This window comes from Coregonus clupeaformis, chromosome 21, assembly GCF_020615455.1.
Source record: "Coregonus clupeaformis isolate EN_2021a chromosome 21, ASM2061545v1, whole genome shotgun sequence".
Classification (NCBI taxonomy): Eukaryota; Metazoa; Chordata; class Actinopteri; order Salmoniformes; family Salmonidae; genus Coregonus; species Coregonus clupeaformis.
The window spans coordinates 52510855-52647008 of record NC_059212.1 but is presented as its reverse complement, the minus strand read 5'-3'; the positions used below and the strand labels follow the sequence as shown (position 1 = coordinate 52647008).

General features: G+C 43.7%; 4 protein-coding genes across 7 annotated transcripts; 1 reads left to right on the top strand and 3 right to left on the bottom strand.

Annotated features, from left to right (window-relative positions):
• Positions 1 to 4351: 4351 nt before the first annotated feature.
• LOC121534664 (rho-associated protein kinase 1-like) lies at positions 4352 to 33903 on the bottom strand (the record flags this gene model as incomplete). Its single annotated transcript, XM_041841245.1, has 3 exons — positions 33867 to 33903; positions 15632 to 15893; positions 4352 to 4383 (listed from the first exon to the last, which is right to left on the bottom strand). Coding segments are annotated over exons 2-3 (252 nt in total), but the record flags the coding sequence as incomplete, so codon positions are not given.
• Positions 33904 to 35819: 1916 nt separating this feature from the next.
• LOC121535369 (THO complex subunit 1-like) lies at positions 35820 to 53557 on the top strand. The gene is made up of 21 exons (XM_041842384.2): positions 35820 to 35924; positions 36146 to 36219; positions 36340 to 36400; positions 39772 to 39841; positions 39987 to 40105; positions 40247 to 40295; positions 40417 to 40512; positions 40621 to 40703; positions 40836 to 40915; positions 41081 to 41189; positions 41434 to 41568; positions 41771 to 41871; positions 42036 to 42102; positions 44017 to 44067; positions 44234 to 44304; positions 45431 to 45526; positions 45925 to 45990; positions 51775 to 51858; positions 52505 to 52652; positions 52909 to 52993; positions 53154 to 53557. The coding sequence occupies exons 1-21, from the start codon at positions 35874 to 35876 to the stop codon at positions 53429 to 53431; spliced, it is 1974 nt and encodes a 657-aa protein (XP_041698318.2). The 5' UTR covers positions 35820 to 35873; the 3' UTR covers positions 53432 to 53557.
• Positions 53558 to 53689: 132 nt separating this feature from the next.
• On the bottom strand, positions 53690 to 60177 carry LOC121535370 (ubiquitin carboxyl-terminal hydrolase 14). 2 transcript variants are annotated; one of them, XM_041842386.1, is made up of 16 exons: positions 59969 to 60177; positions 58845 to 58990; positions 58703 to 58735; positions 58331 to 58435; positions 57913 to 58016; positions 57528 to 57586; positions 57132 to 57262; positions 56831 to 56911; positions 56662 to 56744; positions 56143 to 56257; positions 55872 to 55937; positions 55637 to 55729; positions 55326 to 55454; positions 55052 to 55112; positions 54806 to 54913; positions 53690 to 54500 (listed from the first exon to the last, which is right to left on the bottom strand). In XM_041842386.1, the coding sequence occupies exons 1-16, from the start codon at positions 59982 to 59984 to the stop codon at positions 54352 to 54354; spliced, it is 1479 nt and encodes a 492-aa protein (XP_041698320.1). In that variant the 5' UTR covers positions 59985 to 60177; the 3' UTR covers positions 53690 to 54351. The 2 variants fall into 2 exon arrangements, with proteins under 2 accessions (XP_041698320.1, XP_041698319.1); XM_041842385.1 differs by having other exon boundaries at positions 55052 to 55115; positions 59969 to 60176.
• A 3143-nt stretch (positions 60178 to 63320) lies between these two features.
• On the bottom strand, positions 63321 to 132016 carry LOC121535371 (rho-associated protein kinase 1). Of its 3 annotated transcripts, none has more exons than XM_041842388.2 (33): positions 130949 to 132011; positions 104759 to 104840; positions 103069 to 103169; positions 102717 to 102854; positions 102332 to 102507; positions 101438 to 101522; positions 99383 to 99527; positions 96542 to 96680; positions 96090 to 96181; positions 91587 to 91746; positions 85873 to 85942; positions 85552 to 85640; positions 85303 to 85351; positions 85012 to 85147; positions 83975 to 84066; positions 82849 to 83095; positions 81837 to 81943; positions 81332 to 81482; positions 80308 to 80468; positions 79800 to 79984; positions 78960 to 79029; positions 78770 to 78873; positions 77809 to 77974; positions 77495 to 77588; positions 75613 to 75701; positions 75136 to 75327; positions 74638 to 74803; positions 70559 to 70629; positions 70299 to 70387; positions 70026 to 70104; positions 65022 to 65283; positions 64363 to 64570; positions 63321 to 63377 (listed from the first exon to the last, which is right to left on the bottom strand). In XM_041842388.2, exons 1-33 carry the CDS (start codon positions 131039 to 131041, stop codon positions 63374 to 63376), a joined length of 4092 nt encoding a protein of 1363 aa, XP_041698322.1. In that variant the 5' UTR covers positions 131042 to 132011; the 3' UTR covers positions 63321 to 63373. The 3 variants fall into 3 exon arrangements, 2 of the variants coding, with proteins under 2 accessions (XP_041698322.1, XP_041698321.1); XM_041842387.2 differs by lacking the exon at positions 63321 to 63377 and adding an exon at positions 63384 to 63894; XR_005994734.2 differs by lacking the exons at positions 63321 to 63377; positions 64363 to 64570; positions 65022 to 65283 and adding an exon at positions 74015 to 74067 and having other exon boundaries at positions 130949 to 132016.
• Positions 132017 to 136154: the final 4138 nt, after the last annotated feature.

The following is a 136154-nucleotide window of genomic DNA, read 5'->3' as shown; positions in this document are numbered from 1 at the left end:
CATGTAGTAAACAAAAAAGTGTTAAAAAATCAAACTATATTTTATACACTGCTCAAAAAAACTAAAGGGAACACTAAAATAACACATCCTAGATCTGAATGAATGAAATAATCTTATTAAATACTTTTTTCTTTACATAGTTGAATGTGCTGACAACATAATCACACAAAAATGATCAATGGAAATCAAATGTATCAACTCATGGAGGTCTGGATTTGGAGTCACCCTCAAAATTAAAGTGGAAAACCACACTACAGGCTGATCCAACTTTGATGTAATGTCCTTAAAACAAGTCAAAATGAGGCTCAGTAGTGTGTGTGGCCTCCACGTGCCTGTATGACCACCCTACAACGCCTGGTGGCAAAACCCTTGTTGGCAATCACAGAGGTCAGACGTTTCTTGTAGTTGGCCACCAGGTTTGCACACATCTCAGGAGGGATTTTGTCCCACTCCTCTTTGCAGATCTTCTCCAAGTCATTAAAGTTTCGAGGCTGACGTTTGGCAACTCGAACCTTCAGCTCCCTCCACAGATTTTCTATGGGATTAAGGTCTGGAGACTGGCTAGGCCACTCCAGGACCTTAATGTGCTTCTTCTTGAGCCACTCCTTTGTTGCCTTGGCCGTGTGTTTTGGGTCATTGTCATGCTGGAATACCCATCCACGACCCATTTTCAATGCCCTGGCTGAGGGAAGGAGGTTCTCACCCAAGATTTGACGGTACATGGCCCCTTCCATCGTCCCTTTGATGTGTTGAAGTTGTCCTGTCCCCTTAGCAGAAAAACACCCCCAAAGTATAATGTTTCCACCTCCATGTTTGACGGTGGGGATGGTGTTCTTGGGGTCATAGGCAGCGTTCCTCCTCCTCCAAACACGGCGAGTTGAGTTGATGCCAAAGAGCTTGATTTTGGTCTCATCTGACCACAACACTTTCACCCAGTTCTCCTCTGAATCATTCAGATGTTCATTGGCAAACTTCAGACAGGCCTGTATATGTGCTTTCTTGAGCAGGGGGACCTTGCGGGCGCTGCATGATTTCAGTCCTTCACGGCGTAGTGTGTTACCAATTGTTTTCTTGGTGACTATGGTCCCAGCTGCCTTGAGATCATTGACAAGATCCTCCCGTGTAGTTCTGGGCTGATTCCTCACCGTTCTCATGATCATTGCAACTCCACAAGGTGAGATCTTGCATGGAGCCCCAGGCCGAGGGAGATTGACAGTTATTTTGTGTTTCTTCCATTTGCGAATAATCGCACCAACTGTTGTCACCTTCTCACCAAGCTGCTTGCTGATGGTCTTGTAGCCCATTCCAGCCTTGTGTAGGTCTACAATCTTGTCCCTGACATCCTTGGAGAGCTCTTTGGTCTTGGCCATGGTGGAGAGTTTGGAATCTGATTGATTGATTGCTTCTGTGGACAGGTGTCTTTTATACAGGTAACAAGCTGAGATTAGGAGCACTCCCTTTAAGAGTGTGCTCCTAATCTCAGCTCGTTACTTGTATAAAAGACACCTGGGAGCCATAAATCGTTCTGATTGCGAGGGAGTCAAATACTTATTTCCCTCATTAAAATGCAAATCAATGTATAACATTTTTGACATGCGTTTTTCTGGATTTTGTTGTTGTTATTCTGTCTCTCACTGTTCAAATAAACCTACCATAAAAATTATAGACTGATCATTTCTTTGTCAGTGGGCAAACGTACAAAATCAGCAGGGGATCAAATACTTTTTTCCCTCACTGTATATCTATATTTATTATAGACATGTTTGTGCAGTGGCGAACCTATAGGCCTTCAGTGTGTGACAAGTTTGTGATTTTGAAAGGACAGCAACCATAATACCAGCGCACTCATGTAGGAGAGTGCACTGTTTGTAAAACACAAAGGGCCGGTGGTGTAGTGGAGGGTATACGCAGACATAAACCGTATACCAACTTTTGTTTCAGTGGGCATTGCGTATACTCACTTCTTAATCCCTACTGATGCGTATCAAAGTAGTGTAGTGGAGGTATATGATTTATCAATTATGTAGTACAATAGAGAAATCATGCACAAAGTAGCCTACACAATCGCAAAGCAACTGAAATATAAATTATTGACATGCGCGCCGCACACATAGTTTAGTTTCAGCGGAATATCATCTGCAGGCAGCAAGAGTGTGCAGCTCTCAAATGATTTTGTCATGGAGCAGCCCACAGAAGAATGACATCGGTAACCAGTAGGGTAGGAAAGACGTTTCAATTTATGCTATATACCAGTTGCCAAATGCTAACTAAGGCAACAATGGGTATGCAAATCAGGTGTTGAAAAAGTTTAGTCTGAAGTGTTGGTTAGTAGGCAATTTGTGATACGCAATTGTCATCATGCACTGTTTGCATCAGGGGCATAGACATGGATGGACCTGGGTGGACAGAGGCCCACCCACTGGGGAGCCAGGCCCTGACCCACCCAATCAGATTGATGTGGTTTAAGCATTTTTGTGGACTTAGACCATCACATTTTTGTATTTTTTCTATTTAAAAAAAGGGTGGTTTTTGAGAGTGAAAAACATAGGAAAACATATGATTTTTCACACAGGATGTCTTTCCTTCGCTGGGCGGCTGGTTCGGAACTTTTTGGCAAAATTAAAGTATACCCACTTCCCCACTGCATAGGGCCAATGGAAAGACAGCATTTTCACATACATTTACGCCATTTAGCAGACGCTCTTATCCAGAGCGACTTACAAATTGGTGCATTCACCTTATAGCCAGTGGGATAACCACTTTACAATTAATATATATATATATATTTTTTTTTTATCCTTTCTTTGGGGTGGGGTAAGGGGGGGTAAAATGATTACTTTATCCTATCCCAGGTATTCCTTAAAGAGGTGGGATTTCAAGTGTCTCCGGAAGGTGGTCAGTGACTCCGCTGTCCTTGCGTCGTGAGGGAGCTTGTTCCACCATTGGGGTGCCAGAGCAGCGAACAGTTTTGACTGGGCTGAGCAGGAACTGTGCTTCCGCAGAGGTAGGGGGGCCAGCAGGCCAGAGGTGGATGAACGCAATGCCCTCGTTTGGGTGTAGGGACTGATCAGAGCCTGAAGGTACAGAGGTGCCGTTCCCCTCACAGCTCCGTAGGCAAGCACCATGGTCTTGTAGCAGATGCGAGCTTCAACTGGAAGCCAGTGGAGTGTGCGGAGGAGCGGGGTGACGTGAGAGAACTTGGGAAGGTTGAACACCAGACGGGCTGCAGCATTCTGGATGAGTTGTAGGGGTTTAATGGCACAGGCAGGGAGCCCAGCCAACAGCGAGTTGCAGTAATCCAGACTGGAGATGACAAGTGCCTGGATTAGGACCTGTGCCGCTTCCTGTGTAAGGCAGGGTCGTACTCTCCGAATGTTGTAGAGCATGAACCTACAGGATTGGGTCACCGCCTTGATGTTAGCGGAGAACGACAGGGTGTTGTCCAGGGTCACGCCAAGGCTCTTCGCACTCTGGGAGGAGGACACAACGGAGTTGTCAACCGTGATGGCGAGATCATGGAACGGGCAGTCCTTCCCCGGGAGGAAGAGCAGCTCCGTCTCGCCGAGGTTCAGCTTGAGGTGGTGATGCGTCATTCACACTGATATGTCTGCCAGACATGCAGAGATGCGATTCGCCACCTGGTTATCAGAAGGGGGAAAGGAGAAGATTAGTTGTGTGTTGTCTGCGTAGCAATGATAGGAGAGGCCATGTGAGGATATGACAGAGCCAAGTGACTTGGTGTATAGCGAGAATAGGAGAGGGCCTAGAACTGAGCCCTAGGGGACACCAGTGGTGAGAGCACGTGGTGCGGAGACAGATTCTCGCCACGCCACTTGGTAGGAGCGACCGGTCAGGTAGGACGCAATCCAAGAGTGAGCCGCGCCGGAGATGCCCAACTCGGAGAGGGTGGAGAGGAGGATCTGATGGTTCACAGTATCAAAGGCAGCAGACAGGTCTAGAAGGACAAGAGCAGAGGAGAGAGAGTTAGCTTTAGCAGTGCGGAGAGCCTACGTGACACAGAGAATAGCAGTCTCAGTTGAATGACCAGTCTTGAAACCTGACTGGTTTGGATCAAGAAGGTCATTCTGAGAGAGATAGCAAGAGAGTTGGCTAAAGACGGCACGCTCAAGAGTTTTGGAGAGAAAAGAAAGAAGGGATACTGGTCTGTAGTTGTTGACATCGGAGGGATCGAGTGTAGGTTTTTTGAGAAGGGGTGCAACTCACGCTCTCTTGAAGACGGAAGGGACATGGTCAAGGATGAGTTGATGAGCGAGGTGAGGTAAGGGAGAAGGTCACCGGAGATGGTCTGGAGAAGAGAGGAGGGGATAGGGTCAAGCGGGCAGGTTGTTGGGCGGCCGGCCGTCACAAGTCGCAAGATTTCATCTGGAGAGAGAGGGGAGAAAGAAGTCAAAGCATAGGGTAAGGCAGTGTGAGCAGGACCAGCAGTGTCATTTGACTTAACAAACAAGGATCGGATGTCGTCAACTTTCTTTTCAAAATGGTTGACGAAGTCATCCACAGAGAGGGAAGGGGGAGGGGGAGGAGGATTCAGCAGGGAGGTGAAGGTGGCTAAGAGCTTTCTAGGGTTAGAGGCAGATGCTTGGAATTTAGAGTGGTAGAAGTGGCTTTAGCAGCAGAAACAGAGGAAGAAAATGTAGAGAGGAGGGAGTGACCTAGCTGAAAAAGTTTGAGGGTTTATCTAATGTTCCTTCGTTAGATTTGAGCTCATGCTCTGGCTAGCATTACCTTTTCATGGTTGTTTGATCAATAGGACTGTAAAGTTCCAAATGTAAGAGGACACCTGTGGTGTTTACATACAGTATTTGCAGAAATCCATTCAGGTGTATTTTGTGGCTTTTGGCGAATGCATTCTAATGATCTAAAGTCGCGCTGTTGTAACTGCCTGTAAACACACAGTCCAGTTCAAAGTGAATGATGGCAGACCCATGTGGCAAATGGCTTGTTTGTATAAAGGCCTACTGGAGATCAGATTGGCTATAGCGCACCGGTATGTGTAGACTCCGGTCCTGGACAAGACAGATTTTTTATTCGGTTTTAGTTACTGCAGTGTCTATTAGTTGTCAAAACGCACGGCCGCTTTCCCACTCTACAGTGCTATGAAAAAGTATTTGCCCCCTTTCTCATTTTCTCTACTTTTGCATATTTGTGATACTGGATGTTATCAGATCTTCAACCAAAACCTAATATTAGATAAAGGGAACATAAGTGAACAAATAACACAACAATTACATATTTATTTCATTTATTTCATAAACAAAGTTATGCAACACCCAATTCCCCTGTGTGAAAAAGTAATTGCACCCTTACACTCAATAACTGGTTGTGCCACCTTTAGCTGCAATGACTCCAACCAAATGCTTCCTGTAGTTGTTGATCAGTCTCTCACGTCGCTGTGGAGGAATTTTGGCCCACTCTTCCACACAGAACTGCTTTAACTCAGTGACGTGTGGGATTTCAAACATGAACTGCTTGTTTCAAGTCCTGCCACAACATCTCAATTGGGATTAGGTCTGGACTTTGACTAGGCCATTCCAAAACTTCCAATTTGTTGCTTTTTAGCAATTTTCATGTAGACTTGATTGTGTGTTTTGGATCATTGTCTTGCTGCATGACCCAGCTGCGCCTCAGCTTCAGCTCACAGACGGATGGTCTGACATTCTCCTGTAGAATTCTCTGATACAGAGCAGAATTCATGGTTCCTTCTATTAAGGCAAGTTGTCCAGGTCCTGAGGCAGCAAAGCATCCCCAAACCATCACACCACCACCACCATCCTTGACCTTTGGTATGATGTTCTTACTGTGGAATGCAGTGTTTGGTTTTCGCCAGGCATAATGGGACCCATCTCGTCCAAAAAGTTGACTCAAGTTTGCCAAAAAGCACCTGGATGATCATCAAGACTCTTGGAAGAACGTTCTATGGACAGATGATTCAAAAGTATAACTTTTTGGACGACATGGTTTCAGTAATGCCTGGCGAAAACCAAACTCTGCATTCCACAGTAAGTGGAACAGGTTGAGAGATTCAAGTTCCTTGGTGTCCACATCACCAACAAACTATCATGGTCCAAACACACCAAGACAGTCGTGAAGAGGGCACGACAAAGCCTATTCCCCCTCTGGAGACTGAAAAGATTTGGCATGAGTCCTCAGATCCACAAAAAGTTATACAGCTGCACTATCGAGAGCATCCTGACTGGTTGCATCACCGCCTGGTATGGCAACTGCTCGGCCTCTGACCGCAAGGCACTACAGAGGGTAGTGCGTACGGCCCAGTACATCACTGGGGCCAAGCTTCCTGCCATCCAGGACCTCTATACCAGGCGGTGTCAGAGGAAGGCCGTAAAAATTGTCAAAGACTCCAGCCACCCTAGTCATTGACTGTTCTCTCTGCTACCGCACGGCAAGCGGTACCGGAGCGTCAAGTCTAGGTCCAAAAGGCTTCTTAACAGCTTCTACCCCCAAGCCATAAGACTCCTGAACAGCTAATCATGGCTACCCGGACTATTTGCATTGCCCACCCCACCCCCTCTTTTACGCTGCTGCTACTCTGTTTATTATCTATGCATAGTCACTTTAACTCTACCCACATGTACATATTATCTAAATTACCTCGACTAACTGGTACCCCCTGTATATAGCCTCCCTACTGTTATTTTATTTTACTGCTGCTCTTTAATTATCTGTTATTATTAATTTTTTACTTATCTATTTTTTTCTTAAAACCGCATTGTTGGTTAAGGGCTTGTAAGTAAGAATTTCACTGTAAGGTCACCTGTTGTATTCGGCGCATGTGGCAAATAAAATTTGATTTGATTTGATAATATCAGATAAACATTTTCAGGAAAAGCATGGAAAGAGCTAGCTACCTGTAGTAATTGTATTATTTTAAACCACCTCATGCACAATGTGTTACATTCCATATTATGTTTTAATATATTTGTACTGTATTGCTATCGTTCTCAAGTTGCACAAATTCTGTTTGAATTGTCATGTGGACTGAATTCTCATTCAAATAATGTTGTGCCTCTCTTTCAGATCTGCTAAGCACACCTCTGCCTCTGCTAGCCACACAACCACTGCCTCAAAGTGGTTGGGTAAGCTCCTTCCTGGCTGGCCCTGTCCAGGGTTGGTATTGGACAGGGCCACAGTGTTTCCCAGCCCCCCTGTCTCAGTCCCCAGTAATTATTCTGCAATAGTTTATGTGGGGGCTAGGGTCACCTTGTCTTATCTGGACACGTATTCACAAAGCATCTTAGAGTAGGAGAGCTGATCTAGGATCAGTTTTTACTTTTATATCATAATGATTCAAATTATATTGACTGGTGGGACCTGACCCTAGATCAGCACTCCTATTATTGTGGTGCATTTCCATACAGGATTTACCTCAGTGTTTTACCCAAAAGGCTCAGACTTTTCTGTTTCCATCTCCGCGGGCCGGCACACGTGTCTCACTGGGCCATTGCTCCAGCGGACCTGCTCTCACTAGGGGCCAAAGCCAGGCCACTGGTACTTTTCAGCTTGCATTTACATAACCATGGCTAACCAGTGGCGGCTCCTGAAAAAATTCTCAGGAGGGGCAATTTTTCTGATGATTTAGGTGACCTACACACATTTTAAAAAATATATGTCCAGCAACAACATGAAGACAGGGGCAGCATATAAGTCAATACCAGAAGCATTTATTGACTGATCTGGGGAGATGGATTCCAGTTTCTGTGACAGATTATAAATAATCTCTGATACCTTTGTTATATTAGCTTTTGGTTGAATGTACTGTCGTAGTAAATATATAATGTTATAGCTTGGTCTGACTAAAATCTTGTGCATGACCCATTTTGTGTTGGGCGTTTGTTTTCAATCAATGCTGTTCCTATCCTATAACAATGGACAAAAGAGTCCTATCTTGTCAGCCTTGTCAGCAGGTGGCCAAGGACAACACCCACGCCATAGGTCTCTCAGTTCTTCCAACTCACGAGTTCTTGCTCTGAGGACACACACACACACACACACACACACACACACACACACACACACACACATCATCACTGATAACACACACACACACACACACACACATCATCACTGTTAAACACACACACACACACACACACACACATCATCACTGTTAAACACACACACACACACAAAAATCCCCTCTCTTTAGGCTGAACATTTGAAGACAGAGAACCCGACTCAGAGCCAATGCAACAGTGGAGGGGACCTCGCCCAACTCATCAGGACCAATCAGAAGATCAGAACTACTAGATTCAACCTACATCATTTATTGTATAAAATGTCAGCACACAATGTTTTCGAGGCTCTCTTCAGATAGCTCCCTAAGAGTTTGACGAACGAGTCCGTGCACGCGATTCCAGATATCTTTACCTCTGAATAAACTGCCTTTATTATACCATATCCACCCTGTCCAAAGTCTCTACTTGGTCTCAGTTCTCCAGTAAACTTGTGATTATCAACAGTACACAACGGTAACAAACAATTGGGGGAACTCACGGGGCAGATAGTAAGGTCACAGTGACACAGAAAGCAGTTCAATGTCGGGGCTCGGGGGTACAGAGTCGCTCTCTTACCAGGATCGATTTTCCCTGTGACTGTCAGATCGAGGTCCGCTCCGACCAGGGTGAAGCCGGCCGGCTCCACTTCTCTGTCCGGGACTCTGTCATCCAGCCAAGTCTCCCAGCTGTATTGGATTCCGCTGCCAGCAACGTTTTCATTATTTAGTCCGTTCAGTAGCGGGTATGTACACGATCAACAAGATCAGTCCAAAACCCACCACTCGAAATCCATGGTTGGCAGAATGTTTGTAAACTAAGTGTACAAATTAAAAACATAAAATAACGCCACTAAGTGTACAAATTAAAAACATAAAATAACGCCACACTGCAGGTCGCAAAGAGACGCTGCTAGCCGCTATTTGCTTAGTTACGTTCATGGTTACGTCACGTATGACGAAAGCGCGTAAGTGCAAGCCCACAGACACCCATAGAGAATGTATTGAAAGCTTTGAAATTTGAAAAAATAGATTTTACATGACAGGCTATGAGAGACTTCTGGGCGATTTTCAACCTGACTGAAATCGCCCAAAAACGGGCGGGCCATTTGAAGCACGACTTTAGCCTGATTTGACATTTAGTGGCAGTCAGATCAGATTACAACACTGATAACTACTGTTGCCGTGATATAATTGATTAGAAAAAAAATCCCTTCCTTTTCCCGTTTGGCAGTGCGTCGCCCATATCGCCCTATTGAACAGGCCGTCCCTGTGGCTAACTGTGAACTTTAACATCTTCTCACATAGCAACTGTTTTGATTATGCAGAGGTTGTTGATTCGGCTCTTCTCAAGTCCTCACTGCCAGCCCTAGCTATGGAAACAATTTCATCAGTATAACATAAGGGTGTATACACTAGTGTAACACGGATGTTACAGTCGAAAAGCAGCATTGGATGCTTTGTGAATATGGGCCCTGGTCTAATGTGTGATCTTAGGCATGCTCCTACTAGCAGCACCACACCTAGCTTCCGTCCTCCTCTGGGTACATCAATACAAAACTTAGGAGACTCATGGTTCTCACCCCCTTCCATAGACTTACACAGTAATTATGACAACTTCCAGAGGACGTCCTCCAACCTATCAGAGCTCTTGCAGCATGAACTGATATGTTGTCCACCCAATTAAAGGATCAGATAATTAATCTAGTACTGAAAGCATAAGCTACAGCTAGCTAGCACTGCAGTGCATAAAATGTGGTGAGTAGTTGACTCAAAAAGAGAGAAAGACAATATTTGAACAGTTTTGAACAATTTAATTTCTTCCAAAATTAAGGAGAAGCAAGAGAGAGATTTAGTCCTTTTTTTCTCACTTTGTTTCACTTACTTAGCTAGCAAATGCAGCTAGCTAGTTTAGCCTACTCAAACACTTTGCTCAAACAGAGGGATGCAATGTTAGCTAGCTGGCTATGACTATCCAACACAACACTAGAACACTTCCAAGTAAAGGTAAGCTTAAACTGCTTACTGACTGTACACTGTAACGTTACTTCATGATTGTAGCGAGTTTACTAACGCGTTTGTTCTATTAGCTATGTTGACTATGACCTTACTTTAGCTAATATGGTGACAACGATGTAGGCTGTGTGTAGCGGTAATGATATGGTTTGGCTTGGAACGTTTTTTTTCGCCTGGTCACATACAGCTGATGTGTTGTTCATTGAAGTCCACAAGCGAAGGGAAGAGGTGAAAGGAGGAAAGCACATTGATGCGAGAAGGAATACAACAGGGCTTCTATGAAAGTGAACTGTGTTTACACGTGATCAGGGGTGTATTCATTCTACTGATTCCGTTTCTTAAACAGAAGCAAACAGAACAAAACGGGGATAAACATACCTAAATTTGTCCAATAGAAACTCTTGTTTACAACTGTTGGACTAATGATTACATCCTATATCAGCTACAGTGGGGGAAAAAAGTATTTAGTCAGCCACCAATTGTGCAAGTTCTCCCACTTAAAAAGATGAGAGAGGATAGATGTGGTCCTCTGTAGCTCAGCTGGTAGAGCACGGCGCTTGTAACGCCAGGGTAGTGGGTTCGATCCCCGGGACCACCCATACACAAAAAAAAAAATGTATGCACGCATGACTGTAAGTCGCTTTGGATAAAAGCGTCTGCTAAGTGGCATATTATTATTATTTTATTTAGGTCTGTAATTTTCATCATAGGTACACGTCAACTATGACAGACAAATTGAGGAAAAAAAATCAAGAAAATCACATTGTAGGATTTTTAATGAATTTATTTGCAAATTATGGTGGAAAATAAGTATTTGGTCACCTACAAACAAGCAAGATTTCTGGCTCTTACAGACCTGTAACTTCTTCTTTAAGAGGCTCCTCTGTCCTCCACTCGTTACCTGTATTAATGGCACCTGTTTGAACTTGTTATCAGTATAAAAGACACCTGTCCGCAACCTCAAACAGTCACACTCCAAACTCCACTATGGCCAAGACCAAAGAGCTGTCAAAGGACACCAGAAACAAAAGTGTAGACCTGCACCAGGCTGGGAAGACTGAATCTGCAATAGGTAAGCAGCTTGGTTTGAAGAAATCAACTGTGGGAGCAATTATTAGGAAATGGAAGACATACAAGACCACTGATAATCTCCCTCGATCTGGGGCTCCACGCAAGATCTCACCCCTTGGGGTCAAAATGATCACAAGAGCGGTGAGCAAAATCCCAGAACCACACAGGGGGACCTAGTGAATGACCTGCAGAGAGCTGGGACCAAAGTAACAAAGCCTACCATCAGTAACACACTACGCCGCCAGGGACTCAAATCCTGCAGTGCCAGACGTGTCCCCCTGCTTAAGCCAGTACATGTCCAGGCCCGTCTGAAGTTTGCTAGAGTGCATTTGGATGATCCAGAAGAGGATTGGGAGAATGTCATATGGTCAGATGAAACCAAAATATAACTTTTTGGTAAAAACTCAACTCGTCGTGTTTGGAGGACAAAGAATGCTGAGTTGCATCCAAAGAACACCATACCTACTGTGAAGCATGGGGGTGGAAACATCATGCTTTGGGGCTGTTTTTCTGCAAAGGGACCAGGACGACTGATCCGTGTAAAGGAAAGAATGAATGGGGCCATGTATCGTGAGATTTTGAGTGAAAACCTCCTTCCATCAGCAAGGGCATTGAAGATGAAACGTGGCTGGGTCTTTCAGCATGACAATGATCCCAAACACACCGCCCGGGCAACGAAGGAGTGGCTTCGTAAGAAGCATTTCAAGGTCCTGGAGTGGCCTAGCCAGTCTCCAGATCTCAACCCCATAGAAAATCTTTGGAGGGAGTTGAAAGTCCGTGTTGCCCAGCAACAGCCACAAAACATTACTGCTCTAGAGGAGATCTGCATGGAGGAATGGGCCAAAATACCAGCAACAGTGTGTGAAAACCTTGTGAAGACTTACAGAAAACGTTTGACCTGTGTCATTGCCAACAAAGGGTATATAACAAAGTATTGAGAAACTTTTGTTATTGACCAAATACTTATTTTCCACCATAATTTGCAAATAAATTCATTAAAAATCCTACAATGTGATTTTCTGGATTTTTTTTTCTCATTTTGTCTGTCATACTTGACGTGTATCTATGATGAAAATTACAGGCCTCTCTCATCTTTTTAAGTGGGAGAACATGCACAATTGGTGGCTGACTAAATACTTTTTTTCCCCACTGTAGATGCAGGCAAGAGTGTGCAAGGCGCTATTGAATGTGTCACTGTCTGTCCATGTGTCACCTCAAATTCTTCTCTCGACCTGTCTGCACCTACGTTGTAAACTTTCATTCATAGGCTAGGTTGTAGCAACCTCATGATGGGTAAAATTAGAGTATTATGTAGTAGCCTAAACCTATCGCAGTTACATTGAACTGGGTGAATGGAATATGAATGGCAGTCATCCAATATGCTGTAATAGAAATAAGGCCATGCTCATAAAAATAAAAAAAATCCTCCCTCATCTTAAACGGCACTGACCGCCACTGCTTTCAGGTCATCTTACATCATGTGCATTTCCCCCGTGTTTGCAATTTCTTTCACACTGGCATAACAATCAGAGAAAACATAGCACACTAACAAGGGACTAACAATGTCTTGATGAGTTTCTATGCTACTCTCTGTGCTCCAGGAGATTGAGCAGCCAGTGTGAACCAACAAGATCACTCGGCAGATCCATGAACGTTCCTTCTTCACCAAGCCCGTGCCTGGAATCATCATGGGGGGCATCCTGCCCTTCGGCTGCTTCTTCATTTAGCTCTTCTTCATCATCAGCATCTTGTAAGAACAAGGGTCAAGTCTGCCACTCAACCATGAGCCTGAATTAGCATAGTGGTGCTTGTATAATGATTCATAAAGAAACAAACAAGTAATTAATTGAATATTAGATTGTAAATGTTAATTACACATTAACGAATAAGTAAATACCTAATAATTTATTTGAACCAAGGTCAACTCAGCCTCTAAGCAAGGAGACTGAAATGGATTGATTGTTGAGTATTTTCTCAACATTTTATCTCACCAGATGTACTACATGTTTGGGTTCATCATTTCCTAGTCACCTGCTCCAAGGCCACCATCCTGCTGTGCTACTTCCACTTGTGTGCAAAGGTGGGTGGAGCCATACATACTGTACATGGAACTCACAGGAGGCTGCTGAGGGGAAAACGGCTCATAATAAAGGCCGGAACGGAGCAAATGGAATGGCATCAAACACATGGAAACCATGTCTTTGATGTATTTGATACCATTCCACTCATTCTGCTCCAGCCATTATCAAATCAAATCAAAACAACATTTTATTTGTCACATGCGCCGAATACACCAGGTGTAGACCTTACTGTGAAATGCTTACTTACAAGTCCTTAACCAACAATGCAGTTAAATAAATAGAGTTAAGAAAATATTTACTAAATAAACTAAAGTTTAAAAAAAAAAAAAAAAAAAAACATAAGAAAATAACAATAACGAGGCTATATACAGGGGGTACCGGTACCGAGTCAATGTGCATTGGTACAGGTTAGTCGAGGTAATTTCTACATGTAGGTAGGGGTAAAGTGACTATGCATAGATAATAAACAGCGAGAAGCAGCAATGTCAAAACAAAGTGTGGGGAGGGGTATCAATGTAAATAGTCCAGGTGGCCATTTGATTAACTGTTCAGCAGTCTTATGGTTTGGGGTAGAAGCTGTTAAGGAGCCTTTTGGACCTAGACTTGGCGGTACCGCTTGCCGTGCGGTACCAGAGAGAACAGTATATGACTTGGGTGACTAGAGTCTTTGACAATTTTTTGGGCCTTCCTCTGACACCACCTAGTATATAGGTCCTGGATGGCAGGAAGCTTGGCCACAGTGATGTACTGGGCTGTACACACTACCCCCTGTAGCGCCTTATGGTCGGATGCCGAGCAGTTGCCATACCAGGCGGTGATGCAACCGGTCAGGTTGCTCTTGATGGTGTAGATGTATAACTTTTTGAGGATCTGGGGACCCATGCAAAATCTTTTCAGTCTCCTGAGGGGGAAAAGGCGGTGTCGTGCCCTCTTCACGACTGTCTTGGTGTGTTTGGACCATGATAGTCTGTTGGTGATGTGGACACCAAGGAACTTGAAACTCTCGACCTGCTCCACTAAAGCCCCGTCGATGTGAATGGGGGCGTGTTCGGCCCCCCTTTTCCTGTATCCACGATCAGCTCCTTTGTCTTCCTCACGTTGAGGGAGAGGATGTTGTCCTGGCACCACACTGCCAGGTCTATGACCTCCTCCCTATAGGCTGTCTCATTGTTGTCAGTGATCAGGCCTACTACTGTTGTGTCATCGGCAAACTTAATGATGGCGTTGGAGTCGTGCTTAACCAAGCAGCCGTGGTACGGGAAGGGACTAAGCACGCACCCCTGAGGGGCCCCCGTGTTGAGCATCAGCGTGGCAGATGTGTTGTTGCCTACCCTTACCACCTGGGGGCGGCCCGTCAGGAAGTCCAGGATCCAGTTGCAGAGGGAGGTGTTTAGTCCCAGGGTCCTTGCTTAGTGATGAGCTTTGTGGGAACTATGGTGTTGAACGCTGAGCTGTAGTCAATGAACAGCATTCTCACATACACTACCAGTTAAAAGTTTTAGAACACCTCTTCATTCAAGGGTTTTTCTTTATTTTTACTATTTTCTACATTGTAGAATAATATTGAAGACATCAAAACTATGAAATAACACATATGGAATCATGTAGTAACCAAAAAAGTGTTAAACAAATCAAAATATATTTTATATTTGAGATTCTTCAAAAATCCACCCTTTGCCTTGATGACAGCTTTGCACGCTCTTGGCATTCTCTCAACCAGCTTCATGAGGTAGTCACCTGGAATGCATTTCAATTAACAGGTGTGCCTTGTTAAAAGTTAATTTAATTTTATGCGTTTGAGCCAATCAGTTGTGTTGTGACAAGGTAGGGGGGTTTACAGAAGATAGCCCTACAGTGAGTGATAAAAGTATTTGATCCCCTGCTGATTTTGTATGTTTGCCCACTGACAAAGACATGATCAGTCTATAATTTTAATGGTAGGTTTTTTGAACAGTGAGAGACAGAATAACAACAAAGAAATCCAGAAAAATGTCAAAAATGTTATACATTGATTTGCATTTTAATGAGGGAAATAAGTATTTGACCCTCTGCAAAACATGACTTAGTACTTGGTGGCAAAGACCTTGTTGGCAATCACAGAGGTCAGACGTTTCTTGTAGTTGGCCACCAGGTTTGCACACATCTCAGGAGGGATTTTGTCCCACTCCTCTTTGCAGATCTTCTCCAAGTCATTAAGGTTTCGAGGCTGACGTTTGGCAACTCGAAACTTCAGCTCCCTCCACAGATTTTCTATGGGATTTTATGGGATTATATCAACAATGGACTAATGAAACAAATGCCAAAATATAGTTTTTGGGTGGAACTGATTTGATATTGATATAAAAATGGCTGCATTGGGCCTTTAAGTATATATTTTCCCCCTTTCACCACAGAGTCAGGTCTCGTCAATATAGCCTAACCGCCATGACCGTACCTTTGCAGGGGGCGATGACGTCCTCCTTCTTGTCGAGGTGGTCCTTGTGGCACTTGACGTGGCAGCGGCGGCACTCCAGGGCGGGTGGGGGCTTGAAGACGTTCCACAGGGGCTTGGTGCAGGCCTCGCAGTTGGAGGGGAAGTGGTAGATCGTGGGAATGAACTCGTGACCTTTGTGTGGCAGACAGTTGGTCTTGTCCCCTTGCGAGACAGTCTCCATGTCGGCCTCCTTCCTGCACTCCCCCTCATTGGCATACAGGATCTGAAGAGAGGAGACAATAGAGTGAGTCAGATGTTGAGTCTCTTCTAAACATTTCTGGGTTTTTATGAAAGTGGTAGTTTGAAGCTGTGCTTTCTAAATCAAATCAAATGTTATTTGTCACATGCGCTGAATACAACAGGTGTAGACCTTACAGTGAAATGCTTACAAGCCCTTAACCAACAATGGAGTTAAGAAAATATTTACTAAATAAACTAAGAAACTAACAAAATAACAATAACGAGGCTACAGTGAGGGAAAAAAGTATTTGATCCCCTGCTGATTTTGTACATTTGCCCACTGACAAAGACATGATCAGTCTATAATTTTAATGGTAGGTTTATTTGAACAGTGAGAGACAGAATAACAACAAAAAAGTCCAGAAAAACGCATGTATATATTGATTTGCATTTTAATGAGGGAAATAAGTATTTGACCCCTCTGCAAAACATGACTTAGTACTTGGTGGCAAAACCCTTGTTGGCAATCACAGAGGTCAGACGTTTCTTGTAGTTGGCCACCAGGTTTGCACACATCTCAGGAGGGATTTTGTCCCACTCCTCTTTGCAGATCTTCTCCAAGTCATTAAGGTTTTGAGCCTGACGTTTGGCAACTCGAACCTTCAGCTCCCTCCACAGATTTTCTATGGGATTAAGGTCTGGAGACTGGCTAGGCCACTCCAGGACCTTAATGTGCTTCTTCTTGAGCCACTCCTTTGTTGCCTTGGCAGTGTGTTTTGTGTCATTGTCATGCTGGAATACCCATCCACGACCCATTTTCAATGCCCTGGCTGAGGGAAGGAGGTTCTCACCCAAGATTTGACAGTACATGGCCCCGTCCATCGTCCCTTTGATGCGGTGAAGTTGTCCTGTCCCCTTAGCAGAAAAACACCCCCAAAACATAATGTTTCCACCTCCATGTTTGACGGTGGGGATGGTGTTCTTGGGGTCATAGGCAGCATTCCTACCCCTCCAAACACGGCAAGTTGAGTTGATGCCAAAGACCTCGATTTTGGTCTCATCTAAACCTACCATTAAAATTATAGACTGATCATTTCTTTGTCAGTGGGCAAACGTACAAAATCAGCAGGGGATCAAATACTTTTTTCCCTCACTGTATTTGGTAAAAGACCAAGTCCACATTATGGCAAGAAAAGCTCAAATAAGCAAAGAGAAATGACAGTCCAGCATTACTTTAAGACATGAAGGTCAGTCAATATGGAAAATGTCAAGAACTTTGAAAGTTTCTTCAAGTGCAGTTGCAAAAACCATCAAGCGCTATGATGAAACTGGCTCTCATGAGGACCGCCACAGGAATGGAAGACCCAGAGTTACAGTGGGGAGAACAAGTATTTGATACACTACCGATTTTGCAGGTTTTCCTACTTACAAAGCATGTAGAGGTCTGTAATATTTATCATAGGTACACTTCAACTGTGAGAGACGGAATCTAAAAAAAGAATCCAGAAAATCAAATTGTATGATTTTTAAGTAATTAATTTGCATTTTATTGCATGACATAAGTATTTGATACATCAGAAAAGCAGAACTTAATATTTGGTACAGAAACCTTTGTTTGCAATTACAGAGATCATACATTTCCTGTAGGTCTTGACCAGGTTTGCACACACTGCAGCAGGGATTTTGGCCCACTCCTCCATACAGACCTTCTCCAGATCCTTCAGGTTTCGGGGGCTGTCGCTGGGCAATACGGACTTTCAGCTCCCTCCAAAGATTTTATATTGGGTTCAGGTCTGGAGACTGGCTAGGCCACTCCAGGACCTTGAGATGCCTCTTACGGAGCCACTCCTTAGTTGCCCTGGCTGTGTGTTTCGGGTCGTTGTCATGCTGGAAGACCCAGCCACGACCCATCTTCAATGCTCTTACTGAGGGAAGGAGGTTGTTGGCCAAGATCTCGCGATACATGGCCCCATCCATCCTCCCCTCAATACGGTGCAGTCGTCCTGTCCCCTTTGCAGAAAAGCATCCCCAAAGAATGATGTTTCCACCTCCATGCTTCACGGTTGGGATGGTGTTCTTGGGGTTGTACTCATCCTTCTTCTTCCTCCAAACACGGTGAGTGGAGTTTAGACCAAAAAGCTCTATTTTTAGCTCATCAGACCACATTACCTTCTCCCATTCCTCCTCTGGATCATCCAGATGGTCATTGGCAAACTTCAGACGGGCCTGGACATGCGCTGGCTTGAGCAGGGGGACCTTGCGTGCGCTGCAGGATTTTAATCCATGACGGCGTAGTGTGTTACTAATGGTTTTCTTTGAGACTGTGGTCCCAGCTCTCTTCAGGTCATTGACCAGGTCCTGCCGTGTAGTTCTGGGCTGATCCCTCACCTTCCTCATGATCATTGATGCCCCACGAGGTGAGATCTTGCATGGAGCCCCAGACCGAGGGTGATTGACCGTCATCTTGAACTTCTTCCATTTTCTAATAATTGCGCCAACAGTTGTTGCCTTCTCACCAAGCTGCTTGCCTATTGTCCTGTAGCCCATCCCAGCCTTGTGCAGGTCTACAATTTTATCCCTGATGTCCTTACACAGCTCTCTGGTCTTGGCCATTGTGGAGAGGTTGGAGTCTGTTTGATTGAGTGTGTGGACAGGTGTCTTTTATACAGGTAACGAGTTCAAACAGGTGCAGTTAATACAGGTAATGAGTGGAGAACAGGAGGGCTTCTTAAAGAAAAACTAACAGGTCTGTGAGAGCCGGAATTCTTACTGGTTGGTAGGTGATCAAATACTTATGTCATGCAATAAAATGCAAATTAATTACTTAAAAATCATACAATGTGATTTTCTGGATTTTTGTTTTACATTCAGTCTCTCACAGTTGAAGTGTACATATGATAAAAATTACAGACCTCTACATGCTTTGTAAGTAGGAAAACCTGCAAAATCGGCAGTGTATCAAATACTTGTTCTCTCCACTGTACCTATGCTGCAGAGGATACGTTCATTAGAGTTACCAGCCTCAGAAATTGCGGCCCAAATAAATGCTTCACAGAGTTCAAGTAACAGACACATCTCAACATCAACTGTTAATCAGGCCTTCATGGTCGAATTGCTGCAAAGAAACCACTACTAAAGGACACCAATAAGAAGAAGAGACTTGCTTGGGCCAAGAAACACGAGCAATGGACATTAGACCAGTGGAAATGTGTCCTTTGGTCTGGAGTCTAAATTTGAGATTCATGGTTCCAACCGCTGTGTGGGTAAACGGATGATCTACATTCTCTTCCTCTGTTTCCGCTGCTAAAGTCACTTTCTACTACTCAAAATGTCAAGCCTCTGCCTCTAACCCTAGGAAGCTCTTTGCCACCTTCTCCTCCCTGCTGAATCCTCCTCCTCCTCCTCCCTCCTCCCTCTCTGTGGATGACTTCGTCAACCATTTTGAAAAGAAGGTTGACGACATCCGATCCTCATTTATTAAGTCAAATGACACCGCTGGTCCTGCTCACACTGCCCTACCCTACGCTTTGACTTCTTTCTCCCTTCTCTCTCCAGATGAAATCTTGCGACTTGTGACGGCCGGCTGCCCAACAACCTGCCCGCTTGACCCTATCCCCTCCCCTCTTCTCCAGACCATTTCCGGAGACCTTCTCCCTTACCTCACCTCGCTCATCAACTCATCCTTGACCGCTGGCCATGTCCCTTCCGTCTTCAAGAGAGCGAGAGTTGCACCCCTCCTCAAAAAACCTTCACTCGATCCCTCCGATGTCAACAACTACAGACCAGTATCCCTTCTTTCTTTTCTCTCCAAAACTCTTGAGCGTGCTGTCTTTAGCCAACTCTCCTGCTATCTCTCTCAGAATGACCTTCTTGATCCAAACCAGTCAGGTTTCAATACTGGTTAATCAACTGAGACTGCTCTTCTCTGTGTCATGGAGGCTCTCCGCACTGCTAAAGCTAACTCTCACTCCTCTGCTCTTATCCTTCTATACCTATCTGCTGCCTTTGATAGTGTGAACCATCAGATCCTCCTCTCCACCCTCGGTAAGACGGAGCTGCTCTTCCTCCCGGGGAAGGACTGCCCGCTCCATGATCTCGCCATCACGGTTGACAACTCCATTGTGTCCTCCTCCCAGAGTGCAAGGAACCTTGGCGTGACCCTGGACAAAACCCTGTCATTCTCTGCTAACATCAAAGCGGTGACCCGATCCTGCAGGTTCTTGCTCTACAACATTCGCAGAGTACGACCCTACCTTACACAGAAAGCGGCACAGGTCCTAATCCAGGCACTTGTCATCTCCCGTCTGGATTACTGCAACTCGCTGTTGGCTGGCCTCCCTGCCTGTGTCATTAAACCCCTACAACTTATCCAGAATGCTGCAGCCCGTCTGGTGTTCAACCTTCCCAAGTTCTCTCGTCACCCCGCTCCTCCGCACACTCCACTGCCTTCCAGTTGAGGCTCGCATCTACTACAAGACCATGGTGCTTGCCCACGGAGCTGTGAGGGGAACAGCACCTCCTTACCTTCAGGCTCTGATCAGACCCTACACCCAAACGAGGGCACTACGTTCATCCACCACTGGCCTGCTGGTTCCCCTACCTCTATGGAAGCAGAGTTCCCGCTCAGCCCAGTCAAAGCTATTCGCTGCTCTGGCACCCCAATGGTGGAACAAGCTCCCCCACGACAGCGGAGTCACTGACCACCTTCCGGAGACACTTGAAACCCTACCTCTTTAAAGAATACCTGGAATAGTATAAAAGTAATCCTTCTCCTTCACTCCACTGGCTATCATAAGTTGAATGCACCAATTTGTAAGTCGCTCTGGATAAGAGCGTCTGCTAAATGACATAAATGTAAATGATCTCAGCATGTGTATTTCCCATAAAGCATGGAGGAGGAGGTGTTATGATGTGGGGGTGCTTTGCTGGTGACACTGTCTGTGATTTATTTAGAATTCAAGGCACACTTAACCAGCATGTCTACCACAGCATTCTGCAGCGATACACCATCCCATCTGGTTTGGGCTTAGAGGAAGTATCATTTGTTTTTCAACAGGACAATGACCCAACACACCTCCAGGCTGTGTAAGGGCTATTTTACCAAGAAGGAGATTGATGGAGTGCTGAATCAGATGACCTGGCCTCCACAACCAAATTGAGATGGTTTGGGATGAGTCGGACCGCAGAGTGAAGGAAAAGCAGCCAACAAGTGCTCAGCATTTGTGGGAACTCCTTCAAAACGGTTGGAAAAGTATTCCAGGTGAAGCTGGTTGAGAGAATGCCAAGATTGTGCAAAGCTGTCATCAAGGCAAATGGTGGCTATTTGAAGAATCTGAAATATAAAATATATTTTGATTTGTTTAACACTTTTTTGGTTACTACATGATTCCATATGTGTTATTTAATAGTTTTGATGTCTTCACTATTATTCTACAATGTATAAAAAAGTAACCGGTAGTGTAGGTGTTCCTTTTGTCCACGTGGGAAAGGGCAGTGTGGAGTGCGATTGAGATTGCGTCATCTATGGATCTGTTGGGGCGATATGCGAATTGGAGTAGGTGTAGGGTTTCCGGGATGATGGTGTTGTGAGCCATGACCAGCCTTTCAAAGCCCTTCATGGCTACCGACATGAGTGCTACAGGGCGGTAGTCATTTAGGCAGGTTACCTTCACTTTCTTGGGCACAGGGACTATGGTGGTCTGCTTGAAACATGTAGGTATTACAGATTCGGTCAGGGAGAGGTTGAACATTTCAGTGAAGACACTTGCCAGTTGGTCCGCGCATGCTCTGAGTACACATCCTGGTAATCCGTCTTGCCCCGCGGCCTTGTGAATGTTGACCTGTTTAAAGGTCTTGCTCACATCGGCTACGGAGAGCGTGATCACACAGTCGTCCGGAACATCTGGTGCTCTCATGCATGCTTCAGTGTTGCTTGCCTCGATGTGAGCATAAAAAGCATTTAGCCCGTCTGGTAGGCTCCCGTCACTACGAGCGTCAGATCCGGTGTAGTAGGATTCAATCTTAGTCCTGTATTGATGCTTTGCCTGTTTGATGGTTCGTCTGAGGGCATAGCAGGATTTCTTATAAGCGTCCGGATTAGTGTCCCACTCCTTGAAAGTGGCAGCTCTACCCTTTAGCTCGATGCGGATGTTGCCTGTAATCCATGGCTTCTGGCTGGGATATGTGTGTATGGTCAACTGTGGGGACGACATCGTCTAAGCACTTATTGTTCAAAGCTGGTGACTGAGGGTGTATACTACTCAGTGCCATTGGATGAATCCCGGAACATATTCCAGTCTGTGCTAGCAAAACAGTCCTGTAGCGTAGCATCCGCGTCATCTGACCACTTCTGTATTGAGCGAGTCACTCGTACTTCCTGCTTTAGTTTTGCTTGTAAGCAGGAATCAGCAGGATATAATTGTGGTCAGATTTGCCAAATGGAGGGCAAGGGAGAGCTTTGTATGCGTCTCTGTGTGTGGAGTAAAGGTGGTCTAGAGTTTTTTTTCCTCTGGCTGCACGTGACATGCTGGTAGAAATGAGGTAAAACAGATTTAAGTTTGCCTGCATTAACGTCCCCAGCCAGTAGGAGTGCCACTTCTGGATGAGCATTTTCTTGTTTGCTTATGGCCTTATACAGCTCGTTGAGTGCGGTCTTAGTGCCATCATCAGTTTGTGGTGGTAAATAGACTGCTACAAAAAATATAGATGACAACTCTCTTGGTAGATAGTGTGATCTACAGCTTATCATGAGGTACTCTACCTCAGGTGAGCAGTACCTCGAGACTTCCTTAATATTAGACATCGCGCACCAGCTGTTATTGACAAATAGACTCACACCACCACCCCTCGTCTTACCGGACGTAGCAGTTCTGTCCTGCCGATGCACGGAAAACCCAGACAACTGTATATTATCCATGTTGTCGTTCAGCCATGACTCGGTGAAACATAAGCTATTACAGTTTTTAATGTCCCGTTGGTAGGATAGTCTCAAACGGAGCTCATCCAGTTTATTCTCCAGTGATTGCACATTGGCCAATAGAACGGATGGTAGAGGCGGGTTACCCACTCGCCGACAAATTCTCACAAGGTACCCCGATCTCCGCCCCCTGTACCTCTTTCTTTTCTTCACGCGAATGGCGGGGATTTGGGCATGGTCTTAGAGAAACGGTCCAGTTCAAGGTGAGTAATCACTGTTCTGATATCCAGAAGCTCTTTTCGGTGATAAGAGACGGTAGCAGCAACATTATGTACAAAATAAGTTACAAACAATGCAAAAAAAATAAAAAAAATAGCACAGTTGGTTAGGAGCCCGTAAAACGGCAGCTATCCCCTCCGGAGTCATTCTGTTTCACAAGCCAGCCTCCCCAATTAAGGTTCCACCAACCTCCTGTGATGGATCTGGTTATCACAATAATGGTGTACTGCGCTCTCTCTCTTTCTATGTAAATTCAATTGTGTAATATTTGTAAAACGGATTTCTAACGTTTGCAGTTTGCCAGATTATCTGTGCTGTTATGTTTAGCTACGAAGTGTGAAGTCTTCGTGTCAACAGTAAATCTATTTTAGTTTTATGAAAACATTTTAAATGATGCAAAACATTTTTTTCTCATATCACTCAATTAACCTCTGCTCATCGATGCAAGCACTTAGACCTTACGACAGTGTCCAAAACATTTTATTGAGCCGAACCTAAAGAGTGTTTTGTATAGGACTCACTGGTGGTGGCACTCCTTCCTGACCAGTCTCTTCATGGCAGTCTACCTGTTTGTCTACGACGTGAACTCCTTCCTGACCAGTCTCTTCATGGCAGTCTACCTGTTTGTCTACGACGTGAACTCCTTCCTGACCAGTCTCTTCATGGCAGTCTATCTGTTTGTCTACGACGTGAGCTCCTTCCTGACCAGTCTCTTCATGGCAGTCTACCTGTTTGTCTACGACGTGAGCTCCTTCCTGACCAGTCTCTTCATGGCAGTCTACCTGTTTGTCTACGACGTGAGCTCCTTCCTGACCAGTCTCTTCATGGCAGTCTACCTGTTTGTCTACGACGTGAGCTCCTTCCTGACCAGTCTCTTCATGGCAGTCTCAAATCAAATCAAATCAAATTTTATTGGTCACATGCGCCGAATACAACAGGTGCAGACATTACAGTGAAATGCTTACTTACAGCCCTTAACCAACAGTGCATTTATTTTAAACAAAAAAAGTAAGAATAAAACAACAACAAAAAAAGTGTTGAGAAAAAAAGAGCAGAAGTAAAATAAAGTGACAGTAGGGAGGCTATATATACAGGGGGGTACCGTTGCAGAGTCAATGTGCGGGGGCACCGGCTAGTTGAGGTAGTTGAGGTAATATGTACATGTGGGTAGAGTTAAAGTGACTATGCATAAATACTTAACAGAGTAGCAGCAGCGTAAAAAGGATGGGGGTGGGGGGCAGTGCAAATAGTCCGGGTAGCCATGATTAGCTGTTCAGGAGTCTTATGGCTTGGGGGTAGAAGCTGTTGAGAAGTCTTTTGACCCTAGACTTGGCACTCCGGTACCGCTTGCCGTGCGGTAGCAGAGAGAACAGTCTATGACTAGGGGTGGCTGGAGTCTTTGACAATTTTGAGGGCCTTCCTCTGACACCGCCTGGTATAGAGGTCCTGGATGGCAGGAAGCTTTGCCCCAGTGATGTACTGGGCCGTACGCACTACCCTCTGTAGTGCCTTGCGGTCAGAGGCCGAGCAGTTGCCATACCAGGCGGTGATGCAACCAGTCAGGATGCTCTCGATGGTGCAGCTGTAGAATTTTTTGAGGATCTGAGGACCCATGCCAAATCTTTTTAGTCTCCTGAGGGGGAATAGGCTTTGTCGTGCCCTCTTCACGACTGTCTTGGTGTGTTTGGACCATGATAGTTCGTTGGTGATGTGGACACCAAGGAACTTGAAGCTCTCAACTTGTTCCACTACAGCCCCGTCGATGAGAATGGGGGCGTGCTCAGTCCTCTTTTTTTTCCTGTAGTCCACAATCATCTCCTTTGTCTTGGTCACGTTGAGGGAGAGGTTGTTGTCCTGGCACCACACGGCCAGATCTCTGACCTCCTCCCTATAGGCTGTCTCATCGTTGTCGGTGATCAGGCCTACCACTGTTGTGTCGTCGGCAAACTTAATGATGGTGTTGGAGTCGTGCCTGGCCATGCAGTCATGGGTGAACAGAGAGTACAGGAGGGGACTGAGCACGCACCCCCTGAGGGGCCCCCGTGTTGAGGATCAGTGTGGCAGATGTGTTGTTACCTACCCTTACCACCTGGGGGCGGCCCATCAGGAAGTCCAGGATCCAGTTGCAGAGGGAGGTGTTTAGTCCCAGGATCCTTAGCTTAGTGATGAGCTTAGAGGGCACTATGGTGTTGAATGCTGAGCTGTAGTCAATGAATAGCATTCTCACGTAGGTGTTCCTCTTGTCCAGGTGGGAAAGGGCAGTGTGGAGTGCGATAGAGATTGCATAATCTGTGGATCTGTTGGGGCGGTATGCAAATTGGAGTGGGTCTAGGGTTTCTGGGATTATGCTGTTGATGTGAGCCATGACCAGTCTTTCAAAGCACTTCATGGCTACAGACGTCAGTGCTACGGGTCGGTAGTCATTTAGGCAGGTTATCTTAGAGTTCTTGGGCACGGCGACTATGGTGGTCTGCTTGAAACATGTTGGTATTACAGACTCAGTCAGGGACATGTTGAAAATGTCAGTGAAGACACTTGCCAGTTGGTCAGCACATGCTCGGAGTACACGTCCTGGTAATCCGTCTGGCCCTGCGGCCTTGTGAATGTTGACCTGCTTAAAAGTCTTACTCACATCGGCTACGGAGAGCGTGATCACATAGTCATCCGGAACAGCTGGTGCTCTCATGCATGCTTCAGTGTTGCTTGCCTCGAAGCGAGCATAGAAGTGGTTTAGCTCGTCTGGTAGGCTTGTGTCACTGGGCAGCTCGCGGCTGTGCTTCCCTTTGTAGTCTGTAATAGTTTTCAAGCCCTGCCACATCCGACGAGCGTCAGAGCCAGTGTAGTATGATTCAATCTTAGACCTGTATTGACTCTTTGCCTGTTTGATGGTTCGTCGGAGGTCATAGCGGGATTTCTTATAAGCGTCCGGGTTAGAGTCCCGTTCCTTGAAAGCGGCAGCTCTACCCTTTAGCTCAGTGCGGATGTTTCCTGTAATCCATGGCTTCTGGTTGGGGTATGTACGTACGGTCACTGTGGGGACGACATCATCGATGCACTTATTGATGAAGCCAGTGACTGATGTGGTGTACTCCTCAATGCTGTCTGAAGAATCCCGGAACATGTTCCAGTCTGTGCTAGCAAAACAGTCCTGTAGCTTAGCATCTGCGTCATCTGACCACTTTTTTATTAACCGAATCACTGGTGCTTCCTGCTTCAGTTTTTGCTTATAAGCAGGAATCAGGAGGATAGAGTTATGGTCAGATTTGCCAAATGGAGGGCGAGGGAGAGCTTTGTATGCGTCTCTGTGTGTGGAGTAAAGGTGGTCTAGAGTTTTTTTCCCTCTGGTTGCACATTTAACATGCTGGTAGAAATTAGGTAGAACGGATTTAAGTTTCCCTGCATTAAAGTCCCCGGCCACTAGGAGCGCTGCATCTGGATGAGCGTTTTCCTGTTGATTATTGGCCTTGTACAACTCATTCAGTGCAATCTTAATGCCAGCATTGGTTTGTGGTGGTAAATAGACAGCTATGAAAAATATAGATGAAAACTCTCTTGGTAAATAGTGTGGTCTACAGCTTATCATAAGATACTCTACCTCAGGCGAGCAAAACCTAGAGACTTCTTTAGTATTTGATTTTGTGCACCAGCTGTTGTTTACAAATATACACAGACCGCCACCCCTTGTCTTACCCGAGTCAGCTGTTCTGTCCTGCCGATGTAGCGTATAGCCTGCTAGCTGAATGTTATCATTGTTGTCGTTCAGCCACGACTCCGTGAAACATAAGATATTACAGTTTTTTATGTCCCGTTGGTAGGATAACCGTAATCTTAAATCGTCCATTTTATTCTCAAAAGCTTGAACGTTGGCTAATAGGATTGATGGAAGAGGCAGTTTACTCGCTCGCCGTCGGATCCTTACAAGGCACCCGGATCTGCGTCCGCGATATCTCCGTCTCTTCCTCACGCGAATGACGGGGATTTTGGCCTTGTCGGGTGTCTGTAGGATATCCTTCGCGGCCGCCTCGTTGAAGAAAAAATCTTCGTCCAATGCGAGGTGAGTAATCGCTGTCCTGATATCCAGAAGCTCTTTTTGGTTATAAGAGACGATGGCAGAAACATTATGTACAAAATAAATTACAAATAACGCGGAAAAACACACATAATAGTACAATTGGTTAGAGGGCTGTAAAACGGCAGCCATCTTCTCCGGCGCTGTTCTTACCCAGTCTATCTGTTTGTCTACGACGTGAACTCCTTCCTGACCAGTCTCTTCATGGCAGTCTACCTGTTTGTCTACGACGTGCGCTACTTCTTCTCTAAGCTGCAGATCATCAGTACGGCCACCGGCCACTACCATCCTCTACTTCACCATGATCATGGTGCTCATATTCTTCCTCTTCACAAGGGAGTCAACAACAGTGCCACACCACGCAAAGCTACACTCTGTAAAAGGTTTTTGCAGAGGAGCTCAAACAAATACGGTATCTCCAGATTTTCACTTTAACAAACACGGTGCTGGAGCTTTTGGCAGACTTTGGCAGATTCATCAGCTGTTTCCAGTCACCCCTCTCAATAGGAATTTTATCCGCCTTTATTAAAGCGACATTTGTGGTGCTGTAATAGCGAGCTGAGCCAGTTGAAAATATTGATGCCAGGGATATTTTTGGTGTCTGTGTGCTCCTGAAGTGCTGTGGCCCTGTGTGCTCTTTCATTAGTTTTGCGTTTTTATAAATGTACACTACCGTTCAAAAGTTTGGGGTCACTTAGAAATGTCCTTGTTTTAGAAAGAAAATATTTTTTTTGTCCATTAAAATAACATCAAATTGATCAGAAATACAGTGTAGACATTGTTAATGTTGTAAATGGCTATTGTAGCTGGAAACTGCTGATTTTTTATGGAAAATCGACATAGGCGTACAGAGGCCCATTATCAACAACCATCAGTCCTGTGTTTCAATGGCACGTTGTGTTAATCCAAGTTTATAATTTTAAAAGGCTAATTGATCATTAGAAAACCCTTTTGCAATTATGTTAGCACAGCTGAAAACTGTTGTGCTGATTAAAGAAGCAATAAAACTGGCCTTCTTGAGACTAGTTGAGTATCTGGAGCATCAGCAATTATGGGTTTGATTACAGGCTCAGAATGGCCAGAAACAAATAACTTTCTTCTGAAACTCGTCAGTCTATTCTTGTTCTGAGAAATGAAGGCTATTCCATGCGAGAAATTGCCAAGAAACAACGCTGTGTACTAATCCCTTCACAGAACAGCGCAAACTGCCTCTAACCAGAATAGAAAGAGGAGTGGGAGGCCCCGGTGCACAACAGATGCCTCACAGGTCCTCAACTGGTACCCGCAAAACACCAGTCTCAACGTCAACAGTGAAGAGGCGACTCCGGGATGCTGACCTTCTAGGCAGAGTTGCAAAGAAAAAGCCATATCTCAGACTGGCCAATAAAAAGAAAAGATTAAGATGGCCAAAATAACACAGACACTTTTTCTTTGCAACTCTGCCTAGAAGGTCAGCATCCCTTCAAGTAATGATGGCTTGTTGTTACTCTTTGCTTATTTGAGCTTTTCTTGCCATAATAGGGCTATCTTCTGTATACCCCCCCTCCCTTGTCACAACACAACTGCAAAGCTGTCATCAAGGCAAAGGGTGGCTACTTTGAATAATCTATATTTTGATTTCTTTAACACTTTTTTGGTTACAACATGATTCCATGTGTTATTTCATAGTTTTGATGTCTTCACTATTATTCTACAATGTAGAAAATTTTAAAAATAAAGAAAACCCCTGGAATGAGTAGGTGTGTCCAAACCTTTGACTGGTACTGTATATGCGACGGGATGTGTAGACATTATGGACAGTATGTGGATAGAATACGTAGTATGTCAGATGAATACGTAGGATCAGTGGCGACCCGTCATTCAGGACATGTTATTTTGGCATTAATACGTGTCACATAACAGTTTGCAAACAATGTAAAAAATATATATATAATCATTGAGTTAATAAAGCTGCGTATAAACATGGTCTCTTTTTTGCTTTCTTGAGTAAGGCAGCTCCAAATTGCAGGTGTTTCAGCCTAGCTCAGTGCTTTCTTTGGTGGTGGGCAGCCAGCGGAAAATACGGAGCGTAGGGGTTCCTAATGTTCTCTAGTTGCGCCGTGATTTGCTCAGTGATCTGTCACTCATGGGGACACTACGTCACCGCAAAATCTAAGCCCCTTGGGTGATGCCATAGTTACATTATAAGTGCCCATCCAAGAAGGCTCAACGTCATTGGCCACAGATAAAATGACGTCAAATCACATTATATCTACAGTAGCTTAGATTGGACTGATCATGTCAACATCATACTTTCAAAATCTTAGCTAGCAAGCTAGCAGTCAACATCATGAATCAAGTCGACAATCTACTGGCAAATCCTTTTCAATCCTTGTCATATGAAGAGAAATTATAGATAAAACATATTGGTGCAGATCGGCCATTGGACATAAACGTTACACAACAAGTTGAAAATCGCAAATTCAACAATGAGTGGTTTGGAAGGAATCAGTGGCTAACTGCAAGCATTGCAAAGCAATCACTAGCCTGCTATTCAGTGGAGTGGATGTGTGGTCCAAGTCTGGGTTTAAGGGTCTCTTTTCCAAGCTTAAATGGATAAACATTCAACAATGGTCATGCTGTCAATCCAGCATGACTTCTGCCGCATTCAAAACAACTGGAAACTTGGAACTGGGAAATCTCAGACCTCAGTGAGTTCCAAGACAACTGGGAACTCAGGAAAAAAACGAGCTCCGACTGGGAAAATACGTTTTGAACGGTCATCCAACTCGGAATTCCAAGTCGGGAACTCTGGCCTTTTTCTAGAGTTCCGACCTGAAGATCACTAACGTCATGATTCGACCTTGTTTTTTTCCGAGTTCCCAGTTGTCTTGAAAGCACCATAAATCCAGAGAATGCCAGACTTTGATGACAAAGTTTGATTACAAAATTTGTCCACCAAGGACCGCCACGCCACCTTTATGTTCAAGTGAGCACAGCACAACAAGTTGTGTCCAAAAATGTATTGTATGGTGCTGCATAAATATTGTAATATGCCAGGGAGATATGTACAGTTGAAGTCGGAAGTTTACATACACCTTAGCCAAATACATTTAAACTCAGTTTTTCACGATTCCTGACATTTAATCCTAGTAAAAATTCCCTGTCTTAGGTCAGTTAGGATCACCACTTTATTTTAAGAGTGTGAAATGTCAGAATAATAGTAGAGAGAATGATTTATTTCAGCTTTTATTTCTTTCATCACATTCCCAGTGGGTCAGAAGTTTACATACACTCAATTAGTATTTGGTAGCATTGCCTTTAAAATTGTTTAACTTGGGTCAAACGTTTCAGGTAGCCTTCCACAAGCTTCCCACAATAAGTTGGGTGAATTTTGGCCCATTCCTCCTGACAGAGCTGGTGTAACTGTGTCAGGTTTGTAGGCCTCCTTGCTCGCACACGCTTTTTCAGTTCTGCCCACAAATGTTCTATACGATTGAGGTCAGGGCTTTGTGATGGCCACTCCAATACCTTGACTTTGTTGTTCTTAAGCCATTTTGCTACAACTTTGGAAGTATGCTTGGGGTCATTGTCCATTTGGAAGACCCATTTGCGACCAACCTTTAACTTCCTGACTGATGTCTTGAGACTTAGACACTGTGGATATAGATACTTTTTGTACCAGTTTCCTCCAGCATCTTCACAAGGTCCTTTGCTGTTGTTCTGGGATTGATTTGCACTTTTCGCACCAAAGTACGTTCATCTCTAGGAGACAGAACGCGTCTCCTTCCTGAGCGGTATGACGGCTGCATGGTCCCATGGTGTTTATACTTGTGTACTATTGTTTGTACAGATGAACGTGGTACCTTCAGGCATTTGGAAACTGCTCCCAAGGATGAACCAGACTTGTGGAGGTCTACAATTCTTTTTCTGAGGTCTTGGCTGATTTCTTTTGATTTTCCCATGATGTCAAGCAAAGAGCCACTGAGTATGAAGGTAGGCCTTGAATTACATCCACAGGTACACCTCCAATTAACTCAAATGATGTCAATTAGCCTATCAGAAGCTTGTAATGCCATGACAACATTTTCTGGAATTTTCCAAGCTGTTTAAAGGCACAGTCAACTTAGTGTATGTAAACTTCTGACCCACTGGAATTGTGATACAGTGAATTATAAGTGAAATAATCTGTCTGTAAATAATTGTTGGAAAAATTACTTGTGTCATGCACAAAGTAGATGTCCTAACCGACATGCCAAAACTATAGTTTGTTAACAAGAAATTTGTGGAGTGGTTGAAAAATGAGTTTTAATGACTCCAACCTAAGTGTATGTAAACTTCCGACTTCAACTGTATACTGTAGCTTAGAAAGTAATAATAAGTGTATGTTGTGTAGTAAGCAGTTAGTAGCCCATGTGCCTCACGCTAATAATTTGGTCCGGTTTCCCCTCATTATTTAGCCTACTGTTCTGACTTGGTGGTGCACATGTAGCCTATAGCCTGTTTTAGAGAAATGTCATCATCGAATATTGTAAGAGCTTTCATTGTCTGTTTATATGCCCCCTTTATTTATCCTACGGTTCTGACCTGGTGTACAAGGAGAATACTGTAAGAACCGCCCATGTTCTGAATTCTGTCGCTGTACATTTCAAAAGTCCTGAACAAATAGTTACATAGAATACGTCCGTCCTAGCTCGCTCATTAACGTCTTAATCGAAATTACGGATTGCCTCTTATCAGGTGTTGGGACTGCTGTTTGTGCTCTGCTGTTGAGACAGCCTTGTGTAGGCCCTAACAGTTTGTGGGCACCGTTTGTCACCGTTATAGTCCAAGTAATGTATTGTTTAGTGTTGTGTAGTGTAGTGGCTTTGTTGGCATGCATCGACAAAAAAAATATTGGGAGTTTGCCCCACCAATATTGACATGCTAAATGGATAGAATAGTATGTGTACAGCAATAGTTGAACAGGATGGCCTTGACTAGAATACAGTATATACCGTACATCCGGAAAGTATTCAGACCCCTTCCCCTTATTCTAAAATTGATTAAATTATTTTTTTCCCTCATCAATCTACACACAACACCCCATAATGACAAAGTGAAAACAGGTTTTTAGAATTTTTAGCAAATGTATAAAAAATAAGATACCTTATTTACATAAGTATTCAAACCCTTTGCTATGAGACTCGAAATTGAGCTCAGGTGCATCCTGTTTCCATTGATCATCCTTGAGATGTTTCTACAACTTGATTGGAGTCCACCTGTGGTAAATTCAATTGCTTGGACATGATTTGGAAAGGCACACACCTGTCTATATAAGGTCCCACAGTTGACAGTGCATATCAGAGCAAAAACCAAGACATCAGGTCGAAGGAATTGTCCGTAGAGCTCCGAGACAGGATTGTGTCGAGGCACAGATCTAGGGAAGGGTACCAAAGAAATTCTGCAGCATTGAAGGTCCCCAAGAACACAGTGGCCTCAATCATTCTTAAATGGAAGAAGTTTGGAACCACCAAGACTCAAGGAGGTGACCAAGAACCCGATGGTCACTCTGACAGAGCTGCAGAGTTCCTCTGTAGAGATGGGAGAACCTTCCAGAACGACAACCATCTCTGCAGCACCAATCAGGCCTTTATGGTTGAGTGGCCAGACGGAAGCCACTCCTCAGTAAAAGGCACATGACCAAAAGGCACCTAAAGGACTTTCAGACCATGAGAAACAAGATTCTCTGGTCTGATGAAACCAAGATTGAACTCTTTGGCCTGAATGCCAAGTGTCACATCTGGAGGAAACCTGGCACCATCCCTACGGTGAAGCACGATGGTGGCAGTATCATGCTGTGGGGATGTTTTTCAGTGGCAGGGACTGGGAGACTAGTCAGGATCGAGGGAAAGATTAACGGAGCAAAGTACAGAGAGATCCTTGATGAAAACCTGCTTCAGAGAGCTCAGGACCTCAGACTGGGGCAAAGGTTCACCTTCCACAGGACAACGACCCTAAGCACACAGCCAAGACAACGCAGGAGTGGCTTCGGGACAAGTCTCTGAATATCCTTGAGGCCCAGCCAGAGCCCGGTCTTAAACCCGATCGAACATCTCTGGAGAGACCTGAAAATAGCTGTCAAGCTCTCAAGCTCTGTCAGGTTGTATGGGCAGCGATGCTCCCCATACAACCTGACAGAGCTTGAGAGGATCTGCAGAGAAGAATGGGAGAAACTCCTCAAATAGAGGTGTGCCAAGCTTGTAGCATCATACCCAAGAAGACTGTAATCGCTGCCAAAGGTGCTTCAACAAAGTACTGAGTAAAGGGTCTGAATACTTAAATAAATGTGATATTTCCGTTTTTTTATTTTTTATAAATTAGAAAAAAATTTACCAATCTGATTTTGCTTTGTCATTATGGGGTATTATGTGTAGATTGATGAGGAAAAACAAACAATTGAATCCATTTTAGAATAAGGCTGTAACGTAACAAAATGTGGAAAAACTGAAGGGGTCTGAACACTTTCCGAATGCACTGTATATATGAAATGGGTAAAACAGTATGTAAACATTATTCAAGTGACCAGTGTTCCATTTCTACGTACATAGGGCAGAAGCCTCTAAGGTGCAGGGTTGAGTAACTGGGTGGTAGCCGGCTAGTGACAGTGACTAAGTTCAGGGCAGGGTACTGGGTGGAGGCCGGCTAGTGATGGGTATTTAACAGTCTGATGGCCTTGAGATAAAAGCTGTTTTTCAGTCTCTCTGTCCCAGCTTTGATGCACCTGTACTGACCTCGCCTTCTGGATGATAACGGGGTGAACAGGCCGTGGCTCGGGTGGCGGAGGTCCTTGATGATCTTCTTGGCCTTCCTGTGACACCGGGTGCTGTAGATGTCCTGGAGGGCAGGCAATGTGCCCCCAATCACCACACCACCCTCTGGAGAGCCCTGCGGTTGTGGACGGTGCAGTTGCCGTACCAGGTGGTGATACAGCCCGACAGGATGCTCTCAATGGTGCATCTGTAAAAGTGAGACATGGGTGCTGGCCCGCGTAGATGGAAACAGAAGTTTGAGCCTTTTGGGTAAAACACTGAGGTAAATCCTGTATGGAAATGCGCCACTAGAGTAGGAGTGCTGATCTAGGGTCAGGTCCCACCAGTCAATATAATTTGAATCATTATGATATAAAAGTAAAAACTGATCCTAGATCAGCACTCCTACTCTAAGATGCTTTGTGAATACGTGTCCAGATAAGACAAGGTGACCCTAGCCCCCACATAAACTATTGCAGAATAATTACTGGGGACTGAGACAGGGGGGCTGGGAAACACTGTGGCCCTGTCCAATATCAACCCTGGACAGGGCCAGCCAGGAAGGAGCTTACCCAACCACTTTGAGGCAGTGGTTGTGTGGCTAGCAGAGGCAGAGGTGTGCTTAGCAGATCTGAAAGAGAGGCACAACATTATTTGATCCATATTTAGCACAGTGGAAAGCGTGCTTCCAGACCGGAACCCTGTGAAACGTGAAAGCACGTTCCAGAATGACAACACCCCACCTGATTGGTCGGAAGAAAAAGCCCTGTCCACCAGAGCTCGTCTATGTCTCTGCTGCTTACTTACAGAACACTGCAAGATTTGTGTGTATTGTTTAGATTACTGCACTGTTGGAGCTAGGAACATAAGCATTTCGCTACACCTGCAATAACATATGCTAAATATGTGTATAAGACCAATAAAATTGTATTTGAATATTTTTTTACAACTACAAAACTTTGGGCCGAGGTTGGTCACTAAAGTAGTGCCAAAACACTGATTGCACAGATTTGATTCACAGAAGATTTACCAGTCACAAGTTTAGTAAGTTAGTTGCATTATTCTCAAATTTAGTTGCATGCTTACAAATCTTATTGAATTTATTCACATATCAACTTACATGTTTGAAAGTTCATGTTGTGTGCTGGCAGGTGTTGTTGCATTTATTCTCAAAATAAGTTACATGTTTGCAAATTTTTTTGCAACTACAAAAATGATTGGGTAGGTGCAACTCATATTTTACGTGTGCAAATCATAGTCTACATTCTTGTACACTTAAGGCACTATTTTACCTTCATAAATGTAGTCCCCTGTAGCTCAGTTGGTAGAGCATGGCGCTTGCAACGCCAGGGTTGTGGGTTCGTTTCCCACGGGGGGCCAGTATGAAAATGTATGCACTCACTAACTTTAAGTCGCTCTGAATAAGAGCGTCTACTAAAATGTAAATAATTGACTTCTCAAACCCTCAGCTTGGTCTGTTGCGCATGCTTTCCCGGAAGTCTCGCGCTTCTGGGTTTAGGAACTCTGTGGAACCACAGTCAGTCGTTTACCAAAGTGTATAGTGTCATCTTCTGGCCTCATGTAAAACTGAAGGCTATTATACCAAAATAAATCATCCCTGAAATGCAATAGGCTACATCCGTTATTACACTGGTTATGAAATAATAACGTTTTAGCAATATTTCTAAAGGCATGCAATGCATTTGATTTGGCATAGGCCTAGTTGAACAGTACATTTTACTCTAATGTTGACGATACGAACGAATGTATACCTGTGGCTCTGATGATGTTCCTTGTAAACTTTGACATTCATAGGATACAAAATGAAAATACCGCTAGTTCAGAAGATTATCGGTAAATTGTATTTATATTACAAATTATAAACATTACTTTCTGAACCATGCCTTACAATGTTGACATCCTGAATGCGCCCATTTGAACCGGATGTACAACTTAAGTCGGGGTCACGTTTATTGTTGAAGAGGAAAGATGTCTGTACTGACTTTATTCAATTTCAACGATGCAAAAGATACATTTACAGTAAGAACTTGACTTCAATACGATGTATTTCAGAGTCTATTCTATGCATGATTTAAATTGTTTATCACATCTTTGTAGAAACGCTTACAATACCTTTGCATGCCAAGCAATATTTGTTAGACACGTTAGCTGGCTAGCTTAAGAACGTTAGCAGGTTAACGTGTAGTCTCAAGAAATACTAAGCTTTTATTATTTTTTCAATTGTTATAACTCTCACCCAGGCCTCAACCAGAAGTGCGTTGGACAACAAAACCAGCAAACCTTTGTTAAACGCATTCAACCAGATCACTGGAAAGTAAGTGGATAACGTTACATAGCTAACGTTATCTAGCTGTCTACATTAATTCAATGATCTCTAGGCTATGCCTCTGTCCACCTCACCACTGACATTGTCTGCCTGCTTGTCTCTCCACAGTGATACAGAGAAGAAGACCACCCTTGACCAAGCTCTGAGGCAGGTCCTGGAGGAGCAGATTGTAAGTTTAAAGAAGTGTAGCACAGTACCAGTCAAGTTTGGATACACCTACTCATTCAAGGGTTTTTCTTTATTTTTACTAGTTTCTACATTGTAGAATAATAGTGAGGAATACAAAACTATTAAATAACACATATGGAATCATGTAGTAACCAAAAAAGTGTTAAACAAATCAAAGTAGCCACCCTTTGCCTTGATGACAGCGTTGCACACTCTTGGCATTCTCTCAACCAGCTTCACCTGGAATGCTTTTCCAACAATCTTGAAGGAGTTCCCACATATGCTGAGCACTTTTGGCTGCTTTTCCTTCACTCTGCGGTCCAACTCATCCCAAACCAGCTCAATTGGGTTGAGGTCGGGTGATTGTGGAGGCCAGGTCATCAGATGCAGCAATCCATCACTCTCCTTCTTGGTCAAATAGCCCTTACACAGCCTGGAGGTGTGTTTTGGGTCATTGTCCTGTTGAAAAACAAATGATAGTCCCACTAAGCGCAAAACAGATGGGATGGCGTATCACTGCAGAATGTTGTGGTTGCCATGCTGGTTAAGTGTGCCTTGAATTCTAAATAAATCACAGACAGTGTCAACAGCAAAGCCCCCTAATAATAATAATAATAATATGCCATTTAGCAGACGCTTTTATCCAAAGCGACTTACAGTGATGCGTGCATACATTTTTTTTGGGTATGGGTGGTCCCGGGGATCGAACCCACTACCTTGGCGTTACAAGCGCCGTGCTCTACCAGCTGAGCTACAGATGACCAGTAGCTCACACCATCACACCTCCTCCTCCATGCTTCATGGTGGGAACAACACATGCAGAGATCATCCATTCACCTACTCTGCGTCTCACAAAGACACGGTGGTTGGACTCAAATTTGGACTCATTAGACCAAAGGACAGATTTCCACCGGTCTAATGTCCATTGCTCGTGTTTCTTGGCCCAAGCAAGTCTCTTCTTATTATTGGTGTCCTTTAGTAGTGGTGTCTTTGCAGCAATTCGACCATGAAAGCCTGATTCACGCAGTCTCCTCTGAACAGTTGATGTTGAGCTACTTGAACTCTGTTAAGCATTTATTTGGGCTGCAATTTCTGAGGATGGTAACTCTAATGAACTTATCCTCTGCAGCAGAGGTAACTCTGGGTCTTCCATTCCTGTGGCGGGCCTCATGAGAGCCATTCATCATAGCGCTTGATGGTTTTTGCGACTGCACTTGAAGAAACTTGAAATTGTTCATATTGACTGACCTGCATGTCTTAAAGTAATGATGGACTGTCGTTTCTCTTTGCTTATTTGAGCTGTTCTTGCCATAATATGGACTTGGTCTTTTACCAAATAGGGTTATCTTCTGTATACCCCCCTACCTTGTCACAACACGACTGATTGGCTCAAACATAAATTCCACAAATTGACTTTTAAGAAGGCACACCTGTTAATTTAAATGAATTCCAGGTGACTACCACATTAAGCTGGTTGAGAGAATGCCAAGCGTGTGCAAAGCTGTCATCAAGGCAAAGGGTGGCTATCGTGGTCCTCTGTAGCTCAGCTGGTAGAGCACGGCGCTTGTAACGCCAAGGTAGTGGGTTCGATCCCCGGGACCACCCATACACAAAAAAAATGTATGCACGCATGACTGTAAGTCGCTTTGGATAAAAGCGTCTGCTAAATGGCATATTATTATTATTATATTATATTATTTATTTGAAGAATCTCAAATATAAAATATATTTTGATTTGTTTAACACTTTTTTGGTTACTAAATGATTCCATATGTGTTATTTACATTTACATTTTAGTCATTTAGCAGACGCTCTTATCCAGAATACATTTCATTGTTTTGATGTCTTCAATATTATTCTACAACATAGAAAATAGTAAAAATTAAGAAAAACCCTTGAGTAGGTGTTCTAAAACTTTTGACCGGTAGTGTGTGTGTGTATATGTATGTATGTATGTATGTATGTATGTATGTGTGTATATATATATATATATATATATATATACAAATAATTTTTTTTTTCTCCTTTTTTTTCTTTCTTTTTTTTTGTTATATACGTGTATACATAAATGCAACGTGTAAAATGTTGGTCAAATTTTTCATGAGCTGAAATAAAAGCTCCCAGAAATGTTCCATATTCACAAAAAGCTTATTTCTCTCAAATTCTGTGCACAATTTTGTTTACATCCCTGTTAGTGAGCATTTCTCCTTTGCCAAGACAATCCATCCACTTGACAGGTGTGGCTTATCAAGAAGCTGATTAAACAGCATGATCATTGTGCTGGCGACAATAAAATGGCATTCTAAAATGTGCATTTTTTTCACACAACACAATGCCACAGATGTCTCAAGTTTTGAGTGAGCATGCAATTGGCATGTTGACTGCAGGAATGTCTAACAGAGCTGTTGCCAGAAATGTTAATGTTAATTTCTTGATAAGCCACCTCTAGCGTCGTTTTAGAGAATTTGGCAGTACATCCAACCGGCCTCACAACTGAAGACCACGTGTAACCACTCCAGCCCAGGACCTCCACATTTACAATTACATTTTAGTCATTTAGCAGACGCTCTTATCCAGAGCGACTTACAGTTAGTGAATGCATACATGTTTTGTTTTTTTATTCATACTGGCCCCCCGTGCGAAACGAACCCACATCCCTGCCGGCCAAACCCTTCCCTACCTTGGACGACACTGGACCAATTGTGCGCCGCCCATGGGTCTCCCGGTCGCGGCCGGCTGCGACAGAGCCTGGACTCGAACACATCCGGCTTCTTCACCTGTGGGATATTCTGAGGAGGGGGAGTGGGGGTGCTGAGCAGTATTTCTGTCTGTAATAAAGCCCTTTTGTGCAGAAAAACGAATTGTGATTGGCTGGGCCTGGCTCCCCAGTGGGTGGGCATATGCCCTCCCAGGCCCACCCATGGCTGTGCCCCTGCCAAGTCATGTGAAATCCATAGATTATGGCCTATTTTATTCATTTCAGTTGACTGATTTCCTTCTGTGAACTGTGTAACTCAGTCAAATCTTTGAAATTGTTGCATGTTGCGTTTATATTTTTGTTCAGTATATTTATATGTATGTGTATATATGTGTGTTTTGTTTTGTTGTCACATACACCGGATAGGTGCAGTGAAATGTATTGTTTTACAGGGTCAGCCATAGTAGTACGGCGCCCCTGGAGCAAAGTAGGGTTAAGTGCCATGCTCAAGGGCTACCTGCCACCTAGCGGTTAGAGCGGTTCGAATACCCGAGCCAATTTTTTTTTTAAAAATCTGTCGAAGTATACTGCTAGTACATTATCTTGCTTATGCTCAATATGCTTCACCAAGAGTCAAGAGAAACATTCTCCCTTTCTCTCCTTTTCTTTTACAGGTGGAAAAGAAAGCACTCGTCGATGACTTCCTGTCTCTCATCTATCTCAGCATTGATGGAGTCACTGAAGGTAAGCAGCAGGCTGAACGTCACATTATAACATCACTACATCTACCTCTGTTTTACCTCCTTAGTATTTCATTGATATACATGCCGGACAGCAAATGATGTAGTAATTGTGTAGAAAAGTGTAGTAAATTCACTGGTCCATGCAGGTATCTGCTCCGCCACCACTCCTTTCCTACTGTTGGGAGATGTTCTGGACTGTCTTCCTCTGGACCAGTGTGATAAGATCTTCTCCTTTGTTGAAGAGAATGTCTCCACCTGGAAGTCTGTAAGTAGCTTAGTCTGTGTTTCTCTGCGTTCTTAGAGTAACTGTCAATGTTTACTTGATGACAGGTTCCTTACTGAATATCTTTCCTTTTAGTTATTGAGGAAATACCACCAATATAACTTTCTCCTCTCTCACTTTCAGAACTCATTTTACACTGCTGGGAAGAACTACTTGTTAAGGATGTGTAATGGTGAGGATAAAGGCACACATTAAGTTCACTTCCTGGCAGATGGCTACCTGCCGGCTCTGTTTGTTGTTATCTTGATATGTGCAGATATTCCATCATTAAACCCCATCTTCTTACCCTGCAGATCTTTTGAGGAGGTTGTCCAAGTCTCAGAACACAGTCTTCTGTGGACGGATCCAGCTGTTCCTGGCTCGTCTCTTTCCCCTGTCTGAGAAATCAGGTGAGAGGGTTACATAGATCTACAGGAACTGAAGTCATTAATGTTTTCTCATGGATGTGGACTTGTGGCCACCAGTGTGTTCCTCATGTATTCCTTTATGTGTTTCAGGTCTGAACCTGCAGAGCCAGTTTAATCTCGACAACATCACAGTATTCAACAAAAATGAGCAAGAGAGCACTCTTGGCCAGAAGGTAAGTTCTAAGGATTACATATACTATATAGTGTGTAAGCTGTTGAATTATATTGTGTGTGTGTGTGTGCTGTTGAATGTGTTTATCAATGAATGAACACTCTCACTCTCTGTTCTGTGTTGTCTTCTACAGCCCACAGAGGAGAAAGAGGATGGGATGGAAGTGGAGGAGGGGGAGATGGGAGATGAGGAACCTAGTGCACCTGCTCCATGGTAAGCAACATGAGTCCTTGTTCCATCTATCACAATGCTTGGAATCATCAGTGTTTATTTGATCAACATAGCTATTACACTGATCCCTATGCTGGCAAGTCTTGTAAGTTCGATTACAGCTTGCTAAAACAAGTTGTCATCTATAACATTGCTCTCTGTTTGTAGTTCCATCCCTATCGACTACAACCTATACAGAAAGTTCTGGACTCTGCAGGACTACTTCAGAAACCCTGTTCAGTGTTATGACAAGTTCTCCTGGATGACTTTCCTCAAGGTGACTTTTCTGCCCTCACTCTTTCCCCCCAAAATAGCTTTGGGTCATTTCTTATCTGACATGCCCCATCTATGGACATCTACTAAAAGTATGACACTTTGCTTTAAAACATTTATTGTTCAAAACTGTTAGTATTCTGTATGTCCTATGAAGTATCCAGATGGGTGCTGGCCGTATTTGTTTCTGTGAGAAGACACTGAAAAGTTGTTTGAGTTAATGGAAATGTTCTGTATGTTGTCTGCAGTATTCAGACGAGACGCTGGCAGTGTTTAAAAGCTTCAAGCTGGACGACATGCAGGCTTCTAAAAGGAAGCTGGAGGAGCTGAGGACGGCAGGAGGAGACCACGTTTACTTTGCCAAGTTCCTCACCAGCGAGAAGGTGACATCTCACCCTCTTCCATCAATTAAGAATAGAACAGAATAGAGATTGACTACATTGCAGTGAGACTGCACAGTCACTGGTCTACAAATCACCTTACGTCCCAAGTAACTACTCATTATGTGATTGAGATTAGGAAGTCTATGCCTCGCCTTGCTCAAATGGTTACCCTCAAATCCACTGACACAGTCTGTCCCTCTAGTTGATGGACCTGCAGCTCAGTGACAGTAATTTCAGACGACACATCCTCCTGCAGTACCTTATCCTGTTCCAGTACCTCAAGGGACAGGTCAAGTTCAAAAGGTGAGGTGGCCCAAGAAGATGCCCCCCGTCCCACACCATCATACCCTATGTCAGGTTGAATGTAGTCTGATTCAATTTAGCAGTAGAAGATGTAATAGTGAAATCATATTGTGATTTGACTGCTGTTGGTCTCTTCACTGCCAACTCTCGTCCTGTTGCTGCAGCTCCAGTTGTATCCTGAATGATGATCAGTGTTCATGGATGGAGGAGACCACCAAAGTTGTGTACCAGGTGTGTGTGTGTGTGTTTTTCATCTGATAGATTGTAAATTACTGTTCTATATCTTTACTGTTTTATATCATTATATCCTCTTGGTATGAATAGATTGTTTTGATATCCTTAGAGATTGAAAGTAGTGTTAGGTTCAAGCTCTTTGTGTATGAGAAGTGTAATTATTTAGTGAACTATAGGAATGTGTGCTCCCAATAACTCAAAGCCTCTCCTGACTGATAAGTCTTATGATATGCACGGAGAAATCCTGGGTGATGGGAAAAGTACTGACGTATATCTTTGCGGAAGGGAGGGTGTGAGAGCTAAGGTTATAAGTGGACACTGCACTGAATTGAATGTACACCGTGGGCCCTGTGTAGCTCAGTTGGTAGAGCATGGCGCTTGCAACGCCAGGGTTGTGGGTTCGATTCCCACGGGGGGCCAGTATGAAAACAAAAAAGATAAAAAATGTATGCACTCACTAACTGTAAGTCGCTCTGGATAAGAGCGTCTGCTAAATGACTAAAATGTAAATGTAAAATGTACACTACCAGTCAAAAGTTTGGACACACCTACTCATGCAAGGGTTTTTCTTAATTTTTACATTGTAGAATAATAGTGAAGACATCAAAACTATGAAATAACACATGGAATCATGTAGTAACCAAAAAAGTGTTAAACAAATCAAAATGCTGCCTTGATGACAGAGTTCCCACATATGCTGAGCACTTGTTGGCTGCTTTTCCTTCACTCTGCCGTCCGACTCATCCCAAACCAACTCAATTGGGTTGAGGTCAGGGGATTGTGGAGGCCAGGTCTTCTGATGCAGCACTCATCACGCTCCTTCTTGGTAAAATAGCCCTTACACAGCCTGGAGGTGTGTTGGGTCATTGTCCTGTTTAAAATCAAATGATAGTCCCACTAAGCCCAAACCAGATGGGATGGCGTATCACTGCAGAATGCTGTGGTAGCCATGCTGGTTAAGTGTGCCTTGAATTCTAAATAAATCACAGACAGTGTCACCAGCAAAGCACCCCCACACCATAACACCTCCTCCTCCATGCTTTATGGTGGGAACTACACATGCAGAGATCATACGTTCACCCACACCGCGTCGCACAAAGACACGGCAGTTGGAACCAAAAATCTCCAATTTGGACTCCAGACCAAAGGACACATTTCCACCGGTCAAATGTCCATTGCTCATGTTTCTTGGCCCAAGCAGGTCTCTTCTTCTTATTGGTGTCCTTTAGTAGTAGTTTATTTGCAGCAATTCGACCATGAAGGCCTGATTCACACAGTCTCCTCTGAACAGTTGATTTTGAGATGTGTCTGTGACTTGAGCTCTGTGAAGCATTTATTTGGGCTGCAATTTCTGAGGCTGATAAATCTAATGAACGTATCCTCTGCAGCAGAGGTAACTCTGGGTCTTCCATTCCTTCTGTATACCACCCCTACCTTGTCACAACACGACTGATTGGCTCAAATGCATTAAGAAGAAAATAAATTCCACAAATTGACTTTTTAAGAAGGCACACCTGTTAATTGAAATGAATTCCAGGTGACTACCTAATGAAGCTGGTTGAGAATGCCAAGTGTGCAAAGCTGTCATCAAGGCAAACGGTGGCTATTTAGAAAAATCTAAAATATATTTTGATTTGTTTAACACTTTTTTGGTTACTACATGATTTCATATGTGTTATTTCATAGTTTTGATGTCTTCACTATTATTCTACAATGTAAAAAATTAAGAAAAACCCTTCAATGAGTAGGTGTGTCCAAACTTTTGACTGGTACTGTATGTATTCAGCTGTACATCTTTGCTGAGTAAACATTTGAAACGTCACTGAGTTTGGGCTCTTTTGTATGATACATGTGTTTATTGTATATTCAGATATTGCTATTTTTATCACCTGTCTAACTTGTTCCCTGTAGCTTCTCAGAGAGATCCCACCGGATGGAGACAAGTTTGCCGCCATGGTCGAGGTAAGACTAGTCTGAATATTCTGTATTCCGTAAGTCTGTGTAGTTCCTGCTAGTTCACATGTTTTATTAGTGACATCACAACATATAGCCTGCTGTGTGATAAGTCAAGGTTGACAGGGTAAGGGTTATTGATGACAATGAAAAGTTCCCTCTCATATTTTGACAGCATGTCCTAAACACAGAGGAGAACTGGAACTCGTGGAAAAATGAGGGATGCCCAAGCTTTGTGAAGGACAGGTATGGCAGCAGAATTCAACAACCTCATGTTCATGAAAATATTATTGTCAAGACAAAGTCCAAATTGAAAATTTGGACTTAAAGTGAGGAATATATATACAGTGCCTTCAGAAAGTATTCACACCCCTTGACCTTTTTCACATTTTGTTGTGATTTTTGAATGACTACCTCATCTCTGTACCCCACACATACAATTATCTGTAAGGTCCCTCAATCGAGGAGTGAATTTCAAACACAGATTCAACCACAAAGACCAGGGAGGTTTTCAAATGCCTGGCAAAGAAGGGCACCTATTGGTAGACTGGTAAAAAGCAGACATTGAATCTCCCTTTGAGCATGTCGAAGTTATTAATTACATTTTGTATCAATACACCCAGTCACTACAAAGATACAGGTGTCCTTCCTAACATAGTTGCCGGGCAGGGAGGACACCACTCAGGGATTTCACCATGAGGGCAATGGTGACTAAAACAGTTAGTTTAATGGCTGTGATAGGAGAAAACTGAGGATGGATCAACAACATTGTAGTTACTCCACAATACTAACCTAATTGACAAAGTGAAAACGTGCATCCTGTTTGCAACAAGGTACTAAAGTAATAATGTCCTAAATACAAAGTGTTATGTTTAGGGCAAATACAATACAACACATTACTGAGTACCACTCTCCATATTTTCAAGCATAGATGTGGCTGCATCATGTTATGGGTATGCTTGTAATCATTAAGAAATGGAGAGTTTTTCAGGATAAAAAACAAACAAACAGAATGGAGCTAAGCACAGGAAAAATCCTAAAGGAAAACCTGGTTCAGTCTGCTCTCCACCAAACACTGGGAGATTAATTCCCCTTTCAGCAGGACAATAACCTAAAACACAAGGCCAAATCTACACTGGTGTTGCTTACCAAGAAGACAGTGAATGTTCCTGAGTGGCTGAGAATTTTGGAAAGAATAATGGGCAAATGTTGCACAATCCAGTTGTGGAAAGCTCTTAGAGATTTACCCCCAAAATACTCACAGCTGTAATTGCTGCCAATGCCAAAGATGCTTCTACTAAGTATTGACTAAGGGGTGTGAATACTTGTTTAAATAAGATCTTTCTGTATTTCATTTTCAATACATTTTCAGACCAGTAGATGACAAACCCAAGAGACCCATGAGGAAGAGACAAGCTCCAGAAGACTTCCTAGGTAAAGGCCCTGACAGGAAGGTTTTCATGGGGAAGTAAGTAGCAATCCTAACCTAATAATAACAATAATAATAATTTGGTGGGTGCTTGTAATGTACAATAATAATTTATTCAACTTCTATAGCGCTTTTCATTACAGAAAGAATCTCAAAGATACAAGTGTATATTATACTTATGTGTGAATTGGACATTTAGTGCATATCCCAACTCTGTATGGCAATGATAACTGGGACAGAATAGTAATGTGTTTCCCAAAACCATAGTTGGTTTAGGAAAGTTGAGGTATGCCAGTAGGATTATTTACAATGTCTAGCCCTCACATTGGAGCCTAATGAAAATGGGAAGAAATGGCATGTTGCCAATATAGGGGACGAGTGACAAAGCTTCCCTTGAATTTGGCTTTGCCAAAACTCATGTGTTTGTTTTCTTGCAGTGATGAACTCACGAGACTGTGGAATCTGAACCACAACAATATGGCAGCTTGCCAGTCAGATAGCAGGTGAGTGGTTTTACAGCGGTGGTGCAGCTGGTCAAAGTTACATAGCCCACCTACCTACATGTAAGGTTTTGGTGTATAACTTCTACCTTTTTTGTTTTCACCCAGTTATTAACGTTAAAGGAGAATTGAGCTTTTCTACAACCAAATCTAAAAAAATATATGTAAATGGCATATTATAGAAGGGTCCAGACACTTTGTGGAATGGTATCAAATACATCAAACATATGGTTTCCATGTGTTTGGTGACATTCCATTTACTCCATTTCGGACATTATTATGAGCCGTTATCCCCTTAGCAGCCTCCTGTGGTCTGGACCAATGTTCCCTCTAAGCTGCGCGTGGGCTCGCATCTCCCCAGGACTGCCGTGCAAAATAAATATCAGCCCGCGCAGAGAAGCACGAGATTGAACTTAACTCAACTTGTTTTTTGTTTTTTTAACCTTTATTTAACTAGGCAAGTCAGTTAAGAACAAATTCTTATTTACAATGACGGCCTACACCGGCCAAACCCGGACGATGCTGGGCCAATTGTGCGCCGCCCTATGGGACTCACAATCACGGCCGGTTGTGATACAGCCTGGAATCGAACCAGGGGGTCTGTAGTGACGCCTCAACCACTGAGATGCAGTGCCTTAGACCGCTGCGCCACTCGGGAGCCCTAGAGTTTGCCCCCTTAGTTTTACTACTATCAACGTTTCCCTTTACTGTGGGAATTGTGATCGAATCAATGCAATATTAGCCACTTTCAATGCAACATACGAAACAAAACGAACTATGCAAGAGATTTTGTTGTAGGCATCGGAGTAGTATTGTATTGATACACACAACTCAACCCGTACTCTACACAGACCGGTGCGGTATAACCAATCAGAGCTGCAGTAGCCCTATATGCAAATAGACAAGTGCCATATACAGTGGGGGATAAAAGTATTTAGTCAGCCACCAATTGTGCAAGTTCTCCCACTTAAAAAGATGAGAGAGGCCTGTAATTTTCATCAGAGGTACACGTCAACTATGACAGACAAATTGAGAGAGAAAAAATCCAGAAAATCACATTGTAGGATTTTTAATGAATTTATTTGCAAATTATGGTGGAAAATAAGTATTTGGTCACCTACAAACAAGCAAGATTTCTGGCTCTCACAGACCTGTAACTTCTTCTTTAAGAGGCTCCTCTGTCCTCCACTCGTTACCTGTATTAATGGCACCTGTTTGAACTTGTTATCAGTATAAAAGACACCTGTCCACAACCTCAAACAGTCACACTCCAAACTCCACTATGGCCAAGACCAAAGAGCTGTCAAAGGACACCAGAAACAAAATTGTAGACCTGCACCAGGCTGGGAAGACTGAATCTGCAATAGGTAAGCAGCTTGGTTTGAAGAAATCAACTGTGGGAGCAATTATTAGGAAATGGAAGACATACAAGACCACTGATAATCAATCTCCCTCGATCTGGGGCTCCATGCAAGATCTCACCCCGTGGGGTCAAAATGATCACAAGAACGGTGAGCAAAAATCCCAGAACCACACAGGGGAACCTAGTGAATGACCTGCAGAGAGCTGGGACCAAAGTAACAAAGCCTACCATCAGTAACACACTACGCCGCCAGGGACTCAAATCCTGCAGTGCCAGATGTGTCCCCCTGCTTAAGCCAGTACATGTCCAGGCCCGTCTGAAGTTTGCTAGAGTGCATTTGGATGATCCAGAAGAGCATTGGGAGAATGTCATATGGTCAGATGAAACCAAAATATAACTTTTTGGTAAAAACTGAACTCGTCGTGTTTGGAGGACAAAGAATGCTGAGTTGCATCCAAAGAACACCATACCTACTGTGAAGCATGGGGGTGGAAACATCATGCTTTGGGGCTGTTTTTCTGCAAAGGGACCAGGACGACTGATCCGTGTAAAGCAGGAGTGTCAAACTCATTTTAGCTCAGGGGCCACATGGAGGAAAATCTATTCCCAAGTGGGCCGGACTGGAAAAATCATGGTATATATAACTTAAAAACAACAACTTCAGATTGTTTTCTTTGTTTTAATACGATCAACATACAACATAAAGCTGGAGCCTGAGGACAGTGTGTCCAAAATAGTACAAGCACAACATCACTATTAATCATAAAACACGTCAAGTTTATTTGAAAATTCTAAAGAAAAAGAACACACAAACACACAATGCCTCAGTGATTAACAGAACTGTTTCACAGATCACAGAACTATATCAGGGTGTCATTTCTCAGGCAGAAATGTAGATAAAAATAATGAAATCCTGTTCCCCAAACAAGTGCAAGAACCACAGAGTCAAGAATAGGTTAAATATACAAATAAAATAAAAACAATTAAAAACAATAGCACATCAACATAAAAACATATAAACATAAAGCTGGAGCCTGAGGACAGTGTCCAAAAGCACAACATCACTATTAATCATAAAACACCTCAAGTTATTTGAAAGTTCTGAGGACAAAGAACACACAAACACACAATGCCTCAGTGATTCACAGAAGTATATCACAGATCACAGAACTATATCAGGGTGTCATTTCTCAGGCAGAAATGTAGATAAAAAGAATGAAATCCTGTTCCCCAAACAAGTGCAAGAACCACAAGAATAGGTTAAATATAGAATAGGTTAAATATACAAATAAAATCAATTAAAAACAATGGCACATCAACATAAAAACATATAAACATAAATCTGAAAGCGTTGCTCAAACTCCCGTAACAGTCCCGTTATATCATCTTTGAACCGCTTCATGTCTGCCACATGTTGGGTCGCGCACACATTTTTCAGACAGGGGAAGTGAGCTGCATCACCACCGGCATGTTGCGTCTCCCACAATGACAGCTTCAACTTGAAAGAACGTATGCTGTCATAATACTGCGTGACAACTTTGTTGCGCCCTTGCAGCTGTTTGTTCAAGTTATTCAGGTGCTCTGTAACATCCACCATAAATGCAAGGTCCTGCATCCATTCTGCGGAATGAAATTCTAACACTGGTTTGCCCTTTTCTTCCATGAACTATTCAATTTCTTCTCGTAAATCAAAGAAACGCCTCAGCACCTCGGCTTAACCATTTTACCTCAGTGTGGTATGGCAGGCCATAGATGTGGTCTTTCTCTCTGAGAAGGCTGTCAAACTGACGGTGATTCAGGCTTCTGGATCGGATGAAATTAACAGTTTGGATGACCACCTTCATGACGTTATCCATCTTTAATGACTTGCAACACAAAGCCTCCTGGTGCAAAATACAGTGAAAAGTCAAAAAATCACGTCCTCCATTTGCAGATTGCACTTTCTCTCTGAACTTTGTCACAACGCCTGCTTTTTTCCCGATCATTGAGGGCGCACCATCTGTAGCCAGGCTGACAGCGCGGGACCAGTCCACTCCGACCCTGTCCAGCGCGCCGACGAGTGCGGTAAAAATATCAGCTGCTGTCATCGGCACCAACTCCACGAACTCCTCGGTGATGGTCAATGTGTCATCAACTCCGCGGATGAAAATGGCCAGTTGTGCAACATCTGTAATGTCCGTGCTTTCATCAATTGCAACCGAAAACGCAATAAATTACTTTACTTTTTTCTTCAACTGGCTGTCCAAATCCACTGAAAGATCGGAAATCCTGTCTGCAACTGTGTTTCTTGTCAGGCTGATATTTGCAAAAGCCTGCCGCTTTTCAGGGCACACAATCTCCGCTGCCTTCATCATGCATATTTTTACAAATTCACCCTCACTAAATGGTTTTGAAGCCACTGCGATTTCATTAGCAATGAGGTAGCTAGCTTTCACTGCAGCGTAACTGATGTCTCGGCTGTGAGTAAACACAGACTGCTGTTTCTTCAGACCCGCCAACAGTTCATTCACCTTCTCTCATCTCCGCTGTCCTTGAAAGTTGTCTTATTTGTCGGCATGAAGACTCACATAGTGGCGACGAAGGTTATATTCTTTCAGCATAAATAGGATGACCATTTTTCATGGAACACTCTGCGTCCACTTTTCTCTTTTTTGACAGAGATATATTGGGGCAATGAGGGTGCCAAAGCACATAATGTTAAAAGTAGAAGCCGTAATAAATATCGCGGGCAAAACAAAGTAGCTCATTGGCTGCACGTGCTTGACCTACTTGCTCTGCCCCGGTATAAACAGTTTGCTTGCTTAACACAATGCTATTGCGCCATCCAGTGGACGCAATTGGAACAGCAGTTTATTTTATTGAAAAATTGCAGCGCATTTTTATACTTTACAAAATTATTATTATTATTTTGTTTGTTTGTTTTTTTTTATCATCTTGCGGGCCGGACGTTTGACACCCCTGGTGTAAAGGAAAGAATGAATGGGGCCATGTATCGTGAGATTTTGAGTGAAAACCTCCTTCCATCAGCAAGGGCATTGAAGATGAAACGTGGCTGGGTCTTTCAGCATGACAATGATCCCAAACACACCGCCCGGGCAACGAAGGAGTGGCTTCGTAAGAAGCATTTCAAGGTCCTGGAGTGGCCTAGCCAGTCTCCAGATCTCAACCCCATAGAAAATATTTGGAGGGAGTTGAAAGTCCGTGTTGCCCAGCGACAGCCCCAAAACATCACTGCTCTAGAGGAGATCTGCATGGAGGAATGGGCCAAAATACCAGCAACAGTTTGTGAAAACCTTGTGAAGACTTACAGAAAACATTTGACCTGTGTCATTGCCAACAAAGGGTATATAACAAAGTATTGAGAAACTTTTGTTATTGACCAAATACTTATTTTCCACCATAATTTGCAAATAAATTCATAAAAAATCCTACAATGTGATTTTCTGGAAAAAAAAATCTCATTTTGTCTGTCATAGTTGACGTGTACCTATGATGAAAATTACAGGCCTCTCTCATCTTTTTAAGTGGGAGAACTTGCACAATTGGTGGCTGACTAAATACTTTTTTCCCCCACTGTATGGATCTGTGCCATTCACTTTGAACTGGACTGTGTTTACAGCATGAGCGGTCGTGAGTAGATGCGCTTGTTTTGAGATCAAAGAGCTGCATGTATCCATGTGTGCACATTTGTTTATATCCTTTGCTAGTTAGTGAGTTATTAGCCCAGTTATAAATAATTTGTAGTCAGCAATAGGGGAGTGATTGCTTCCTATAAGAGCACAAAACAAAACTCTTTGAAATGCGAGTCGGGTAAAGAGCTTTTTTATGTCTTAAAGGGGCAGTATTGTATTTTGAGACAGGCTTAAGCTAAGTAACCAATAGGCAGAGGGTAGCATAATTTGTCTAATTCTCTGTAATAATGATATGGGAATATTAATGCATTTTATTTTTCTAAACACAACATTTTCAGTCACCTCCTTGTCTGAAGGACAAGTGGATAAACAGGTTAATGTCAAGCCCTGCATGTCTCATGGAATGTAGGCCTATATTGAACACCACACATTGGCTGCTACTGTAGGCTAAATGATAGAACAGCTATTTCCATGTTAAAATGTTATGGGATACATTTCCTCCATTGTTTTTGATGTTAGGCTGCTCTGGTAGGCTTACATTATGATCAAATAGCCACAGCAGCCTACTTGACCACTGTCTGAAACGGTAACTTAAAGCGGGTACAGCCTCAGTGTTGACAGTAAACGCATGCTGGAAGTTATACAGAATTTTCCCAACTTTCAAGTTTGCGCTCAGCAGACCAGACAGTTGCTCTGTCCTGGAAAGAAATTTGACGGAACATTGTTCTGGACCCTTCAAAAAAACAAAACAAACGTATCCTTTAACCCTACATGTTCATGTCTTGTCCACAGGGAGTTCATGCCTACTCTGGAGGAGTTCTTTGAAGAGGCCATTGAACAAGCTGACCCAGCCAACATGGTGGAAAACGAGTACAAGTACGTGTATACACTGAGTGTACGAAACATTAGGAACACCTGCTCTTTCCATGACAGACTGACAAGGTGAAAGCTATGATCCAATATTGATGTCACCTGTTAAATCCACTTCGATCAGTGTAGATGAAGGGGAGGAGACAGGTTAAATAAGGATTCTTAAGCCTTGAGTAACTTATTTGTGTATGTGTGCCATTCAGATGAATGGGTAAGACAAAATATTTTAAGTGCCTTTGAACAGGGTATGGTAGTAGGTGCCAGGTGCACAAGTTTGAGTGTGTCAATAACTGCAACGCAGCTGGGTTTTTTATGCTCAACAGTTTCCTGAGTGTATCAAGAATGGTCCACCACCCAAAAGGACATCCAGCCAACTTGACACAACTGTGGGAAGCATTGGAGTCAACATGGGACAGCATCCCTGTGGAGTGCTTTTGACACCTTGTAGAGTCCATGCCTCAATGAATTGGGCAAAAGGGGGTGCAACTCAATGTTAGGAAGGTGTTCCTAATGTTTTGTACACTGTGGATAAGTGTAATGGAACTGTTGATTGTCTAATTTCCTAAGACCTATCCAGTGGTGTCAAGAAAGATTCTGCCATGTGAAAGTGTTCTGGTTCAATATTCTCCACTCACCACTCTCTATCCTGTAGGGTGGTGTGTAACTCAAACTATGGCTGGCGAGCCCTGCGTCTGTTGTCTAGGAGGAGTCCCCACTTCTTCCAGCCCACCAACCAGCAGTTCAAGAGCCTGGCCGACTACCTGGAGAGCATGGTCATCAAACTGGCCAAGGAGCTGCCGGTGAGTTGTCTGGTCTGGCTGGAACTATGGGTGCTTGGATACTCAAACATTTTATGACTTACGCAAGGGTCCCCTTGGGAGCATAGGGTGTCCACCATGGGAGAATCTCAATTGCATACTCCTCGCGTCCTTCTCACAACCCATTGGAGGAGAAGGTCGGAGGGGAGAGAGGACGCAAGGAGTATGCAATTGAGATGTTCCCCATGTCTCCACCTCACTCTTGATGGATTGGATCCCCTTTGCCCTGTCATCACAGAAGGACCTCCCTTCTGAGGAGATAAAGACAGGAGAGGAAGACTATGAAGACAACGGCGACACCCTTCTCAAAGAGAGCAACGACAGTGAGTTCTAGCGTAAAACTAAAGTGTAGAGCTTCTAGATATGAGTAGTTGTAAAATCAAAGCTCCAGTTGGAATGTAGATTACTTCCCCCTGTTTTTGTTAATATATTTTTGATTTTACAAAAACATCACCTAATTCCTTCATTTTTGTGAGCCCCCAGGTCCGAGCATGCAGACCAAGCTGGTGTCTAACCAGCAGATGGATGACATAGCAGCCAAGCTGGGTGCCCAGTGGAAGACCCTGGCTGGCCAGCTGGATATAAAAGCAGCGGAGATCCGGGAGATTGAGACAGACAGCGAGGACGTGGACATGCAGGCCAAGCTGCTGCTGGTGGCCTGGCAGGACCGTGAGGGGACACAGGCCACCGTCGAGAGCCTTGTTCCAGCACTCAATGCTGCTGGCTTCCCCAAGATCGCAGACATCCTGAACGAGACATAGAACATCACACCCCTCCCTGGCCTTCCTTTTGTTGGTCTTTATCCTTCCTGAAAACATTTGTTTATGCTCAGACATGTACTGTAATTTCATCCTCTGTAGAATCTTTAAATAAATACTGAACTTTGACGAGAAGCTTTATTGATTTAGCTATAACCACTTATGATCCCACAGAGGACAATGAATACTTATTGTAATGTCTTATAAAGCCATATGGGCAGGGCATTTAGATGAATAAAAAAGTGAGTCATTTAATCAGAACATGGTTTGGTAGAAGTTTATTTTGACCATTTATGAAAAGCCATCAGTTGGCTGGCAGTCAGGATAATGACTGCATGTATGAGAGACAAGCATTGAACCGCTTGTATGATGAGAAATCACCAACTACAATGACGAAAGCAATGTGCAAGACCATTTTGTTTCCCAAAGAGATCTGACAGGCGAGGGGGCGTAAGCATTCGTTATGGTTTGAATAGTGGGTACTGTAGGTGATAGGGGATGTCTCCAATACATTTGAATTAAAGGTACAGGGTAACTTGAAAGACACCTGATCCAGATTAGATAACTTGGCCAAAGACTTTCTGTACAGCTGATTAGTTATATGACTACAGAGAAGTACTATGACATGAGCACCTTGTTCAAGGCTTTAAAAAATATACAATGTGTATAAAACATTTAATTAATGAAACTGCAGAACTAGAACCTCAACCTCTCAATGATCCAGTCCAGAGATTGCCTGGCTCAATAATAATAAACTTCCTCCACTCCACACAAACATATGTGTCAAGAAGTTACAAAAACAAAAAATTAAAGGTCATCCATTTTTAAAGATACCCAGAATTTATTGCACATCTATGCAGAGTAGACAGTGCTTGGAAATGGCATTGGTTGGTTAGAATATTATTTTTTTTGCATTAGGTTGGTTACTGTTTCTCTTCTTCAAGTATTTCCAGTCGTCGGGGTCCGTACAGTAGGACGTAGGCTATATGCCAGTCTCCTCCACCGGACAGCCTCAGTATATCCTCTGGAGACACCACACTCACCTTGTCGTCATCAAACTTCACCCACTCATCTGTAATGGCAAAACATGGATGTATCGAAAACAGTCATTCATCTGTACCTTGATAAAACACGAAAATCAATTAATATAGTAGTTTGATTACAAGGTAAACAACAATAATCAGGCCGACTTCCACAACAACTAAGAGTGCGAAGCATGAGGGTAAAATTCTGTTTTGGTCTGGGTCGGTATCTCATGTCCTCCGTTGTGTTGAACTGACTGAGGTGAACTACCCCTTTAAGGAGCAGGTTGACATGTATCTATTCATCATATTGATTGCACTGTGGAGACTATTTTCTTAATGCTATGGAGGTTACCTTCTTTCCTCTTGACCCAGCCGACATAGTGTCCGGAGGAGCTGGATCGGCCCTGGTGTGTCAGCACTGCCTGCAGGTCGTAGTAACCGCTGTTGTTGGAGCCCAGGTCTGCAGGGAATAGACAGACATTCGCTTAGAATGCTTAGGAACATATCCCTTAAGTTAAACAACCTATCCCTTACACAACTGACTGATGCTTTGTTTGTAAAGGTAGGCCACCAAACCATATGATGTAAAGTAACCAACCGTCGTCGAATGAAAAGGGCTCATATTTCACTTCTTTCGGTTTGTCTGCCACCTTCTCCACCTGCTTGATGCACAAAGAGAAAATGTAAGCTACATGGACTACACGCATGTTCTTTGAGACGTTCATTCACACTGAGTTGCTTTGTTTGGTCAGGGGGACAACACTGAAATATATTTCTTGGAGGTTTGGGTTTATTTTGTAGAGTATACATTTTCCAGTTCAAAGCTGAATTGCAGTAGAGACAGTACACAAATCAATTATATATATTTGTACCTTCTGTGACTGTTTCTCCAGCTTCTTGTCCTCAATCTCCTTAAACTTTGACCTGACTGCCACCATCTTCTGCTGCAGCTCAGAGGTACACAGCTCATACACATCCAGCATCAGCGGGAACTTGACATCCTGGAGAATCAAATCAATGGTGGAAAAAAGCATCAGGACAATATTCTTTCATCCACTTACAACAGTATTCAGATAAGTCGCTTTGGATAAAAGCGTCTGCTAAATGGCATATTATTATTATTATTATTATTATGATAATCCCATCTATTAGGAGGACATTCCTAAAACATCAGAATACCTACCTTTAGGACTTTGGCATTGACAGACTCCTTCTCTTTGTAGAAAAAGCGAACCATCTGAATGGTCAGGTAGGCCGGGAGGCGGCTGACTTTAGACTAGACCAAGGAAAGGAGACAAAGTGAACATCACCTTAACCAACAAACCAACCAGCTAAAACGACAGAACAATAAAACACATTTCACAAGCTCTCACTAGTATATAAAAATCTTACGAGCCCAGCCCAAACTACAAACGTACAGATTTTATGTACAGGGCATTTCTTTGCAAAGATGGAGACAGCTTGGTGATTTCTTCCTGCAGTCTCTGGAGAGAAAGAAACAGAGGGACATGATGGGATTAGATCAGTGTTGCCATGGTGACAGACCACCTTCGAGACATCATGGTGGGTGAGTGCGCCTTTGTGTTCCTGTACATGTGTGTATTGGTCTGTGTGTTTCTGTGCATTTGTATGTATGTGTCCGTGTGTTCCTGTGCACGTTCCTGTGTGTGTTGCTGTGGTACTACTCACCAGCCTGAGGCCGGTGGCCAGGTACTTGACCTCCTGGTTGATGAAACAGCTGAGTTGAAGCTGGCTCTCTTTACCTTTAGCTGGCTCCTCATCCTCAGACTCTGTACATTTCATACTGAGGACAGGGGTTAAAGAGATTCTCTGGTGCTTTTGTATACATTTTAGCCAGTAGTTCTGAAAGTAGCGCCAAAAGTTGTCCCCGAAAATTGCGTACTACATCACATATGTGCAGATATGTGCACCACATCATTGCTACCTCTCGCTCTGCTGTGTGTGTAGCTTGCTAGCTGTCACTCAAATGGCTAAGAGCTGAAGCTCATTGGCTAGAACTCAAATTGCTAGCCATTCCCTCCCCTACCCTGGATGACGCTGGGCCAATTGTGCGCCGCCCCATGGGTCTCCCGGTCACGGCCGGATACGACAGAGCCTGGATTCGAACCAGGATCTCTAGTGGCACAGCTAGCACTGCGATGCAGTGCCTTAGACCACTGCGCCACTGCGTTCCGACTGCAAGGATACGTGGTTTCATACTCCACTCCAAAATACTGGTCGATGAAGTTCTTCTTGGCAGCGACAGCAGCAGCTCCACTCTCACTGTCAGTCTATGACAGACAGAAAAAGGGAAAGTTAGGACAGACATCCACATCTATAGCTACTTGACAGCTTACACACTTGTTTATACACATACCTCCATGGGAGCTTCTGGGTCTTGTGGCTCCAACTTCTGCTGAAGAACCCGCATCATCTGCAACCAACACTCGTTGGCATCCTAGAGGGGGGCAGACATTAACAAATGAAGCCCATTTCTACTCTTCAGACCACATTCTGTATACACAATTATTCAATGTCCTCTTGGGCTACTTGAAACTGAGCAATCAATGTGGTTCAGTCTAGATGTGCGTTACTGAGTAGTACCAAGCAGTATGAGCAAAGCAGCATCTTCTGGTGATGAGTGAGTGACTGGTGCCAGCCAGGGGCCCTGGTCTCACCTGCTGAAGGTACTGTCCCTGGTCTCCCTTCTCAGCGAACTGGGGGAAAGCCATGTGCAGGAACTGCAGCAGGATGATTGGGGGTATGCTGGAGGAAGTCTTGTCCATGGTCTCGTAGAGGTCACGGAGGGCTGAGGATGGGAATACAAATGGTAATTTAGCAGTTATAACATGGACATTTAGCTGACCCTTTACCCAAAGCCACCTACAGTTCATAGTATACAACACCAATGCTGGTATTGGCAGCACTGTGCTCTGACCATAGAATTAGAATACTTGAATAGGATCTCTATGGCTCCGACTTAGTGAGTCATACCATTACCATGTCTACACTAGCAGAGAACCAAAGACACAATATAAATACAACAGATACAGACAGAAATGCCAGGCACTGACCTGCTGTGATGTGCTGGGATGGTGCGTTGGCCCCTGAGGACCTCAGAGCACCTGCGTACCTGTAGAGGGAGACAGAGGGCTAATAAGATCAAAGCCATAAAACACCACTTCTAAGAACAAAAACAGTGTATTGTCTAACCTTAAAGGCACACCCTAGTCACCTGCTCATGGCAATGTACCAATCAAAATGAGACAAGACTATATCATGTTGAAGAGCCTGAAAGCCTTGTCTTCTAAGACAAACAATACATGTGATATAATTGTCAGCTGTATATAGATACCAAATTAATAAGAATCATATTGCATCATCACTATAGATTAGATCTCTGACAGAAGTTGCTTGCATCATCACAGAGTGGCATTAATGCAAAAATCAAGAGCCCACCTTCTGAGGGCTCCTTTGAGCTCTGGCACGGAGCGAAGACACTGCACTGTAGCGTTCATATAGCAGGTGTTGCCCAGGTTGGTCAGTCCGCAAGGCATCTCCATCTACACAGACAACATAAGCAAAATGGGGTTAGTTTCTCTATGACTGCCTGCGCTGGAAAACCCAGCCAGCATCCATTCCCTTTAAACAAACAGACAACCAACGAGTAAGTCACGCATTGTACAATATCTCAATTTCCATCAGGGGTAGTAGAAATGACAGACAGCTGTATCCGTTCATAGCACTACTGTGCGAGGCATAGCCTGAATGTATCATACAGTTCCAGATCAGCAGATTAGACACTGGCCTTGAACCCAGCTAGTAAACAGCAGACTAGACATTGCTATTAAGAGCCAGCTAGTAAACATTAACTCACAGCTGAGGCCAGCTGGTCCTCAGTCATATCCTCTACAAACATGGGCCGGACTGCAGGCTCCTCGGGCAGGGCCTCTGCTGAGCCCATCATCAACAGAGTCATCCCCTAGGACAGAGGGGGATGGAGGGAGGGAGGGAGGAGGGTGGAGAGAGGAGGAACAGTATCCCATGTCACATTGTGTACCATTGGATATCTGGTGATGGTAATCAATGAAGAAGAAAATAGATCACCCTGCAGCATTAGGCTAGATCACATTGTAAGTAACACTACCCCAAAACAGGTCCACTAAATGACAATGAAATTTGACAATATAGCAGTCTACTTTCCACAATATTGAAAGAAGTAACATGACAACTCTTAGGCTATACTTACATTCTTCAATTTTATGTTTCCCCAGTCATCGTCCTAAAAAAGACATACAAATGATTAAGTATCTTTGGAAATAGATTATGTATTGATCATCTGTGGTCCAAGTGATGACATTCATTGATTAACTAAAATGAGACAACTTTACCTTGAGTGTGCCTCCCTTGACCATAACCTTCTGTCTCTCTGGTTGTACCCCTGTCAAGGCAAAGAGCTGAGCCTTGAAGACCATGGGAGGTTCTTCTGTGTTCAGCTCTATTGCATCAAACTTCTCTTTTCCCCATTTCACATTCACTGAGGAAATAAAAGAGAAACATAAACACAGACACCAGTATCTGTTATTACTAACCATCGGGGAGTGGAGGGCATCTCTAATGCCTCGTGTCTTGTCATGAATGACACAGCACAATCATATTTTACAGTGATAACCTGTGTTGCAGAGGAAGGCTTGAAATAAGAGTCGACTGTTTTGGTTGTTAGTCTTGATCACCTGCTAAATAGACAGGTCACCTTTATACGCTAACGGTATCTAACTAGCTAGATTTTAGGGAGAATGAAGGCTAGCAAGCGAGCAAACCATATAATGTTTACAGTGATGTTTACATAGTTAGCTAATGTTACCCTTTCAGCTACCATATTTTAACATTAATTACAACATCAATATTGTTAGTTAGCTAAATTCGATGCTAACTAACGTTAGTTAACTAGCTACCTGGCTAGCAAGTTAGCGAAATAATAACAAATAGCGGTAACAAATTGGCTAACGTTAGACTGGCTACTTAGCAAGTTTATTTGGGCCAGCTGTAACGTTGCAGCATAATTTTCATACCTAGGCTCTTTGTGTACAGTGTAAGAGTTCATTTTCTGGCTAGCTTAACAGTTAGCAGGCTAGCTAGCCAAATGTTGACGTGACTGCAGGAAGTTAACTAGTGCCGTTAGCATAACATAAAGCTAAGTAGCTAGCTAGTTAGACAAATTAGTTAACTAGTTATTATGTCAACAAAACCCAAACGTATCTAGGTTACTTAACAAGCTAGATAGTTTGTCATGTCGTATTTTCTTAAATCAGATAGAACACTCCCGAATCTGTTATTTCTGTCGGGCAGCTCGCTAGTTGGTGACCGATTTACTTTACGGCCTATGATGGCTAGCTAACACTTTAGCTAGTTAGCCTGCTAGCTAGCGTTCCAATAGTGATCATTAAAACACGTGTATAAATAGTTCAGAAAAGGGATCATCATTGTAAGTGGTTACGTTATATCATTAACTTACCTGTAAACACGGGCATTTTATAGGCAGTTTTGATTGATAATCTCAAATTCCAGTCACCGGGGCGCGAATTCGCTGTCGGGTGCAGTTGGCTACGATAGGTTTCTGTCTAGCTAGCTAGCAGCTACACCGAACTTCATTCAAACAGTTCTCACAATGACGCTGCAACTGCACGGCAGTGTGTACGCTGAAAGATTATCGATGCGGTCTGCCTGCAGCTATCCAGCCTGGTCCTGAGCCTGCACAGCCCAACATGTGAGGGAGAAGGGTGTTATTGCAGATGCAATTAGGGGCGTTTTCTGATATTGGCGTTTCTTGACGTCAAGTTACACCCATCAGTTGTCAGAGCAGCTTTTTATTTTTATTTAACCAGGTAAGTTCTCATTTACAACTGCGACCTGGCCAAGCTTACCGATCACTGCAACTGTACACAGCCCATCTGTAATTAGCCCACCCAACTACCTCATATTATTTATTTTGCTCATTTGCACCCCAGCATCTTTATTTGCACATCATCTTCTGCACATCTATTACTCCAGTGTTAATACTAAATTGTAATTATTTTGCACTATGGCCTATTTATTGCCTTACCTCCATAACTTACTACATTTGCACACACTGTATATAGATTTTCTATTGTGTTATTGACTGTACGTTTTGTTTATCCCATATGTAACTCTGTGTTATTGTTTTTAAATCGCACTGCTTTGTTTAATCTTGGCCAGGTCGCAGTTGTAAATGAGAACTTGTTCTCAACTGGCTTACCTGGTTAAATAAAGGTTAAATAAAAAATTGGTCCGTGGCTGTTTCTTTCGCATCGGGGACACCAGTTGTTGACAACTGTAGCATTGTAGTTAAGCCTAACCTTTTTCCTAACCTCATTCTCCTAACCTGCCACGTTAATTTATCCTAACCTGCTATGTAAACAAATCATCTGTGTCAAGAAACCATCCATTTCATAACACCAGAACTGACCAATGGCAGGCACCAATGGGCGTTTACTGATATCAAGGAACGCCCACATCAAGCAACACCGAATTGCAGTCTGCAATTACAACATATTAAGTAATAAATAATAACAAATGCCATTTAGCAGAAGCTTGTATCCAAAGTCATGACAACACTCCCGAATCGGTTATGATCAGAATGGGCCCCTGATCACAGTAGAATTTCTTCAACAAATGAATTTGTAAAAGTACTTTTCTAATCTTAAAGTTCCCACTAAAACAGACAATTTAAACAAAACTCAGCTAAAAATGTTTTACCAAATACTGCATGTCTCCAACAAGGTTGACTATCCTGATGTCACTTATTAATACTGATCGGTTGAAGAGTAGCCCAATTACTATAAAAGAGCAAATCACTAGCCTAAATCTAATAATATAATATGCCATTTAGCAGACGCTTTTATCCAAAGCGACTTACAGTCATGCGTGCATACATTTTTGGTAATTTTTGGTAATCTACCCATGTTAAAAGCAGCACATTAGTGGTTCTTCATAATCTAATTTACCTTGTGCTTTCTGCAAAACAGTGATGCTCATCCCAGTCAAACACCTCTTCACTGTTTCCAGTCCTGTGATTGTTGAATGGAAAAGTCTAAAACGGGATCCTTGAAGTTGAAATTTGTAGGGGTTAGGGTAGGGACGTCCCACGAATGCTGTATTGCACTAACCATTGAATGACTAGCTACAATCACAGCAATAGGATTGGTAAATTACTTTGTTAGCAGTAAGTCTATATGCAGTTACTCAGAATAAAGAACTGTATATCAAAATCAATCTCAGCCTACATACATAACAAAAGAGAAGTGTGTAGATGATAAAGATATGTTTATTAACACCTATCCATCAGTGCGGCCTCCAATGCAATTAAACATGCGATTCATCCAAGACAAAATAGAGTAGATCATAGTTCCAGTGCTTTTCTCTTTTTACTGAACAAAGTTGTAAAAAACCATTTAGAATTATTGAGGAGGTATTCATGATCCTTATTTTCTTTCTAATGATGTACACCGAGTGGGGTTTGCTTGAAACATTACCATATTAATATAACAAAATCTTTAACAAGCCTTCGTCAAGGTACACCATCCAGAAACTTTCGTGAGATACATACTGGACTCTGGGAACTTTGTGTTGACACATTACACTATTGCAATGAGTCTATAAAGAGGCATTCGATATACTCAAACCAGACAGGGAACGTTCTGATAAAACCAGTGTGGCAGATATTTAAAAAAGAATGATCGAAGAGCTAAGATTTGTCTTGGTTTTGGAGATAAACACAAACAGATATGGCAGTAAAATGGTTATCCAAACGTTAAGGCACTAGGTGGGCCAAATGCTACACCTGTTTAGTCTTCTACAAATAATTTACAATTCAAACAGTGCAGTTTTACATTTGTTAACTTAATGTTTTCCTTTTGAACCATTTATCTATGAGTCAATGTAAGGCAATACATACAAAAAATACAAGAAAAAAAACAATATTACAGAAAATGTACCCAATGAACACACAGAAAAAACACACGTTTTTAGGTCTCCTATACGCCATTACAATGGAATTTCCTTATGGCTTAGAGCAATAACAATAATTATAATAAAAAATAATAATGCATAGATTTAAATGATGATCTTGCATGCTCCTCACTCAATACTCAAAAACATCTAATACTCAGTTCCCAATACATACTCTGTCCCAACCGACCCCTGATATAACTGATGTGCAGAGTAATAGGGTATAGAAGCATAAAGGCCACCAGTCAAAGGCATCAAAGTACATTTTGAAGGAAACAGAGTTACTGATAGAGTATATCTTTTCTCAGACAAGGGAAGAAAAAACAACCACATTTCCGTATCCCCGAGATGTACCCATTCACTGCAGAGTTAAGCCAATCCCTGTACTACAATACCTCCATGTTGACATGCAAGAGTCCCAGCAATACAGGCAGTCATTCATTCAACCAGAATCCCTTCCCATGACTGGTATGGAATATGTACAACCCACTGCTTGCCATGAGCCTCTTTCTATTGCTCTCCATCTCCCATTCAGGTCCCAAGTCCAACGTTTTGGAAAGATGACCCACGCCATCTTCTGGAAGAAACAAAGAGTTGCAAGTATGTGGTGCCTGGGTGAGGAAGTCTTAGTTGAGGCTCCGGGGTGAGGACAGGGGAGGAGGGGGTGAGGGGAATCGTAGGCCTTCTCAATGTCCCTGATTTTACATTTACATCATTTAGCAGACGCTCTTATCCAGATGCCTTGTGTCAAATAATTGTCTCAATTTCCAGCCCTGGTCAGATTGCTTCAATTGACTTTGATATAAAATAGGGATTATCCTTTAATGTGAGGGTATAATGGAGGGGGGTAAGAAAAATACAAAGTCCCAATAGAATCCAAACGTTCAGATGGTTAGCTGGAAGAAAGAAGAGAAAACAGGTGTCCAGTAAAAGAGTGTAAGACATTTTACACTTGGTTAGTACCCCCGATATATATTAATATATTACATAGAAAAACATTTAAAAGACATTGTAACTGCAACTTCATTTAGTCTTTGATGATCTCTGGCATCATTCTTGCTAGAGAAATGCAACAACCCATATATGGGACACCTGCTTCAGGAAAGGTTGCATAGAGGGCTAAGAGTTAGTCAATGAAACCATCCAACAACGCTTTAGTGTCAAATTAGATAGAAAGAGTTCCCCAAGTCAAACGAGAAAGAACCACAAAGGAAGACAGTTCTACTGATGTTAGATACACCACCAACACAGTCAGTTAATAATAAATAGTCAGGCCAAAACAGGAAGGAGATAGTCTAAAAAGTTAAGACTTCTGTAAATTTGGTGTGGAGGAGTTGTTGTTGTCAACATGTGCTCGATGTTGTGTCTGTTGCTTGGAGGCTGGAGGCTGTGGTAGCAGAATGAGACTGCGACCTGTTACAGTCACAAAGGGCAGTAGAAGACAAATAGCAAGTCACGTGACTGACCGGACTGGATGACAAAACCGAAACAGACAGTCCACCAGCAGCACCAGGGATGAACAGAGTACTTCTGGACTGGAGCACACCCTCTTAACTCCCCAGAATAGAAGCCTACAATTCCTCAATGTTCTGTATTGTCCAAAACAATCGTCAAGCTATAGAAAACAAGTGTGTCTGCTAAGGCCCTACCAGAGGAAATAAGAAGAAAACTACAGAACAACTTTTAGGTTGAAAAGGGCTGCTTCGTGTGACAATCAGAGGTTGTGTCCAAAATGGCACCCTATGCCCTATATAGGGCACTACTCTTGACCAAAAGTAGTGCACTATATAGGGAATAGGATGCTCATGACAAAAGTAGTGCACTATATAAGGAATAGGATGCAATTTCAGGCCCAGAGAGTGTATGTGTGTGTAAGGTTACCTTGGCTTGCCCGTGATGCTTTTGGGGTTCTTGCGAAAGGACTGGTTGGTTCCGGAACGGGTGGACAGGGTGCGGGGCGACGCCCTCAGGAAGGAGGAGGGCGGTGTTTTGGGGATCTTCTTGCCCAGGTGGCCGATCCATTTCTTCTGCTCATCTTGGGTCAAGGCCAGCAGGAGCATGTCCCGGGCAGAGGTCACATCGTAGTTCACTGGAGGAGAGGGGGGTTAGAGGAGACAAAGGCAGGTAGAAAATTGAGAACACAAACTCAAGATGTCTCGACGACCCTAAGGTGGTGGAAGTTAATCTCCCCTTTAACCCAACATTTACCACTCAACGAAAGCAAAATTCAAGTTATATTATTAAATTGTGTGTTCTTTTAAAATACAGAAATACAGCCGTTATGAAGCATTTTGCATCATACCTGCTGTATTTCTGTTTTTTGAAAGTTATACATCTTGAAAACTTGATTGCTGACATTCAAAACATTTTGGGACTATATCAACAATGGACTAATGAAACAAATGCCAAAATATCGTTTTTGGGTGGAACTGATTTGATATTGATATAAAAATGGCTGCATTGGGCCTTTAAGTATATATTTTCCCCCTTTCACCACAGAGTCAGGTCTCGTCAATATAACCTAACCGCCATGACCGTACCTTTGCAGGGGGCGATGACGTCCTCCTTCTTGTCGAGGTGGTCCTTGTGGCACTTGACGTGGCAGCGGCGGCACTCCAGGGCGGGAGGGGGCTTGAAGACGTTCCACAGGGGCTTGGTGCAGGCCTCGCAGTTGGAGGGGAAGTGGTAGATCGTGGGAATGAACTCGTGACCTTTGTGTGGCAGACAGTTGGTCTTGTCCCCTTGCGAGACAGTCTCCATGTCGGCCTCCTTCCTGCACTCCCCCTCGTTGGCATACAGGATCTGAAGAGAGGAGACAATAGAGTGAGTCAGATGTTGAGTCTCTTCTAAACATTTCTGGGTTTTTATGAAAGTGGTAGTTTGAAGCTGTGCTTTCTAAATCAAATCAAATGTTATTTGTCACATGCGCTGAATACAACAGGTGTAGACCTTACAGTGAAATGCTTACAAGCCCTTAACCAACAATGGAGTTAAGAAAATATTTACTAAATAAACTAAGAAACTAACAAAATAACAATAACGAGGCTACAGTGAGGGAAAAAGTATTTGATCCCCTGCTGATTTTGTACATTTGCCCACTGACAAAGACATGATCAGTCTATAATTGTAATGGTAGGTTTATTTGAACAGTGAGAGACAGAATAACAACAAAAAAATCCAGAAAAACGCATGTCAAAAATGTAATATATTGATTTGCATTTTAATGAGGGAAATAAGTATTTGACCCCTCTGCAAAACATGACTTAGTACTTGGTGGCAAAACCCTTGTTGGCAATCACAGAGGTCAGACGTTTCTTGTAGTTGGCCACCAGGTTTGCACACATCTCAGGAGGGATTTTGTCCCACTCCACTTTGCAGATCTTCTCCAAATCATTAAGGTTGAGGCTGACATTTGGCAACTCGAACCTTCAGCTCCCTCCACAGATTTTCTATGGGATTAAGGTCTGGAGACTGGCTAGGCCACTCCAGGACCTTAATGTGCTTCTTCTTGAGCCACTCCTTTGTTGCCTTGGCCGTGTGTTCTGGGTCATTGTCATGCTGGAATACCCATCCACGACCCATTTCAATGCCCTGGCTGAGGGAAGGAGGTTCTCACACAAGATTTGATGGTATATGGTCCCGTCCATCGTCCCTTTGATGCGGTGAAGTTGTCCTGTCCCCTTAGCAGAAAAACACCCCCAAAGCATAATGTATCCACCTCCATGTTTGACGGTGGGGAAGGTGTTCTTGGGGTCATAGGCAGCATTCCTCCTCCTCCAAACACGGCGAGTTGAGTTGATACCAAAGAGCTCGATTCTGGTCTCATCTGACCACAACACTTTCACCCAGTTCTCCTCTGAATCATTCAGATGTTCATTGGCAAACTTCAGACGGGCCTGTATATGTGCTTTCTTGAGCAGGGGAACCTTGCGAGCGCTGCAGGATTTCAGTCCTTCACGGCATAGTGTGTTACCAATTGTTTTCTTGGTGACTATGGTCCCAGCTGCCTTGAGATCATTGACAAGATCCTCCCGTGTAGTTCTGTGCTGATTCCTCACCGTTCTCATGATCATTGCAACTCCACGAGGTGAGATCTTGCATGGAAACCCAGGCCGAGGGAGATTGACAGTTATTTTGTGTTTCTTCCATTTGCCAATAATCGCACCAACTGTTGTCACTTTCTCACCAAGCTGCTTGGCGATGGTCTTGTAGCCCATTCCAGCCTTGTGTAGGTCTACAATCTTGTCCCTGACATCCTTGGAGAGCTCTTTGGTCTTGGCCATGGTGGAGAGTTTGGAATCTGATTGATTGATTGCTTCTGTGGACAGGTGTCTTTTATACAGGAAACAAGCTGAGATTAGGAGCACTCCCTTTAAGAGTGTGCTCCTAATCTCAGCTCGTTACCTGTATAAAAGACACCTGGGAGCCAGAAATCTTTCTGATTGAGAGGGGGTCAAATACTTATTTCCCTCATTAAAATGCAAATCAATTTCTAAAATGTTTGACATGTGTTTTTCTGGATTCTTTTGTTGTTATTCTGTCTCTCACTGTTCAAATAAACCTGCCATTAAAATTATAGACTGATCATTTCTTTGTCAGTGGGCAAACGTACAAAATCAGCAGGAGATCAAATACTTTTCCCCCCTCACTGTATATACAGGGGGGTACCGGTACCAAGTCAATGTACAGGGGTACAGGTTAGTCGAGGTAATTAAAGTAATATGTACGTGTAGGTAGGGGTAAAGTGACTATGCATAGATAATAAACAGTGAGTAGCAGCGTAAAAAAGAAAGAGGGGGGGTCAATGCTAATAGTCTGGGTAGCCATTTAATTATGGCTTGGGGTTAGAAACTGTTAAGAAGTATTTTGGACCTAGACTTGGCACTCCGGTATCCCTTGCCGTGCGGTAGCAGAGATAACAGTCTATGACTAGGGTGCCTGGTATAGAGGTCCTGGATGGCAGGAAGCTTGGCCACAGTGATGTACTGGGCCGTACGCGCTACCCTCTGTAGCGCCTTGTGGTCGGAGGCCGAGCAGTTGCCATACCAGACGATGACGAAACCAGTCAGGATGCTCTTGATGGTGCAGCTGTATAACTTTGAGGATCCATGCCAAATCTTTTCAGTCTCCTGAGGGGGAATAGGCGTTGTCGTGCCCTCTTCACGTCTGTCTTGGTGTGTTTGGACCATGATAGTTTGTTGGTGATGTGGACACCAAGGAACTTGAAGCTCTCATCCTGCTCCACTACAGCCCTGTCGATGAGAATGGGGGCGTGCTCTGCCCCCCTTTTCCTGTAGTCCACGATCATCTCCTTTGTCTTGATCACGTTGAGGGAGAGGTTGTTGTCCTGGCACCACACTGCCAAGTCTCTGACGTCCTCCCTATAGGTGGTCTCATTGTTGTCGGTGATCAGGCCTACCACCGTTGTGTCGTCGGCAAACTTAATGTTGTTGGAGTCGTGCTTGGCCACGTAGTCATGAGTGAACAGGGTGTACAGGAAGGGACTAAGCACACACCCCTGATGGGCCCCCGTGTTGAGGATCAGCATGGCAGATGTGTTGTTGCCTACCCTTACCACCTGGGGGCGGCGCGTCAGGAAGGCCAGGTTCCAGTTGCAGAGGATGGTGTTTAGTCCCAGGGTCCTTAGCTTAGTATTGAGCTTTGAGGGCACAATGGTGTTGAATGCTGAGCTGGGACAGGTTGAAAATGTCAGTGAAGACACTTGCCAGTTGGTCCGCGCATGCGCCGAGTACACATCCTGGTAATCCATCTTGCCCTGCGGCCTTGTGAATGTTGACCTGTTTAAAAGGTCTTACTCACATCAGCTAGGGAGAGCGTGAACACACAGTCATCTGGAACAGCTGGTGCTCTCATACATGTTTCAGTGTTGCTTGCCTCGAAGCGCGCATAGAAGTCATTTAGCTCGTCTGGTAAGTTTGTGTCACTGGGCAGCTCGCAGCTAGGCTTCCCATTGTAGTCCGTAATAGTTTGCAAGCCCTGCCACTTCTGACGAGCGTCGGCGTCGGTGTAGTAGGATTCAATCTTAGTCCTGTATTGACACTTTGCCTGTTTCATGGTTCGTCGGAGGGCATAGCGGGATTTCTTATAAGCATCCGGGTTAGAGTGCCGCTCCATGAAAGCGGCAGCTCTACCCTTTAGCTCAGTGCGGATGTTGCCTGTAATCCATTGCTTCTGGTTGGGGTATGTACGTACGGTCACTGTGGGGACGACTTCATCGATGCACTTACTGATGAAGCCTGTGACTGATGTGGTATACTCCTCAATGCCATCGGATGAATCCCTGAACATATTCCAGTCTGTGCTAGCAAAACAGTCCTGTAGCTTAGCATCTGAGTCATCTGACCACTTCTGTATTGAGCAAGTCACTGGTACTTCCTGCTTTAGTTTTTGCTTGTAAGCAGGAATTATGGATCAGATTTGCCAAATGGAGGGCGAGGGAGAGCTTTGTACGCATCTCTGTGTGTGGAGTAAGGGTGGTCTCGTTTTTTTTCCTCTGGTTGCACGTGACATGCTGGTAGAAATGAGGTAAAACGGATTTAAGTTTCCCTGCACTAGGAGTGACGCCTCTGGATGAGCATTTTCTTGTTTGCTTATGGCCTTATACAGCTCGTTGAATGCGGTCTTAGTGCCAGCACCAGTTTGTGGTGGTAAATAGACAGCTACGAAAAATATAGATACAAACTCTTGGTAAATAGTGTAGTCTACAGCTGATAATGAGATATCTACCTCAGGCGAGCAAAACTTCAAGACCTCCTTAATATTAGATTTAGCACACCAGCTGTTATTGACAAATAGACACAGACCACCACCCCTCGTCTTACCGGAGGTAGCGGTTCTGTCTTGCCGATGCACGGAAAACCCAGCCAACTGTATATTATCCATGTTGTCGTTCAGCCACGACTCAGTGAAACATAAGATATTACAGTTTTTAATGTCCCGTTGGTAGGATAGTCTCAAACTGAGCTCATCCAATTTATTCTCCAATGATTGCACGTTGGTCAATATGACAGATGGTAGAGGCGGGTTACCCACTCGCCGACTAATTCTTACAAGGCACCCGGACCTGCGTCCCCTGTATCGGTGTCTCTTCTTCATGTGAATGACAGGGATTTGGGCCTGGTCTGGTATCAGCAGTAAATCCTTCGTGTCCGACTCGTTAAAGAAAAGGATTGTATACTACTGAAACGCACATTGAAAAGTTTAATAGCTCATTGAAAGTCTCTCTGGGGGGAAAAAGGAGTCTGCTTAATGACTAATTGTGCATGTAGAATAGAGTCCACTCAAGACAGCTGTCAAAATCTAAAATGGGATTGTAATCATTCTTTTGAGAATGGGCAAGTAAGGCGACTAAAGAACAAAAAAGACTGAGCTGATTCATCTGATTGGTTTAGGTCAGAAGGCCTCTGGGTCATTCTAACACGACCGCGTTGCCATGAACCATCAGTGCAGACGGCCGTTGTGCTATCCGACGTAAGACAATGGGTTATAAAGTTGATTGGTCAGGTCAGAAGGTTCCTTCCTACCTGGAATATCCTGGGGATCTCCTCGGTCTCTGCTCGGTACACATCACCCTGGGTGACTGGACGCACGTGGAACAGTTTGCTGCACACAACAAGCAATGACTGATGATTGGGTACCAGAATACACCGTCTCAGACAAACTGTTACATGATCTATTTGATGATTAAGCAATAATTATCACAAAAACTGCTAAGACTGATATTTTGTCCCCAAAACAAATTGCTAGTGTAAAGTGAATGAAAATTAAATCCAAACTCATAAAACAAGCATACTTACTCGATATCTAGTACCATGGAGGGGTTGGACTGTTCTTTGTCCTGTTCATCATTGTAGAACAGAATCTTCTTACTGCTCACCACCACATACTGAGGAAAAATAGAATCAATAAATAATGTTAGGAAGAATCGTGTTGGCCCAAAGGAGTAGGCACTAGGCAGCACCATCAGCACAACCCACATTGTACCATTCAATATGAATTCATGTGTTGCATGTCAGTTAATGTCAGTAAATTGATGAAAAGCTTCCAGGTGACATACCTGCTTCTTCCAGCCATATCGTTTGATATTAGGTTTATTAGGAATGGACAGCCACCCTTCCAGTCTGGATTCTACATAGACACACAAGATTGACACAAATGAAAACCAAGCCTGTGGGTAACGCTGTCCCCAAAACGCCATGCAGTGATCAAATTCAAACTTAACTGGGGGAAGAACAGAAAAGTGACAAGGCTGGGCCATACTAACTTAGTAGTTTAAGTTCAACTAACTGAGCATCTCTATGCCCAGGTTACACTTTAAAATAACTGTAGTTTATGTGACAGACAGGAGTTAAATATCCCATGCTGCTACTTCAAGCTCAGTAGTTTTAGATCCCATGCATAAAGGGATATACAGAAAGTCTGAGTGTTTGGAAATCACTAAAGCATGTAATATCCATGTTATTTATCCAGCAAGTTAGATATCATGGAGTAGCTTCAACTCCATGATCAAGAGGTTAGATAGATGTGTTGTAAAATAATGTTCTATTCAGTCAATGGCTGACAGATAATGGACGTTCTATCCATATAATTAGAATCACTAGCCAATTTTCATTTAAATGGTTCTGTCCAACATGGAGCTTCTGATGCCTCAGTCTCCCGTCACAAAGAGGACAGAGCCTGTAGCCTATATAATTGAAGATACACTATATATACAAAAGTATGTGGACACCCGTTCAAATTAGTGGATTTGGCTATTTCAGCTACACCCGTTGCTGACAGGTTTATAACACACAGCCATGCAATCTCCATAGACAAACATTGGCAGTAGAATGGCCTTACTGAAGAGCTCAGTGACTTTCAATGTGGCACCGTCATAGGATACCACCTATGACGGTGGAACAGGTTGAGAGCTTCAAGTTCCTTGGTGTCCACATCACCAACGAACTATCATGGTCCAAGCACACCAAGACAGTCGTGAAGAGGGCACGACAAAGCCTATTCCCCCTCAGGAGACTAAAAAGATTTGGCATGGGTCCTCAGATCCTCAAAAAATTCTACAGCTGCACCATCGAGAGCATCCTGACTGGTTGCATCACCGCCTGGTATGGCAACTGCTTGGCCTCTGACCGCAAGGCACTACAGAGGGTAGTGCGTACGGCCCAGTACATCACTGGGGCAAAGCTCCCTGCCATCCAAGACCTCTATACCAGGCGGTGTCAGAGGAAGGCCCTCAAAATTGTCAAAGACTCCAGCCACCCTAGTCATAGACTGTTCTCTCTGCTACCGCACGGCAAGCGGTACCCGGAGTGCCAAGTCTAGGTCCAAAAGACTTCTCAACAGCTTCTACCCACAAGCCATAAGACTCCTGAACAGCTAATCATGGCTACCCGGACTATTTGCACTGCCCCCCACCCCATCCTTTTTACGCTGCTGCTACTCTGTTAAGTATTTATGCATAGTCACTTTAACTCTACCCACATGTACATATTACCTCAACTACCTCAACTAGCCGGTGCCCCCGCACATTGACTCTGCACCGTTACCCCCCTGTATATATAGCCTCCCTACTGTCACTTTATTTTACTTCTGCTCTTTGTTTTTCTCAACACTTTTTTGTTGTTGTTTTATTCTTACTTTTTTGTTTAAAATAAACGCACTGTTGGTTAAGGGCTGTAAGTAAGCATTTCACTGTAATGTCTGCACTTGTTGTATTCGGCGCATGTGACCAATAAAATTTGATTTGATTTGATTTGATACCAACAAGTCAGTTCGTCAAATTTCTGCCCTGCTAGAGCAGGTCAACTGTAAGTGCTATTTTTGTGAAGTGGAAACATGAAGTGGTAGGCCACACATGCTCACAGAACGGGACCGCCGAGTGCTGAAGCGCGTATCGCGTAAAAATCGTCTGTCCTCGGTTGCAACACTCACTACTGAGTTCCAAACTGCCTCTGGAAGCACAAACGTCAGCACAAGAACTGTTCATCGGGAGCTTCATGAAATGGGTTTCCATGGCCGAGCAGCCTATGATCACCATGCGCAATGCCAAGCGATGGCTGGAGTGGTGTAAAGCTCGCCGCCATTGGACTCTGAGCCATGGAAACGCGTTCTCTGGAGGGATGAATCATGCTTCACCATCTGGCAGTCCGACGGACAAATCTGGGTTTGGCTGATGCAAGGAGAACGCTACCTGCCCCAATGCATAGTGCCAACTGTAAAGTTTGGTGGAGGAGGAATAAAGGTCTGGGGCTGTTTTTCATGGTTCGGGCTAGGTCCCTTAGTTCCATTTTAACGCTACAGCATACAATGACATTCTAGACGATTCTGTGCTTCCAACTTTGTGGCAACAGTTTGGGGAAGGCCCTTTCCTGTTTCAGCATGACAATGCCCCTGTGCACAAAGCGAGGTCCATACAGAAATGGTTTGTCGAGATCAGTGTGGAAGAACTTGACTAGCCTGCACAGAGCCCTGACCTCAACCCAATCGAACACTTTTGGGATGAATTGGAACGCTGACTGCGAGCCACGCCTAATCACCCAACATCAGTGCCCAACCTCACTAATGCTCTTGTGGCTGAATGGAAGCAAGTCCTCGCAGCAATGTTCCAACATCTAGTGGAAATCCTTCCCAGAAGAGTGGAGGCTGTTATAGCAGCAAAGGGGGGACCAACTCCATATTAATGCCCATGATCTTGGAATGAGATGTTCGACGAGCAGGTGTCCACATACCTTTGGTCATGTAGTGTATCTATCCATTATGTTAAAGTGTTACCAACTCAATCTAAAGAGCATGCTTTGGCACAACAACAAGCTACAAAAGAAGAGTGAATTGATCAAAAGCTTCACTTGAAGTGTGTGAGATTTCGTTGGTTCTGAAAAGGCATTGCTCCTGTTCTGAGGTGATCATACCAACACAACATAACGTAAAACGGTGAGTGTTTGTTTGTAGAACAAGGGACAGGGAACCAAAAGGAACAGTTTGGTTCATGGTCTCCAGACATGTTTTGAAAGGTGCTCAGAGTGATGGGTTAAACCATTGTTGTTTTTGTCTAGTGTTACAGTAGCTAACCTCTCATGTAGTCACTTTACTTTAGGAGTCATTCAGATTGCATGATAGCTTGTCCTGCTACAAAATAAATGTACAGCTGACAACAAATGAAACTGATTACCTACAGAACGCTAATTGATATGGTACAGTCAGCATTTGTTCTGAAATAATGTTAGATGAAGTTCTATACTGTAATTGGTTAATTTCCCCCTACAAATGGCTTATGTGAATGATGATTCATGGTTAGTAAATGAAAATGCCTCCAGCCTGGTACAACTTGGTTAAAAGACCCCAAAAAGTGTCTTTAACTGTTCCTTCTGTCAGTCAGAATGGCCTTTCAAAAGTGTTGGTGAGAGCATACAAGCGGGATACCCTTTTCACCACAACAAGAGAGAAAACGAAAACACAAGACAAAAGGCAGTAGCACAGGCCAGGCACAATGAGGGTCCCCCGACTCAGAGTTACTCACAGAAAGAAAATAATAGAAGACACAAAGGTAAGGAGGAGAGCAAGGAGAACCAACTGGACATGGGGAATAAGAGATGAGAGAGGACTTTAACCATTGACACATTCAGGAATTCAATGTACAGCAAACATCGTTGGCAGGTTTACTAACTGACACTTGAACCAGGTGGGTTGAGAAAGATGCTAATAAGCATTCTTCTATACTTACTTTCCTGCTTCACAGCCATACTGTCAGAACTCAAACACTCAATTATATATTCATTATATATTTAATTGTATTGTAAATTGTATTTTAAAGTTAAAATATTAGTCCAAATGAGGACTAAAAGAGATCCTAATCAAATAAAATTATTTGGAATGGCTAGAATTGAATGATTAGATTTAAAATCTTGATTGACCATTAAAGCTAGCCTGATGTACCAAACATCTAGTTAAGTGATCCAAAATCCTGCTCCTGGATAGCCGTCATCCTGTAGATTTGTCCCAGCTTAATACCATCACAACTTCAACACCTTCATTAGCTGAGTCGTGTGTGTGTGGCTTGTCAGGAGCAGGATTGAGCATCTTTGGCCTAGCCGGTCCTTTGACACAGCCACCTTTAGTTAGTTGACCCCACAGTGACCTTACCGGCGATGTTGCTGTCCGTCTCGTCCGTCTGCAGGCTGATGACGCTGGAGTTGTCCATGCGCAGCTGCAGGTCGTTGAGCTTCTCCCTCAGCTGCTCGATGTCACTCTCCTTGCTGTCCAGCTGCATCTGCAGCTCGTTGCGGTACGTGCACTCCTCCGACAGTTGCTGTTGTAGAAGAGAGAGGCAAGCAGAATACGCAGTGATGAATATGCAGTTAATTCAGGGAAGATCAGAAGCACTGCACCTTCAAGTGGGGATGTAGTGCTACCTTTCACTATTGAGTTTAGCTCTGTTCTAAATTAGGAATTTATTTTACTAAATCCAACTTGAAGGTGCAGTCACTGTCTTACCTAAAAGAAAGTTCGCTTTTGTTGATTTGATTTGAAAGAATACTATTAATTAAAAGGTTCAAAGGATCATCGTTAGATGATTTTGAGACCAATTAGACCCTACTGTCAAATTGACAGAGACTGAGTGTTTAATGCATTATTACTGACCGCCTGCATCTCGCTGAGCTCCTTCTGGCACTTGATGGCCATGTGGTTGAACTTTTCCTGCTCCTGGTTGAGCTCCAGCTGCAGCTTGCGGTTCTCCTTCTCCTTCTTCCTCAGGTCGGTCGTGCTGCCCTTCTTCTTGGTGTCAAGCTTCATGTCCTTCCTGTTCATGATCTCTGCCAGCTTGTTCACCGCCTGGAGGGATCAAATGGGGCAATCGGTTGAGGTAAGGTTGACGTTCAGGTTTAACAAAATGGTGCAACCGGTCGAGGTAAGGTCGAGGTTTATCTTTAACAAAACTGGGCAACCGGTTGAGGTAGGGTTGAGGTTTAACAAAGTAGGGCAACGGGTTGAGGTTTAAAAACGTTGAATGGAAGAACTATGGGGTTGTGTTCGAGGTGTAAATATGAGGTCAAAGGAGCTCATAACTATTGGTGTAATGTTCAGTAAAGTAAACAGTCAAAGGTTGAAGTGTCTTACCTGAGTCTTGAGTGTGCGCTCTGTGCTGAGAACCTTCTCGTAGTTGGCCTTGATTGTGTTTGTAATCTCCTCTTTCTGGGAGTCATACTCTGCAGAGGAGAAGGGGACAGACAGTGTGAGGAAACCAGACAGTCTTACACGGATCCAACTGACAGAGGGGACCATATACAGTTGAAGTCGGAAGTTTACATACAGTTAGGTTGGAGTCATTAAAACTTGTTTTTCAACCCCTCCACAAATTTCTTGTTAACAAACAATAGTTTTGGCAAGTCGGTTAGGACATTACTTTGTGCATGACAAAAGTAATTTGTCCAACAATTGTTTACAGACAGATTATTTCACTTATAATTTCACTGTATCACAATTCCAGTGGGTCAGAAGTTTACATACACTAAATTGACTGTGCCTTTAAACAGCTTGGAATATTCCAGAAAATGATGTCATGGCTTTAGAAGCTTCTGATAGACTAATTGACATCATTTACCTGTGGGTGTATTTCAAGGCCTACCTTCAAACTCAGTGCCTCTTTGCTTGACAGCATGGGGAAATCAAAAGAAATCAGCCAAGACCTCTGATTTTTTTTTGTAGTTTCCACAAGTCTGGTTCATCCTTGGGATCAATTACCAAACGCCTGAAGGTACCACGTTCATCTGTACAAACAATAGTACGCGAGTATAAACACCATGGGACCACGCGGCCGTCATACCGCTCAGGAAGGAGACGCGTTCTGTCTCCTAGAGATGAACGTACTTTGGTGCGAAAAGTGCAAATCAATCCCAGAACAGCAGCAAAGGACCTTGTGAAGATGCTGGAGGAAACCGGTACAAAAGTATCTATATCCACAGTAAAACGACTCCTATATCGACATAACCTGAAAGGCAACTCAGCAAGGAAGAAGCCACTGCTCCAAAACCGCCATAAAAAAGACAGACTACGGTTTGCAACTGCACATGGGGACAAAGATCGTACTTTTTGGAGAAATGTCCTCTGGTCTGATGAAACAAAAATACTGTTTTGGCCATAATGACCATTGTTATGTTTGGCGGAAAAAGAGGGTGGCTTGCAAGCCGAAGAACACCATCCCAATCGTGAAGCACGGGGGTGGCAGCATCATGCTGTGGGGGTGCTTTGCTGCAGGAGGGACTGGTGCACTTCACAAAATAGATGGCATCATGCAGAAGGAAAATTATGTGGATATATTGAAGCAACATCTCAAGACATCAGTCAGGAAGTTAAAGCTTGGTTGCAAATGGGTCTTCAAAATGGACAATGACCCCAAGCATACTTCCAAAGTTGTGGCAAAATGGCTTAAGGACAACAAAGTCAAGGTATTGAGTGGCCATCACAAAACCCTGACCTCAATCCTATAGAAATTTGTGGGCAGAACTGAAAAAGCGTGTGCGAGCAAGGAGGCCTACAAACCTGACTCAGTTACACCAGCTCTGTCAGGAGGAATGGGCCAAAATTCACCCAACTTATTGTGGGAAGCTTGTGGAAGGCTACCCAAAACGTTTGACCCAAGTTAAACAATTTAAAGGCAATGCTACCAAATACTAATTGAGTGTATGTAAACTTCTGACCCACTGGAAATGTGATGAAAGAAATAAAAGCTGAAATAAATAATTCTCTCTACTATTATTCTGACATTTCACATTCTTAAAATAAAGTGGTGATCCTAACTGACCTAAGACAGGGAATTCTTACTAGGATTAAATGTCAGGAATTGTGAAAAACTGAGTTTAAATGTATTTGGCTAAGATGTAAACTTCAGACTTCAACTGTAAGTGCCTATGAAGACATTAACCATAGGCCTAGATTATAACAGAATAAGCATAGAATATAATAATTAGACCAAGTTATGAAAATGGTGTCTTGACATTACCTTCCACCTGAGTGCGAAGCTTGTGGTCCAGCTCAGCCTTCTCCTTGCTGAGGTTCTCCACGTCTTTGGTCAGGGTTTTGTTGGATTCCTCAAGCTGGGGAGGACAAGAGGAGAGACATTCAGAGGTTTAAATGTAGGTGTACAGCTGCCTGAGACACACACAAAACAATGTAATTATTAAATAGGACAATATTGGAAGTATACTAAGCTGTTGTTTCCTCTGTGCCCACATTCCTGGATAGATTTATTTTCCCTGACTTTGAAGAATTTTACAATGCAGGAAAGGAGTGTGTATTGAGGCAAGCAGTACTGACCCGTGCGATGGTGGAATCCTTCTCGGAGCCCTCCTGCTTGTGTCTGGCCATGGCCTTCTTGTTCTCCTGGCGCAGCTCAAAGTACTGCTCCTCCTGGAGCGCCCTGGCCAGCTGCTCCGACTCTGCCTTGGTCACCGTCAGATCCAGCTGGGCTGACAGGGAGTCCCTGGGAGGAAGGGAGGGAGGACAGACACACATGGTTTAAAATCAGATTCACAATCGCTCTGTGTGGTGATTTGAAAGTAGGCTGGTCGAGAAAAGCTGCACCCCATATTCTTTTTTTATTTTTTATTTTATTTCACCTTTATTTAACCAGGTAAACCAGTTGAGAACAAGTTCTCATTTACAACTGCGACCTGGCCAAGATAAAGCAAAGCAGTGCGATAAAAACAACACAGAGTTACATATAGGGTAAAACAAAACAAAGTAAAAAATAAATAAAAATACAACAGAAATACATATATATACAGTGTGTGCAAATTTAGCAAGTTATGGAGGTAAGGCAATAAAATAGGCTATAGTGCAAAATAATTACAAGTAGTATTAACACTGGAAAGATAGATGTGCAAGAGATGATGTGCAAATAGAGATACTGGGGTACAAATGAGCAAAATAAATAACAATATAGGGATGAGGTAGTTGGGCGGGCTAATTTCAGATGGGCTGTGTACAGGTGCAGTGATCGGTAAGGTGCTCTGACCACAGCGTATGATTACAATACTGATTCTTGCTATATTGACAAAGGCCTGATATTACATTAAACCTACATTTGAGATATTTAGCAGATGCTCTTATCCAGAGCAACTTACAGGAGCAATTGGGGTTAAGTGCCTTGTTCAAGGGCAGAGACATATTTTTCACCTGGTCGGCTAGGGAATTCGAACCAGCGACATTTCGGTTACTTGCCCAATGTTCTTAACCGCTAGGCTACCTGCCGCACATTTCCATTTTGTCATGTTACCTTTCGCTGTGCAGCTCATGCACCTTCTTGTGAACTTCCTGGACCTGCCGGTTCCTCTCCTCGATCTCTTCCTTCAGTTCCTTCACCTGAGTTTTATAAAGCGTCTGGAGGTAGAGACAGGAGATATGGCGTCAGTCAGTTAGCCACTGAGCAGGGTTATAGGACAGTGAGGTAAATGGACCCTACTCACTGAGAAATACTGTTCGGCCTCAAGCTGGTCCTGAAGTTCCCTCATCTGTCCCTCGTTGCCCCTGTATTGCCTGGAAGACGGGCACACAAACCATATGGTTAACATATTGCATATGTGAGCTAAATAAACATTTCAAAACAACCAAAAAAGACCGCGTTGAAGGGGAAACTCAGACTCTGGTAAAATCCTCAAAAAGCCTTTCAGATTTCAGATACAAAACCTTAGTGTATAGATTATTAACTTCATTACACCATACAGTATGTCCCAGGGTTGTATGTAGCCCGGGAATACCACCACCCCTCCACCACTCCCTGCAAAGCTCCATAGGCAGAAAGCTACAGTAAGCAGACGGATTAACAGTCTTTCATTCTAATGGGAGGAGCTCGACTCTGGCTAACCCTTAACCCTGTGGTGTAAACATTGTCACTGGGGAGCTTTGCCACAGTCAACGTCTAAGCTGAAATAAGAGCCTTTTTACTGGAATAACGACCAATTGTAGGGCCATTTAACATAGACTCCCAAAGCAGTATTAGCTAGCTGCAGGAAGGAACGTAAAACTACAGACTATTACAGATTTTCAGAATAGAGTTTAGCTAATGGAGTTAGAGAAGTGTGTCTGGAAGGTATTGCATTCATTTGGAAGGGAGATACACGCATTGAGATGATGCTCAATGTAGCCTGTCGAGGATCGAGCTAGAAGTTACCCACAGAGCTAGGAAAACCCCTATCCCAACCTTAACCATTAGGTTATATCTGACCCTTGTACCAGTGACTAGGGGTAAACTACCTAATCCCCTGTGTGGGGTGTGACAACGTGACTAGTTTGGAGGGTATTCTCACTTGGTGAGCTGTGCGAGCTGGAACTCAAGCGAGCGTTTGCTCTCTAGTGCCGTGTTGATCTCCTGCTTCAGCTGCTTCTCCGAGCCCTTCAGCCGGTCCGCCTCCTGGGAGCGGCTCTTCAGCTCGTTCTGGGCCAGCAGCCTCTTACTGGACTCCTGCTCCAGATGCATCCGCAGATCCTTCACCTGCAGGGGAGAACCAGGGATGTTAGGACAAGAGAGAACCACAGTATGTCCTAACTACACTGGGGTTATACCAGACTTGTTCTCGGGAAATCAACAGCTTTTTCTGGAGGGCCGAATCCTAACTTGAGATCTGCACGTTGAAAACTTTATTTCTTGCGAAAGCCTCATTAGTATCGACTAATGATTAACGTGAATGTTTGTGTAGAGGGGGGTAGTTGTATGATATCCAGAAAAGTGGTTAAATGTTTTTAGGGCCAGTGCCCATGGACCTCCACCCCAGACAAGGTGAGTCGATGTTGGTGTTGAGTGGTGCTGGTGCTCACCTCGTCCTCCAGCCTCTCCTTCTGCTTCATCAGCTGCTCCATCTTCTGCACCGACTGCTTGAGATCAAACTCCAGCATGGAGCACTGCTTCTCCACCTCCACCACCCTGCTCTCCGCTCGCATCCGTGCCCCGCTCTCCTCAGACACCTTGTGCTGCACCGCTTGAGGGAGAGGAGGAGGGAAGGAGATGTCACTCAGTTGCAACTATCCATCATTCAATGGAAGAACCTCACTGACAGATTGAATAGGACATTTGTGCTCAGTTATTTGAAATGACCCACCATCCTCACGGGCAAAACATTTTAGTACACCCCCTCTTGGCGTATGCCATGTTCATATGAGTGAGAGTGACTAACAAAATCAATGGGGGCCCCCTGGAGGTCAGGGCCCCTGGGCACATGTACTGCATGCCCAGAGGGTAATTTGGTGATGATTACTACAAGGTTTAGATAGCTGGCTAAACTACTTTACCTAGCAATATAAAAAATATTAGCTGATATGGGCTAATTGAGTGACTTTCAGTGAAAACTGATGATACACTACCACATTTCTAAATTGCACCTTGTCTATTCTACTATTATAACTCAACAGTACGGGGTCGGGGCCCCCTAGCAACCACGGGGCCCTAAGCACAGCGCGTAGTCTGTGTATAGGCAAAGGCGGCACTAGACACGTCTGGAAGACAAGTAAATGTTGCTTCAAACAGTGCTGGTCTCGAATTATTTCTGATGTTTTTGGAAGGTGGGATTGGGTCCAGCTTTTAATATGTAGGGAGTTAAAGTCTGAACATGTCACATGGAGGGGAGCGGAGTCCACTCCCTCAATTCCTCTCCATCCATCCAGTGCCTCCCTGGGTATGAGTGGTGCAGGTGAGAGAGAGGGGGGAGAGGGATAGAGGGGGATGCAGAAAGAGAGGCAGAGAGAGGGATAGAGAGGCAGAGAGCAGACAGAGAACAAGGGAGAGAGAGACAGAGACAGACTGTAGTGGTGGCTAGGGTGTGTTCTAACATGGGCCCAGATATACCATGCATGGCGGCTGACTTGGCTTCCTCAATGGACTCGTATTTGTCAGTGAGCTGGGCCCGCGTCACCCTGTGTTCTGTGTGCTCCTGGTCCAGACGCTGCTGCAGTGTCTTTAGCTTGTAGTTCAGGTCGATCTCCAGGTTGTTCTTATCCTGTTGATAGAAAGTGTAGAATTACATATAGAATCCCTAGAATGGACATTGGCATCCTGGCAGCATGTGTAAAAATGACAAGGAAAACATTAATTCTGCTGATCTCTATGGTAGAGAGGCTCTTAAGCCTGGGAGTAAGGGGACTAAAATACCAGTTAGATATACATGTGGTTATCGCAACAAAGAAGATGTGTTGATATAGAGTACAACTGTATTGTCTTTGATACTTCCATTTGGACCACTACTGACAATAGGTGGACGTCACTAGTAACTAGACATCAATGACAGGGTTTGTGTTAGCCTTATAAAGCACAGTATGTGAGTGACATGAGGAGAGACTTGGAGGGCACAAACCTTCTCCAGGTTGTTGCTCCTCTCCTGGGCCTGCTTGCGTTCCACCTCCACTTTGGACAGGCTGAGCTTCAAGTTCTTGTTGTCCTGTTGAAGACCCATCATCCGCGCTACAGACACACAGAGAGAGAAACCGAGAGTCACCTTCAAAACAGTGGTTTGTGCATCTTAAAAATAGTGGTTTGTGTAACGTGCTAAACCCATGTTGACAACACCATAATGCATAGCTTTCCGATTTGGAAAACTATATTTGTGGACTAAGGAAACTGGACAGTAAAGTATTATTTGTATTAAATATGGATGACTGTAGACTTCAAATTCAGTCTGAATTTAGAGCAATATTATTTCAACACAATCCATCAGATAAATTCATCCCCAAGCCTCTTCAAAGCACTTCTCTCCAGATAAAACATGACTGTTTGGCAGATAAGTCTGATGTGAGTGCTGTGGGCATTGGCAGTGCCTGGGCACGTCTAATGTGATGAACGAGAATGGTTAGAACTGGAGCTAAGATTCCCCAGCTGTCTCTTAAATAGTTGAGAAGAGAGGGAGAGACAAATCACTTCAGATCATTTGAAGTTAGTTGAACGTGGCAAGACTGAAAAACAGTTAAGTAAGAGTGACTGAGGAATTACTGTAAAGCAAACTAAAATGGCGTAGGCAATCATGTTCATCCATTCTAGTTCTAACACATGCCCAAGTGAACGCAGGGTTGCGGTCAGACCTCGTATTTACTCAAACACTGAGTCATGTCCAAGTCATATTTACTCATAGAACAATGAGTGCAGTCTTTGGGTGTGAGCCACTGAGTGCGTCCCAATTCTCCACACTTTTTCTTGTCTGGTGCACTTGTGCACCCCCCTACATGGATTTAAAAGACCATGCTCACATGAGTGCTTAGCTATGTATTTTTTTGTTGTATAGACCCCAGGAAGAGTAGCTGTCAGCTAATGGGGAGCTGAATAAAGATTAAAGAGTGGAGAATTGAAATGTAGCCAGGAACGTGTTCTGGTACCTTGCAGCTCGTGGATCTCCTCTGATCCCTGGCTGTAGCTCCTCCTCTCAGAGTCCAGGGTGCTCTGCAGCTGCAGCAGCTCTTTCTCCAGCTGGGCCCTCCCTCCGTCGGCCGAGCGGCTCTTCTCCTGCAGCTCACTGGTCAGCCCCTCCAACTGGGTCACGGACTTGGCCATCTCCGTGTGGCTCTTCCTCAGCCGCGCTGCCGTGTCGGACTCCACCCTCAGCAGGTCATTGGCCTCCTCCAGCTGTCAGTCAAGGAAACAACCATTGGGAAAGCTCACAGTCAATATTACCTCCTGACACAGATGATCTGCTCAGTTGCTGCAGAATGTTTGATTCTGAGACGGTTGTTGGGGTTTTTAACCACTATGTGGGTGGACGTCTAATGTTACTATAGAATCATATCCATCCATGCACTTCCAGTAATACTTAATAGGCAAAGACTAGTGTTGCTGTCTGAAAGGTCTATACTAGTCTGGTATGAGGCACTGATTCCTCTGTGTCCTTCACTTGCGCATATGAAAATAAAAGGGGCTTCAATTTGCTGATAAACATCAATGCATGTAATGTAACAAAGCCATAGGGTGATCACAAAGGGTCAGATATTGTTAATCCTTGTCATGGTTAAGGTTCAAATTTAGGGTGGAGTAATCTGATCCTAGATCTGTGGTTATAACCTGGCCTGCTCTCTCCTTGAACTGTCTCACACATCCAAACACATTCCTCAAAACAAACCCCTTCCCTGCACAGTCCATACCTTTGACCCACATTCTGACCCTCAAACGAGACCTCAAACCTAGAATGACCCCCTATGCTGTGTGGATGGCAATTGATGAGAGCAGTGTGTGTGTATACACATTTTCCTACCTTATCAGGACCACAATGTCCTGACAAGTCGTCAGAATGTCCTGACAAGGTAGGAAAACAATAACATTTTTGAAAAGTCAGGATTTGTTCAAACACTATTTTAGGCTTACGGGTTAGATTTAGGGTTAGTGTTAGGTTTAGGTTTAGGGGTTAGGTTAAGGATAATAGGATTTTGAATGGGAATATATTTTCTCTCTCCAAAAAGTCCAGAGAATTGACCAAAACAAAGCTGTGTGAGTGTACGAGAGATACTGTACCTGCTTCTGCAGTTGTAGGATCTTGTCATTCGAGGCCTGAGAGTTTTGGCAGATTTTCCTCATGGCCTCAAGCTGCTCTTTCAGAGTGGACACTGAGAAGAAACAGAGTAAGGATGAGAGTTAAATGAAAGATCAAGTCATCTTTATCACACACGTCTCCCTTTCAAAACATGACACTAAACTAACTGTATCCAGAAACATGTTTTTTTGTGCATGGGAGTTGTGTTGCATTTAAAGTGCTCTGTTTATGTGCATGTTGGTATCCGATCTGGTAGTTTAAGGAGTTAATACGTGTGAATCCACTTAGTTCACAGCGATCCTCTGGTCCCAGTTAACGGGAGCGTCTCAGAGGGTGAGTGTCTGGGTTAAGACTGCTAGTTAGCACTGTAGGGGGAGTCAGACTAGCAGACAACTAGACTAGCAGGTCAAGCTGCACTTGTATCGGTCAGAGTGAGTACTAGTAATCCAGTTGGGACAAACATCTGTTAGGGCTAGATCCAATAACATCTGGGCCCGTTTTCATAAAGCATTTCAGAGTAGGAGTACAAATACAGGATCAGCTTTTTCTTCTAGATCATAGTAACATTACATGGACAGGGAGGATCAGTAATCGTACTCTGAGTGAGATGCTTTATGAATACAGGGAGGAAAGATGCTACTGCAGTAGTGCAAGATCTCATTATAGATTATACTGTAGTAGCACTAACCCTGTACAAATCCTGTCACTTAGTGTACAAAACATTAGGAACACCTGCTCTTTCTATGACAGAATGACCAGGTGAATTCAGGTGAAAGCTATGAGCCCTTATTGAGGTCACCTGTTAAATCCACTTCAAAATCAGTGTAGATTAACGGGAGGAGACAACTGAGACATGGATTGTGTATGTGTGCCTTTCCGAGGGTGGAATGGGCAAGTGTTTATAATCAGTGTTATAAACACTTGTTATAGACATGTGTATAGACAGAGGTTTGGACTAAAACAGTGGGAGATTGGAGAGATTGAGTTAAAGAGAAGGATAAAAACAAACAATCCTTACCCTCGTTCTCCAAGTTGCGTCTCTTCTCTGCCTCCTGGTCGGCTTTTCTTTGGTACTCGGTGACTCTGTGCTGGATCATCATCTTGTCTTTCTCCAGGAGGGACATACTGGCCTCCACACCCTTCCTCACGTTGGCCTGGGAGGAGGGGAGGGTGGCACAGGAGTTAGTACTCAATGTACAGAGCATTTAGGCCCTATATCATGTCTTGTTTGCTGCACTTTTGTAGATTACCGTACATCGTGATTATGCATTTGCCCTGGTATGTTTCAGAACACTAGACATTCACTCACCTCCTCGTCCAGCTCTTTCATGATCTTGTCGAGCTTTGTGTTCGTCGTCCTAAAGAAGGAGAGCAAAGATTAGCACTTTAACTTGCTTTGCTTGATCTTTTAAAATGGGAACTGCTCCAAAACAGGTGCATTGTTCATTAAAATACACTTTTTACGAGCATGTATTTGTTTTGCTTGAAATCTGATTTGTTGATTATTGATCTGACTTATTGGTTAATTGAAGTTGATTGACGGGTGATTGATTGCTACCTGCACTTCTGCTCCATCTCGTCCTTTAGCTGCATCTCACTGTGTAGCTGCTCCTCCAGCTGGTAGATCCTCTTCTGCAGGTTCTCCAGCTGAACACAGACAATGTGTATGACAACACCATAGACAGACACTGTAGAATACATTACACTTTGCAACACAATACATTTGTAATCAGTTTGGCATTGCAGAGTGTAACATGCTCAAGTAGAATAAACCGACACTAGTGTCCATTACGCATTGGAACGTGACATAAAAACCTGAAGAGAATTTAGCATCGCAGAAAGTAGCTACTCCAGATGCATCTCTATAAGTAGTACTCACATGGCTCTTGTCTTCCTTGGTGGAGCTGCTGCGTTTGTCAACACTCTTGGTGCTGGTGCTCCAGGAAAACCTGGGGGATAGACCACAACAACTTGATCAACATTTTGTTACAAAGTAGGGTTCAAATGGATTTTATTTTATTTTTCTTTGTCAATGATTTACACAAAATACTTTCATGTCAAAGTGGCAGATTTCTTTTACATTTGTAACCCCCTGAGTCAATACATGTTAGAATCAACTTGGAAAGAGATTACAGCTGTGAGTCTTTCTGGGTAAGTCTCTAAGAGCTTTGCACACCTAGATTGTACAATATTTGCATATTATTCCTAAAAAATATTCTTCAAGTAAGTATTTGATCTCCTGCTGATTTTGTATGTTTGCCCACTGACAAAGAAATGATCAGTCTATAATTTTAATGGTAGGTTTATTTGAACAGTGAGAGACAGAATAACAACAAAAAAATCCAGAAAAGCGCATGTCAAAAATGTTATACATTGATTTGCATTTTAATAAGGGAAATAAGTATTTGACCCCCTCTCAATCAGAAAGATTTCTGGCTCCCAGGTGTCTTTTATACAGGTAACGAGCTGAGATTAGGAGCACATTCTTAAAGGGAGTGCTCCTAATCTCAGTTTGTTACCTGTATAAAAGACACCTGTCCACAGAAGCAATCAATCAATCAGATTCCAAACTATCCACCATGGCCAAGACCAAAGAGCTCTCCAAGGATGTCAGGGACAAGATTGTAGACCTACCCAAGGCTGGAATGGGCTACAAGACCATCGCCAAGCAGCTTGGTGAGAAGGTGACAACAGTTGGTGCGATTATTCGCAAATGGAAGAAACACAAAATAACTGTCAATCTCCCTCGGCCTGGGGCTCCTTAAAAGATCTCACCTCATGGAGTTGCAATGATCATGAGAACGGTGAGGAATCAGCCCAGAACTACACGGGAGGATCTTGTCAATGATCTCAAGGCAGCTGGGACCATAGTCACCAAGAAAACAATTGGTAACACACTACGCCGTGAAGGACTGAAATCCTGCAGTGCCCGCAAGGTCCCCCTGCTCAAGAAAGCACATACAGTGGGGAAAAAAAGTATTTAGTCAGCCACCAATTGTGCAAGTTCTCCCACTTAAAAAGATGAGAGAGGCCTGTAATTTTCATCATAGGTACATGTCAACTATGACAGACCAAATGAGAAAAAAAAATCCAGAAAATCACATTGTAGGATTTTTAATGAATTTATTTGCAAATTATGGTGGAAAATAAGTATTTGGTCAATAACAAAAATTTCTCAATACTTTGTTATATACCCTTTGTTGGCAATGACACAGGTCAAACGTTTTCTGTAAGTCTTCACAAGGTTTTCACACACTGTTGCTGGTATTTTAGCACATTCCTCCATGCAGATCTCCTCTAGAGCAGTGATGTTTTGGGGCTGTCGCTGGGCAACACGGACTTTCAACTCCCTCCAAAGATTTTCTATGGGGTTGAGATCTGGAGACTGGCTAGGCCACTCCAGGACCTTAAAATGCTTCTTACGAAGCCACTCCTTCGTTGCCCGGGTGGTGTGTTTGGGATCATTGTCATGCTGAAAGACCCAGCCACGTTTCATCTTCATTGCCCTTGCTGATGGAAGGAGGTTTTCACTCAAAATCTCACGATACATGGCCCCATTCATTCTTTCCTTTACACGGATCAGTCGTCCTGGTCCATTTGCAGAAAAACAGCCCCAAAGCATGATGTTTCCACCCCCAAGCTTCACAGTAGGTATGGTATTCTTTGGATGCAACTCAGCATTCTTTGTCCTCCAAACACGACGAGTTGAGTTTTTACCAAAAAGTTCTATTTTGGTTTCATCTGACCATATGACATTCTCCCAATCCTCTTCTGGATCATCCAAATGCACTCTAGCAAACTTCAGACGGGCCTGGACATGTACTGGCTTAAGCAGGGGGACACGTCTGGCACTGCAGGATTTGAGTCCCTGGCGGCGTAGTGTGTTACTGATGGTAGGCTTTGTTACTTTGGTCCCAGCTCTCTGCAGGTCATTCACTAGGTCTTGTATGTCTTCCATTTCCTAATAATTGCTCCCACAGAAACCAAGATGCTTACCTATTGCAGATTCAGTCTTCCCAGCCTGGTGCAGGTCTACAATTTTGTTTCTGGTGTCCTTTGACAGCTCTTTGGTCTTGGCTATAGTGGAGTTTGGAGTGTGACTGTTTGAGGTTGTGGACAGGTGTCTTTTATACTGATAACAAGTTCAAACAGGTGCCATTAATACAGGTAACGAGTGGAGGACAGAGGAGCCTCTTAAAGAAGAAGTTACAGGTCTGTGAGAGCCAGAAATCTTGCTTGTTTGTAGGTGACCAAATACTTATTTTCCACCATAATTTGAAAATAAATTCATTAAAAATCCTACAATGTAATTTTCTGGATTTTTTCTCCTCAATTTGTCTGTCAAAGTTGATGTGTACCTATGATGAAAATTACAGGCCTCTCTCATCTTTTTAAGTGGGAGAACTTGCACAATTGGTGGCTGACTAAATACTTTTTCCCCCACTGTTTACATGCCTGTCTGAAGTTTGCCAATGAACATCTGAATGATTCAGAGGAGAACTGGGTGAAAGTGTTGTGGTCAGATGAGACCAAAATCGAGCTCTTTGGCATCAACTCAACTCGCCGTGTTTGGAGGAGGAGGAATGCTGCCTATGACCCCAAGAACACCATCCCCACCGTCAAACATGGAGGTGGAAACATTATGCTTTGGGGGTGTTTTTTTGCTAAGGGGACAGGACAACTTCACCGCATCAAAGGGACGATGGACGGGGCCATGTACCGTCAAATCTTGGGTGAGAACCTCCTTCCCTCAGCCAGGGCATTGAAAATGGGTCGTGGATGGGTATTCCAGCATGACAATGACCCAAAACACACGGCCAAGGCAACAAAGGAGTGGCTCAAGAAGAAGCACATTAAGGTCCTGGAGTGGCATAGCCAGTCTCCAGACTTTAATCCCATAGAAAATCTGTGGAGGGAGCTGAATGTTCGAGTTGCCAAATGTCAGCCTCGAAACCTTAATGATTTGGAGAAGATCTGCAAAGAGGAGTGGGACAAAATCCCTCCTGAGATGTGTGCAAACCTGGTGGTCAACTACAAGAAACGTCTGACCTCTGTGATTGCCAACAAGGGTTTTGCCACCAAGTACTAAGTCATGTTTTGCAGAGGGGTCAAATACTTATTTCCCTCATTAAAATGCAAATCAATTCATAACATTTTTGACATGCGTTTTTCTGGATTTTGTTGTTGTTATTCTGTCTCTGTGTTCAAATAAACCTACCATTAAAATTAGACTGATCATTTCTTTGTCAGTGGGCAAACGTACAAAATCAGCAGGGGATCAAATACTTTTTTCCCTCACTGTATGTACATGTGGGTAGAGTTATTAAAGTGACTATGCATAGATAATAAACAGAGAGTAGCAGCAGCGTAAAAGAGGGGTGGGGGGGGGGCAATGCAAATAGTCTGGGTAGCCATTTGATTAGATGTTCAAGAGTCTTATGGCTTGGGGGTAGAAGCTGTTTAGAAGCCTCTTGGACCTAGACTTTGCGCTCCGGTACCGCTTGCCGTGCGGTAGCAGAGAGAACAGTCTATAACTAGGGTGGCTGGAGTCTTTGACCATTTTTAGGGCCTTCCTCTGACACCGCCTGGTATAGAGGTCCTGGATGGCAGGAAGCTTGGCCCCAGTGATGTACTGGGCCGTACGCACTACCCTCTGTAGTGCCTTGCGGTCGGAGGCTGAGCAGTTGCCATACCAGGCAGTGATGCAACCAGTCAGGATGCGCTCGACGGTGCAGCTGTAGAACCTTTTGAGGATCTGAGGACCCATGCCAAATCTTTTCAGTCTCCTGAGGGGGAATAGGCGTTGTCGTGCCCTTTTCACGACTCTCTTGGTGTGCTTGGACCATGTTCATTTGTTGGTGATGTGGACATCAAGGAACTTAAGCTCTCAACCTGCTCCACTACAGCCCCATCGATGAGAATGGGGGCGTGCTCAGTCCTCTTTTTTTTCCTGTAGTCCACAATCATCTCCTTTGTCTTGATTACGTTGTGGGAGAGGTTGTTGTCCTGGCACCACACGGCCAGGTCTCTGACCTCCTCCCTATAGGCTGTCTCGTCATTGTCGGTGATCAGGCCTACCACTGTTGTGTCATCGGCAAACTTAAATGATGGTGTTGGAGTCGTGACTGGCCATGCAGTCATGAGTGAACAGGGAGTACAGGAGGGTGGTACTCAGTGATGTGTTGTGTTGGTTTTGCCCCAAACATAACGGTTTGTTTTCAGGACAAAGTTAATTTCTTTGCCATTTTTTGCAGTTTTACTTACGTGCCTTATCGCAAACAGGATGCATGTTTTGGGATATTTTTATTCTGTACAGGCTTCCTTCTTTTCACTCTGTCATTTAGTATTGTGAAGTAACTACAATGCTGTTGATCCATCCTCAGTTTTCTCCTATCACAGCCATTCAACTCTAACTGTTTTAAAGTCACCATTGATTGGCCTCATGGTGAAATCCCTGAGCGGTTTCCTTCCTCTCCGGCAACGGAGTTAGGAGGACGTCTGCATCTTTGTAGTGACTGGGTGTATTGATACACCATCTAAAGTGTAATTAATAACTTTACCCTGCTCAAAGGGAGATTTACCAATCTACAAATAGGTGCCCTTCTTTGCGAGGCATTGGAAAAACCTCCCTGGCCTTTGTGATTGAATCTGTGTTTGAAATTCACTGCTCGACTGAGGGACCTTACAGATAATTGTATTTGTGGGATACAGAGATGAGGTAGTCATTCAAAAATCATGTTAAACACTCTTATTACACACAGAGTGAATCCTGAACTTATTTAGGCTTGGCATAACAAAGTGGTCAAACACTTATTGACTCAAGACATTTCAGCTTTTCATTTTTAATAAAAACATAATTCCTCTTTGACATTATGGGGTATTGTGTGTAGGCCAGTGACACAATCTCAATTTAATCCATTTTAAATTCAGGCTGTAACAAAACAAAATGTGGAGAAACTCCAGGGGTGTGAATACTTTCTGAAGGCACCGTAGTCAGAGACAACACTAGGACCACACTTCCCTGACCTGACCAAACAGTGAAAAACATCCCACTGGGTCAAACATGTTGTGGTTGTTATCTAGGTCAGATTACCCTCCAGTATGAGACATTCATATGTGCATGTCTAACAAGCTCAGGGTGTAATTAGCTATGTAGTTCTACAGGTTGCATTAGATTTATGTGGCGGTATAAAAAACGGCAGTACTGACAGTTCTGATGAATCTAGCAGGTTAAGCTAGAAAGTGTTGACTAGTAGTTGACAGAATAACTGATGATTGCGCCAGCCGGTGCACCCTGACTATTTTGACTGTGGTAAATCAGGCCTGACTACAGTATGATGACCATGGTTAAGGCCTTGAGTTTCTCCTGAGCTGACCAGGAAAAGCCTAGGTGACGACTGACAGTGTTGACTGTAGTTGGTGACGCCAGGCTAAGCGGACAGTGCCAACACATACTCTGGACACCATTTTCCTGACACAGATTAAAGTCTTGGACTAAAATGCAGTTAATGGAAATTCTCCACGAAACATGATTCAAGAGCCTTACTGGTGACTGCTGTAGTAGTTGAAGCCTGGCTATGCTAACAGACTTACTGATGACTGCTATAGTAGGTGAACCCCACAAAGGGCAGCTGGTTGCCCACAAAGGCCTTTGGTATGGGGAAGGTCTCCTCGTCTCCCCGGTCCTCCTCAATGTCGTCAAAGTTACTGGTGTCGATGTCACTGCTCAGCTCAGGCACTACCGGGGCCGCCGCTGGAAACACAGATAGACAGAAGGTGGAGGAGAGGAGAGGAGAGGAGAGGAGAGGAGAGGAGAGGAGAGGAGAGGAGAGGGAGAGGAGAGGAGAGAGAGGAGAGGAGAGGAGAGAGAGGGAGAGGAGAGGAGAGGAGAGGAGAGGAGGGAGAGAGGAGAGGAGAGGAGAGGAGAGGAGAGGAGAGGGAGAGGAGAGGAGAGAGGAGAGGAGAGGGGAGAGGAGAGGAGAGGAGAGGAGAGGGAGAGAGGAGAGGAGAGGAGAGGAGAGGAGAGAGAGGAGAGGGAGAGGAGAGGAGAGGAGAGGGAGAGAGGAGAGGAGAGGAGGAGGAGAGGAGAGGGAGAGGAGAGGAGAGGAGAGGAGAGGAGAGGAGGAGAGGGAGAGGAGAGAGGAGAGGAGAGAACCGAAACATGATTCACCGCAGGTGGAGAGGTATTCTCATAGTTTTCTGAGGTGGTGCGGAGGCACATTGAGTTGAGAACTTGAGATCATGTTGTGGGGGGAAATGCCAGTCAAACTTTGAGGTGTGTACTGCACTTTAAAACTGGCCAAATATAGATTCCAGTACAAGGAGATGGGAGATACAAGTGTAAACAACACAGTGTCAGGGGAGTTGGGATATGCAAGAAACACACTTCCATTACATACTTGTGTAACAAGACAAATATAAGCATACCCTGAATTATTATTACTCTAAATCATTCCCATATGAAATAAAATAGTATTTATCACATGTACCGAATACAACTAGTGTAGACTTTACAGTGAAATGCTTGCTTATGAACCTTTCCCAACAATGCAGAATTTAAATATGATAATTTTTTAAAATGGTAACCAACACAAGAGGAAAAAAACAAAATACACAAGAATGGAGCTATATACAGGGAGTACCAGTACCAGATCAATGTGCAGCGGTTCGAGGTACTTTAGGTACCTATGTACATGAAGGCAGGGTAGTGACTAGGCATCAGGATAGATAATAATAAGAGTAAAATAAAGAACAGAGTAGCAGCAGCAAATGATGAGTATAGAAGTGTGTGTGAGAGAGTGCACATATGTCGATGTATGTTTGTTGGTGTTGTCAGTATGTGTGTGTGTGTTGTGTGTGTGCGTATATAGTGTTTGAATGTGTGAGGGATTTGTGTGGGAGTGACAGTGTAGTGTGTGAGTGAGTGTGTGTGTGTGTGTGTGTATGGTGTGTACATACAGTGAGGGAAAAAAGTATTTGATCCCCTGCTGATTTTGTATGTTTGCCCACTGACAAAGACATGATCAGTCTATAATTTTAATGGTAGGTTTATTTGAACAGTGACAGACAGAATAACAACAACAAAATCCAGAAAAACGCATGTCAAAAATGTTATAAATTGATTTGCATTTTAATGAGGGAAATAAGTATTTGACCCCCTCTCAAAACATGACTTTTCTTGTAGTTGGCCACCAGGTTTGCACACATCTCAGGAGGGATTTTGTCCCACTCCTCTTTGCAGATCTTCTCCAAATCATTAAGGTTTCGAGGCTGACGTTTGGCAACTCGAACCTTCAGCTCCCTCCACAGATTTTCTATGGGATTAAGGTCTGGAGACTGGCTAGGCCACTCCAGGACCTTAATGTGCTTCTTCTTGAGCCACTCCTTTGTTGCCTTGGCCGTGTGTTTTGGGTCATTGTCATGCTGGAATACCCATCCACGACCCATTTTCAATGCCCTGGCTGAGGGAAGGAGGTTCTCACCCAAGATTTGATGGTACATGGCCCGTCCATCGTCCCTTTGAAGCGGTGAAGTTGTCCTGTCCCCTTAGCAGAAAAACACCCCCAAAGCATAATGTTTCCACCTCCATGTTTGACAGTGGGGATGGTGTTCTTGGGGTCATAGGCAGCATTCCTCCTCCTCCAAACACGGCGAGTTCAGTTGATGCCAAAGAGCTCGATTTTGGTCTCATCTCACCACAACACTTTCACCCAGTTCTCCTCTGAATCATTCAGATGTTCATTGGCAAACTTCAGACAGGCATGTATATGTGCTTTCTTGAGCAGGGGGACCTTGCGGGCGCTGCAGGATTTCAGTCCTTCATGGCGTAGTGTGTTACCAATTGTTTTCTTGGTGACTATGGTCCCAGCTGCCTTGAGATCATTGACAAGATCCTCCCGTGTAGTTCTGGGCTGATTCCTCACCGTTCTCATGATCATTGCAACTCCACGAGGTGAGATCTTGCATGGAGCCCCAGGCCGAGGGAGATTGACAGTTATTTTGTGTTTCTTCCATTTGCCAATAATCGCACCAACGGTTGTCACCTTCTCACCAAGCTGCTTGGCGATGGTCTTGTAGCCCATTCCAGCCTTGTGTAGGTCTACAATCTTGTCCCTGACATCCTTGAAGAGCTCTTTGGTCTTGGCCATGGTGGAGAGATTGGAATCTGATTGATTGATTGCTTCTGTGGACAGGTGTCTTTTATACAGGTAACAAGCTGAGATTAGGTGCACTCCCTTTAAGAGTGTGCTCCTAATCTCAGCTCATTACCTGTATAAAAGACACCTGGGAGCCAGAAATCTTTCTGATTGAGAGGGGGTCAAATACTTATTTCCCTCATTAAAATGCAAATCAATTTATAACATTTTTGACATGCGTTTTTCTGGATTTTTTTGTTGTTATTCTGTCTCTCACTGTTCAAATAAACCTACCATTAAAATTATAGACTGATCATTTCTTTGTCAGTGGGCAAACGTACAAAATCAGCAGGGGATCAAATACTTTTTTCCCTCACTGTATAGTCTAGTGAGTGTGCGTAGGGTCAGTGCAAGATAGTTTGGGTACCATTAATTGACTATTTAGCAGTCTGGCTATTTAGCAGTCTGAGGAGAGAGCTTGGGGGTAGAAGCTGTTTTAGAGCCGGTTGGTCCGAGAGCCGATGCTCCAGTACAGTCTATGGCTCAGGTGGCTGGAGTCTTTGGCAATTTTTCAGGTCTTCCTCTGACACCGCCTGATATAGAGGTCCTGGATGGCAGGGAGCACGGCCACAGTGAGGTACTGGGCAGTCCGCACCACCCTTTGTAGCGCTTTGCGGTCAAGGGCAGTACAATTGCCAGTGATGCAGCCAATCAAGATGCTCTCGATGGTGCAGAGGATCTGAGGGCCCATGCCAATAATTTTCAGCCTCATGACGGGAGAAGAGGTGCTGCCTTTCCCGCTTCACTACTGTTCAGGTGTGTGTGGACCATGTTAAGTCCTTAGAGATGTGGACACCAAGGAACTTAAAGCTCTCGAACTGCTCCACAACAGCCCCGTCGATGTGGATGTGTGCGTGCTCTGCCCTCTTTCTCCTATAGTCCTGACACCACACTATCTCTTCTCTGCTTATGGCAATGTTCTGCTGTCAAATATGTCAGTCCTTCTCTCCCCCATAATCTTAAACTGTCTCTTGTCAATCTAGATTACTTAGGAGATAAAATGTATCAACTATAAAACACCAGCACTCAGTCTGACAGTTGATACAGTAGGTATGCGGAGGGGTGACAGAGTTCTGGTTCACACACTGAACCTGGCATCCTATTCCCTATGAAGTGTACTACTTTGCACCTTTTCCCTATGAAGTGCACTGCACAGATGTAAGGCTCACCACATATGTAAGGCTCAGGCCAAAACAAGTGCACTTCATAGGGAATAGGGTTCCATTCCTAGGTCACCCAGCTAGTCAACTAGGGGAGCATCTAGAGGAGCAGCTAGGACAGCTGGTGCTGGAGAATGGCAGGGCATGCCAGAGCAGGGCTAGGAGCGGTGTGGCCAGGCCAAAGTGCTGACTGCAGCCCTTCAGCGTATTTAATATAAACCCAGTAAAGAGCTGCTATAGCCAGTGGATTTACATTTAGCCCTCCGCCTCTAATCTCTCCGCTGTAGCCGGAGACCACATCAACACTAACGCCAGGGTGCTGTTCGGTAGGGTACACCGCAGCAAAAAGCTTTGCAACAGAAAACCAAAATGAGCGTTTCTTATAGGACAAGTTCTGGTAGTACCGCCCCATTAAAAAAAAAAAAAATCTCCCTACTGTACATGATCCCGTTCTCACCCTCAAAATCATCCATCCAGGTTTCAAATTGGTTTCAAACTGATAACACCACTAAAAGTGGAATCGTTGCAATCACTCAGTGCGTGGCCATGGGTTACTGAATGAAATGAATGGTTCTTATTCTGGAATTTCCTGTGACTGTCCTCAGTAGGTCAATGGGAAAACATGTATTTTCACTAACAGCAGTTAATCAACAGAGCAGTGCAGAGTGAGGGGGTTAAGGGGGTGTTACAAACACATAGGAATCATGAAAGCGCTCCTGGTTGACCTGAACACAACTCACTCTCTCTGATGTTCTCCCATGTCCACTGGTCATTCTTGAAGAAAGGATGCCTCTTGATCTCATCCACCCCGTTACGGCCCAGTCGCACCTCCCTGGTAACAGGAAATTAGAACAACGTACTGTTTAGTGATTCTGCAATCCACTGATAATGTCCATTATTATACAGTCTATGGATTTGAAACTAACTCTCTGAAAACAACTGAGTGAAAGCTTCTCGACATGAATGATAGCTCTTCAGATGATCACAGCTCGATGTTTGAGTGATTACTAAGTCTAATCAAGTCAATGAGTTCATAACACTAGTCCCTTTCCATCTACTTGTCAACTAGGGAAATCATTGGTAAAACAAGAAAGATTTATCTGACTAAAACTGTATAAATCAGGGCTTTCCGCGCCACCAGTTTTTATTTCCTAACTGCGCATAAAAATAAAGTAATCATCATCACCCTCACCTGTCAGTCAGGAAGGCACAGATAAGGTTCTTGGCATCCTTGGAGATGTCGCTGTCTTCAGGAAAGGTCAGTGCGTTCTTGTGGTTCATGATCTTACTGTAAGTCCCCACCAACGAGTCAGCATAGAACGGTGTGTCACCTATAGGCACACAAATCCACAGGCAGTGAGGTTAGCTAGTGAACGCAGCCAAGCCAACATATTTTGAATGGTTCTCAATGGGGGTTTGCTTAGCCTAAATGTAAACCCTTAACCATTACCCTAACCTTGAACAAATGTTGATCCCTATACCTGGCCTCAACTTTGGGATGTGCTGGTTGACTATCCACTTCCTTTAGGTTGAGGCAATGTAGGGCTGGGTGATATATCGTCTTAAGGTATACTGGTATGGATCCACATACCGGTATGGATTTTTACCATACCGTCTATAAAAGGTATTTTGATACAGTGTTAAATAAATGAAAAGCTCTACAAATTGGACAACTGTCAGTTTTGTCCTAGTTTGGTTGAGTATACAACAATCAGAATGGAGGAAGCCCATTGAAACCACTTAGAATTCATTAGTTGCTATCCTAGGGTCATGAACTACTAAAAATATATTCCTAAATTATTTTATTCTGAAAAAAAAGAAAGACTTAAATACCACTAAATAAGGAAAATATTGTGATATGACATTTTGGCCATATCACCCAGCCCTACGGCAATGTCTACAATAAGTGGCCACAAAACAATCACAAACAGACTGAAAAACACACACTTGGCTATAAACACAAACACACTGGAAGTCTGGAGTCATTCCAGAGACCACATCCATCCAGGTTCAGTGTGTGAACTGTTGTTTTCTTTACTTTATTTTTATTTAACTATGCAAGTCAATTAAAAACAAATTCTTATTTACAATGACGGCCTACCAAGAGGCAAAAGGCCTACTGTGGGGACGGGGGCTGGGATAAAAAATTAAGTAAACGTGAGTGGCCAATGTGTGAAACAGGATACTGTATATGCAGTACAGGAGCAACAAGATGGTATTCTTTCCAACTTAATCATTGCATAGTATGGATTAATGTCATGATGATTATACACTGCTCAAAAAAATAAAGGGAACACTTAAACAACACAATGTAACTCCAAGTCAATCATACTTCTGTGAAATCAAACTGTCCACTTAGGAAGCAACACTGATTGACAATAAATTTCACATGCTGTTGTGCAAATGGAATAGACAACAGGTGGAAATTATAGGCAATTAGCAAGACACCCCCAATAAAGAAGTGGTTCTGCAGGTGGTGACCACAGACCACTTCTCAGTTCCTATGCTTCCTGGCTGATGTTTTGGTCACATGCTGGCGGTGCTTTCACTCTAGTGGTAGCATGAGACGGAGTCTACAACCCACACAAGTGGCTCAGGTAGTGCAGCTCATCCAGGATGGCACATCAATGCGAGCTGTGGCAAGAAGGTTTGCTGTGTCTGTCAGTGTAGTGTCCAGAGCATTGAGGCGCTACCAGGAGACAGGCCAGTACATCAGGAGACGTGGAGGAGGCCGTAGGAGGGCAACAACCCAGCAGCAGGACTGCTACCTCCGCCTTTGTGCAAGGAGGAGCACTGCCAGAGCCCTGCAAAATGACCTCCAGCAGGCCACAAATGTGCATGTGTCTGCTCAAACGGTCAGAAACAGACTCCATGAGGGTGGTATGAGGGCCCGACGTCCACAGGTGGGGGTTGTGCTTACATCCCAACACCGTGCAGGACGTTTGGCATTTGCCAGAGACCACCAAGATTCGCCACTGGCGCCCTGTGCTCTTCACAGATGAAAGCCGGTTCACACTGAGCACATGTGACAGACGTGACAGAGTCTGGAGACGCCGTGGAGAACGTTCTGCTGCCTGCAACATCCTCCAGCATGACCGGTTTGGCGGTGGGTCAGTCATGGTGTGGGGTGGCATTTCTTTGGGGGGCCACACAGCCCTCCATGTGCTCGCCAGAGGTAGCCTGACTGCCATTAGGTACCGAGATGAGATCCTCAGACCCCTTGTGAGACCATATGCTGGTGCGGTTGCCCCTGGGTTCCTCCTAATGCAAGACAATGCTAGACCTCATGTGGCTGGAGTGTGTCAGCAGTTCCTGCAAGAGGAAGGCATTGATGCTATGGACTGGCCCGCCCGTTCCCCAGACCTGAATCCAATTGAGCACATCTGGGACATCATGTCTCGCTCCATCCACCAACGCCACGTTGCACCACAGACTTTCCAGGAGTTGGCGGATGCTTTAGTCCAGGTCTGGGAGGAGATCCCTCAGGAGACCATCCGCCACCTCATCAGGAGCATTCCCAGGCGTTGTAGGGAGGTCATACAGGCACGTGGAGGCCACACACACTACTGAGCCTCACTTTGACTTGTTTTAAGGACATTACATCAAAGTTGGATCAGCCTGTAGTGTGGTTTTCCTCTTTAATTTTGAGGGTGACTCCAAATCCAGACCTCCATGGGTTGATAAATTTGATTTCCATTGATAATTTTTGTGTGATTTTGTTGTCAGCACATTCAACTATGTAAAGAAAAAAGTATTTAATAAGATTATTTCATTCATTCAGATCCAAGATGTGTTATTTTAGTGTTCCCTTTATTTTTTTGAGCAGTGTACAATATGACAAAACAAGGGGAAGATGTTATGTACTACCAGAGTCAAATAAGAGAGGGAATAGAAGACTATCCTCAATGGTATTTTTGCTGCCTGCAAATTAATGGGAATACTCTGCTCCAGAACTACAATAGGGGTTCAAACTGTATGACCAGTTTGTTTCCGATCGTAACAGCGTGAGAAAAGGTCTCGTATTGCGACTCACCGACGAGCATCTCATACAGGAAGACTCCCACGGACCACCAGTCACACTCCTGGCCGTAATATCCATCTCCTCCCTGGGATTTTAGTACCTCTGGTGAAATGTAGTCTGGCGTTCCCACTGCTGTGTCGCATCGTACCATACCATCCTGAAACAGCATGAATCATATTAAACTACTATTCTACTGTATTTATATACACTGCTGTGTCGCATTGTACAAAGCTTGTATGCTCTAAAATGCATAAGCTTTCACAGCTCAAGAAAGCAAACAAATTGTAGGCCTAAGTGCTGATACAGTGCCTTCAGAAAGTATTCATACCCCTTGACTTATTCCACATTTTGTTGTATTACAGCCGGAATTCAAAATTGATTAAATTGATTTCTCTCACCCATCTAAACACAATACCCCATAACCACAAAGTGAAAACATGTTTTTAGAAATTGTAGCAAATTTATTGAAAATTAAATACAGAAATCTAATTTATTCACAACTCTGTCAATACTTTGTAGAAGTACCTTTGGCGCCGATTACAGCTTTCAGTCATCTTGGGTATATCTCTGTATCAACTTTGCCCATCTGGATGGGGATTTTCTCCCATTCTTCCTTGCAGATTTTCTCAAGCTCCGTTAAGTTTGATGGGGTGCGGCGTGAACAGCAATCTTCAAGTCTTTCCACAGATTTTCAAATGCAATTTAAGTCTGGGCTTTGGCTGGGCCACTCAATGATTTTCACATTCTTGTTCTGAAGCCAGTACAGTGTTGCTTTGACTGTATGCTTGGGGTCATCGTCCTGTTGGAACGTAAATCTTCGCCCCAGTCTAAGGTCGATTGCACCCTAAAGCAGGTTCTCATCAAGGATTTGCCTGTATTTGGCACCATTCATTGTTCCCTCTATCCTTACCAGTGGCTGCCACCACCATGCTTCACGGCAGGGATGGTGTTAGCCTGGTTTTCTCCAGACATAGCGGTTTGCATTCAGGCCAAAGAGTTATTTTTTGTATCATCAGACCAGAGAATGGTTTGCCTTATGATCTCAGTGTGTTTTACGCGACGTGCCTTTTTGCAAACTCCAGGCTTGCTGTCATGTGCCTCTTTCTCAGGAGCGGCTTCCGTCTGGCCACTCTCCCATAAAGCCCAGATTGGTGAAGTGCTATAAAGACTGTTGTCCTTCTGGCAGGTTCTCCCATCTCAGCCAAGGAACTCCGCAGTTCTGTCAGAGTGGTCATTGGGTTCTTGGTCACCTCCCTGACCAAGGTCGTTCTTGCCTGGTTGTTCAGTTTGGTCGGACGGCCAGCTCTAAGCAGAGTCTGGGTAGTTCCATATTTTTTCAATTTCCCAATGATGGAGACCACTGTGCTCCTGGAAACTTTCAACACTCTAGAAATGGTTTTATACTCTTCCTCAGATATAATAAATCTGATGAGGCAATCTCAGAGATCTACGGACAGTTCCTTGGACTTCATGGTATAGTTTTTGCTCTGACATGCACTGTCAACTGTGGGACCTTATATAGACAGGTGTGTTTCTATCTAAATCATGTCCAAACAATTGAATTGGCAACAGGTGGACTCCAATCAATTTGCAGTGACATCAAGAATGATCAAAGGAAATCGGATACACCAGATCTCAATTTGGAGTGTCATAACAAGGGACTGTGAATACTTATGTAAATTAGATAGATGCATTTCATTTTCAATACATTTGCAAACATTTCAAAAAACATGTTTTCACTGTCATTTTTTCACTGTCATTATTGGTTATTGTGTGTAGATGGGTGAGAAAAAATATATTTAATCCATTTTGAATTCAGACTAACAACAAAATGTGGAATAAGTAAAGGGTTATGAATACTTTCTGAAGGAAAAGGAAGAATGCTAAGTAAATGTGTTAAAAACAGGTCTAAATATTGATAAACCATCACTAAGCTTAATTAAATAGAGCATTTGGAAGCAGCAAACAGTTGAAACCCTTGGACAACAGTCTACTCTACAGGGTGATAGTGTCAACTAACTCCTCATTATCAGTCATGGTGCGTTGGAAGGCTAGTGCGATAGCTACCTTGTTCATTTTCATACAGGTCCCAAAGTCTGCCAACTTCAAGTGGCCTGCTTTGTCTAGCAACATGTTATCAGGCTTCACGTCCCTGAAAAGACACAAAAAGACACTTAAGGGATAATCAACAAGCGGCTATGCGTTCTCTGGAAAATAATGAACGACATGGAAGGTGTCTTCCATGATGTGCTAGCGGAGTGAAACTGACCTTCAACTGAGTTGCATTACGTTTCCAGAGAACACATAAAACCCTGAGTTGATTATCCCTTTTATACCATGGCTATAATTAAACACATTTACCGCTACAAATGTGTTCATTTGCCGGTAGAAATGTGTTCAACATCCACGAAAGTAGCTAGCAAGTTTACTAGATAGTAACAGTAGTTGCCTTGTTTAAGCAAACATACAGACTTGCTACTTTAGCTAACCAAACCAGCAGTCCTAGCTTGCTATTATGACATTTGAATTCAGCAACGCCAATGTTTTCAATTGGATTTTGCTTTCAACAGCAGCTCAATCACATAACATGTAAGAATGAACTATAGCCATTGAATTCTACCATGCAAATATACCATGCGTTATAGGGAAATAATGCACGCTCTAGAATGCCCTTCAAGCCAATCAGAAACAAGTATTCAACAATGCCATGGTATAAAGTAATATAACAAACCAGCAGTTCTCTAACCTAAAACCTGATATTATACAAGCAAAGCATTCTCAAACCAACAACAGTACATTCAACTGGTGATTTAAGTCCCTGTCAAGAGAAAGTTTCTCAAATTCAGGGAGGCTTTAGAAGGGTGGCGAAAACTGCCACTACAGAAAAGAGGTAGACATAGAGACACTCAAGAGACCTTTAGAGTAGAAGAGGTCCAGTACCAGTAACAGCAACAGTAGTACCTGTGTATGAATCCCATGGCGTGGATCCCATCCAGAGCCAGAACCACCTCGGCGGTGTAGAAGCGGGCCCACTTCTCAGGGACGTCATAGTTGCTCATCAAGTTGACCAGGTCTCCACCGGGCATGTACTCCATCACCATGTAGAGGTAGCGGTTGTCCTGGAACGCATAAAACAGCTGGGGGGGGAGAGATTAGGGTTAGTGACCAAACATCATTAGGAGGAATGGAGAGGAAAGAAGCAAGAAATGGAAATAGCATGAATATTCTGTTACAATTGCCTGAATCTCAATCACTGTGCTTCCTAACATATTGTTCCTAGTAGGCAAAGTGAGGACGAGACTAGGGAGTCTCTATAAAGAACTATACACTATTCAATTATCCATACCTGCACCACCAAGGCGCTGTTGGCAAAGGCCATGATGTCCCTCTCCTCCCAGAAGAAAGCAGAGTCCGACCTCTTGATCATCTCAAACTTGCTAAGCAGCTTCATGGCGTATACCTTCATCGTGGCTTTGTGTCTTACCTGGGAGAGATGGGAGAGGAGAGAATCTAGTTAGGGCATATGGCTTGCATCAAGCCAAACCTATAGCCATATAATAATAATAATAATAATAATAATAATAATAATAATGTTATACTCCTATATCTATCTGCACTAGATGTATAAAGGGCAGACACATAAAAGTTGATGCGATTCACTCAGGACAAATTAGCATAACCATAATAGCAATCCTCACCAACTGCACTTCTCCAAACGCCCCCCTCCCAATAACCTTGACCACCTCATAGTCCTCCGCTTTCATCCGCAGGTCCCGGATCTTACTGATGGTGTCCTTATCTAAAGAAGAGAGGTGGAGAGATGACATTAAGAGGAAACTTGTTAGAACAGGGTAAGCTGGTAACCTGGGTAGATCAGTAAATGACTAAAGGGACTTTGTCCATCGACTCAGGCAGAGATTTCTAAAAAAGATAAAAATAAAACAGCAGATGAAAATCTGCAATAATAACGTCACTGGATATCTGAAGTATCAGTACCATTGAACTTGGATGTTGCATCCTTGACATGCTCTCTACATTTGGGTTGCATACGGTCTCCAGAGATATCATTCATACCATCCAAGGTTGTGTGTTTTCTGGCAGACAAAGCAGTTAAAGAAACCTCTGTCTTTCAGCTGATAGCGTTTCTCCACTGACTGCTTTACAGAGTGTGTTACAGTACTGAGAGCCTAACTGATGTAACAACTCTGGCTTCCGCTACCCTAGGGAAGATAGTATTCAGCCAAATTTGGTCATAGCTGAACAGGAGGGATCGTTTTTCTATTTGCATGGGTCACAACTGGCACAAGAATGCATGGAAAAAAAGGGGGGCTGAGTGCAGTGCATCAGAGGTCAATTGATCTAAAAATAAAGCCAAGGACTAGAACTATTAAAATGAGACCATTTTGAATGCAGAGTCGTTTCCAGCAGTTACAGCTTCAGGGTTTCAGAAAGTAAAGTACATGAACCCCCTACTTGAGAAGTGGTATTAAAAAACAGTGCGATAAACATACATTTTTAGAAGCATTTTAAACACGATTTTATTCAGAGATGCTTGGACTAAAATATGGGGGGAGAAAATAAAATCAGGTGTTTGTGCTGTCCGCAGAGCTGTCGGCTAATGTGACTGGGTGTAGCCTAGGCCTATAGGCTACTGGTCTCATACAGAATATGATTAGACTATATGTCATGGGTTAGTAGTGCGCAAGGAGGAGAGCACTAGCAGTACAAAGAGTACAGACCCCCTGAGGGGATGCCATTGGCAACCAGCTCCTCTCTCAAAACAGCTAACTATTACCATAATGTCCTTCAAGGCCTCTCCAACACTGAAAGAAGTACCCAGCAAGACTAATTGAACAAATAGCCTGTGACAGATTTAGCCCAAAGGCTTTACAGTAGCTTGTATTGACAGTTTGTTTCTAATACGGGGAACAGTTTGTGAAGAATTGTCGTCATCTATGGTAGATGCTTTACTGCCATTGTAGCCACATACATTTAAAATATATAACCATATTCATAAACTAATGACACGCCAAAGTTGCAGACAGTCCTTGTGTTAAAATGCCATAGACTCTATATAAGTTCCACAGTCATATAGACATGGTGGTCCCCCATTCTGAAGGGGTTTAGTGGTGAACCAGTCATGATAGACACCATGTGGGTCACCAGCCACTAATTAAAGCCCCTTTGTTGGGGACACCGAATGGGCTGAGCTGCAGACACAATTGTGCCCTGGCCTGTATAGAGGCGAGGCGGTGACCCAAAAACAGCCTCCACTCTATCGTCTGCCTGCGTGTGTGTTCTACAAATTTGATGGAAGTGACAGAGGGATTCTGCACAAAGGAAGGAGGACATATGGGGAGAAGAGCCTTGTATGGGCCAGCTACTTACATCTATTCAAGAAGTTGTCGATGCTTTTGTTTTTTCTCAGGGCTGGAAAGTCAAGGTCGTACACCAACGCGTCCAAGCCATCCTAGAGAGAGAGAAGAGAAGCATTAATAGAAAGGTCTTGAAGTCTATGCTAAGACCACAACTGGGGGAAATTCTCTACAATACTCTAACCAGGTCACTACTAGCATTATGTAGCTAGCTTACAGTAGAACTACCGTATTTTCCACACTATAAGGTGCACCGGAGTATAAGCCGCAGCAGCTAAATTGAATGATGTGTACATATATAAGCCGCACTGGACTATAAGCCGCAGGTGTTTTAATGTTTAATTATGTTTAATTACCATATGTAAGGGTTCTGATGGACAGTCCCTTTCGTCTCAAATCTGAAACACCAGGATGGTCCACCTCTAAAATTTTCAATTTTCATTTCGGTGGCGACTGTTTCAGCTTTCAGTCGGATCTGCACGGTGGAAACACCTCGGCCGTCTGCTCTCCAATCTTCAAGAAAGTCTTCAAGTTCGGGCCATCTAGCTTTTTTTGACTTTTTGCATTGAGACAGTTCGTCCCGCTGGCGTCTCCAACGTCTCACCATTGACTCATTGATGCCAAGGCTACGTGCAGCAGCTCTATTTCCTTCTTTTACAGCCAGATTGACTGCCTTTAACTTAAAAGCTGCATCATATGCATTTCTACATTTGTTTTCCATAATGAGGGTTTGTGCATGAAAACTTCCTTTGCACAAACTGTCTCGCTCTCGTAATGTCTGTCTGTCTTGCTCTCGTTCTGTCTCTCGTACCACTCTCGGTTCCACTTTTACTTTTGCGCGCTACCTGTCTCACTCTTTTCCGGCCTCCAGCTTTTCCTGCTGGAGCCCGCCGCTAAAGGTGGGGGCGCGGACCGGTCATAGAGCCCATAGAGTTAAAGTTGGTGGACTGTAACCTGTAAAATCCATATATTTAGGAGGTCTTCTAGTGGCCGTTAGCTGTAAAAATCCATAGATTAGCCGCACCGTTATATAAGCCGCAGGGTCGAAAAATTGGAAAAAAGGCGCGGCTTATAGTCCGAAAATTACGGTAATATCTGGTGCAAAGCATGTTAACTGGAGGTTATAGGCTATAACCCAGCTATATGCCAAACCATCACAATAAGCAACCCTGCAAGTAGTAGACTCAAACTGGCTTAGCCAACAGTGGCCAAGGTTTTCAGCTAATCACAAACAAAATATCCTATCCTGTGCCACTTGTAGCCTAAACGGTTATAATTTAGTTAAACCGATTAATAGCCGATCTAATGACGGGTTTAAAAGGGTTTTGTTTTACAACTTCATCCATGTTTAGGGAGTTTTAGACTCTAGAAAAAAACTCCAAGCCACATTAAGCTATAGGGCTAGTGTGCTACACTACACACAATCACAGCAATGGTGTGATGTCAAATGTCTGACTACCTTTGGTCTTCAACAAAAGGATGGACAGAGCCTATTCAGTCAGATGGAACAGCTCATTCCCATACAGCAAGATCGCAAAAAAGATCCCAGAATGATGTACATAAGAAACAAAATGATCCATGGCCAGCTTAGCCACAGGCATTGGGCGTCACACAAGCATTGAGACTTCATTAAACACCTGGCAGCAACTCCTCAGAACAGCAACTGAGGTAACTGAAGAACCATAAAGCTCCCCATCTGATGACTGATAAAACAGTGGGTCGTGAACTTCTCAGGTCAGGGAGCTCTTCAATACAAACGTGTCTGGTTGATGGAGTTCCTACCTTACAGTCAGCTTGGCAAGGCATAGACAATTAGCACCTTAACTCAAATGGACCTAGTCCATGGAAAAGTATATAAATGCTGCAGTGACAGACAGTCATCTCTACAGCTCATCATGACATAAGGTCATCCATATGATTATATTACTCCAACATGATGATTAACCCCCATTCATCGCCCAGCTGTGAACATAGAGCCTGGTGTGCCTGGGTAGGGCCCTGCTGGGGAAGAAGAAGTGCTACCGGCTGGCAGACCAGCAAGATTTAACCTAATCTTCCTTAATCCAGGACGTCTCACACAAAGAGGGCAGTGGCACATCACTAAGATAGCAGTTGTATCCAGGGCCTATAACAGGACATGTACAGTTCAGTTGTATCCAGGGCCAGGCCTATAACAGGACATGTATGGTTCCTTCCTTGGCTTCCCCACGAGTGAGAAGGAACCTTACCCTTCATTATTCTGATCGAGTAGGGCCTAGATGTAATGTCTTGTGACACATGAGCACAGGACTTTCACCTTTGTCTACCTAGTTGACTTAAATAAGCAATCTGTTTGAAAACAAAATAGATGACACTACAGACCCGACCTTCCTCCTGCCTCCTAATGGGGAAACAAAACAAAAAGCCACATGGTGAATCAGCTGCAGCTCAGACAAGCAGTTGAATCCTCTTCAGTAACTCCACTAATGGCTGCGGATGGTGTAGAAGTGTTTGTGGTGGTCATAGCCTCTTTAGACTTGCAGTCTCAGGGAAAGAGGGGGGAAAACTAGACATTCAAAGAAGGGGGAGGCGACAGTGTAGAGTAAGAAAAATGGGAGAGCTGGCTAGATCAACCCACCCGCTAGACATGGTTGAGGATAGATGCATAGATTTCTCACACAGCAGCTCTTCTAAATGGTGGGCTGAGTGTTTCATACAGAGGGGAAAATGTGGCCTTGTATGTTGACCATGGTGCAGAGCAGATGAGAAAGCCTCTCCCTCTCTCCCCCTCCCCCCTCTCCTAGAGAACTCTGGGTTGCCGCAGTTCGCATTCCTTAACAGGACTCTACACGTCAGAGTGCTATTTTAAGTATGTGGCCAAGCAAGTTCAACAAAATGTTGAAAAAAAATCAGAATAATTGTACAAAAGTCACAAAGTGAGGCCCCTTCTTTTCAATTAGTACTAATGGGTTAACAAGATTATTATGAGGGGTCGGGTGTTATTTTCCATCCACCGGGAGAACAAATGAAGGAAAAAACAAAGAAAGCTGAAAGGAAGCCATGTTAGGAATTTGGTACGACTTGGTCTGAATGGAATGACGAGAGACAGCGCATAGGGTGAGCATGAAGTGAAACCACTTACTGGAAAATATAAGTCTAGGCCTAATTACAATAACAACAAAGCTGTTGCTAGCTAGAGAGAGGAGAGTTTACCTGAGAAAAACATTGGCAGGGGACTCATTCAAACACCTGGAGTCAAACATTAACTTGAATTTGATATTAACTCAGAACAACAAAGAGAGTCAACTCAATTTCAGCAACATTACATTTTGTACATGTATTGTCTTCAGATAGGGCTAGGGTTGGTGTAGGCCTAAGCTGTGCATTGTGGAGACAGTGGATGGAACCCAGGTCACCCACCAAACAATGATGTGATTCTAAGATCACATGACTGTAGACTTTGCATGAGCCAAAGGCACAGTGCTCTATACACCAATCATCAACACTTAAAAAGCAGTCTGGTAAAAACATTCCCATTATGTAAACAGTGCTGTAGCTGGACCTATAGAATAATGAAGGGTACGGTTTCAAATCCTGTGCAGAAAGCTAGAGAGCTAGCCACCAGGCAGCTAGTGGTTTGTGTTGAGTAGGGCCAGGGCAGGGGGCGAGTCACTGACCTGAGTTCATCTGTCTCTCCTGCTCTAAAGGCAGACGGCTCAGTGTCCGTCTGGCCTCGGCCACATACATGGAGAAGAGGGAACACCAAGCCAAACAGGCCTCAGACACCACTCCTCACACCATCATACCAACCCCAACCGTACTGGTTCATTTTTTTACATTTTAGTCATTTTTAGCAGACGCTCTTATCCAGAGGTAGTGAGTGCATTATTATTATTATTTTTTTTTTTTATACTGGCCCCCCTTGGGAATCGAACCCACAACCTTGGCGTTGCAAACGCCATGCTCTACCAACTGAGCCAAATCCCTGCCGGCCATTCCCTCCCCTACCCTGGACAACGCTGGGCCAATTGTGCGCTGCCCCATGGGTCTCCCGGTCGCGGCCGGCTACGACAGAGCCTGGATTCGAACCAGGATCTCTAGTGGCACAGCTAGCACTGCGATGCAGTGCCTTAGACCACTGCGCCACTCGGGAGACACCATCATACCAACCCCAACCGTACTGGTTCAGTTTCTTTAGCCTTTTCACACCATCATACCAACCCCAACTGTACTGGTTCAGTATCTTTACCCGTTTTATGCCATCAAGCAATCAATGCTGTTTCAGAGTTTTTGTGTCAGATTGTTTTTGCCAGCTCGATTCTAAACACTATGATGGACGTGTAACCAAACTAGCACGGTAGAGAACTTTGCTCAGCTCAGTTCAGTACTGTGAAAAGAGTATTACAGAGTACCAGTGGTGTGTGGGCCCAGCTGCCCTGGGAAGAAACACCCTCAGGACTCCCAGTCTATCTGCTTTCCAAGCACAAGAGGGGAATGGTGCAGCAACTAGTGAAACAAAAATAAAGGCCACTCTAAAATGTGCAGTTTTGTCACACAACACAATGCCACAGATATCTCAAGTTTTGCATTCTACGCCACTGCTCAGCTTCTCTGCTCTACTGAGAGGATGTGGTCCATCCAAATAAGTGTGTGCCTGGACCCGGTCCTGACATTGCAAGGCTGCGCTGAGACATTGACTTATCAACACCCCAAGTACCGCTCGGGTAATCCCAACCATAAATTATCAGCATTATCATGATAATGCAGGTCCGCAACAGGCAACCATTATTGACTCCAGTTTTATCCCACATACTCGCTCGAGGTATAGGCCCAATGGTACAGTTCTAGACAATCTAGTATCTATACCAATTCAAGCTAGCCCTATGGCAGTGTCACCAACTTTCTCCTGAGTCAAGATCACTTTTGAAGTGAAAAGGCAAGAGATCTACCACTCAGAATGTTATTTAAAAAAATATATAATTAACCTAATAAAAATAGTTCTGTAGGAATTAGGTTTGTGCAGCAGGCCTAATACATTATCACTGCATATTGGCTATATGCCTGGCCTGCCAATATTGTTCTTCTCAGCCCATATTATATTTCAAAACATTCAAAAATTCAGAGTTGGATGACCGTTCAAAACAATTTTTCCTAGTTCCTAGTTGTCTTGAACGCACTGAAGTCAGAAGTCTGAGATTTCCGAGTTCCCAGTTGTTTTGAACACGTCATTGGTCTCAGCGGAGGGAGGGAGAGAGCAGCAGAGGGTCCACCACTCACGGTCCCTGCGCTCTCCTTCCTTTCATCCGGTGAGACTGACGGGAGAGTGGGACAGTCTTCCACCTGATGGCGAAACTCAAGTTGCACCGCTTCCACATATGCCTCACGCACAAATTCATGTTGTTCCTATGACCAGAGAAAGTTAAATATTACTCGATATTAAAATAGACACGACGAGCTGCTAATAACAAAACACAGGATTATCGCTACACTTGGCTACTCATTCATTGCAGATGCAGCGTGAGTGGAAGTAGAGAGAAGTTTTATGTTTTGTAATAGTGATAATAACAGTGTTGACAGTGCTGAACTCATTCAAAAACAGCAGCTCTTTGCTGTATTCTTTGACAGTCACTCTCTGGTCATGGTTTTATAAAAGTTAAGAAATATCACGTAGGCTGGTATCAAACTTCGCTGTGGCCGGTGAAGCTATAGGCTCTGTGATTGGAGCGACCCGATTGGCCAGCGCAGTAGGCGCACTCAATTTAGGCACAGAAGTCCCAGTCCACCAGGTAGGCGGAGTTTGTATTTTCAGAAAAATGAAAATGGTTCAAAATGGATACACTTTGCCTACCCCGGTGCACAGGGCTTCTGACTTAAGTACACCTATCGCCAACAGCACAAAACAAAAAACAAAATTTAAAAAAGGGAACGCAAGCCTTTATCGCTGGCTTTTCTACAGAAATGTTTGGTGATCGACTAGGAATGCCTTGAAGATCGACCCGTCGTTCGCGATCGACCAGTTGGTGACCACTGCTCTATGGTATTTTCAAACAAGGGGTTACCAACTGAGCATAGTATGCTTGTATTAGAGTTTGAAACGAAATGCAGCATTGGACTGATTAATGTAAATGCCAGAAGTTTGATCTCAAACATGGATTTTATTATAACTGTGGCCTCTCAAACCAATGTCACCATTTGTACAAAGGAAAACGTAAATGTTTCTGTATTTGTATTTATTATGGATGCCCATGCAGCTACTCTTCCTGGGGTCCAGCAAAATTAAAAGGCAGTTATACAATTTTAAACACATTACAATAAATTCACAGATTTCACAACACTCTGTATGCCCTCAAGCCCCTACTCCACTACCACATATCTACAATACAAAATCTGTGTACGTGTGTGTATAGTGCGTATGTTATCGTGTGTGTATGCATGTGTCTGTGCCTATGTTTGTGTTGCATCACAGTTCCCGCTGTTCCATAAGGTTTATTTTTATCCATTTTTTAAATCTAATTTTACTTACTTGATGTGGAATAGAGTTCCATGTAGTCATGGCTCTATGTAGTACTGTGCGCCTCCCATAGTCTGTTCTGGACTTAGGGACTGTGAAGAGACCTCTTGTGGAATGTCTTGTGGGGTATGCATGGGTGTCCGAGCTGTGCACCAGTAGTTCAAAAAGACAGCTCGGTGCATTCAACATGTCAATACCTCTCATAAATACAAGTAGTGATGAAGTCAACCTCTCCTCCACTTTGAGTCAGGAGAGATTGACATGCATATTATTAATGTTAGCTCTATGTGTACATCCAATGTCATTTAAGGTGCTCCAAAGCTTTTTCCTATCATTCTTTATATTATTTATCTTTGTTTCATAGTGTAGTTTCTTCTTCTTTTTATTCAGTTTAGTCACATGATTTCTCAATTTGCAATACGCTTGCATCAATCCACAGGGATTGAACAGTTTTTACAGTCATTTTCTTAAATGGGTGCATGCTTATTAGTAACTGGAATAAGCAATTTCATAAATGTGTCAAGTGCAGTGTCTGGTTGCTCCTCATTACACACCACGGACCAACAAATATTATTTACATCAACAACATAGGAATCACTATGTTTTCCTAGATATGGCTACCATATTGTGATCGCTACATCCGATGGATCTGAATGCTGCTTTCAAGCTAATTTCTGCAGCATTAGTAAAGATGTGATCAATACATGTTGATGATTTCATTCCTGTGCTGTTTGTAACTACTCTGGTAGGTTGACTGATAATCTGAACCAGGTTGCAGGCACTGGTTACAATTTGAAGCTTTTATTGAGTGGGCAGGTTGATGAAAGCCAGTCAATATTTAAATCACACCTCTATTGATATCACATAAACTACCAGTTAAAAGATTTGGACACACCTACATTGTAGAATAACCGTGAAGACATCAAAACTATGAAATAACACATATGGAATCATGTAGTAACCAAAAGTGTTAAACAAATCCAAATATATTTTATATTTGAGATTCTTCAAATAGCCACCCTTTGCCTTGATGACAGCTTTGCACACTCTTGGCATTCTCCCAGCCAGCTTCACCTGGAATGCTTTTCCAACAGTCTTGAAGGAGTTCCTACATATGCTGAGCACTTGTTGGCAGCTTTTCCTTCACTCTGCCGTCCGACTCATCCCAAACCATCTCAATTGGGTTGAGGTCGGGAGATTGTGGAGGCCAGGTCATCTGATGCAGCACTCATCACGCTCCTTCTTGGTAAAATAGCCCTTACACAGCCTGGAGGTGTGTTGGGTCATTGTCTTGTTGAAAAACAAATGATAGTCCCACTAAGCCCAAACCAGATGGGATGGAGTATCACTGCAGAATGCTGTGGTAGCCATGCTGGTTAAGTGTGCCTTGAATTCTAAATAAAATCACAGACAGTGTCACCAGCAAAGCACCATCACACCTCCTCCTCCATGCTTTACGGTGGGAACAACACATGCGGAGATCATCCGTTCACCCACACCGTGTCCCATAAAAGAAACAGCGGTTAGAACCAAAATTCTCCAATTTGAAAACCTCCAGACCAAAGGACACATTTCCACCGGTCTAATGTCCATTGCTCGTGTTTCCTGGCCCAAGCAGGTCTCTTCTTCTTATTGGTGTCCTTGTAGTGGTTTCTTTGCAGCAATTCGACCATTAAGGCCTGATTCACACAGTCCCCTCTGAACAGTTGATGTTGAGATGTGTCTGTTACTTGAACTCTGTGAAGCATTCAGGCTGCAATTTCTGAGGCTGGTAACTCTAATGAACTTATCCTCTGCGGCAGAGGTAACTCTGGGTCTTCCATTCCTGTGGCGGTCCTCATGAGAGCCAGTTTCATCATAGCACTTGATGGTTTTTGCGACTGCACTTGAAGAAACTTTCAAAGTTCTTGAAATGTTCCGTATTGACTGACCTTCATGTCTTAAACTGCCGTTTCTCTTTGCTTTAACTGTAAGTCGCTCTGGATAAGAGCGTCTGCTAAATGACTAAAATGTAAATGTAATGTAATGCTTATTTGAGCTGTTCTGGCCATAATATGGACTTGGTCTTTTACCAAATCTTCTGTATACCCCCCACCTTGTCACAACACAACACAACTGATTGGCTCAAACGCATTAAGGAGGAAATAAATTCCACAAATTAACTTTTAAAAAGGCACACCTGTTACTTGAAATGCATTCCATGTGACTACCTCATGAAGCTGGCTGAGAGCATGCCAAGAGTGTGCAAAGCTGTCTTCAAAGCAAAGGGTGGCTATTTGATGAATCTCAAATGTAAAATATATTTTGATTTGTTTAACACTTTTTTGGTTACTACATGATTCCATATGTGTTATTTCATAGTTTAGATTTCTTCACTATTATTCTACAATGTAAAACATATTAAAAATAAAGAAAAACCCTTGAATGAGTAGGTGTGTCCAAACTTTTGACTGGTAGTGTATGTTAGAGCAGGGTGAGCTGCACACAGGACTTCCTACTAGGGCACACCACCTCAGTGCTAACAGTATAAATCTTGTTCATAGGCACATGATTACTGCATACAATAGCTGTAGGATCAGCAGAGGCATTCAGGGCAGTTAGAGGGACATAAATTAGGTTACTTACATTGTCTACTAACGCCCCTGGTATAATGTACATTTGCTGAAGCATTATGACAACTCAGTGTCACAATGGTAGGGATTAACTGAGCTGGGCTTGGGTCATTGATAAGTAATTGTCTCAACGCAGCCTTATAATGCTGTGAAAGGTTCCAGGATCCCAAACGATTTGGGTGGATCTCATCCTCCTTATAAAACGTGTTTTGTTTACAACAGGTATCAAAATTGTCAACAAAAGTTACACCCATTGAGTTGCAATAATCACGTAGCCAGTTGTGAAGAGAAAGAATCCTGATAAAGCATTCAATGCCACGATTCAGAGAGGGCACAGGGCCAGATATGATAGGTATTTTATTAGTGTCTAGCAGAGAGTCAATCAGCGCTTTAAAATCCAGTTTCAACTGTTCAGAGCTGCCCTTCATAATGTCATTCAAACCCACATGGACTACGATATAATAGATTTCCATGTCCTGACGTAGTACATTCAGGAGCAGCTTAGTAATGTCATTTACTCAAGCTCCGGGATAGGACATTGTTTTTGCACCAGGAACAGTCACATTTCTTACCATGGAGCTGCCCAAAATCACAGCTGGCGAGGTCAAAGTGGAGGTAAAAGTTTAGAATTTGTTACAAATTCATTAAAAGATTTGAGCTGAAATGTATTGGGTCAATAAGAATTCAAACCCTTTGTTATGGCAAGCCTAAATAAGTTCAGGAGTAAACATTTGCTTAACAAGTCACATAATAAGTTGCATGGACTCACTCGGTGTGCAATTAATAGTGTTTAACATTACTTTTAAACGACTACCTCATCTCTGTACCCCACACATACAATTATCTGTAAGGTCACGCAGTCAAGCAGTGAATTTAAACCACAAAGACCAGGGAGGTTTTCCAATGCCTTGCAAAGAAGGGCACCTATTGGTAGATGGGTAAAACAAAACAAAAAAAAACAGACATTGAATATCCCTCTAAGAATGGTGAAGTTATTAATTACACTCTGGATGGTGTATCAATACACCCAGTCACTACAAAGTTACAGGCGTCTGTCCTAACTCAGTTGCCGGAGAGGAAGGAAACCGCTCAAGGATTTCACCATGAGGCCAATGGTGACTTTAAAACAGTTACAGAGTTGAATGGCTGTGATAGGAGAAAACTGAGGATGGAGTTACTCCACAATATTAACCTAAATGACAGAGTGAAAAGGAGGAAACATGTACAGAATACAAATATTCCAAAATGCATCCTGTTTGCAACAAGGCACTAAAGTAAAACTACAAAAAATGTGGCAAAGAAATGAACTTTATGTCCTCAATACAAAGTGTTATGTTTGGGGCAAATACAACACATCACTGAGAACCACTCTTCATATTTTCAAGTATGGTAGTGGCTGCATCATGTTATGGGTATGCTTTTCATCGGCAAGGACTAGGGAGTTTTTTTTAGGATAAAAAGAAACGGACCAGAGCTAAGCACAGGCAAAATCCTAGAGGAAAACCTTGTTCAGTCTGCTTTCTAGCAGACACTGGGAGACAAATTCACCTTCAAGCAAGACAATAACCTAAAACACAAATATACACTGGAGTTGCTTACCAAGACGACATTGGCCTAGTTACAGTTTTGACTTAAAATCAGCTTGAAACTCTATAGCAAGACTTGAAAATGGTTGTCTAGCGATGATCAACAGCCAACTTGACAGAGCTTGAATAATTTTTTGAAGAATGTGCAAATGTTTTACAATCCAGGTGTGCAAAGCTCTTAGAGACTTACCTAGAAAGAGTCAGATGTAAATCACTGCCAAAGGTAATGATAACATGTATTGACTCATGGGTGTGAAAACTTATGTAAATTAAATATTTCTGTGTTTCGTTCTCAATAAATTAGCTAAAAAACATGTTTTCACTGTCATTGAGGTGTATTGTGTATATAGGTGAGAAAAAACATATTTAATCCATTTTGAATTCAGACTGTAACAACAAAATGTATATGCACTGTATATAAGGAATTGGCAACTGGTTCTCATTTTGAGAAATAAGCATCTTCTTATCCAGGTAGGCCACTGATTTCAACATCTAAACAAAGTGAACAGGCTGTGTTGTTCAAACAGTTGGAGATGTACAGGAGGGTGTATTCATAACAGTTCAACCTTGTTAGAATGCAAATAGATCCAAGTTGGCTAAACTTTAAAAGCTGCAATATAACTTTTTGGGGCAACCCGACCAAATTCACATAGAAATGGAGTTATAGATCAGTCATTCTCATTGAAAGCAAGTCTAAGAAGCGGTATATCTGTTCTATGTGCGCTATTTCTATGCTTTCCGTTTTTAAAGTTAATTTTTACGTCTTCTTTCTTTCGGTTTTGTACACTAGCTTCAAACATCTGAAAATACAATATTTTTGGTTAAGGAAAATATATTTCACAGTGGTTTAGATTGTACAATGATTCTCTACACGATACTTGCTTGTTTTTTCACAAACTAAAATTAGGCAAACCATTATAATGTTGGCAAACAGGAAATGGCGGAGCCAGATCAGTGATTATTGCAAAAAAGCAGGTTGAACTATTTTTATAAAATAATTGAATTATTAGTGGGTCTTATGGTTGAAGGCTTATATTTAGCCTAGGTATAATTCATTCAATTATTCTTGACTGTTTGAAATGCAGTGTATTGACCTTTAATTGTGCAACAAAGCTTAGAGATTTATTAGTATTCTTTAAAAAAAAAATGTAATCAAGATATCGTGAATCGCCCATATATAAAAATACATTATCGAGATTATATTTAGGCCATGGTCCCCAGGGACTGCAACGCAGAAGAAAAATCAGCCTGTCCAGAGAAGCACGAGACTGAACTTCACTCAACTTTCTAGAGTTTTCCAGTTAGTTAACACTATACAACACTTCCATTTACTGTCGGAATTGCGATCGAAGCAACGCAATTTGTCTATTTGTCAATAACAGCTGTTGCGCGACGTCTAATATTAAAGTAGTCTCGAGGTATTGCTCGACTGAGTACATCATAATAAGCTTTAGACCACACTATCTACCAAGAGAGTTCTCATCTACATTTTTCATAGCCGTCTATTTACCACCACAAACCGACGCTGGCACTAAGACCGCACTTAACGAGCTGTATAAGGCCATAAGCAAACAAGAAAATGCTAATCCAGAAGCGGCACTCCTAGTGGCCGGGGACTTTAATGTAGGCACATTTAAAATCAGTTTTACCTCATTTCTCACCAGCATGTCACGTGTAACCAGAAAATAAAAACTCTAGACCACCTTTACTCCACACAAAGCTCTCCCTCGCCCTCCATTTGGCTGGCAAATCTGACCATAATTCTATCCTCCTGATTCCTGCTTACAAGCAAAAATTAAAGCAGGAAGTACCAGTGACTCGCTCAATACGGAAGTGGTCAGATGACGCGGATGCTACGCTACAGGACTGTTTTGCTAGCACAGACTGCAATATGTTCCGGGATTCATCCAATGGCATTGAGGAGTATACAACCTCAGTCACCGGCTTCATCAATAAGGGCATCGACAACGTCGTCCCCACAGTGACCGTACGTACATATCCCAACCAGAAGCCATGGATTACAGGCAACATCCGCACCGAGCTAAAGGCTAGAGCTGCCGCTTTCAAGGAGCGGGACACTAATCCGGACGCTTATAAGAAATCCCGCTATGCCCACAGACGAACCATCAAACAGGCAAAGCATCAATACACGACTAAGATTGAATCCTACTACACCGGCTCTGAAGCTCGTCGGATGTGGCAGGGCTTGCAAACTATTATGGACTACAAAGGGAAACCCAGCCAAAAGCTGCCCAGTGACGCAAGCCTACCAGACGGACTAAATGCCTTTTATGCTCGCTTCGAGGCAAGCAACACTGAAGCATGCATGAGAGCACCAGCTGTTCCGGACAACAGTGTGATCACGCTCTCCGTAGCCAATGTGAGCAAGACCTTTAAACAGGTCAACATTCACAAGGCCGCGGGGCCAGACGGATTACCAGGACTTGTACTCAGAGCATGCGCGGACCAACTGGCAAGTGTCTTCACTAACATTTTCAACCTCTCTCTGACCGAGTCTGTAATACCTACATGTTTCAAGCAGACCACCATAGTCCCTGTGCCCAAGAAAGCGAAGGTAACCTGCCTAAATTACTATCACCCCATAGCACTCACGTCAGTAGCCATGGCTCACATCAACACCATCATCCCGGAAACGCTAGACCCACTCCAATTCGCATAACACCCCAACAGATGACGCAATCTCAAATCGCACTCCACACTACCCTTTCCCACCTGGACAAAAGTAACACATATGTGAAAAAGCTGTTCATTGACTACAGCTCAGCGTTCAACACCATAGTGCCCTCAAAGCCCATCACTAAGCTAAGGACCCTGGGATTAACACCTCCCTCTGCAACTGGATCCTGGACTCCTGACGGGTCGCCCCCAGGTGGTAAGGGTAGGCAACAACATCTGCCATGCTGATCCTCAACACGGGGACCCTCAGGGGTGAGTGCTTATTCCCCTCCTGTACTCCCTGTTCATTTACATTACATTTACGTCATTTAGCAGACGCTCTTATCCAGAGAAACTTACAAATTGGTGCATTCACCTTATGATAGCCAGTGGGACAACCACTTTACAATTTGTTTTGTTTTATATTTTTCTAATTTTTTTTATGTTTTATTTTTAGAGTATATTTTACATTTTAAATTGTTTTATAAATATATATATTTTTTTGTTGTTGTAATTTTTAAATCGTTTTTTATGTATACATATAGAGTGGGGAGAACAAGTATTTGATACACTGCCGATTTTGCAGGTTCTCCTACTTACAAAGCATGTAGAGGTCTGTAATTTGTATAATAGGTACACTTCAACTGTGAGAGACGGAAAAAAAAAAAATCCAGAAAATCACATTGTATGATTTTTAAGTAATTAATTTGCATTTTATTGCATGACATAAGTATTTGATCACCTACCAACCAGTAAGAATTCCGTCTCTCACAGACCTGTTAGTTTTTCTTTAAGAAGCCCTCCTGTTCTCCATTCATTACCTGTATTAACTGCACCTGTTTGAACTCGTTACCTGTATAAAAGACACCTGTCAACACAATCAAACAGACTCCAACCTCTCCACAATGGCAAAGACCAGAGAGCTGTGTAAGGACATCAGGGATAAAATTGTAGACCTGCACAAGGCTGGGATGGGCTACAGGACAATAGGCAAGCAGCTTGGTGAGAAGGCAACAACTGTTGGCGCAATTATTAGAAAATGGAAGAAGTTCAAGATGACGGTCAATCACCCTCGGTCTGGGGCTCCATGCAAGATCTCACCTCGTGGGGCATCAATGATCATGAGGAAGGTGAGGGATCAGCCCAGAACTACACGGCAGGACCTGGTCAATGACCTGAAGAGAGCTGGGACCACAGTCTCAATGAAAACCATTAGTAACACACTACGCCGTCATGGATTAAAATCCTGCAGCGCACGCAAGGTCCCCCTGCTCAAGCCAGCGCATGTCCAGGCCCGTCTGGACAACACCAAGAACACCATCCCAACCGTGCAACATGGAGGTGGAAACATTCTTTGGGGATGCTTTTCTGCAAAGGGGACAGGACGACTGCACCGTATTGAGGGGAGAATGGATGGGGCCATGTATCGCGAGATCTTGGCCAACAACCTCCTTCCCTCAGTAAGAGCATTGAAGATGGATCGTGGCTGGGTCTTCCAACATGACAATGACCCGAAACACACAGCCAGGGCAACTAAGGAGTGGCTCCGTAAGAAGCATCTCAAGGTCCTGGAGTGGCCTAGCCAGTCTCCAGACCTGAACCCAATAGAACATCTTTGGAGGGAGCTGAAAGTCTGTATTGCCCAACGACAGTCCCGAAACCTGAAGGATCTGGAGAAGGTCTGTATGGAGGAGTGGGCCAAAATCCCTGCTGCAGTGTGTGCAAACCTGGTCAAGACCTACAGGAAACGTGTGATCTCTGTAATTGCAAACAAAGGTTTCTGTACCAAATATTAAGTTCTGCTTTTCTGATGTATCAAATACTTATGTCATGTAATAAAATGCAAATTAATTACTTAAAAATCATACAATGTGATTTTCTGGATTTTTTGTGTTCAATGTTCAAATATTACGTGAAGCATTTTCTCCATTGTTTTTTATGGGAGGCCAATCTGGTAGGTCTACATAATGATCAAATAGCCACAGTAGCCTACTTGGCCACTGTTAAAACTGTAAATTAAAGCAGGTAGAGCCTCAGTGTTCACAGTAAACACGCGCCGGAAATTTCACAAGGTTCAAGTTTGCGCTCAGCAGACCTGAAATTTGCTCAGTCCCAAAAAATATTAGAGGGAACATTGACGGACAGGACACAATGAGTTTGTTAAACCTGTAACATTCATCTCTACGTGGATGTACAGTTATTTACTCCTGTGTCCCCTCAGTACAGCGGGCCATCCATGACCTTCAGCAGGGTTTTGACTCAATTCAAAAATTGCTTACTGATCTTAAACTAGTGCTAAATGCTAATAAAACCAAGTTTGCTGTTCTCTAGGTCTCATAATATTGATCCTGAGGACCTGCGTATTTGCACATTGAAGGAAGCCCAAATTGATAAGCTCTCTTAAAACACACATTGAAAAACAGAAATTATGAGAATTAAGATTGGTTTCTTTTATAGAACTCAGCTGGTAGAGCACGGCGCTTGTAACGCCAAGGTAGTGGGTTCGATCCCCGGGACCACCCATACACAAAAATGTATGCACGCATGACTGTAAGTCGCTTTGGATAAAAGTGTCTGCTAAATGGCATATTATTATTATTATTAAATCCTGCCTACTTTGGAAAGTAGAAGGAAGACTGTTCAAGCAATGCTTCTCCCAGTACTTGATTATGGTGATATAATCTAGATGCATGCGGCAGCCTCTGTTTTAAAACCTTTCAATTTCCGACTATCACTCAGCACTGTGTTCTCTCACCGGGGACAATTTTCGTACACATCACTGCATTTTGTATAGTTCTGTTGGCTGGGAGTCTCTGACTACCAGAAGGGCCTAGCATTGGCTACTTTTTGTATATAAAGCAGTTCTTCAGAAACTCCCCCTCTACCTATAATATTATAATATGCCATTTAGCAGACACTTTTATCCAAAGCGACTTACAGTCATGCGTGCATACATTTTTGTGTATGGGTGGTCCCGGGGATCGAACCCACTACCTTGGCGTTACAAGCGCAATGCTCTACCAGCTGAGCTACAGAGGAGCTCAGCTCACGTATTAATTGGAGATCCAGCCATTTTCAGACACGCTCTCTGGACTGGCTGGTTCTGGAGGTCCCGCGGGTCTACATTGACCTGGGGGAAAATGCTTTCAGTTTATATGCCCCCAGCTCATGGAATAGCCTTCAGGCCACCTTGAAATTAAACTCACTGGTCTCCATCGGACAGTTTAGATCGAGTTTAAGGGAGGTGATATGTGAGTTGTTTTGAATAATCTTGTTGTATTTATTGTATTGATATTATCTTACATTATGAGTATTACATTGTGTATGTTCATGTTCACATGGCTCGCTTGTAAATGAGAAGCTGGTGTCAATGGTGACCCCACCCTGTACACAAAAAAAGTTAAATAAAATGTTAACCATCTAAGATGGTGCCAAATAAATTATCTCCAGCTCAGGGCTCCAGCTATGCATGTGGTTTGCTAACTTGCTAGTTAATTGGCTAGCTTGCAAGATCAATATTCTTGATTACAGCATAGACAATCAATCTGCGGCCTAAATTAGTTGTGTGACCCAAAAACATTTATGTTCGGAAAGAAATAGTGCACCCTGTAATATCGTATACCTCGGTATGGTACAGGAACGGTATGAAAATCTGCATAGCGCCCAACCCTACCAGTTAGTCTCTGATAGTGCTGTGGCAGTCATGAAATGTTGTCAGCTGGTTATTGTCATGCAAATGCGTTTACCCATTCCCATTGACCATTTGAAAAAGTTGCAAAAAAAGCTTGCGCTCTGTTTCTTGCCTCAGGCTGCACATCCTGTTCATTATATTTTCACCCATCAGACTATTCTAAATTTAATCTTTAGTCATATGTAAAATTTGTTTCGATTTAGAATGGACCATTATCCCCCCCCCATCTCTGCACACTCAAGAAAGTAAGGAAGGAGAGAGAGGAAGAGATGGAAACGCAGTGGTGAGATATCCTGTAGCTAAAAAGGTAATGTGTCAGCCTATTAATTAAGAAAATATAAAAAATGACCTATTACTAGGCTATTCAAAATCAAATACAAAATTCACTATAATTGTAGGCTAACTCCGTAAGGTGGCCTGCACAATCAATGAACCAACAGCATCGCCTAGGGCTATACGTTCTCTCCCAGACTCATGGATAGAAAGTGTGGGGCGTAGCATGAGGTAACCAGTCCATCCAGTATGCAACATCTTAAATGCTTTGAATACAATCATGTTTACCACTCAGTTTCAACCTGTTGTTGAATTTATTTTTTCAAAATTGATCATCATCATGAGGTCAATTTATTTTGCCTAATGGTGAGTTTTAAAAGCATGATACTAATTTGATAAATGTTTTATGTTTCAATTGCATTTGCATTGATGTCAGAGTGGTTAGAGGGATAATAGAGCGCTGAGTACCAGGCCATTAGCGACCTGACAGTCTTTAGCAAATTGGGTATTACCAACGCATGTCCAGAGTGCATAAAAGGAGATTACCGTGACTCAGAGGTCACGTGGAATTTGACTGCGGTCATGACTCCCGGTGTGGCGGTAATACGGTCACCACAACAACCCTAGTCTGTGAAACGATCTAGTGGAGAGAAACTGTTGAATCCAATCAGGCATGAGGACTTGACAACACTAATTAATTAAATTCATAACAGGCCTACCAACTGATCGGTATGGCATTGTTGCTTGATACATTCAGCCCAAGTAAAAACAGAGAAATCCTGCACTAGGCTAGGCCTAATTAATTCAATAGACTATGCCTATATGCCAATACGGCTCATTGAAAGTAGGCCTAGCTCAATAGCCAGAGCCATCTGTAGCCTATAGCCTTAATATGGCTCTAGTGTCTAGTCTAGCCTACCCGCCTCGTTTTCAAACCTTGCTATGGGCACAGCCAAACAACGTAAGTGATGGATTCGACCGCCGCTTTATTTCCCTATGGCAGTGCACAGAGCCAAATTTGCCGCAGGAAATTAATTGAACGTGTCAATTTATAGAGCCTAAAAGTAAAGTAAACAAGTATAATTGTAATGATAAACTATAGGCTACATAGCCTAACTACAAAAAGTTTGTGAGCATCCATTCTAGAGGAAAGTTTATTTATCGTTCTATAGTCCTACACCTGTCGATCAACGCATCCTTGCCTACTGCACGCTGCATATTAATAAGGTGTGTATTGTCAGTGACAACTGCAAATAATAGGCTACTTCAATGTACAATTCAACAACAAACGCCGTTTAGCCTGCGTATCTTTTACAGTTTGTCAACATTTTGCTACACCCGCAATAACATCTGTAAAAAATGTGTATGTGACCAATAAAATTGGATTTGATTTGAACATTGCCTTGTTGCTCAAGTGGTTTGCGCCATTTTTCAAATAGTTGTCAATTCCTTTGGGTCTTCTTTCTCATTCTGCTCATCTGTCCTGTGCAACTATTTGCAATGCATCAGTGCAACAATGTTATCACAACCGGCCAAAAGCGATCATACCAACGCACTCTTGACAGTTAATTTGACCTATGCTGTAGCCCTCTTTTACATTCAGCAATTAGCAAGCCTGTTTCTTTCCCCGAATAGGCTCTTAGGCATAGTTTTTCCTGGGATTTCACGAGAAGAGGAATGGCCTATAGCGGAGAGGCTTGTAGCCTATAGCGGAGAGGCTTGTAGCCTATAGCGCACGGGAACAGCTGGGAGAGAGGCTAGTGCTGTGTAACCGAAATAACAAGCTACATTTTAGGCCATTCATTAGCTAAATATTAAGGCTATATTCTAAAGACTTACCTGTCAAAGGAAAATGTTTTACCAGATTATGAAATGGCAGAGCTGTGCGTTCCTACAGGCTGCGCTCTGTGGTCATGCGCACACACAAAGCTCCACTATTGATTAGGCCTAGGCCGACGTTTTTAGACAATACAATTATTCTACCTGGGCTACAATAACAGTGCAATGAGGGATTTATTATTGTTATCAAGTGAGTACACAATTAGTGTCTACAGGCTGTAAACTGCAGTGATGTAGGCTAAATTGAATAACCTCTCAAACTTCCTGTTTTGTTTCATGCCAAAAGAACTGCATAGCCTACAGCCTAGGCATGATTATGCAACCATTTGGATCAGTTTGGGTCTATTCTCGACAGTTTAGAAGGTCCAGAAAGGTACATTAGCAGGCCACTCATATGGTGTATTTTGTCAGGATGTAGCCTATCAGTGTTAAGATAGGCCTACTATAGGAAAATAGGGGCTTCTTCTTTCCAACTTCCTGGCCGTCCTTAACTGTAGCGTGTAGCCTATTTCACATTGAGCAAGCAAGAGCAAGCGTGCATCTCTCCTCCAATAGGTTATTAGTAAATCAAATAAGTCTAAATAAGTGTCCAACAAGGTTTTGTAGTCTGGCTTTTCCTGGGACTCCACAAGATTGAAGAGGAATAGCAGAGGCAGCGGAGAGGCCAGGTGTGTAATTGCGCAACAGAACAATGAAGACAGACAGGCTGGAGATGTAGCCTATAGCCTAAGTTAGAAGTGTATGCATATTAGCCCATAATTCATAAGCTTAATGTTAGGCTTAATACTGCAGTGAATATATCCAGTCCATTTACACAACAAAATAAAAACAACGTATCAGATAAAGAAATCATAGGTAGGCTGACCTACACTGTGTTCGCTCCCAGTACCCGGCACGCAGCTCGAAAATATACCCTATTCATTCTGTTTTTTACCTGGGCTACAACATAATGTAATGAATAATGTTATTGTTTTCAAGTGAGTACAAAACTCTAGTGTAGGCTGTAAACTGCAGTGAATAGCCTGTCATTTCAATAACCGCTCAAAAGCCTGGCGTTTTGAATGCATATTAATTTCGAAGCCTGCCTGATTGGGTATTTTCTTGGCAATTTAGCGTACAAGATCCAGGCACATTCTTCCGTGTTTTAAAAGCGTTCGAAAATTAGGGGGATAGCACCCCCCCCCCCACCCACCCACCCCGGAACTCATTCTGGCTTTAAACTTACTCTTGAAAGTTGTAATAGTAGAATGCACAAGGTGCAATTTTGAAATTGGGTAGCGCATCATCAGTTCCTCTTGTCATGTTAGTCATTGCATACCTACCTGAGCTATTTAAAACTTGTCAGAAATGTCCAGATCAACTAGCACGTCAGCTAACGTTTTTTTCCTGTTTTTTTTTAGCCCATAGATATTGTAATTTCTCCCATTCAATTATCACATGAATACACATTAGACATGGCAAAACGTATAGAATTGCAAGAAAATGTGCTTTAAACCTGCAAAATGTTCTCCACCAACAAGAAGGATGTGAACAGTTTGTGTCATGAACAGTGCTTGTGCCCATAGAAATAGACATGGCACGTGCGCAGGGGGGGGGCACAGGATAATAATATAATAATAATATGCCATTTAGCAGACGCTTTTATCCAAAGTGACTTACAGTCATGTGCGCATACATTTTTACGTATGGGTGGTCCCAGAGATCGAACCCACTACCCTGGCGTTACAAGCGCCATGCTCTACCAATTGAGCTACAGAGGACCATTGGGATGTTCCCCAATGCTGGAAGGGGGGCCCTGAGTGAAAACTTCAGGAACTCCTGGGCTATAGTATGCTTCACTTCACACACTCAAGAAAATCAAACCTCCACCAATCATATATGACAGTCTTGGGAAAATAGCAAAAGAAAATGGAGAGGAGGCCTGCACTGCAGCATTCTCCTAACCCACTGCATTTTTCCAGATTTCTGCTGATGCAGAAGGCAGGGGAACATGTCTCCATCCCTAAGATTATTAAATAAAATAACAAAAAGCAGTCTATTAATGAAAAGGACATTTATAATTGCATGACTAGGACTACACCAAAAGAAAATCTGATTTAAAAAAAAATCAACAGTGGTTAGTAACATGTCAATTATTTCAATTAAACGGAAGGGGAGAAAAATCCACAGTCAGACAACCTCTTTGCAGACATTTCAGCTGGAGTTAAAGTTTCCATGGGCGACTCAACCATATCTTCCTTCTCTAAAATGCCAACACTGGGCACTGTGGACACTGTGGGCAAGGCCAGGCGGAGCAGCCTTACTTCTCATTTCCCTTTCCCAAATATGAGCAATACAGATGGTCAGTTCACCATGCAAAATTACAATTCCCTGCATACAGTGTCAAGGGGATGTAGGCCAGAACTCTGCCTGCCAATGAACAGGGCCCATCAGAGAGCTGAGTCAGATTGTCCTCAATGCCAGAAAAAATAAAGAGGTACTAACAGCACATAATATCTACAGACAGGAAATCCCACTTACCTAGAAAGACCGCATATCTAACAAGCGTTGTGGATAAATGGCAATGACAGTGAACCCAGGCATGGCGAACCGGGGCATTCCATTTCCTTATGAGGGCCCCAGTGAGAGACGTACTGGCTGTCAAAGGCTTTCAAGTCAAAATATAATTGAGTTATTCCAACAGAGAGTGTTTTAGTAATGACTGAGCCCTGGATTCAAAAGGCAAAGTAAACTCAGCCATGGCTGCCTGCCTTACCTTTCCTTAGAAGGACTCCTGACCTCACCCCAGAGATAACCAAGCAAGCCTAAACCGACTAATTAAACATTGACCTGAGACTCCTAGAGTTGCAGCTCAATTCAGACGAGCTCTGCTGACTGGCTGGCTCTACTGAAGAACACAGATAGCACAGCCAGGGCAGGCAGGGGGAGATTCATTGGTTAGTGAGATAAAAAGAACAATGGTAAAGAGGAAAAGATTAAAGGGATTTTTTTTTTTTTTTTTAACAGGAGGCAGTGATGTTAAAGGAAATAAATCAAGGAAGGAGAAGAGGTTGGGTTGGGTTGCCCATTTATTATAGGGCCTGGGACTGGATAATTTTAGTCTGCATTCCTGCACATGATCAGTCAGATCAGGGGGAATGTTATGTGCTGCAATGAATAGCTGGGCCTATTGTTGTTCCAATAGGCAGGCGAATAGCTGAGGAGTGCAGTTTAGAGTTTACAACTGACAGTCAAAGCACTGGCCTGGACCATTCTGACAAAGCTGTGCACAGATGTAATGCTGACTCAACTTACCACCAATACGTCCATATTTCTCATCCCCGGCATGCCGTTCATCATTGGGGGCTAAGATAGACGTTAACACCACAGCTATGCATTAAGCAAGTAGCAAGATACATGAGGAACTTTAGCACCTGAATTATCAGTGCAGGGAGGGGGCACTGATAGTAAACCACCTATAGCCTAAACGTGCTTGATTTCCATTGCAGGACCACCGCCTGTAAACGTATCTAAGATTCACGAGACATTTTGCAACCTAAATGTGTGATCCACCCATGCAAAGTACATTTCATACACTCTTAGTCTTGGCTCAAGGAAGAGGCCAAACATACGCCTAGGCTAGGGAGCCCAATGTGCCAAGTGTCAAAGAAACAACAAAGACTGTGCTATGCCAGGAAGTCTTTCCATCTCAAACAAAGGGCCATACCAGGCAACTTCTAACAGATTCATCCAGCCATCATCCCATTCTGCCAGCCGGTGAATTGGATTTACTAAAAATGTGATCAAACCCAAGGAGACTACGAACTAGCAATTATGATTGAAATAGGCTTCTAATCAAGGATTTCCTGGACATGACAATTTTTCTAAACTAAAGCCTATGTGAACTATCAAAATCCCTATTGAAGAGCAAACATAGCTAACTACATAGACAATAGCAGCCCCCTTTAATGTCAGTGAGCTTTCCCTTCACAATGCCAGGAATTCTGGTTGTGCAGAAAGGCTCTCAGGAGCAGGAGCCTGCCTGGAGCTGAGCGATGCAGGGCGGGCAGCGTTAGAGATAAGGCCCTCTCTCTTGCTCTCTTAGGGAGAAGATAAGATTGACAGGGCTGGAACACAGCGTCTGAGTGAAAGGCCACCCATGAGTGGAGGATGCAGGCCAAATGTCACAGTCAAAACAACAAACAGACTTCAATAGGCAAAAGCATAACTTATTTTGGCCAAGGCAGTGGCAAACTAGCCTGGGTGCTAGTCTTTTTCTGCGCTCTTAGCAACATTTGGCATGGCAGTTCCATAAGGAGTTGGCAAGAGAGCAGAAAGAGACTGGCACCCTGGACCCCACCCAGGCTAGTGGCAAACCAACGCAACACAAAGTCAAATCAGAGATACAACAACCATATTAGCCTAAGTAAAATGGTTGCATTGTGCATTTTGATGGAACCGACTATCCAGAGCATAGCAGCCAAACATGTTGGAAACTGCTTTATGAGTTAAATGTCCCGATTCAAAGCAAGGCTCTTTCGGAAACACAAGTCTACGGTCGACATAACTTTGGTTTTATGGGTATCGAGAGAACACACCCATCTAGCTACCTCAGAGCAGAGGCTGGGCAAGCAGCTCTGACTCTTTCCAGGCGCAGGCCGCACGTACATAATTGCTTTGGGACACACAGGGGACTCCAGGCCAGTCAAAGACAAGAGGTTATTTGATTAGCATGGAATTTTATTAAGCTGTGGGTGGAGTAGCATGGTGGTGGAGAGGAGGCTGAAGCAAAGGCTTCCATTCATTGATCAGAAGGAGATTGCAGCTAGGAGGAAAAGAGGAACAACACCCTTGTGTGTAGCTGCCCTTGGCCTGCGCTGCGGAACAGTCCCCACAGCCTTTTGCCATTAAAAGTCAGAGCAGAGCCAGAGCGTGTGCATTAGGTGAGTTTAATTGCTTTGCCTTTCTCTATGGCAGACAGGCAGGGAGATCAGGGAGACTAAACAATTGATCGTATTTAAGAGTCAGAGTTATTTTTATATGTAACTAGCAGTGAACTAAGGTAGGTATGGGTGGGTAGGGCTACAGGAAAACCTTCCTCCCAGTGAGTGGATGATTTGAATGCTCCCTTTATCATCAGTGAATGAGGCACCCTTTCCAGTGTAAGGGAAATTCAATCATGCTTTGTCTCACAGTCACTATCATCTTTCCCACAATTAATACCCTCAGACAGAGGACAGGGGCCCGTATTGGCATAAGAGGCCTACATATATTGCATTTCTATGGCTGGCAAAATAAGCATGTGATTCCCTGTCTGTCTGATTGATAGTAGGCCTAATACCTGCTACCCAGCTATTGGTGAGAGAAGCTTCCTTTAATTCTTGTCAAACATTTTTTGCATCATTCTAAGAGGTTCATACCCGTCAGCATAACATTGCTGTTGCTGAGGACAACTACAGGAAATTCAGGCTAGTACTTTCCATTGAGTTACAATAGATACTACACCACATGGATTCTTGACCCATCGGAGGACTCAGGAAGCAGACAGTGTATGTCTCCTCAAAACCCAATTCATCCAAGAGGCTAGTTAAAGTGTAACCACACATGCGGCCTACTTATCTAATCCTCTCATATGATAGTGTTGCCTAAAGCTGTCACTGTCAGTCCAATACACAGAAGCTGCTAATGATGTGGATCAAAGACATCCAGGCTTCACTAGGACGCTCTAAATGATAGAGCCAAAGGCTGTGTTCCAATATACACACTTGTATGCCACTTAGAATGAAGCAATGTATTGGGCATGCATTTTAAGTGTTATGGACATTCATAGGAACATAGCCAGACACAGAACAGGCCCCTGACTGACACTCACTCAAGGAGGCTAGTCAGACTACATCACCTATGGGGGGACAAACCTCAACAACAGTTGTTTTAAAATTTGCATCATTGATACAGTAGAGCCTGTGGGTGTATTTCTCTGAGGTTTAGCACGTGGCAGTCTGATAGGAGTCAGTGATGAGTAGTGAGTGAGACAGGAAATCGTCAGAGCTGGCAGACCAGAGCAGGTGAACTGATGCAGATGGGACAGCAGGTTAAAACAGAGCTGATGCATACTGTAGCTTACACTTCAGAGGATGTATAAAAATATATACTTTTCATGTATACTCTACAAAGAGTGTCCTCTAGTAATGCCCATTATACAACACAAAGGAGGCCATCAAGCAGGCAGCCCCGAACACTGTCTCATTTGTTCCACTGTCTGCCCTTTAATCTTCAAATGGAAAATTAATTAATGAACAAATGTATATCAGTGACGTGTTTCACTGCATGTTGCACTTAGGTTTACGACTTCACCTTGAGACATGCATTTCCTTTTCTGGTTCTATGCACTATGATTGACTAGCCCAAGTCACCATGGACACGGTTGGACTGACTGTCTGTATCTTCATGGAAACAATTACCTTAGCCAACGTTACACTGTATATTTCTGTCTTACTATTTGGTTGTAAAATACCCTCAGGGTCAAACAGGACAATAGCAACATCAACAGTGTTGATGATTTGGAAAATGGCTGTAGTGAAATTTGTCGATTGTAATTATACCAAGAATGAGACATTAAACTTGATGTTGATGAATAGTTATTCAGCCATGCTCTGGCTAGCAGATGTCCTAGCTAACTAGAGTAACGTTATATGACTTATCATGCCTGTTTTGAATGCCACTTGTTCAGCTTGCTAGCCAGTTAAGTAACGTTAGCTAACTAACTAACGTTACCTACTAATTAAGTAGCTAGCTAAATCTTCAAGATGTCGACTGGCTACCAAATATAGCCTATATAACATACAGCTAGCAATTCGTATAACTAGTTAACGTTAATAACAATATATCAGGTAGTTAGCTAATTGATTAGTTAGATTAAATAGTTAGCTGATTTAAACAAGCCACTAATTTAGTTAGCATGCGATTGTTAGTTAGTTAACTAGCATTAGCTTGCTAACGTTAGCCAACTTTAGCTAGCAAGCCAAGTTCATAGTCAGGCTAGCTAACAGTAACTTACCAAAAGGCAATCCGTGTTTATTTCCGACTTCGGGTCCTTCAACATGGCATCGATTTTCTCAAAACGAGCCTCCAAACTTTCTCCAGCAGACATTTTTGCAGTCAAGTAACGTAAAGTTCCACGCCGGTGTTATAATAAAAATTAGTTAATCTCGCTATAGGGCTAGTGTTAGCTAGCCTAATGTTCTTTCCTTTGCGTGAACTCAGTCAGTGTTTAGTTAGCTAGCTACAGTTCTGTAGAACCCGCAGTTTCAATCAAAGAAACGTGTCTCTTCTCGGGTTTTCACAGACGATGAAACGTTTGATATTCAAAAGCCACATTTTAAGAGAAAAATGTTTCCCCAGTTCAGGTTTGGCAGACAACTTCAACAATTCAAAACAATATAAATGCGTCGGCGACCACAGGATGCCGCAGCGGAGTTATGCAGGATTTTAAAAGATACATCCAAAGAGTAAAAAATAAACAGTTAAAAAAAATCCGCAGATAGGTTGCAAACTAGCCACATTACTCCAGGCCTGTCCATCAGTGCCAGACCCTTGCAAAAAAAAAAAAAAGTCCATTGAGTCTGACAGCTGCAAAGTAGAAATGTCACACAAAAAAACTTTGCTATCCTTCTATATTTTGATCAGTTTAAAACACGGTCTTGTTAAAATATTTAATTATTGTCCTTTCGTAGTAAGCCTCACATTGTCATCGGCACTTGATGTTGACCGATAGACGGAAATCGTGCTGGTTCTACATATATATAATTCGACTATTGATATGTTCTTTTTCGAAAAATAGACTATGCCCGATTTTCTCCCACTGCCTGACCAACATGTCCGCCTTCCTGTTCAAACACCGGAGAAGCAACTTTGAAACTTCAAGCACTGCGCATGAGCCCCACTGGAAGCGCGTTCAAGGAGTTCAGGCAGGCTGGGTTGTTGAGCACGCGATCATGATATGACAAAGGTCGCGTCCACTGCTTTCTGGGGATTTCCACATAACACGATAATTCGGATAGCCACTCTAGCTTCGCCCTTACTGGGTGTTAGCAAGCTAGCAAGTAGGCTATTTAGTGCTTGGTATCAACAGCCAATCCAGTAGGGTCTGGAAGCTATAGTGAGCTCCCTCGCCCATGCCTGAATCACCCAACGGTCCCCCTGCCCACTTCACTTCCCTCCATTGAAAATGAATGGGCCTCTATAGTTTCAGCGCCCCCCATCACGTTATGTGGAAATGCACTGCTACAGTACGTTTTAACCAAATACTTTTATAACTAAACCAAGATAGACCACAGCCCGTCGTTTCAAATGAGTCATAGTGGGCGGAACAAGCAAGGAAGTGGGCAGAGCCAAGCACGAGCTAGCGAGATCCTAGTAGCACGTTCTAGCATCATTTGCATATTTCCGTTAGGGAAGGCCTACTCTGTGAAGTGCATGTGTGCAATAACTCAATTTGCCTTTGCACTCCTTCTAAACAATGCCATTTTTTAAAACTTTGGCAAACTGTAAAATCTAACAGATTGTAGTTTTGGGAAAAGAAAAATGTATTGAGATCAAATGTTTCTTGATGAGAAAATTAGCAGAATGTCGGCCAAAAAAAATCAATCTCCTTCCATCTTCTCCCACTGCCGGCCACTTGGTTTCCTACTTACTACCATATTTAGTAGTGAGTGGAAACGCCAAACTGATGCTTCACATTTATACATCCGGTGAAATATCTGTCTCATTGTTCTATTGGTGTTTTGACTAGCAATTGTATTCCTCCTCGCCACACTAGCTTCGCCCTCCTGTGGGTGCTAGCAAGCTAGCATCAACAGCCAATTCAGTAGGGGCTGGAAGCTATAGTGAGCTTCGATTGGTCAAGCGCACCGCGATGTCACAGAGTATTTGCATAAAGTTAAGCTTTCCCCAACTTTGGTCCAGCACTGTTCACATCCCTCGCCCATGCTCACATTGCCAAACGGCCCCCCGCCCACTTCGCTGCTCCTCCTTTGGAAACTAATGGTTTCCCGTAGTTTCATAACCCACGTCTTTAGTTAAGAGGCAGTGTTAGACGTTGCCAGATATTACAACGCCTGGATAGGTATTTTACCTATCAGCTAACCACATCATATTGTAACGACCCGGTATTGTGTTCTGTGTTCGTGGGTGTGTTATCGTTCTCATGGGTGCTAGCAGGGGTTAAATATGCCAGGACAGATGGAAAGGTTGGGGGGGTATGATGGGTAATCCCGCAGGGTTTTGGAATGCTTAAATAGGGGTTACGGTCTCATCTCTCTCTCTTCTGTTCGGGACCCTTGACTTGACATGTTATATTTGTGTATGTTCGAGGTTTAGCGGCGTGGGCTGTGGCCTGAACAATAGCCCATTCAGGAATAACCTGTGTTCTGCCTGTACACCTGGTGCCCGTCTCACTTTTACTTTATGACCCAGCTGGGTCATTACATTGTCAGAAGTGGGACCCAGCATCTCTGCGGGCTGCAGTGGAGATAGCCAGGAAGAGGGAGCTGATCTGGGGTGAGGGAGTGAGAGTGGAGGTTGCCAGTCAACCAGAGGTGAGAGCAGCAGCGGCCGGGGTGCCGGGGGTCACCAAACCAGAGTGGGTCGACGAGTTGGGCGGGTTAGTCAAGACCGCTTCGCTTGTCATTGAGAGGGGCTCCAGACAACATCGCAGTGTCAGCTCAACCCCCATTGTCTGCTGGGGTTGTGGCCAGCCTGGCCACATTCAGCGGGAGTGTGGCAGATTCTCCCGTCACCAGGGAAACGACAGCGGGTTCTCGCGCAGTTGGCAGCGCGGGCCCACCCCTCCACCCCCGAACCCACAGTAAGCAGAAGAGGTACCCAGCAGCGCAGGCAAGAGGGTGGGGACCTGCTTCCCCAGGGTGTAGCTGCCACCGTGTTTCCTAGTCCGGTAGTTGTGGTGGGACGTACCACCATTGGGGACTTCTGCAATGTCATCGTCAAGGTAGAGGGGGTGGAATGTTTGGCCCTGGTCGACACGGGCTCTACAGTAACCCTGGTGAGACCAGACATACTACCTGTTGGGGTGCGGGTGGAGCCAACCCTTGTCCAGCTACGGACTGTCACGGGGGAGCTAGCCCCCATGTTAGGGAAGTGTTGGTTGTCTGTGACTGTGGGGGGGAGAACTGTGGGGTGTCCGGTGTGGGTAGCAGTACAGGACCCCTGTATACTGGGAATGGACTTTTTGAAAAACTGTGGGGCTCAGTTGGACTTAGCTTCGGGCACTTTGAGGCTGTCGGGGGGGCCCACAGTGGGAATGTCACCTTCGGGAGGGCCAGCAGGGGGCAGGGCTGTCCCTCCGTCTTCCTCCAAGCTTGCCGAAACTCCACTGGTCGTCCCGGCTGCTCCCTTGGTCGTTGTGCCATCCCAGCAGCTGTCTCCGGCAGCAACGACCTTCACTCCCCATAATGGTGCAAGCACAGGCAGCCCAGTAGCCCAAAACACACTGGCTCCTTCACCCCATCAGCCCGACGGGGGGAAGGAGGAAGTTATCGACGCTGTTGAGGCTGTGTGGCTGAAAAGGATGAGAGACAACAGAGACAGTTAAAGCAGCTGCTGTTTGACTTTAAAGATAGCTTCGCTTGGGGGGAAGATGAGGTAGGGCAAACGCACCTGGTTCAGCACGACATCGACACTGGGGACAACCAACCCATTAAAATTCGGCCCGTCGCATTCCCCTTGCCAAGAGGGAAGCAGCAGCCACAGCTATTGCTGACATGTTGCAGGCTGATTTCATTGAGCCATCAGATAGCCCATGGTCCGCGCCGGTCGTCATGGTGCCTAAGAAAGGGGGTAAACTTAGGTTTTGTGCGGACTACAGGGGCCTAAATTCTGTCACCACTAAAGACTCTTACCCCATACCGAGGATCGATGAGTCGCTAGACCACGTCAGAGGGTCCTCGTGGTTCTCTTCCCTTGATCTGCGCAGTGGCTACTGGCAGGTGCCCCTCTCGCCTGGGGCACGTGAAAAAACTGCCTTCTCCACGGATAGGGGCCATTGGCAGTTCAAGGTGCTGTGCTTCGGGCTTTGTAATGCTCCTGCCACCTTTGAGAGGCTCATGGACAGAGTGCTGGCGGGGGTTCCGAGAGACGAGTGTGTCGTGTACCTAGACGACATATTGGTGCACGGCACATCGTTTGAGGGGCACTGGGGCACTTAGGCAAGTGCTGGAGAGGATCTCGGGGGCGGGGCTAAAATTACACCCGGAAAAGTGCCATTTCATGCAAAGGGAGGTGGCGTTCCTGGGTCATCAGCTGGGTGGTGAGGGCATCAGCACGATGCCAGACAAAGTGGAGGCTGTGAGGGGGTGGCCAATTCCAAGGGGAAAAAAAGAGGTTAAGAGATTCCTGGGTCTGGCATCCTACTATCGTAGGTTTGTGAAAGGGTTTGCGGGGATAGCAGCTCCTTTGAACCACCTTCTCAAGAAGGACACTGTTTTTCAGTGGACCGAAGAGCACCAGCGGGCGTTTGAGGCCCTCAAACATGCCCTGGTGGAGGCCCCTGTCCTGTCCTCACCAGACCCGAACCGTCCGTTTATCCTGGACACCGACGCAAGCAATGAGGGCTTGGGGGCTGTGCTGGCTCAGCGTGGTTCTGACGGGGAGCACGTAGTAGCTTATTACAGCAGAACTTTTGATAAGGCTGAAAAACGCTACTGCGTGACAAGGAGGGAGCTTTTGGCTGTCGTGGCAGCAGTACGCCATTTCAAGTACTACCTGGGGGGCCTGCCGTTTGTGGTGCGGACGGATTACTCTGCCCTGCAGTGGCTTCTCTCCTTCAAGGAGCCAGAGGGTCAGATCGCTCGCTGGTTGGAGGAGCTGCAACCCTACGACTTCCAGGTGGAGCTCAGGGCCGGCCTTCGCCACAGCAATGCAGACGCCTTGTTCCGCCGCCCGTGTGCTGAGGACGGCTGTGGGTACTGCGCCAAATGGGTGGAGCGAGAGAGGGAACTGTGCATGGAGGAGGGAGTCACCGCCACGGTGAGTCAGCTGAGGGTGACAGAGTGCCGGGAGCTTGAGGCTGTGGACATCGGGGAGTGGAGGTGTCGCCAGGAGGAGGACGCAGAGCTGCGTCCTGTGCTGGGGTGGATGGAAGAGAGAAGATGACCGCCGTGGAGGGAAGTAGCCCCTCTATCACCAGTCACCAAAGGACTGTGGGCTAAATTCTCAGTCCTTAGAGTGGCTGAGGGAGTGCTCCAGAG

Coding starts and splice junctions, on each gene's coding strand:
- LOC121535369 (XM_041842384.2), top strand. CDS start 35,874: ATGTCTGTACTGACTTTATTCAATTTCAACGATGCAAAAGATACATTT. Junction 40,916..41,080: donor CCTAGTGCACCTGCTCCATG/GTAAGCAACATG, acceptor CTCTGTTTGTAG/TTCCATCCCTATCGACTACA. Junction 52,653..52,908: donor AACTGGCCAAGGAGCTGCCG/GTGAGTTGTCTG, acceptor CTGTCATCACAG/AAGGACCTCCCTTCTGAGGA.
- LOC121535370 (XM_041842385.1), bottom strand. Junction 58,736..58,844: donor TCAAGGGAGGCACACTCAAG/GTAAAGTTGTCT, acceptor TGTCTTTTTTAG/GACGATGACTGGGGAAACAT. Junction 58,017..58,330: donor AGGACCAGCTGGCCTCAGCT/GTGAGTTAATGT, acceptor TTGTCTGTGTAG/ATGGAGATGCCTTGCGGACT.
- LOC121535371 (XM_041842387.2), bottom strand. CDS start 131,041: ATGTCTGCTGGAGAAAGTTTGGAGGCTCGTTTTGAGAAAATCGATGCC. Junction 104,841..130,948: donor TAAACACGGATTGCCTTTTG/GTAAGTTACTGT, acceptor CTCTCTCTCTAG/GATGGCTTGGACGCGTTGGT. Junction 75,702..77,494: donor GCTTCGCACTCAGGTGGAAG/GTAATGTCAAGA, acceptor TCTCCTCTGCAG/AGTATGACTCCCAGAAAGAG.